We start from the raw sequence: 121,896 nt of genomic DNA on the forward strand, positions 1-121,896 counted from the left end.
AATTGTCAATCGTATTTGACGATAATGGTCCTGACAGAACCAAGAGAACTGAACTACAGTTGTGAACACAATTTAATACCCGCAAATAAAACTTCAGCTTCAGAAGACTTTAAATACGGTGTAGTTTTATGGTGTTTTTTTGTGATTTTTATAGCTTGACAGCTTGTATTATATGGGAAAACAGTATTAATGTTCTTTATGTTAATACATTAATTCATATCAATGTATGTTAATACATTAACAGTATTAATGTTCAGTATTAATGTTCCTCACTCAACCTGTGAGGTTGAGTATTTATAGATTCTGGCACATGTGATCAGGATGGAAGAGCAGAAGAGGAAAATTATTTGAGTGCTTTCATCTCAAATTATATGTTGCAAGGTCCTAACTATGGTTTGAAATTCAGGGATATGAGCAAAAATATTCTCCCACTCACAGAAAATACCATACTAATCAGAACATAGTGACATTTCATTTCTAGAGGCTTCCAGCCAGGCCAAACTTAATTTAGAATTGAGAGATGCATATTTTGTGAATATGCATATAGAGTGACTTTATAGGCATGTCTTTGTCAAGAGTAAATTTGTAGCATCTCTAATGAAAATGATTCAGAAATGCTGCTGTACAGTAATCTATTAGTGACAGCAGAGTAATTTCAGAGTAATTTGCATGAGCGCAGATTTCATTAAAAATGATGTCGACCAGACAAATTCCTGACATATGAAATAAAGGAAAAGGAAACTAACCAATTTAAAGGTGAAGTGTGTAACCTCTCTGCAACTAGCATCTAGCATATCTAGCATACTAGCAATTTAAAATACAATATTAAAATAATTAACAACAGGTTTCTCAAACACGCCTGCCATTGGTTGAACAAACAGAGAGTCCCGCCCTAAACTCACGCCATTGGTTGAGTCCTTGTTGCTGTGATGGGCTGGTCGGGATGCTCAAAAAAAAAATACACATTACATTACACATTACTCAGGAAAGTGAGTAATGTATTTACATATTTATACAGATTTCTACATTTTCTGACATGAGAAGTGTGATGAAATGCTAAAAAAATATTCTTTCATATAACTCTGATTGTGTTTGGCTGAGAGAAGTAAGTCATATACACATATGATGGCTTGAGGGTGAGTAAATTATGGGATAATTTTCATTTTTGGGTGAACTATTCCTTTAAGAGGTCCTTGCGATTTTCCCATCAAAATAGAAACTCAGAAATTAAGAAAGCCATAAATTAGTAATGTAATTTTACAGTAATGTTATGTAAAATAAATTTGAATGAATTATTATGATTATAATAATGATTAATAATTTGTAGTAATGTAGTATAATGCAACAGTATTATATTTATTTACTGATTTTTTTAGTTTTTATAATTAAATAATAGTTTAAATATGATGATGATGATTGTCATATTGAACTTTTTTTCCTTTTCCTTAGCTGATCACATGCATGATTACTAAATATGAATGGATTGTATTTGCATATTTAGTATCTTTAAATGATCTAAATCTAGGATGTAGGCTTGCTCAATTTAAAGATAATGTGAAGAACAGTCTCTATTCTTTGACCATTGTCCTCAAGAAAGGCAAGGCCTGTCCGAGTCAATGTAATACATCTCTTTCTCCCCAACTTCTCCTCTCACTTCCTGCAGAAGACAACATCTCTGATGATGATTAATGGTATGAGAAGATCTCAGTCTGTTTTGTTCATCGGACACTGCCTGTTCACATCGTCTCCATTGTTCTGTTGTTACAATAGCTACCTGTGATCCTAGCACAAACACACACACACACACACACACACACACACACACACACACACACACACACACACACACACACACACACACACACACACACACACACACACACACACACACACACACACACACACACACACACACACACACACACACACACACACACACACACACACACACGCACAGCTGATGTACCTAAGGGTCTTTGCTGTATTTAGGACACTTGACACTGAACAATGCAGCACCAGCAGACCTGTCAGCTGTTGTTTGACTTCCAGCAACATGCTGCCGTACTTTGTGTTTACTATGCAAGTGTCAAGGCGGATTTGTATTTGAAGGTTCCACCAGCAAGACTACATCATCTGCCTGAATGTGTGTAAGGATTTAAGCATAAGATGAAGTATCTTTGGCATAAAAATTACATTCCATATAGCAGCAAAGCAGTTTACCTAATGACTGATTATGACTATTGGACTTAAAATATCTAATATCTAAATTAGAAAAATATCGAAATACAACTAATTGGAATGTTGGTAACCAGTCAGTTGACGGTAGCCATTGACTTCCATAGTATATTTTTTTCCTACTATATGGAAGTCAATGGCTACCATCAACTGTCTGGTTACCAACAGTCTTAAGACTATCTTCTTTTGTGTTCAACAGAAGAAAGAAACTCATACAGGTTTTGGAACCACTTGAGGCTCATTTTTGGGTGAACTATCCCTTTAAGAAGGCAAATATGCGAAGATCTAGCCTAAACAAACAGTCCTTTCAATTAGAGTAGACCAAGTTGCTTTAGAAGAAAAGCGTGTGCTAAATGGCAATAAAATGCGGGATTGTGTTCAAAAGCCTCTCAGTTTGACAGAGCAGTGCTGATAGAAACATCTGTACAGGGCAGAGAAAATCGAATCCACGGCAGGTACTTGGCAGAGGTATCTGCAGGAGACAGCGAGGTTTTGCCAGACTCCTGGAGTGCAGCTGATGATACCGTGAGTCACCTCACGCCAGGACTCGAATTACAAAGTCACCTGCACTCTGTGCACTAACACCTAGGCAGGAAGGCGAGAGAAACGCCAACCACGATTGACTATTACGGCAAAAGATGCAGTGACGGATATAGACGGTTACGTGTAAATTTATTCACAGAGCTGAGTTACCTGTCGGTGTAATAGAATATCATTAGGGATAAAAAAGGTGCATAAATGCAGTGAGGTTTTGGTCCAACGCTACATTAGAAAAGAATCTGATAGAGTTATAAGACACCTAAGAAAATATCAACACACTAATGCTGTTATACGAAACATTAGAAAGCATTATGCAATCAAGCTAAAGATAATTCACTCACATTAGCTTCTAAACTAATTTGCAGGAGACATATCACGGAAAACTCCATTTTCTTTGCTCTTTTGTAGTAGAGTTCAAAATGTAGACATTTTTTAATGTTCGCAGTGGAAAGCTCACACAAAACATTTACTGAAATAAATTTGCATTAACAGGCCATTCGAGAATAGTCATGTAGCCTATACTATGCTTACTATTGCTGCAGTATCTACTACGTATGTACAGTATGAAATGCTCTCAACCTGTTATTTCTAGCATGGTGAATGAACAGGAAGCTACATATATCAACCTTGATTGTTCACATGTCTTTTTTGACTCAGTAATTCAATATATTTGACTTCAAAACCAAATAATAAGAATTAAACACGCATATTATTAAGTCATGTGAATAATACAATGACGTGACAAAAATGTAGCATTCCACGAGACCATTATTGCGGAGTAAAACCTGCTGTATCACAAAACGACTAAATATCGTCAAGTTGTGTTTGCCGCAGGCTCTAATTTACTCATAAATTGAGAAACCCATTATAAAACCCCATATGAAAATCTTGTGGGAACCGGGGGGAATTAGTCTTCCGGGTTTTGACATCATCCCTGCACCAGCCTATAAGAACGAATTTGAATCCCACATGCAATTTTAATGAATAAGACCCATTTTACAAGTACAAATAGATACAAAAGTGTAGAATATAACCCCTTCGGCTTTTAGCAGAAAAGCTAGTACAAGTGTCGCATAAAGATTATCACTCATGTTTCCAACACATGGACGTAACAGAACCTCAAAACCTTAGCGAGCAGTGAATAACCCGCAGCGGGAGCATTACATTTCCAGCAGGGGGGACATACAACATCTCTGTAATTCAATAGCATGAAAGAGACACTAAAAAAATGTCAAGGGATGTTCCTTCTTCTTAACCTTGCAAAGGTTGTAAATACAAGACATCCTGGATCATCTCATCTACTGAATTTTACAGGAAGTACTTGAATAAAGTCTTTGAATAATGGCATGAATCACAGTTCAGTTGCCTATTAGATTTTCTTTTCCTATTTTCAGCCCTACCATGTTCAAGGTTTCACTGATATTAAATGTAGAAATGTACTTTGCTGGGAAAAGAAATCTATTAAAATGGGTTATTGGGTTCTGGATATGAATCTAATTTAGTTGAGAAATATGCTCTGCAGAATGGCATTTGAATTGCCATAGAGGAGGTACAAAAAAAAAGGTACATAAGAATATTCGTATCATTGACCCCACATTATAAACATTTGCTAAGACTTAAAGACTAAGGAACCTACTTAGGATCCAACTTTCTGCGAGTTTCTATCTCACACATCATTTCTATGTACACTATGTGACTTTTGACACTCTGGCGGTTAAAAAACAAAACTGCATGCGTTTTGTGGAAGAACATTGTTTTGGTTGTGCTTCGTGACTGTGCAGATGAATATGGTTATCCAACTGCTCATAAAACATTCTAGTCTTACTACTAGTCTTAAGAGATATAACCAGTTTAGATGGAAAGGATCTCAAACTGACTAGCTGAAGGCGTTACTGTAGCTTTACCCATTAATAGACATGATACTTATGCTTTACAATTAGGGCTGGCACAATATTTTTTTTTTAAATTGAAGTCCAATTTTTTTCCGAATGCATCGCGATTCTCTCTCAAACCGACTCTGAGCTTAGTTTTTAACAGCAGATGGCACTGCGTGCTCTAGAAACAGCCAAAATCTGCTGGCTTCCTACACACACCACTTGAACCTTCTATAAAATAATCATTCATAAAGTTTGAAAAGGTTGAAGTGAATTACAAGGGTGTTTGCAGTGGGCTGTTTACATTAATCTTGCATCATAAAAGCATTCTGAGGTGCAAGCACTGTACATTCTAGGGAGAGCAGACGTCCCGAAATCTGAGCTGTTGTCCCGAATCCGGCCCTAATTGTCCCGAAAATTATACTAAAGCAAAATCTTGAGTAGTTATTGTCTGATAAAACATTAAAAACTGTCCGTGGAGGTTGAGTCGTCCTGCAGCCAGCCCCTGCCGGCTGCTCATTGGCTGCAGCATCTTTTTTTGAAGTTCTACAAAGATAGGCGTGAATTTGTATGCATTGATAAGAGAGCGCAAGTTGCCGCAGCCGCGAGGACAGTGAATGTACAGGCAGCCAGTCGTAAGGGAGTGATTGATTGGTCGCAGCACTGTGCAAAAAAATACTTCGGCCTAATGTCTGATGTCGGGTTACACAAAGCAAATTATCTACACAATATACCATTCATATATATGAAACATGGGAAGAACAAGTTAATCACCCCAAACCTCCATCATCAATGACATGAGCAGGACGTTTCTCAGTGATACACTACTCATTTTGAGGTACATTATGAGATGTTGCAGCTGTAATTCCTCACCATCAGCATTAACAAGTGTATGTCCATCATCAAACCCATGTGCATATTCTAATTTATTGTGGTGCACATGCAGGAATTTTATCAATATATGCGCATACATTAACCCAGCACTAACATGAATGACTGACGTTTGTAAAATAAATCTTGCTCCATCCTTTAGCTTTACTCAAAGTAGTAAAAATGACAGACAATCTGCATTGATTGACACAGTTTTAGGTAATAGTGGCCCACAGCTGATTAGCAGAATTATTTCATTAAGACAGTAATAACGTGAGCCGGTTAAGCCAGAAACGTTCACAATATAAAACACAAAACTACGTATTTTGAACACCCGGTAGAACACATCAATCACGTCACGATAGATATACATCAATAATTATTCATACTTGCAGGTTGTGGCTCGAGGAGCAAGCTGGTCCAAATAAACTAGGTACTGACCCATTGGTCACGAGCAAGCGTTTTGCGAATCCCGCGTCGAACTCTGAGATTTGAGAAGCAGTCGTCAGTAAAATTAAGTGTTTGAAGGCGTGTCAAGTTGTTCGCGGGCAGAACACGTACAACATAGGCGGGCATTATGCAAATGTATCTTCTAGTGACGTAGACCCGTAAAGCAGTAGGATTCGAAACAAAAACGACTCTTATAGGCGGTTCAGAGTCGATTATTTCTTGTGGGAGACAATAACTTTATTTATCGTGCACTTTCGACTTTACAACTTTGCAGAAAGTTTAGATTCACAAACAGGTATATTACACACTGCATGAAAGGGAATAATTGGGGCACTTTAAATGTTGTTAATTTTGAACAAAAAAAGTTACATAGTGTACCTTTAAACATTTTTTTTTTATGTGGGCCTCAATTCAAACAGGCTACATGCAATGCAAGAGAGTCTGACATTGCATAACAGAGTCTAACATTAAAACTTTAAAGGTTTATCTTGATGGCTTTAATGCCTCTTTTTTATAGTTAAATGTTGTACAAATGCTGAACATTGCTTGAGGGACTGTACATGGTATATCGTTTTAATTAGTCAGTGCTCGTATGGGGTAACAAAGAACTTTCTGATGGACAGATAGGATCTAAACCAATTAAATCCTGTGTGCCTGAGAGGCCAGTCCACTTCTGTATATCTCTGATCATTAACAGCTTTAATTAGGGCTGTTTCAGTGCTATGATGATGTTGATGATCTCAGATCTTCAACTGAGACTACATTTGTATTTATTATTTATTTAATAGAGAATAAAAGTCTAAATTAAACTAATGGCTGTTTCTTCAACTACACTGATATTTTTATTACAGATGTCAAAGTTTTTCTAATATGAAAGAATTTTTTTTTCTTTACTTAAAATATGAAAAGCCATCACAAAATGTAATTATATTAAAAAATAAAATAAAAATGAGAGTGTGAAAAGAGTGTTTTAAGAGACATTACTTTCTAAAGTTGCACAGAGACAAAATTGTTCAGCTAAAAAAATAAAAAACTTCTATTTTCTTAGTAATTTTTCTCAAAAAGGATGTAAGATTGGCCCATAATTGCTGAGTGTCAAATTATGTACAAATATTTCTTTAAAAGCATGTAAAGTAGCTTCCTCTAATTGGGGATGATACCACAGAAAGGCTCATTTGCATAATTCAAAAGAGCTTGGTTTATAAACAGCTTAATATAGCTAACGGAAGCTGTAAACATGTTACTTTTTAATTAATATGGTTTGAGGGTCGGGGTCTATCTGGGTCTACTCACAACTAATAAAAACGCTCAATTTAAGCACTAGGGATTTGAGCATTCATTTCACTTCAGATTTAATTTCACTTATACAAATACTTATGGGTTATATAGTGGGTTAAATTACAAAACATACAAAAACAAAGATAGAAAAAGTTTCAAGTATAGTATTACAACAGTCATTGTGGATTTTCAGCAAGTATTTTTGCTATATCTTATATTAATATTCTTTAATATTCATCTGTTGTAGTGTTCTAAAAAAAAAAACCGGAAAAAATATATACTGCATATATATATATATATATATATATATATATATATATATACACACACACACACACACACACACACACATACACATAATATGCGATTTTGGATGCAACCATAGTTTCACTTTATTTCACCAGTATGGACTGCATGCTGTCCTAACGCTAACCAATCAGACCTCAGGTACCGCCCCAAAATGCAGCAATAACCAATCAGAAAAAAGAAATATATCGTCATTCGTCGCTGTCACATTCAAGTACTCATGCACATCCACAATATATATATATTTTCAAATGTCTAGCAGTGATTGTATGTCATACAATATATATATTTTTTTTAATATAAAAACATATATATATATGTGTGTGTGTGTGTGTGTTTATGTATGCATGTTTGTATGTATATATATTCTTAGTACCATATTCAAGTTTCTAGTTTTCTGATAAATCATTCAAACCAGAAAGAAATCACCAGCTAAGCTTGTTTTCAGAAAATATATCTTGAGAGTGCATTTGGTCTAGTAGCACCCGCACATTTTAAGAATATAATTTTTTGCAGTGCCTGCACTGTACCGTCAATCATGTTGACAAATCTTAGCAAAATCCATCTGGCTCTGGTGTCTTTATCAAGCATCTGAGTGTAACTCACATCATCAGGGAACTAGAGCTTGCAGTTTCCTGTTCCGAAGGCAGAAGGTGGAGATATGAGGAAATCTAAGCATGGCAATAAACTTCACAGGGAAGGAATCACAGGGTGTGACCCTCAAGCCCGGACTGAGATGCCATCTTAAAGTCTGGCCCGAATGAGATTTGTGCAAATAGCACAGGAAGTAAAGCCCCCTGAGGACAGCTCAAGGTTAAAAGCCCACATAAGGAGCCAGCAGCGTAGAAGAAATACATCTGCAAAACACAGAATTAAAAAAAGTCCTTTTTAATGAGCCATTAAAGCAAATAATCCCCCAAATACACATAAGTAATAATAGTAACAATAACTGAGCAACCTTTAAGCACATTATTTGGAAAGCAAAACAGCGCAAGTCTTGTTTTCATAGAATGCATCTTGAATGAAGTTTATTTTGTTCATACCGTAGGCAAAATGTTTTCTACTTCTTAAACCTCACTCAATTTGGTTAGGTTTAAGATTACAACAAGAGAAAAAATTATTTGCCAATGTGGTATAACACATAATTCATTCAAGTATGTTCCCTGAAAACAAGTTTTAATGCATTACTCAATTTTGCTTCTCATTTTATCTTGTTTTAAGGAGGTTTAGATCTTTCTATTGGAAAATATTATTAAAAAATAAATGCACTAGAACGATCTTTCCTTTCTACCTCCTCTCCAAAAGTGGCTTGTAACATTCATGAAAGTCTTTAATGAGGCTCTAGAAGTCTCTTTCTTCACTTTCTCCACATTCACAGGGAAACAGGTCTCATCTCTTCTGGGCTGCTGAAGCAAAACTGTGAAAATTTATTCTGAATGCTATTTAAAACACAAAATAAAATCCCATAGAGCTAGAGGCTGGCGCTCAGACAGACGTGCATCTGCCGACAGCGTTGCCTTGCTTCTTCACTTCAAAGAAACAGATTTCCCAACCGCAAAAAAGGGCCACAGGGATGATTTACCGTACTGAAGATCCCATAAAAAACCTTGTGCATCACATCCATACAAAGTTTCCTATTCCTGAGCCCAAATCAGGGGGCGAGGGCTTGTTTAATGGTGTCACCTGCAAATAGGTTGAAGCTATCAGCTTTCCCTTTGCACCTATAAACATAAAACGGTTTTGGTGCATTGGGATCACCTATTAAACCTTCAACACACACACACACACACACACACACACACACACACACACACACACACACACACACACAAGTTCTCTCATCAGCAGAGAAATGACAGCCCTTTCATCTCACATCCCCATAATCCGCTCTCATTAGCGGCACTGAGCGAAAGTAGAGGGCGGACACACGGATGAAGGAGAAGCGTCGATGCTTGTGAAACAGTGAACCGTGGCCGTACAAAAAACAATCCCTCCCTTCTCCGCTGTCGCACACACCAGGGACCCTTCCGTGTCTGCATACAGCCAGAGACACACACTAATTAAAGCAAACCTTGCATGAGCCTGGTGAGATTTGCAGTTCATCCTTATCTCCTGCTCCTCCGGTCTGCCTCCGAAGACGTGTTAAAGAAACAAACAAACATTAGGTGGGAATATAACCAGCAAACGCAAGAGTGGGCTTCTCTTGAGGCAGCTTCGACGTACATGCGTCTCCGAGTCCCTCGTAATAATGCAGTGCTAAGCTCTCGCACGGTGCTTTTTCAACCCTGACAAGGCTGGAATGATATGGCACAGTCGAGTGCCAAGAACGTTGAGGATAAACCTCTGAGTGCCAATGAAAAGAAGATGGGGCATTTTTATATGGCATAAAGGTGAAGATGACATCTTGTTTCCAGATGAAGATAAGCAGGGTTGAAAATTTCATTATAAAATTATATATTTAAGTCTGTTAATTCAAAGCTAACACCAAATAGACACTAGTTTGGGGTCGGTAAGAATTTGTAATGTTTTTGAAATAAGTCTCTTCTGCTCACCAAGGCTGCATTTACTTGATCAAAAATACAGTAAAAACTGCAATCTTGTGAAATATTATTATAATTTAAAACGACCTGTTTTCTATTTGAATATATTTTACATTTTAATCCTGTGATGTAAAGCTGAAATTTCAGCATCATTACTCCAGTCTTCAGTGTCACATGATCCTTCAGAAATCATTCTAATATGATGATTTGCTGCACAAGAAACATTTCTTATTATCATCAATGTTGAAAACCTTTGTGCTGCTTCATATTTTTGTGGAAACCGTTCGGGATTCTTTGATTAATAGAAAAGTTCAAAAGAACAGCATTTATTTTAAATAGAAATCTTTTGTAACATTATACATGTCTTTACTGTCACTTTTGATAAATTGAATGCATCCTTGCTTAGTAAGAATTTCTATTCATTTAAAAATGTTTTACTCCAAACATTTGTCGTGGTAGTGTATTTAACATCACACTTTTCATGATTTATCACTTTTTGTTTTTATCTTTTATCGAATCAACTTTGAATTCATGTTCAAATAACAATATTTTGAGTTTCTATTTATTAAACCAATCTTCATTGTATCAACTCAATTAACTGAGTTTTTTAACCTTAAAAAAATGGAAGGTAACCAGGTAACTTGCTTTTTTAAGTTAAACCAACAATATTTTTTTACAGTGCATTTTTTATATATTTGATTGTATTTATTAATCTTATGGTTCCATTTGATTTCTAAAGATGTGTCAAAATCTTACCTGTATCCTATTTTTCTGTGTAAAACTGCTTTGGAAGCTGAACTAAATTGGAAAGGTTTGTATTAGGTTTATAACTTAAAACAAATAGATACATTTTCATGTTATAACTTGTAAGTTATATACTAACAAGTACTTTTCAAGTACAGAAATATATAAATGCGTTTCGTGATCATACTTGAGCATCCTTTATCAAAAAGTTTGAGAAGACCTGCACTAGACAAATTGAAATGTTTAAAACCATCTCTTCCCCAATAAAAACATGCAGATCAGCTTATTGGACAATATGTTTTCTATTCATCAATCATGAAGAGTGAACTCCTTGAAATTAAAGCTGAAATAAACGTACAGCTAAAACCAAATGGCAGAAGCCTAACTCAGATGACGACTGTTCTCATATCGATTCTGATCAACGTCGCCTCTCGCTTCTTTTTGTCCAGATAAGACTGGTTTGGCAAGCACACAGTACGACACAACTGTGAATCTGTCGAAAGCACGTCTACGCTGAATGATCACACCGGGAGCCCTCAAATCATCACCACTTCTCTTGCTATTTTCTACTCGCTGTGCGAGGCATTTGATTGATTTGACAGGGCTATGAAAGCATGTTGCCTTGGTTTCCAGAGTGTGTTTGTCATTCTGCCTGTAATAGCTTAATTTTAGAGGGAGCTTTGCAGTCAGTCAAATTACCTACACCTTTTAGCTGTGAAGATGCCGGGATTGTTGACCAAACAAATGGATTTGTGATGCCAGACCGGTTTTAATCAACATGGGTCGCCGGTAAAAATAGATAATAATAATAATTATGGAAGATGATGGATATTAATGGTGTTTGATATGAATTTGTATTGGGTACATCCACAAAGTTCCTTGTGAAAACATCCTTTAAAATAAACGAGTCTCCTTGCTCTTAACCTATGGTAATTACCCTGCATTGCACGTCCTACCACCATCCACAGAGATCAGCGTGGAAAATCGACTCAGGTGAGCAGCCAACCGCGATCAAGTAAATTGAAGATGAAGCAAATGAATTCTCAATCAGTTTTGCCATAGTTATAGGGAAACAGCTTAATGAGGATTTAAAAGCGATTCCTCCTGCTGTTCCAAAGAGGTGGAGAAGGAAAACCTGGGCGTAGAGCCATAACAAATATCCACGATGGAATGCACACTGGGCTTCAAACAACATCTGAGCAGGTTTTCCTTTGTTAAAATGAAAAATGTTGGGACTAATTGGGACTAAAACCAATTTTTTTGTGTGTGCTCAAAAACAGGACAGCAACCAAATCTCTCAGAGAGGAGGCTTCTTCCAGCTAGAAGTCGAATTCATGCTAAGGAGATGTTATGTTCGTCCCTCATTTGCAGGCCCATGGAATGAAAAATGCCTAGAAAACAGTGTTGGTGAAAGTAACTTTTTTTAAAGTAATTTGTTTCAATATTACTTTACTCCCTAAAAAGCAACTTATTTGTTACTTAGTTACTTTTATGGAGAGTAATATGTTTTGTTACTTTTCATTACTTTTTCTCACATGGCTGATGCTCACTTGATTCCAGGCTTTACAGGGTTTTTTAAAAAAAAAAATGTATGAGAAGGTTTTTTTTTTTCAAGGATTTAATGCAGTAATGCATTCAACTAAATACATAGCCAACATAACATAATTTTTTTTATTACATTCTGACCACTTAGAACATTTCCTGACCCCTAGAGCGATGTATGCCATTCAAAAGATCTCTTAACGTCACACTAAAGAAGACATTTTGAAGAACATGGGGGAAAAAATACTATGGAAGTCCACTCTAAAAAATGCTGGGTTGTGTTAACCCAATGTTGGGTCAAATATGGACTAACCCAACGTTGGGTTAAAAATTCAATTTAAACCCAGCCGTTGGTTTACATTTTTAATGTAACCAATGCAATTTGTCCATTTTTAAATTGCATTTTTGTCCATTTTTGATTTTGTCCAAAATGCAATTTGTCCATTTTTAAATTGCATTTTTTAACCCAATGTTGGGTTAGTCCATATTTGACCCAAAATTGGGTTAACACAACCCAGCAGTTTTTCTGTTTGGCTTCAAAATATCTTCTTTTGTGTTGTTCAGCAGAAGAAAGAAACTCATAAAGGTTTGGAACAACTTAAGGGTGAGTAAATGATGACAGAACTAACCATTTAATCAAATATTAATGTGTTACTTTACTCATTACATCAAACATCTGATTACATAATGCACGTACCCCAACACTGCTTGAAAGAGTGACTGTTCCTTTCTGAGATGCAGTTTACTATCTGGTTTATTGGAAGGTAAAATGTGTCTCCTAAAAGCCACACTGTGGCTCTGTTGCACTTTCAACATTATGTTTGTTTGAGCGACTCAACCTAGGAAGTCTATGATACCTTGAGAAAGCTATCCGTTAGCGCTCTCATTCATCTTAATGAAGCGTCCTAATCAGTAAAACCTTGTCATGCCTAACTCTCTACCATACAAGGACATTTAACAGTAAACACTGCTTGATTTACAAACTAAAACAAAGGCACCACCACTGAAACATAACTTGTACTACTTATTAAAGCGCTTTTATATGTACACATGCAACATAAGTGTGCAGAATTGAAGAAATTGACTTGCAATTGCAATTTAATTGGAATGACATGAAGTGGAATTTACTCTATTAATCTATTTATAACATTCAAAAGTTTTGGGTCAGTAAGGTTTATTTTTTAAAGAAATGAATACCTTAATTCAGGGATGGCTTAAATTAATCAAAAGTGACAGTAAAAACATTTATACAGTTACAAAAGATTTTTTTTCCAAAATAAATGCTTTTCTTTTGTATTTACCAAGAATCCTCAAATAAAATGTTATCACAATTCCCACTAAAATATTAAGCAGTACAACTGTCTTCAACATTGATAACAATAAGAACATTTTCTTGAGCATCACATCAGCATTTTAGAATGATTTCTGAAGGATCATGTGACACTGAAGACTGGAGTAATGATGCTGAAAATTCAGCTTTGATCACAGAAATAAAATAGATTTTGAAATGTATTCAAATAGAAAACAGTTATTTTAAATTGTCATGATATTTCACAATATTACAGTTTTTATTGCATTTTTGATCAAATAAATGTAGCCTTGCTGAGCATAAAAGACTTCTTTCAAAAACATATTATACATACTGTATATTTGATCAAATAAATGCATATAGACAAAAATAAGAGACTTCTTCCAAAAACACTAAAAGTCTGTCTTGACAAAAGTCTGTTTCTTCTACTTCCTTATATCCAAATTGAATTACAACTCTGAATGCGAAGCGAAGCTAGCAGGAGCGAGCAGGGAGCAGCTGTGGATATCATGCAGGACGGGAGCCGATAGTGAATAAACTGAGCAGAGGATGTGCATATGACTGCTGTGGCAACAGGATACAGACGGAACAAACTTCAGTGACCTTGCTTCTATTGACCAGAAAATGGGCTTAGAGACTGTGGTCTGTGAAGCAGATAATATTGGACAAGCCAGGCTACTGTAAACAGCGGGAAATATCCATTAGTATGTCTTGATCTCACAATGCGGCTATTACGCCTGCTCACTTAGCCACTTTTAGGGATTTGTGCAATTCAGTGTATATATACACACACATACACAACCGTTAAAAATGTAGTTTTTTTTATTCATTCGTTCCTTCAGCAAGGATGCATTAAATTGATCAAAAGTGGCAGTAAAGATGTTGTGAAAAATGTATATTTCAAATACATCAAAGAATACTGAAAAAAATATGAAGCGGCATCAGTGTTTTCAACCTTAATATAAAAAAAATATGTTTCTTGAGCAGCAAATCAGCATATTAGAATGATTTCTGAATGATCATGTGACACGGAGTAATGATGCTGAAAACTCAGCTTTTCATCACAGGAATAAATTACATTTTAAAATATATTCAAATAGAAAACAGGTATTTTAAATTTCAATATATATTTCACAATATTAATGTTTTACTGGATTTTTGTTCAAATAAATGCAGCCTTGGTGAGCACAAGATACTTCTTTCATAAAATTTTTTTAAAATCTTATCAACCCAAACTTTTTGTGCTCACTGCTTTTTATCAGCAATTCAATTTAAGCATCAAGTCCATAACAAAATGCCTTTTTGCACAAAATATTGACATTTCTTCAATTCGGTTACATACTGTTGTTCTGAATTCAACTTATATTTCAAGGCAGTGAAAAGTGACCTAACGCTTAAAATGCACTTGGCATCAGTTTCAGATTTAATTCTGCCAGGTCAGTTGAAGTGTGATCTCTCCCTTAAAATCAGTGACAGCACTTGAAGAGTTCGCTAACAGATACATATCGTCTTCCAGGTGCCAGTCTTCTTATCACTCTTGAAGGCTTTCTATAAAACACCACGGTCTCCTGCGGGAGCTACAAGGCCAAGGGCAATTTTACGGTATCTCTCGCAGAGGATCTCTGCTGATGTAGAGGTTACTTTTTCTCTCTTGCTAGCGCTATCTTCCCTCATTCCACTACATTAGCGTGCTACTGCGCTAATGCCGCAAGGACAATCTCCAAATTGAGCCCAGCAAAAACGTTTGACAGATAACACTAAAAAAAAAAAAAAGTAGAGGGAGAGAGTTTGAAAAAAATGAACCCTCTCAAACCGGCCGACACTAACTCAGCTAAAAATAAGCATTATGGTAACGCGGTGACGGAAAATGCAAATGTAGCCGCTAATGAAATTTGGCTGCTCATTTCTTGGCAAGGTTTGGAATTAAAAAGATTTAAGACAGAGGGAGAAGAGGAGATAGAAATGTACAAAAATAATGAACGAAAATGACAAAGGGAGGAAGGTACAGAGGAAGCAGGCGAAGAGTTATTGAGCCGTGAACAACAGAGACGTACTCAAAAGAAAATGAGGCTATTTATTAAGAAATAGAAACATGAAACCAGAGGATCCATCAGTTACCTAGGAGCTCCGGTGGAAAGTCTGCACAGTTGGTGCTGTAATTGCCAGTGTTTGCTATTGCATATTACCATATTATTACTGCAGTATGTACTATATACTTCAAATCAAAATATATAGTATATACACAAAGGGCTACTATCAGGATTAACGCAGTGAAAAATTAGCGCTGAAAAGGCGTGAACAGTTAGTTTTGCGGCTGACCTTATTGCATATGCATTTATAGGAGTTTCCCTTTTAGACACAAGATTTATGGGAGGAGAGTTTTTAAATGAATCACACAAGGTGATTTACTAAGGTTTATTACTTGTATTTGCGCCATTATTTACCGCCCAGAAAAAAACGTGTTAAACGAGACGCTAATTTGCGCTGCTCTTGGCCGATTGCGTTGGTCATTATGGAAATGATCCGGTTGCGTCTGTTCTTTCATTTGCGTGTCGTCAGTAGATCACGCACAGAACTTTCCTCTCCCATCTGCACTTTTATGGGATTGTGCTCTCATGCTAATTTGCCCTGTTTAGTAAATCTGGCCCGTTGACTTAACTTAAAATTATAAGGCAACTTGCTGCACAGATTTTTTGAGTTGACTCAACCAAAACATCTCTATAGTTGAGTTGACTCAACTATAACATCTCCAGTTGAGTAAACTCTATTAGTTGAGTCAACTCAAAAAATCTGTGCAGCAAGTTGCCTTATAATTTTAGGTTAAGTCAACTTTTCTTTTTTTACAGTGTAGAGCGCAATACTGTACCCCACAATGCAATGCTTTCAACTTCACCTTCCCATTTCCAGTGTGACAAATTAAAGTAATATCTCTTTCTTGACTCATTATTTGATCAGGCTGCAAAATGTGAAGACTTTTTATATAAAATTATATAAAAATGCAAAATAATTCCAATAACTGGATGCTACTCACATACATACAACATTAAATCATGCGACAATAACGTGTGACAATAAGTACAACACGTACTACTAAAAGGCAATGTTATTTTGGAATAATGCACTTATTTTTTAATAACTAGGCAGTATACATTATATACTGTGTCATCCATAAAGCCTTTCCATTATCCAGAAAGAAAAACAGAAGACAAAGAGTTGATAGAGAGTGACAGAAAACAACACCCCCGAAATATTTTTTAAATCATGTTTGTTCCAGGGTTTGTTCCTAAATGAGCAGCTCTAAGTAACATGACAGATTTCATTCAAAGGAATATTTACAAATTGCTCAACTGAGACAGCACCGCCTGGGGAGATGATGTGTCGTGATCACCATAAATGTCTCTGTTAACCTATTAAAAGGAACGTTCCGGGTTCACAACCAGTTACACTGACAGCATCTATGATAATAAGGAAAATTATTTGGACTTTTTCGTCCCTCAGTTGTTTTCAAAAAGCAACAAATGATGGTGTACAGCCTATAAAACTTCAATACAAAACATGTTAACAGAAAACTAGCATGCTTAACTTTGGCTATAAAAAGTTAAATCCACTTTTACTTCCCCTTGCAAAAAAGAAATACACTTTATCATATATTTTCTTAAGTACTTATTATTATGGACTTAATTAAATGTACTTCAAAAGAATATAATTATGTGCAAATTGAACATACTGTTTTCGGACACTTAATTGCATGTTATTTGTAATTAAATGAAAATGTGTTAGGCCTATTGTTTAAATTTATATCAAATGCAATTTGTTCAACTTCAGAGTGCTTTTAACATACTTAAATAGAAGTACATTTTTATATGTAATATCATAATTACGTCAATTACCTTTGAAATATGGTAAGCCGGATTTACTGACAAACATTTATGGAAAACTAAAATGTAATGTAATTTCTAATTTGACTTTCTATTTATTACACATTTCTAATGATAAGATTGAAATTTAGTAGATTTAAATTATATTTACTGTACATTAAATATCGAATAACACACTACAGATAAAAAAAAAAGTCAAGTACTTTACATGTGTTTTAGTATGTTTAATGTACACTTATTTTGATGTGTTGATGAGTTAAGATTATTCAATTATAATGATTCAAAATATACTTTAAGGAAAAAAATGATAATTATGTTCATTGAAAAGAATCAGCTCGTTCACAAATCAGACACCACTATCGCGCCTCTGAGCGGGTGACAGTAACAAGTACAGTAACTAAGTGAAAAATACTGTCACCTACCGGTGATATTATCGTGGCGCCTTTTCCAACGTGGTGACAATGAGGTTCATTTGATTAAATGAACCTCATTGGTTCTTGCTGAAGCTCAAACATGCTGCATGTGTAACACGAGAATGAACCTCATTGGTTCTTGCCAGTGCTTGAAATGGGGAAAAAAGGTGCCGGTACTCTCTTGCATTGGCAAATCATGACATTTGAGATTTGGAGTTATTGCTGGTACAACAACAATTTATTGTTATTTATTAACAACATAAATGTATTTAAACAAGTCGTGTGTGTGTGTGTGTGTGTGTGTGTGTGTGTGTGTGTGTGTGTGTGTGTGTGTGTGTGTGTGTGTGTGTGTGTGTGTGTGTGTGTGTGTGTGTGTGTGTGTGTGTGTGTGTGTGTGTGTGTGTGTGAAAAGTCTGCAAGTCCCAAAATACATTTATGGTGAGATTACTACATTTTATTTAATTAAATACATTTATGGTGAGATTAGTCAGTTTTCTGTCAGTGGTAGAGTACCGGCTACATGCGAGAAGTAGCGGTATGCAAGAAAAAGTGCAGGTACGCTAACGAGTAAAATGTAGATGTGCCGGTACTGCGTACCGGTGAGTACCGCCCCACTTCGAGCACTGGTTCTTGCTGAAGTTCAAATGTGCTGTGTAACACGAGAATGAACCTCATTGGTTCTTGCTGAAGCTCAAACGTGCTGCGTAACACGAGAATTAACCTCATTGGTTCTTGCTGAAGCTCAAACGTGCTGCGTAACACGAGAATGAACCTCATTGGTTTTCGCACGTCAAGTGAACATGCTTGAGCTTACGTTTACCACAACTGATGTGTGAGCTGATGAATGTTTGTTTATATATGAATAAAAGCCTAAATTCAACCTGTTCATCATACAAAGTGATCGTGTCTTTTCAGAAAATTTTGACTAAACCTCTCAATTCATATGGATTAGACAGAAAGCTCTCAGATTTCATCAAAAAGATCTTCATTTGTGTTCCGTAGATGAACGAAATTCTTACAGGTTTGAAATGACACGAGGGTGAGTAATTAATGACTTTAATTTTTGGGTGAACTATCCCTTTAAGATTTCAATAAACTGAAAAAAATTGGTGTAGGATTTACTTAGAAACAATTTTCAAGTAATTTTCAGAAATAATTACAAAGCAACGGCAAGTAACACATTGAATTGACCATGAAATTTTGAAGCAGAATGACCTAAATAGTATTTTCTTGTAAAACGTACTCCAATAATCTCGGGCTTGTTTACAACTTCGAAAAATCCTTTTTTTTTACAGTGTATAGTTCACATATAAACAAATATGTGAATCAGACTGCAAAGTTTAGGGTTCACCTAAACAGGACTGGACATTGGAAAATAGAATCTGAAATTAAATTGGATTAATTTGATGGATATTAGTGCATTATACATTATACATAAATCACTTTCTGTGATAATCAAGATTATAAAACAAATGCAGTCAATAGAGCTTAACTTGTATTAAATGCCTTGTCTTTACATTTTGATGCTGATTATTGACATAAAAGAGGTCACTATCATTATGGTTCCCCATGATGAGGACAATTAAGTCGCTATATTATTTTGGCATCACTTTAATCACTGGATGGATGATGCATTTTAATTGCTTAAATGAAAGTTAGTAAGGACACAACACACCATGCTGGACAATAGCATTCATTATCTGTCCTTCTGCAGAGCATGCCGCTGTCGTCTGTTGGCATACGGTGCCAGCCATGTTGTCTGACTGCCTTGGTCTTGCCAGCTTCACAGACACCGAGGCAGCGCCTGCCATACCAAAAAAGGCACTTCAAATTGGCTCTTTGATGCACTGAGACAGAAAAGTAGAGGAAGGGGGAGTGCAACAACGGTGGAGTGAGTTTTGGAATGGAGAAACGCTACAAGAAACATGAGAGAGGAAGAGAGTTTTCACTAGGGATGTGCAAAACTACACATTTTCTAAACGGACTAGCCAAAAGTGGAACTGTTTCCATCCGCAATTGCACATAGGCTAACATTTGAAAAATAGCACAGAACACAACCATTTAATAGTGAATATATTGTGCATAATCGACCATCCCTACTTTCAACAAGATTACACGTACTGAGGTAAAAATACATATATGCACGTTTAGGTTTGAAGAGAAGATGAGATAGTGACAGGAACAGACAAAGACGGTAATTTGGACAGACAGCTCTATCAGTATCGGAATGAATCTGAACGCAGCAACTACTACCACATTTTTATGCAGATCACTCTCCTGGAAACATGCAAATGCACATGCAAAAACACAGCGAGTGCACATTCAGTGATTCTCAAACATTTATGGAATTATTCTATATGCCAGTGCATTGGCCATTAAGAGATTATAGCAAACAGACTCCCTCTGGTTAAAGCTAATCATCACTGAACACTCGGCCACACTCTGAGTTTTTTTAATAATATGCTCAAAGCATAATAGAGATTTTAAAATGTCAAAACCAGAAAAGATGAGTCTCACTGCATTAGTTCGAATTCATTGGAATATGTTTAATTTTGCGCATTGAATAATAGTTTGTACAATGATCTAGGATTTACTTTGGGCTCTAATTCAATCAAAATGTATTTTATTTTACGTATTGCAGAGTGAAATAGGATATTCCTCAGTGAAAAGTCTTAAACATGTTTAAATATTACAAAAAATTAACTTTTCTTTATAATAATGTACACTGATGTGTCATCCACATGAAGATCAGAAACATTCGTTTAGAAAGCATATAGGGTGCATTTAGATTTCATTTGATTATGAGAAATAAAGTTACAACTTTGAGATATAAAGTTGAATTGTAAGAAATAGCTACAATTGTGAAGTTATAAAACAAATTTAAATAGTTGCAATTTTCACAGATTTGTAATTATTATTTTTTTACCTAATTAAAATAATAAATAAAGTTGCAACTGTGAGATATTAAAGGGATTCTTCAGGATTTAGCATTAAGCTTTGTATTAGTAGAAAACCTGTAGTATTTTCGCTTTCCGTGCTTTCCACCCTCATGTCCCCCTGAGACGAGAGATTTATGTATTTTTTGTCTGGAAAAAATCCTCCGATGACGCAAAAATCGTAATTTTGCATCATCGGAGGATTTTTTGGCCAGAGGCTAAAGACTACAGCCAGTAGGAGGAGCTGTCCTGCATGTTTTCAGCCCGCCCATAGAGGGAGGGATCTCACTCACAGAATGTACACAGTATCAGCCGTCTTTCTTTGGAAGCTAAGCTAGCAGGCTCTTGTTCTGTGGAGAAAGCTGAGTAGTAGGGGTTACCATCCTCTTTTTCCCGGACATGTCCGGCCGTCGAGATCGTCCAAAATGTCCGGGATTCGGCTTTTGCTTTCTGCAGTCGCCATTCATTGTTTACATGCACACCTTTTGTTTCAGTCTAACTGAATTCATTCCGATTGGTGAATCTGAATGTAGTGTTTACATGAACGCTAAACAAGTGATCGGTTGATGTGCGTTTTAACATTGCTAAGAAAATTCCCGCTCCTCCGTGAGAGATACGAGACCGGTGCGTCTCAGTAATGACGCCACCGGCCTCGCGCCGTTCTCCCGCGGCCCTCAGCCTCGTCCTGCTCGCCACAGTAAACATGATGAATGGCGACTGTAGAACGCAAAAGCCGAATCCCGAACATTTTGGGCGATCTCGAAATACCGGGCAAACTCGTCACGGAGACTCACTAGTAACCTAGCCTTCTTGTTTTCAACTGTGCTCTCTAACCGGTAGGCGTGGCTTGGGAGTGGCCTCCTAGGGCAGCGAAGCAAGTGCATTCTGGGAGTTGTTGTCTTTCATCCACATAAGCCAAAGATACATTTTCTGGCTTTTCTCAGTCTAGAAAGCTCCAAATTCAAAAATAATTTCACATTTCTTCTACATAAATGACCAATTTTAAATACACATTCATCTTTCCAGAGGTGAAGTATCCCTTTAAGTCAAATTGTAAGGAATAAAGTATCACTGCAGTTGTGAGATTGAAAAAAATAAACACAAAATGCAATTTCAGTTTAGGATTGCAATAATTATTTTGATTGATATTATTATTTTTCCCTAATTATTTACGAGAAATAAAGTTACAACTAACATATTAAGTCAAATTGTGAGAAATAATGTTACAGCTGTGAAATATAAAATATTTCAAATATTTCCTTGTAATTTCAAGAAATAAAGTTGCATTTTCACACAAAAAAATATTATTATTTTTACCTAATTAATTACATGACAAAGCTGCAACTGTGATATTAAATCAAATTGTATGAAATAATGTTAAAATTCTGAAATATAAAACAAAAATGAGTTGCAATTTCAAGAAATAAAGTAGTGAAAACTGTGAAACATTAAGCCAGTGTTTGAAATTACAAGTAAAATCTCAATTATGAAAAATAAAATAAGGCCCAATACATTTTTCCATCTGAGGTGGAAACAGGTTTTCATGATAGTCCAAGTAGGCTACAGTGAATATGTTTGTTCTTGGATTGCACTTGTAACTGTCAGTCACACAGAAGTACACAAGTCTACATATATTTCCTGCCAAAATGCAGCTGCCATAATCTCTCGTTCATGTTCCGAGTGATTTATTCAGTACTTCTGTTCTCTCATATGCGGTGCTATCTACCTCTCTCTTGTTCTTTCTCTCAGACATTCTCAAAAATTGTCACCTTCTTGCTCCTTTTTCCATCCATTTTTATCTTCCTCCAATTTTTCCCATCCATTGCTTCTCTGAGGCTGCCTTTCCTTTCCTGACGAACAAGATGGAAAAATAAATGGGGCCGAATTATAGCCTGAGATAACAGGAACTGTGCATGTACTCTTGTGTGTGCGAGTGTGTGTGTCTGTACGTGTGTAAGCCATGTAATAGCACCATTCTTCCTCGAGTCACACTCATGTACACATGAAATCAGCTGGGATCTCTCACATAGAAAACTACGAGAAAATATAAATGTGGTCAGAATGTATTTCACTCACAAGGCACATAATGACAAGTTTTGCCACGCCATCGAACATAAAACTGGGTCAGCCATCAAGGAGGACACGAGCCAAAGCTGAACAGATTTTTACATTATGTAAATGGTGCGTCTAGTTGAGACCACCAGCATTAATATAAATAGCTTGGTTCGTGTGGCACTTACCAAAAACGCAAATCATACATACGGTCGGACAATCATCAGCCACACGATCCCTTGCCTTTGCTCCTCTCTCGGTTTCTGTCACAAATACTTTATCCTTTATCCTCTGTGTTCTCTAGATCTATCTGTCCGCCTCACTCAAATCCTCTCACAAACATATTCTGAACCACAGATGCTCCGTTTTCACAAGCAATCCATTCAGAGCGAAAAAAACAGGGAGACTTTAAACTGATAAAATACAGTTTTCAAAGCAAGAACACAAGAAATGCAGTGGATCAGAGAAAAAACACAGCAAAACACATGAGTTGCTATTTTATATATATGCTATTTTTTATATGTTTTGTATATATAGCCTATAAAACAAAAATTCTCTATATTAGTGTGTCATTGTGAATGTGAACATACTCAGAAATCAGTGGATGCTTTGGGCCAGACTGATGCTCTGCTGGTGCTGGATGTCTACCAGAAAACTAGAGCAGAAATTCATCAGTATGTCAGTGTTTGGATGATGACGGACAGTATAACAGCCAGTTGTCCATAATACAAACAAAACACAAATTATAGTAAATAAATAACAGCATTAACTTACAACAAATATACACTCAAGTGTATTTTGCCAAATATTGAAAATATTTCCACTAGTGATAGCAAAGACGAGAGTAACAATAATAGGAAAGAAGGGTGAACGATATCAGGAAATTCTGTAAGCTAGACCTTGAACTGGTCAGGTTGTGTGATGAACACACACAGAATTAGCTATGCATGTGCATTGACCATCACTGCTAATACACACATGCACTCGTGCAATAAATACGAGAGGTCAATGGAAAAAGAAGAAGAGCAAGGGTTTGTGGGTGCTAAATAAAGGGGCAGCAATCTCTGAGCACGGACATTATGTCTAATGCAGCGTGCCAACATTCTCGTTCCTTCTTCTCCTATCAGCTCAAACAGATAAAACTAAAACTTTCAATGAAAGCATAAATTTAACCTCTTAATTGTCACCGATTGCTTTTTTAGTGCCTTTTTCCCTATCACATATTTTAGTAATCATCATAAATTAGGTATCATTTGAAAGCTTAAACACTCAAAATTCATCCTCTGAAAACCATTTTGAAATTGGACATTGTGTTACCATGGAAACGATACTTTAAATCCTTTTAGTGGGCTACTCCCCCTAGTGGGCAGTGCCATGTTTCATATTACAAAATTTATTTTAACTATGTTTGACTCAAAACTTTTTTAATCTTGACAAAACGCATATTGTCCGAAAGGCCTGAGACTCAATGTTCTATATTTGGTGACTGAAATGTATTAATTTGTTACTAGAGAACGCATCCAAAAAAAAATAAAAAAAATGTAATCTGGGTGTCGCCCGGTGGATATTTTGGGTATTACGCCAAAATAAAATCTCATAGGAACTTCAGTTTCAACTTCAAATTTGGAACACAAGACATATGGCTTTGATTTTATAACAATTTTAGAGTAACATTTTTTTTAAATATATATATTTTGTATCAAATAAAAATGCTTAGTACAGTACATTTGCATTACAGTCAACTTAATTTAATTTTTAAGGTCTTTCTCTTCAGCAATAATCTATCTTCTTTAAAAAGAGACCAACCTTAGGTCTGTATTCCAAAGTCTTCATGAATTACAACCACTTAAGTTAGTGCGTTTTCACATCTATGCTCAAAAAGGGGGGTTAAATGTTCATTAAATGTTTTCAGTCAGAGAATGTTTCTAATTGCTATTTTCTGCCATCCGAGTCTTGGAAAGAAAATAAATGCACACAGAACCAGAGCAGCAGGGCAGGTTTCCACTGACACCAGTGCCAAAAGAATGCCACGGCAGAAGACTCTGTCAAGCTCCGGCTGTAAAGAGCAGCAGGTGTCTCAGAGAAGGGCTGAAGGGGCATCGCTAGATTTCCATCACACCAGATGTGAGTGATGACTGAGAGCATAAAGGTGAAACCAGAGGGCAAACAACGTGATAACACAGCTCACTGTCTCTAGCTCTCTGTGCATTCATTCAACAGAGCACAACATAACCCTTTCATCATTAATAAGGATTAGTTTAACATGATTTTGAGAATGGATTTGCTATGGTTTAAATATCTATGATAATTAGGGTTCGCAGTCTATATTAGTTTTCCTGTGGGATTAGAGAGATTTGCATGTGTAGTGATAATGCACTGGTAAAATACTGTACTGTAAATAAATCAAATATATATATATATAAAAGCAAATGTTCATCAATCTAAATATGAAAAAAATCCTTAGCATACTTGAGTCTGCCAGCAAGGGGAAGAGGAATAAAGTCTCATAAACAACTGCTGTGAGAAATCAATGTTGGGTCGCCTGTATGGCCCATAGCGCTGGAATCATTGACATTATAGAGTGTCCTGTTGTTTTCTAGTTAATGCTGCATGAACGTGCGTCTGTGCATATTCGAAAATTAATCTGTCAGATCGGTTCATCATAACATAACTAATATTGTTATGAATATTATTATCTCATAAAATAACACTGGTTGAATAATTTTTGTAATAATAATAATAACTGTGAATCATCATATAATCAGAAATACTGCATCAATGTTTAAAATTAATTAGCATCTTGACTGGTTGTTTTGAACATGAACCAAATTTGTAATTGTTGGTTGTTTCTCAATTTTCTGCATTCGCTCTGTTGGAAACCTAGAACAGCAAACATTAGGCGGATATCATTGTACGTGAAGAAGCCGGCTAGTAAGTTGGCTCTGAACTCAAGCTTGGCCAGAAGTATCAATCGACCCGTCTGAATTTCCAGGGGCATCCGTGGCAAATGTTGCCACTTTAACAAATAAGAAAACCAAGCTAGAAAAGCAACACTGGCATCTGGGATGTCTGTGCACTTGCTGAGAGTAGATACCATTAAGCTATGTGTCAATCAATGCCACAAAACCCACCCATCAATTATGTGAACTTGACTTGAGATTTGCGCCGTAAATGTGATCCTGTTCAAATGTTGCTGATAATAAATAACTCCACATTACTAAAGCATGCACTGAAAGGTTTGTCTTGATACAAAGCAGACCTCTAAACCCCCGTTCACACCATCAGTGACTTGCAGCAACAAAGTGACCTGAACTCATGCAATCTAAGTGTCCGGAAGTCATTGGCTGCATCCGAATACGCATCATACTCTACTATATAATAGGGCGAAAAACAGTATGTGAAAGACTATATGTCCGAATTCACACTGTTCGTAAAACAGTAGGTGAAAAGTACCTGAATGACCTGGTACTTCCGCTGAGATTCCGAAGTGCACATCCAGTGGACACTTTACTATCCCATGAGCAGAGGTGGGTAGTAACGAAGTACATTTACTTCGTTACATTTACTTGAGTATTTTTGGGGAAACATTTTACTTTTAAAGGTGCATTGCGCAACTTTTCATGTTAAAAATACCCGTTTTCTAACCCATACATGCTTAAACAATTGCCTGATGGGCTGAATGAGCCCTTCTCTGATCACTGCGATTGTCTCTATAATCCTGTAGGCCTACAGTAAAATAAATAAGAGGGATTCGGGTCGGAATTTGAGACTGGGCGTGACGTCATGCGCGTTCACGGCACGCTCACCTGGCTATGTCTGGCAGGTTTGTGTATTCGCCGCCATTCTCCGTAGAAGATGGATTCTAAGAGACCGGCTTGTAGTTCATTTCAAACACCAACGCAAACTCCACGTAAGATGAAAAAAATAAAACTTTTGTCTAGTGCAAAAGACAACCTCTGGTTGCAGTTTCGCTTGCCGCCAGAGGGGGCATAGTTCTGCAAAAACTCAGAGACTTGCGCAATGCACCTTTAAGAGTAGATTTAAATGTGGGTACTTTAGAATACGAAATATTTTTTTCTGGGGCATGAGCAATGATTAATTTACTAATGAATCACTCTTTTGAGTCGATTCTGTTCAAAGACTTCATCAAACAAGTTGGCAGAACAGTCTAAATCAGTTTGCGAATCGGTTTGAATGATTTGTTCAGTTTCCTGCACGCACTGAATCGTCTGATTCACGGTTTCACACTCGGAGTCGTCACAGGAAGATTTAAGAACATCAAGAGCGTTGGATGAAGTGGCCGTGGACCTACAGTACAGTCAAGTGAAAGCAAATCTGCAAATGCATATTGTTTGCCAGAGATGAAGATCTTTATTAGTTGAACATCTTCATATGCTGTCTGTGAATGAATGATTCCACAGGACTATACATTCGATTTCATTTCATTCAGGTAATACATTTTACAAACAAACAGATTATTACGCCACGATACCACTACTAAAAGGTATGACCCAAACCAAAGGACGGGTAATGATTTTCGGGCTACAGATTCCAGAAATAATGATTGTCTCTTCCGTTTTTGTGGCAAAGATAGCCTATCTAATTATGAAAATAATAGTAATTTAAATTTAAATAATCTAAATAATAACATATAATTTATATTGTTTTATATTTATATATATTATTTATAGGCCTATATATGATCCGAAGTAACTAGCAACTAGCTATTTGAGTAGTTTTTTTTTTATTGGATACTTTTTTACTCTTACTCAAGTAACTATTAAGATTATTACTTTTACTTTGAGTAAATATTTCTATAAGTACTTGTACTTTTACTTGAGTACAGTTTTTGGATAGTACCCACCTCTGCCCATGAGGCCACAGGAGAGGATTTATGAATGGCAGTGAAGCATTGCAACTGATGCTGGTAAGTCACATGACAATGACTTCATGACAAATGAAGTACATCTGATTTACATTCATACTATAGACTGTACAATTATAGTGGTTGCAAAGTAATTACTTAATCAAAAGTACCTAGTACCTACTCAGAGAATGTGGATGTCATTTTCATAAAGAGTTTGTCATGCATTTGGGCAGTGAGGCTACCAGACTCCCATTAATAATTTATGGCCATGATATACTCATGGTAAAGTTCTTTTTCATTCTTTGCTTAGGGGTAAAAAGAAGTTTGAAATGCCTGTTCAGCCGTATACTGTCCCGACGTCACCTACTCTGATGAGAGTGCCGCTCAGATAAATATGCGCAGCACACTTTCCTTTAATAACAAAATAAACACCACAAAAATGACAGCGGTGAAAAAACTGTAGTTAAGAAAGTATCTGATCATAGCGATGTGGATATGTTTACAAAAACAATTCGGCACTTCAGTCTAGTCACGTCTCGTTTATTTAGGCCTATACATCACTTTCAACAATATACTGCTTTAAAGCAAGTAGCTTTACAGTATTAAACATGAAAAACAGTGTTTAGGCCCGTTTACACCAAGAAAGATAACTATATTAGCGTCCACAGCAGCGGATGATACCATTCTGTTTATTATAGCGCGTGCTTGTCTGTCACTTTAAATGTTTGAGTTTGTTACAGCAGGATTGATTCTGATTGGCTGCCACTGTTTTTGTCGTTTATCAGCTGGATAATATCATTCTGAAAGTGATTCCAACAATAGCGTTTCTTTGTGCCGTTATCGTTAAAGCTGTGGTGTGAACTCTGCTATTCTTTGATATTGAGAAAATTTTTTAGAACTTTATCTTTATCGTTATCTTTATAGTTGTCGTCCTTGGTGTGAACGGGCCTTAAGTCTTGCTTTAAATTCGAATTACAACATTAATTTCTACTATGAAGCAGCTCTCCAGTTTGTTCATGTTTCAACTCGCATCTGACCTTGACAGAGTGAACAGAGGAAATAAAACGGAGAAGATTTCCACGTCAAAGAAGGTGGAGCCTCAGAGCCACACCTACCTATTATGTAATCGCTACGGACCAATGGCTGTTCAAAGGTGTTTACCAGCTTGAGCAAAATATTCTGGAAAGTTCGCTTTGGCAAGCTGATTCAAATTCATGAAACAAACTCCAAATAAACTTCGTTTTAGCCTGATTCAGTACAAAATGACGACACACCAGTTCTTCAATTTCGCTTGAATTATATCGGGGTCTTTAAGTGTGCAGACAGTGACCCACTACCTGATACAGCTGGATACCGCAGCAGAGAAGAAACATAAAAACCAACAGCACAACAACTACTTATGTATTCGCTGCAAATGTGAACGGGGTTTACGTTTAGAAGCAGTTTAATGTTTGAGGGCTGATTTCAGTTAAATCACTATAACTCCAACAAAAACACAAACAGTCGCTCACAACATCTGCGTTTGTGAATCTTTGTTAGGAGTAGTACCTCAAAATGATTGATAATCATAGTCACAAAAATATGTAGCCAACTAATACTGTACAAAGGGCCTTTATTAGGGTCTGTGCTACCGCACTGGGCCCCGCACTCGATGGGGGCCCCGCGGTGAACGGAAGTTACTGATCGCGATCGAACGGACCAAGAGGGATGCTTGAGACAGCCCTAATTGTACAGTTATTTTACACAGTATATCAGTTTAGGGGCGTTCTGTTTCATTTCATTAAAAAATAGAAAAAAAATGTAAATGATTGCTTTAACCTGATTTTTTTTTTATACTAAATAAAATTTTTCCTTAGTGATTCGAAGATGATTTTCAAAAGATTTCTAAAGACGCCCAATCACGAGGCGTTTACAATGGATTTTCGTCTTCACATTGCCACAGAAATCAACGTCAACCGATGATAGCACACATACAAGATGTCTTTTAAAGAACACTTCATCTGAAAAACATCTGTTGTGTACATAAACATCTGATAAACATCTTTAAAAAGCAGTTTTACATACATTCTAAACCATAAACATCTTAAAGACAGTTTCTAAATGTCTATAGGCCTATGTGGGGAAACGTCTTAGAGACGATGAAAACACGTAGGCTACATCAAATAGACGTCTCTGAGATGTATGTGTGCTATGGAATAAAGTGAAATCACTAGCTAAAATACAATCAAACACTCGAATACACCCACCTTATTTGAAAATTTACATTTATCATGATTTGTTCAAACGATAAATTATTAGCTATTTAACATAGGAATCAAACCCATGCAAAAAATTCAGTTAGCATAAATTCTAACAGTTTTTAATATTAGAGCAGGATTATGTTATATAGCCTACCCTGATACGCTCTCACACCATTCAAACGCGATAACGATTTTACGCAATTTTTCTGCGGTCTACGGGCATCTAACGGAGTTGACTTAGATCATGAACCGGTTTCACCAGACTCGGATAAGGCAAACTTACAATTTGGTAATTTAACAATCATATAAACGGAACGATCTCGCATTAAGCTCGGCATGTGTCAGTATCTGCACTGAACTAACGTGAGCTCAAAGTTTCTCAGAGGTTGAACATGCAAAACCCAGTAACATTATAATATCGATACAATATAATATAATAATATATTGCAGAAGAGCGCAATATATAATTTGGGGGATGAAATTATGCAACATCGCCCGAATTTTCGCTGATCTATCGAGTGTGACGAACTCCTGTGGGCTTTAAAGCAGCTTCCCTGTGTCATGTTTGATGTAGAAGTGCTCCGTTGTAGAACACGAGCACAAAAATAAGAAATAAAGCAATAGACGCTTAAACATCAGGATCCCTTACGGATATGACAACAGCAAACTCTAAAGATGCTTCATATGCAAACGGCGTCCTGTGAAGCACATTATAAGGTTCATATAACGGGAGAAGGGTGGCTTCCGCGGTCGCCAGGGCAAAGTCATCATTTAAATGAGAGAGCATGCATCAGCAGACTTATTTACCTTACAGAATGATCTCAATCCACTGGCGAATGTGTCTCCAAAAAAACAATCAGCTCGTGAATCCCTTCTCCGGCCCCAAGTCCCTCCGTCCACTCTTATCCAAGTCTGGCAAACGTTGAGCAAGAGTCTGACAGCAGCGGAACCCTCCGTGAAGTCTCCGGTTGCACGAGCGAACGAGTGGGCGGGACCTCTAGCGGTTCAGTTTCGACACAATCGGTAATTATTTGAGGATTCTGGCGCACCTATTGCGGATGACGGGCAGTAATGCTTGCCTAGAGATAGACATCAAGAGAGTCATGTGTGATTTAAGGTTCATGTTCCTGCGCCAATGGTTTGACCTCTCTATATGATTTGTATGGGCTCTGGTAATATTTCAACTTAATATCATTTTTATAATTAATATATATATTAAAAAAAAAAAAAAAAAATATATATATATATATATATATATATATATATATAATTCAGAAATTTTTATATTTATTTATTTAATAAATAATATATATATTATATATATATATATATTATTTATTAAATAAATAAATAGTAAAATTTTCTGAATTATATATAGATATATATATATACACACACATAATTCAGAATTTTTTATATTTATTTATTTAATAAATTATATATATATATATATATATATATATATATACAAATCTAAAAAAATTCTGAACACCCCACAACATTAAGCACAAGTCGGCCTTTTACCTCCAACAAATGTGATTTCCCACTTCATGCAAAGTCTATAGGCCTATTAATTGTTTTTTTTTTTTCTTCGTCTGAAGGACACGACTTACTATGGAACAACATACTATTGTTATCTATTGCTTATGTGCACATTACATTATTACAAAATAAATAAAAAATACAAATTAAATATAGTAAATTGTCATATTTATTTTAAGCTGAAGTTGAATATCTGCAAATTCACAGAAGAACAGCTATACTCTTGTATTTGTTTCACTAGTTTCTGCATTTATATCATGGCTTATTGCCACCAGCCTGCCACCATCAGGAGCCCTTTTGCAATGACTTCCAAAAAATTCCATATGCCAATTTGGATAAAATTACTGCACTTATTAATCCATATTTGTGTATTTGTCAATTAAAAATGTTGTCGAACTGTTGAGCACAAAAGTTATTCCCCTCAATAAATATTGCAAAAAAGCCTATAAAAGCCTATATTAGTTGCCTCTTTCTGCACCTCATTGTTTAAACATCTGAATGATTTCACTTCTGGTTAACGTCGTCTCATAAGGGTGGACCCCACATTAATATGGCCAAAGATTACGGGGTTCAGTGAAAAGTAAGAGACTGTGCTCATTTTTATGAGGCCAAGTCCAGCACGGACCCATGCAGCACGGACATGACAAAATGCTTGGTTGCATTTGAAAATATTATAATTAAGATGAAATAAATGGAATATTTCTTTTACTTCATTATACAGAAGATACACTCTTATCTATATCAAAATATTAAAAACATAAAGGTTCCTTATTGTTTCCAATGAGAACCTTTAACATCCATGGAACCTTTCCATTGCACAAAAGGTTCTTTATTGTGGAAACAAGGTTCTTTCGATTTTTTTAAATGTTCTTCTAAGAAATAATGGTTATTTTAAGGACGGATCACTGACATTAGGTTCTTTGGGGAATCAAATGTTTCCTTATGGCATCACTTCATGTGAAAACCCCTATTTGGAATCTTCATTTTTATGAGTGTATCAACGTCTAAATTCTGCACAAATACTGCACTGTAACAAAAAAAGAAAAAAAGAAAAGTCGCTGCCTTAAATTTTCTAAGTGCAATCAACTTGAATCTTTAAGTCATTACACCTTAAATTACATTAGACTTTAGACAAAAATTTTTTTAATCTTGTATAACGCATAAAAAAAGTTGAAATTGCTTAACTTATTTTGATGAGTTGAAGCAATGTAAAAACACATGTTGTAATAACTTATTGACCATATAATGTTTTACAGTGTGAAGGACTGAGAGATGATTGCCACCCATGACTCTTATATCTAATTTCGTTGAATGGGTCTGATCTGTTCTCAAAGGAAGACATCTGATATCTCGTCTTTCCCACATAATTTAAACATTAAGAAAGAAATAATTTAGCAGAATCAATGATGTCCAATAAATCAAAGTCTGCTTTATTTTTATCTCTTCAGAGCATCACCATCTCAAGACCTCATGTTAACCAAATCAGACAGACGTTGTCTCTTCACTCGGCTTAACTCTAGTTAAAGCCGATGCAACTACAAGATTGTGCAAAACGCCACATTTTAGAAGAAACTAAATCCAAGGCTTCAATTGTTACTGAGGAAAATCATTTTCTTTAGCACTTATTTTTAACACTCAACAGCTGTGGCTTAGTGGCTATCATCTCACCAACTACAAAAAAACCAACAAAAAAAACAGGTTATTACAAAAAAAGATCTTTGGACATCAAGAATTCTGCTGCTTAAAAAAGACTGCTTAAAAGAAGAGAAATCTGGGATCCAGTTTTCTAAGCACCAGGATAATACAGTAATAAAGCTCATTATATCAAGAGTTTCTGTCTAAGAGCCTGTTAAAGGTTATTCTAATCACCACTGCTTGAAACCAGTGGTGGACAGTAACGAAGTAAATGTAATTCGTTACTGTACCTAAGTAGCTTTTTTGCGTATCTGTACTTTACTGAAGTATTTAAATTTGGGAAGACTTTTACTTTAACTCCACTACATTTCAAAGTCAAATATCTTACTTTTTACTCTACTACATTTTCAAAATCAGTCGTTCCTTTTTATTTATGAGTGGATAAAAACTAAACTGGTCAAACGAGCCACCTATCACAGTAGCCTACAACGTGCGCGCTTTGTTTTGAACTTGCCTTGGTGGTATCTACTAAGCGCGAACCAGAGCCGTTAAATATGAGAGTTGCGACCATAGACAGTATATAAGAGGTTGCGACACACACAAGGCTTGTTCGACTTGAATCGGCGCTGCACAGACCGATCAGTTTATGACATCAAAGTGTAGAGCGAAATCGCGAGAGCGATTGAAAAGCATACAGAGCCGTCTACTCTCCGCTCTTGCGGTATTTTAATGTCATTCACCGATTGGTCTGTGCAGTGTGCCGTTTCAAGTCGAGCAAGCCTACTGTGATCTCGCCGCCGCGCGGTCACGTGATTCGTGTAGCTCTCAATAGTTCCAAACAATTTGTGTTGCCAATAATTTTAAGCGGAGCAGAGAGCAGCAGCTATTATTGCAGCAATTATCGGTAAATACTGACGCATAATGAACATTGCTTATTACCTTGACACTAAAATTACTTGCATATAATAGCATTTTTTTTTCTGAGGAGTAGCAGAAACACTGCATTAATACGTTTTGGTGTTTAATTTTGTAGGGAAATTGGCTGCTCCCATAATGTAGTGTGTATATATATATATTCAATGGCATTGTGCAGGTTTATGTGAATGTATCATAACATTAGGATGTTTATAATTATGACCATAGATGCTTGTGAAAAATATGTACAGTAAATACTGTAAATGTATTATACCTTATGGGATCAGTCCCCTTCCGTCCAAAATTAAACACACAAAAAATGTATTCAATTCAAATATATATATATATATATATATATATATATATATATATATATATATATATATAGACTAATTATGTAATTAATGTCATTTTATTAATAGATTGATGTGCCAAGAGTGACAGAGTCTTCACGTAGACTGAGTTAAGCAAGAGTCTTGTGACAAAAATTATAATAGGACATTATAGTAATAAAAAAATCATAGTACTTGGATACTTAAGTACATTTGAAGGCAAATACTTTTGTACTTTTACTCAAGTGAATGTTTAAAGGCAGCACTTCTACTTTTACTTGAGTAATATTTTACCTTGAGTATCTTTACTTTAACTCAAGTACATGGTATGTGTACTTCGTCCACCACTGCTTGAAACCCACAGCCACAGTTTTGAGGTGCTCCCTGTTCTCCATGATTACCGAGACACAAATGCACATTTTCTCTTATTTAAGTAACTCCCTCAGCTGTCTGGGGCATAATGAAAGCCCTCCACTGTTGTTGCCATGGTGAAAACTATAATTCCTGCCACTTTTGATTTCTTGGGTTTTAAAACCCATTTCCTGCACTTGAAAGTTGTAAAATTTCTGTCCGAAGCCAATCAGCTAGAAGTCTTACAATAATTGCACCTTTTGCAACTAAATATTCTCCTTCTCCTATATGATTCTGCCACTGAATTATTTGCATACGCATTGTTTTTATCTTTTTTTTTTTTTTTTAACCTAAATGTACACAGAGGATATCATTAAGATTTTCCAAAAGAGCTCTGAGAGAGAACTTCACATATGTGGTCTTGAAGTCTGCTAATTTATTCAGTTGATATATCCTCTTAAGACATCAAAACAAGCACTTAATGATCCATCAATGCATAAACAATATTCTGGATAAAAACAGTCTTGTCTGCTTCCAGTGAGACCCAAATCAGTCAACCATCACCAGAACAAACACTGGTACACGCTGCCTAAACATAGCCTAGTGTTGCCAAGGAGAAGCTTCCTCCACATGCTGCAAAACATCCCTAGTGCTTTCCATGATTAATACATTTCTCCAATTACCAGTTGCCCTTATTGAGACAATTGTCATCACAATTCACAGAGCTGCTTTCAACCAATTCATCTCAGCAGGCTCGCAGAGATAATCTTACACTGCAACATTTACATGGAAGTTTAATATACAGTATAGCTCTTCATGTTGTCAGGCATTTATGTGTCACAGATATAGTAGAGATTTTCATGTTATATGAAAAATATGGTTGTCAATGTGTTGGGACATGACTACATACATAAGCTACATAGAAATACATGTACACTGCACAACCATTCAAAAGTTTGGGTTTGTAAAATGTTTTTGAAAGAAGTCTCTTCCGCTCACCAAGGCTACATTTATTTGATCAAAGATACCATTATATTGTAAAATACACTGCTCGAAAAATGGGTGAAAAAGTGGCTGTTTGGAATTAAATAGGCAAATGCTTAAGAGTCTATGAAGGTCTTGACCAAAAACTGATGCACCTCTTGATAACAACTGTCGTAGATTTTTCCTAAAACTAACTATCTGGGTTGTCTCCAATCGACATTCCCTTTCTATTCTATGCGTCTATCTGGGTTGTTTCCAATCGACATTCCCTGGGTTGTCTCCAATCGACATTTCCTGGGTTGTCTCCAATCGACATTCCCTTTCTATTCTATACGTCTATCTGGGTTTTCTCCAATCGACATTCCCTGGGTTGTCTCCAATCGACATTCCCTGGGTTGTCTCCAATCGACATTCCCTTTCTATTCTATACGTCTACCTCTTTAATCTAACTCACCAGAAAATGACAGACAGACTTCGGCAAATGTCCTTTGAGTTCTTTATTTCGGCCGGGAGAGTACTCGAGCAATTCTCAGAGAATCTCACCCAAGCAAAAGAATACATCAGGTTTTACAGGACAAAGACGGACACATCAAAATAAAATCAGCGTGACTAACATGTCATCTTCTATCAATATGACTGGTTCAATTGGTAAAACAAGCCCCTCCCTTCTTTACCCTCTGTTACTGGCATAAGCAAAATCATCAAAAAACATTGTAAAGGGTTAACAGTCAGTTGATTACTCAATACAGTGAGGAAAATAAGTATTTGAACACTATTTTGCAAGTTCTCCCACTTGGAAATCATGGAGGGGTCTGAAATTGTCATCGTAGGTGCATGTCCACTGTGAGAGACATAATCTAAAAAATAAAAAAAATCCAGAAATCACAATATATGATTATTTAACTATTTATTTGTATGATACAGCTGCAAATAAGTATTTGAACACCTGTCTATCAGCTAGAATTCTGACCCTCAAAGACCTGTTAGTCTGCCTTTAAAATGTCCACCTCCACTCCATTTATTATCCTAAATTAGATGCACCTCTCCACCCCATACAATCAGTAAGCATCCAACTACTAACATGGCCAAGACCAAAGAGCTGTCCAAAGACACTAGAGACAAAATTGTACACCTCCACAAGGCTGGAAAGGGCTACGGGGAAATTGCCAAGCAGCTTGGTGAAAAAAGGTCCACTGTTGGAGCAATCATTAGAAAATGGAAGAAGCTAAACATGACTGTCAATCTCCCTCGGACTGGGGCTCCATGCAAGATCTCACCTCGTGGGGTCTCAATGATCCTAAGAAAGGTGAGAAATCAGCCCAGAACTACACGGGAGGAGCTGGTCAATGACCTGAAAAGAGCTGGGACCACCGTTTCCAAGGTTACTGTTGGTAATACACTAAGACGTCATGGTTTGAAATCATGCATGGCGCGGAAGGTTCCCCTGCTTAAACCAGCACATGTCAAGGCCCATCTTAAGTTTGCCAATGACCATTTGGATGATCCAGAGGAGTCATGGGAGAAAGTCATGTGGTCAGATGAGACCAAAATATAATTTTCTGGTCATAATTCCACTAAACGTGTTTGGAGGAAGAAGAATGACGAGTACCATCCCAAGAACACCATCCCTACTGTGAAGCATGGGGGTGGTAGCATCATGCTTTGGGGGTGTTTTTCTGCACATGGGACAGGGCGACTGCACTGTATTAAGGAGAGGATGACCGGGGCCATGTATTGCGAGATTTTGGGGAACAACCTCCTTCCCTCAGTTAGAGCATTGAAGATGGGTCGAGGCTGGGTCTTCCAACATGACAATGACCCGAAGCACACAGCCAGGATAACCAAGGAGTGGCTCTGTAAGAAGCATATCAAGGTTCTGGTGTGGCCTAGCCAGTCTCCAGACCTAAACCCAATAGAGAATCTTTGGAGGGAGCTCAAACTCCGTGTTTCTCAGCGACAGCCCAGAAACCTGACTGATCTAGAGAAGATCTGTGTGGAGGAGTGGGCCAAAATCCCTCCTGCAGTGTGTGCAAACCTGGTGAAAAACTACAGGAAACGTTTGACCTCTGTAATTGCAAACAAAGGCTACTGTACCAAATATTAACATTGATTTTCTCAGGTGTTCAAATACTTATTTGCAGCTGTATCATACAAATAAATAGTAAAAAAATCATACATTGTGATTTCTGGATTTTTTTTTTTAGATTATGTCTCTCACAGTGGACATGCACCTATGACAATTTCAGACCCCTCCATGATTTCTAAGTGGGAGAACTTGCAAAATAGCAGGGTGTTCAAATACTTATTTTCCTCACTGTATATATATCATGACATAATGCAGGCTAAAAACAAAAGGTTAGTAAGACCTGACCTAAAAGGAGAAGTAATGTTTAGTTTGTTATTTTGTTAGACCTAGAAGAGGAAGTTAGGTAAGTGTTTGTCATAATGTTAGATCCAAAGGAGAAGTCAGGTTAAAAGTTTAACAGGTTGAATAAGGTTAGAAGTTTAACACAGGTTAGATTCAGGTTAGAAGTTTAACACAGGTTAGCTCTAAAAACATTTGTTTACTATCTTATTTATTACAAATCCACCACACAACATTTTTGGTTAAGATCTTGTATTGTCAATGCAAGAGTCCAGCACTCTGTAAAGTCTCCTCCAGCACATCCCAAAGACTCCCAGTGAATTTAAGATCCGGACTCAGAGGTGCCAGTTCATGTGTGAAAATGATTCTTCATGCTCCTTCACAACCATTCTTTCACAATCTGAGCCTGATGAATCTTGACATTGGCTTGGAATCGTGGAATATGGCCATGTGTCTTCCTACATGTTTGATTATGAAAAGCTACACACTCGATCATTTAGGGTTAGAAGAACTGTTGCCAAACATATAACATGCTAGAAACATAATAATCATTGCAATAATGATCCAATCATAGACTCTTAAGCATTTGCCTATTAATTTTTTTTGGCCGGGCAGTGTATTATTACAATTTTAAATAACTGTTATCCATTTGAATAAACTAAAAAAAAATTATGTATTCCTGTAATGGTATACTCCAGTCTTCAGTGTCACCTGATCCTTAAGAAATCATTCTAATATGCTTATCTCTCATTATTATCAATGTTGAAAACAGCCGTGTTGTATATGCTTTTTTTATGAAAATTGCAAAAAACTAAATAAATTTAGTCAATTTTATGTCCTTAATGCTGAATAAAACCTAAACTTTTGATTGCATTATGATATTCTGATTTCTATAATTTATAGATCTATATAATCTATAGGTCTATGTGTTTTGTTGTTTTTTTTTTGCCATAATTTGTGGAATATGTAACAAGCTAAAATTATGCAGGCCAAACTTGCAGACTTGTTTTGCAATTTGCAGGACAACCTGGGCGATCCTGCAGAATAGATTTCAACATGGTAAAATGTGTTTAATTGAGCTAAAAGCACAACAATCTTATTAGAAACTGAAAACATAGTCAAATGAACCAGAATATTTAACCTAATTAACAAATACATAAGTGGCGGAGTACTTTCAGACGAGTTTTAAAAAATAAAATCGGAGAAAATATCAGAGAACCTTCAAAATCATGTACCAGAACTCCATTGGGAGAAAAACAAACTTTGTTTTGCCCGTCTGTTCACATCGCTTTCGTGTAATGCTCTTTCATAATTACTAAACGATGTGTTTAGTGCAAAAGATCATTAGCGCCAAACACAAGGTGAGGCAGTGACATTTCATCTCGTGTTATGTCAGCTTGAAAGAAAATTGTGAAGCCTTGTTTCAGGAAATTAGCTTCCAGGGGGATGTGAGAACGTTTGATTGTAGATGAAAGAGAGCGATATATTGAAATGGAAATGTGTCTGGCTGACTGTGGACGTGGATTTTGCCCCTCGGGGATGAATAAAACACATGCATTCAGCAATCTCTCTATTTGCACATAAAAGCCTATGCGAGTCTCTATATGTGTGCTTTATTTGTTTCTCTCTACATTTGCAGAGGAGACAAAGCAGTAGTTTTATTACATCCCCTGCCAGGATTAACCACTAATTTGCTCAATAATTTGTGGACATTTACCTAACATAGCCCACTCTGACCGTCTGTTCTACTGTGTGACCAGCGGTTGATTTATGCTACAAACAATAAGAAAATACAGCCAAAACAACATTCAGGCAAAATAACTAATGTGCATTTCCCCCCTCAGAGCCCAACGTTCAGCAAGTACCCTGCTCATCATTACACTGGCATTCAGCCTCTGTTATAGATCCACTGTGAGCAGACAGATGGGTAATATAGTAGGCTACACATCTGTCGGGTATCTCAGAGGTATGAGGAGGCTCTTTGCCACCTACAGAATGGGACGTCTTCGGTGTAGTTAGTACATACAATTCCCTACACATGTCCATTTATGCTGATATTGTCCAAAATGAATCACTATTTTGTGATGAATGCATTGATAAGGAAAAACATAGACCATGAGTTTCCTAGATGGTGGTTTGCGAACCCCTGGGGGTTTTGAGGGAACTGCAGGTGGTTATGAGTTGATGAAAACCTTATAATAGCTTTACATGCATCCAAGGTCAAAAAACACTTTAATTTTCTCATAATATACATTGCACATCACCTAATTTCTCTAAAAGTCTGAAAACGGTTTGTTTGAAGATTATGGCTGAATCCGAAAACGCCCAAAAACCCTCAATCACTATTCCCTATGTTAGTCCAGTAATACAGTTCACTTGAAGGAGGGAATAAAAACGAGTGAGTGAATTCGGACAGCCGTTGAGAGTACATCGGCTGTACACTCGTTATTGCGATGCATTGTACAGACAACGTCCACTATGGTTTCGGACACCACTACAAATGGCTGTCCCCTCAAATAATGCCTTTTTAAAGGGGATAAAGGGCGATTTTGGATTCAGCGTATGTCTCTCTAAACTCCTTTCCACCAGCCTGCTCTGCTCTGATTGGTCAGATGGCTAAGTCTGTTGTGATTGGTCCACCGCTTACAGCTAGTGTCGGATTTGAACTTCAGCTCCGGATCTTCCTCAGCACTGTGATACGAAGAGGAACGATGGCATCCGTTTTTCCATATCAAATCCGGCACGAGTCCTCATTCTTTTATAGAGCACGCAAAGTGGATTTGCAGTCTTCTCGACATGTCGACAACACGAGCCAAACTCTTCCAGGCCTCAGCTACAACTACAGTCTTGGAGGGCGGGTCAAAGTCGGCATTGTTCGCGGACAGCCAATAAAGACTGGAAGGCTGTCATTATGCAAATTTGTTACGTTGTTACGTATGTTACAGGAAGTGAGACTGGAATTATTCTACTTTTTTTTTTGTAAAAGCCCAAAATGAGGTTTCAGTGAAGTAGCCTACTTAAAATGGAAGTAAATGGGGACAATATACTGGATTTAAAAAAGAAATAATAATTTCATAAATGCACTTACATTTTTCTATTAAAATGTGTATTATTTGAGCAATAAATCAATCGTTTTAGGGTTTGTAGCATTCCGTTATCATGGCTACAAAGTTGTAAAATTGGATATAACTTTGCACAGGAAAGCAATTTATCAGACTAAAATCATGTTAACACACATCTGTCTTGTGGCTAAACTTAAACTGAGTATTTTAATGCTTTAATACAAATTGGACACACTAATTTTATCTTAAGTGCCTCACTGTGTATATATTGGCATTATGTAATAAAAACAAAATCATGTCAAATCACGATTGCTGGTTTTCAATGATAATTGCAAGTTACTTCAACACATTTTTACCAGGAAATAATAATGATTTACTTTGATATTATCCAAGACCCCAATTTGAAACCGTTTTAAGGCACTGTACACTATAATAATCAAAAAAATTATATAATTTTCTGTTATCTTAAAGCTTTAACAAACTGTCTGACACTTTATTTACAGTGACTCACAAATGAGCAAATTAATAAGTGATTCATCCTAAGGACACAGTAACATGACAGTAACATTAGAGACGCAAAATTCCCAAAACAACTATATGGACCGAACAGACCTTTGTTTGTCCTCGCCATCAAAAGGACAGCGACAGTTTCAGATGGATCGTGGGTTAAACCGGAATGAGTCAGACAATGTTCCTCTTACAGTTTCCCCTGTTTAAAACAGCCTCCAGTGCTGCTAGAATATGTCGCACAGCCAAACACTTATCCGCAAGGACACACAGAGAGCACAGTGTTAAAAGGGGAGACAGAGAAGTCAATTATATATGTTACATAAAAGCCATTGTTCCTTTAACATACTGGGACTATAAAACAATACAGCCTTAAAAAGAAGTTCAAGTTGTAACAGTCATTGCTCAGTACAATCAAGAGACAATAAACCTGATATATGTATTAAATAAATCCTGAACACTGTGGCATTTCAAATCATGTCAAATTTATAATAGTTTTATTATTATTAATTTAAAAAAAATATTGAATGAAAAAACTCAAAATTCATAATTTTAAAAAAGTACTGACCCCAAATAAAAGAATAAAAATGTATATTAATTTTTTTTATAATATACATTTAATATATATTAAATTATAATAATTAAATACAATATTTTATATTATTTTATATAAAATATTATTTCAAATACCATTTAATTATTTTTTTTTTTTTTTTTTTACTCATTTAAAAAAAAAGCTAAATTGATCATGACCAATTGATTATGACATTAACATGACTGCAATCACACAATAGCAAATGTATATATACGATCAAGCTATTGTGTACTTAAAAGAAAAACTTTAAACAGCTTTTAAAACTTGGACTTTGTTATGGTCTTACTTTTCCATTATGTTCCTGATTTGATTCTCCATGCTCTTTTTTCCCCTCGCCGGTACGTTTAAAGCATTTAAATATAGCCGAGCTGAGTGTAGCTGAGCTTTGATGAGGTTGAATGTGAAAGTGCTCTTCACAGAGGAGAACACTGCATTATGGGATAAATGCGGCTGTACATTGGGGCTGCTCTCGCACAAAAGCCATCGCTGACAATGGCTGAGGGAAGGTAACTGGATGTACATAAACACAAACACACACACACACACACACACACTTTGCAGAGTGGCAGCTGGGCTCATCTGCCCGGCAGGGATAACGAAACAAAGACGGACGACAGAAAAGCAGCAACGAACGGGCATGAAAAAGATTAAATAAACTTGGTTGGTATAGAGCACCAAAGGAGTCGCGCGCATACAAGTGCGAATGTGTGTGCATGTATAAAAAAGGGGAAAAATGCATGTTGTATGAAATTGGTTAGAAGAGAGAGAGAGAGAGAGAGAGACAGAGAGAGAGAGAGAGAATGACAGTGAGGGGGTGGGGAGGGAGAACGAGAGAGGCAAAAAAAAAATATCACAAAGGATTCTGTGGCGAGAGAGATTGCTGTAGCCATAGAGCAGCACAAGCAATGGAATATGCAGGCCTGTTACAGCCTCGGGGCTTCTGGGTAAATAGAGAGAGCATAGCAGGATTGGCCTGGTTTGCTCTATGGCTTACCTAACACTATTGTGAATGCAGATCTGCGCCGTTTTCAGAAACAGGTTCAGTTCCATTCAGATTCAATTCAATTCAGATATGCTTTTCACTTTAAATAGCTAATCTTTTTGCCTGCAACATAAAAGATGTCAAGCTCACAGACATATTAATGGAGCATTGACATTATAAATAAATTATCAGTGGGACTATGAGATTGTATTTAAGATATGAAAGATTTGCACTAATTAGTGTTTGTCTAGTCATGCATCACTTCTTCTGTTGCTCATGGTGAGAGTGATGTGTTTGTTCAAATCTGTATCTGTAAATATTAAACTTCAATTATGCTACAGACATGAATGATTCCTCAAAAAGTATATGTCTTGTTGAAAATTGTCACCTGATGGACAATAAAAGAGGTGAAAAATTACCATAGAATTACATTGAAGGAAGGTCCTGATCCATATGTAGAAACCAGAATATTACAAAGGTGGGCTCTTTTGACCTATTAGTTACCACCTAAAAACCATCCAGAAGATCTTAGCAACCACATAGCAACACCCTGGAAACAGCAATGGCAGTTTTGCATTGTCGAACAACATTTATATTTTCTTCAGAAAATGCAAACAGACTTGGGCCAGTAGGTGACCTCTTAAAATACCCTAGCAACCACATAGCAACAGGCTTAAAAACATATGCATTATGGCAATTGGCAACAGCCCACAACACTAACAACTTTTGCATTTACGAACACCACTCACATTATTTTCAGAAAATGTAAATAGACTTGGGTCAGTAGACAACCACCTAGTAACCACCCAAAATACCTTAGCAACCACATAGCAACACCCTGGCAACGGCCAACACTTACATCTTTAGGAAATGTAAACAAACTTGGGCTAGTAGAAAACCATCTAGCAACCACCCCAAATAGGAGTTTGGAGAGACATACGCTGAATCCGAAATTGCCCCTTATCCCCTTAAATAGGGCATTATTTGAAGGGACAGCCTTTTATAGTGGTGTCCGAAACCATAGTGGACGTTGTCCGTTGTCCAAATACCTTAGCAACCACATAGCAACACCCTGGCAACGGCCCACAACACCTGACATCATGGAAATCAAGTTTTGCATTGGCAAACAACACACACATTTTCTTTAGGAAATGTAAACAAACTTGGACTAGTAGACAAGCACATAGCAGCCACCCAAAATACCTTAGCAACCACATAACAACACCATAGCAACGGCCCACAACACTTAACATCATGGCAATAAACTTTAGCTCTGGTGAACAACACACATATTTTCATTAGGAAATGTAAACAGACTTGGGCTAGTAGACAACCACCTAGCAACCACCCAAAAATACCTTAGCAACCACATAGCAACAGGCAAAAAAAAAAAACATTAACACAATGGCAATGAGATTTGCATGAGCAACCACCACTCACATAATCTTCATTGTCATTGTTTTGTAAATATTTAAAAAATAAAATGTACCAAAACATGTTTGCACATGGCTGGTTGACCCAAAAGAGCCTGAAATGATGAGTCAAATGCCTGACTGTATATTTGTGGCTCTAATGCAATGTGACATACATCACAAAAGGTTTGATTCAAACATACATCCAGCACTGTGAATTGCCTCTGTAGATGAAAACATGTGGCCATTATGGACGTTGCAAGCGTGCTGCTTTTGTTCGAAACCATTTTGTCATTGTTGACTGTGCCGCTCACTCTCTGTCAATTGTGGCAATAATGGATGGTGCATTCAGAGGAAAATATGAACCAGAGAAACAAAAATAAATACAGCAATGTCATTTTAGGCAATATTCAGAGTTGCTGGAGATAAAGGGCGGGAACTACAGGGATTTTTACTTTTGTTTGTATTATAATTTGCGTGAATGCAGACTCGTGAGCATTTTGACCTTTTAAAGCAAGCAGTGTTTCTAATAACAGGCCTCATAGATAACAGAATAAAGATGTTAACATTTACTGAAGAATATGTGAGCAGTGTACGATTGTGCAAAACTCAACGGCATTATGTTAGGGTGCTGTGGGTGGTTGTCACCTTTTACTGTAGATTGGCATCAAAGCAGAAGATAACTCAAACCATTTCGATAATGCAGAAGTTAAAATTTGCATTTCCCAAAACTTAGTGCCACTAATAAACCTGCAGGGAGTCATAGGAAAGAAGAAAGGCAACAGATAAAAAACATATTTTGCTCTTTTCCACGGCAGTGCTGACGGCTTAAAGAGTTTCTTTCCTTCAAGCACACACAGTAGAGACGCTTATATCCTCTGGGAGAGAAGAACATTTACAGAACAGCAAACATTTCATGAGTCTCTAATGACATCCTCAGCATTGACAGATTGACAGGAAAGGTAAAGAAAATGATAATGACCTCCTCAGACATAATGAAAGTACTCATGGCTCTCTTAGCGATAATAGATTATCCTCTTTAACAGCTGCTTTACTTCTCGCATATGAGAAACTGTCAAAAATGTATTAATATGGAGAGAGGCCTCAACTTTAAGAGGGTTAAGCAGTAACAGTTCCTTCATGGTTCATATCTTTTCAAAGACTATTACATTATAGAAAGCAATGTCTCTGATAAAGCTAATTATGACCGTATGTGTAAAACAGAGCCATATATTTTCAATTATCTTATAACATTGACTGCATAAATAAACGATTTAAAAATAATTTCAGCAAATATTAATGGTACATTAACATTATGACAGAATTGCCATAATTATGATAAACAGATAGACAGACAGATAGATGGACAGAGGGACAGACAGACAGACGGAGGGAAAAACGGACAGACAGACATACAGATGGGCGGAGGGACAGACAGATAGATAGACAGAGGGACAGACTGACAGACAGAGGGATGGATGGATGATGAATGGACAAACAGACAGACAGATAAATGGATGGAGGGACAGACAGATAGATGGATGAATGGACAGACAGACAGACAGACAGATAAATGGACGGAGGGACAGACAGACAGACAGACAGATAGATGGATGGACAAACAGACAGACAGATAAATGGACGGAGGGACAGACAGACAGACAGACAGACAGATAGATGGATGGACAAACAGACAGACAGATAAATGGACGGAGGGACAGACAGACAGACAGACAGATAGATGGATGGACAAACAGACAGACAGATAAATGGACGGAGGGACAGACAGACAGACAGACAGACAGACAGACAGATGGATGGATGGATGGATGGATGAATGGATGAATGGACAAACAGACAGACAGATAAATGGACGGAGGAGGGACAGACAGACAGACAGACAGATAGATGGATGGAGGGACAGACAGACAGACAGATAGATGGATGGATGGATGGATGGACAAACAGACAGACAGATAAATGGACGGAGGGACAGACAGACAGATGGATGGATGGATGGATAAATGGACAAACAGACAGACAGATAAATGGACGGAGGGACAGACAGACAGACAGACAGACAGACAGATACATGGACGGAGGGACAGACAGACAAACAGACAGACAGACAGACAGACAGACAGACAGATAGATGGATGAATGGACAAACAGACAGACAGATAAATGGACGGAGGGACAGACAGACAGATAAATGGACAGAGGGACAGATAGACAGACAGATGGATGGATGAATGGACAAACAGACAGACAGATGGACGGAGGGACAGACTGATTGACATACAGATAGATGGATGGACAGACAGATAGAAAGATAGACATACAGATGGAGGGACAGACAGACAGTTAGATAGACAGACAAAAGGAAGAACAGACAGATGGACAGACGAAGAGACAGTCAAACGGAGGAAGAGAGGGACAAACGGACAGACAGATGGACAGACAGACAGATAGATGAATTGATGGATGACAGACAGACAGTTAGACAGACTAAATGACGAACAGACAGACAGATAGATGGACGGAGGGACAGACAGACCGACAGATGAAGGGACAGACAGTCAAATGGAGGAGGGGAGAGACAAACAGACAGATAGATGGACGGAGGGACAAACAGATAAAACATTTATTTTTAACCAAGAACTGCATCAATGAGTCAATATTCCTACATAAATTATTCAGCAAATATTTGCAAACATTGTCAATAATCGTCCACCTGAAAAACAAATCACTGCATTGCATATCATCCTCAACAATTCAGTTGCTATGAGACTTTTTAGTCAGTTTTGGATGTCAATTACAATTCGAATATCCCACATTTATCTTTGAATTAAATAGCACATGAAAATCATCTGTCTCCCATGAAACAATCATTCCTGAAATATTATAATGACTTTAACAGGTGCAAATTTTGGCCTCTCTAGCACCATCTGTAGTTGAAACAAAGCAATTGCCAGTTTGGCTACTTGCTCTTTAACATCAGTGAATGACGTTCAAAATACAAAGCATCTTATAGACACCTTTAAAATTGAAATATTCAAAAGCATAATTGTGACCTTAAGACTGCAGTATGTACTGAAACCCGCATTTGCTCGAGGTGTGTTTCTATTCTACACGCTAAGCTTACTTCAAGCCTAATGGGGGAACAAGCTTAGCTGGATTTTTAATTAAATGATATCACACTTTACCATAGTCCCTCTCATTTTCTCTGTCTCCAGTGTTCCTTTTCTGCCAAAGTGCAACACCCAAACATACAACAGTTCTCACCGGCAAGGACAAATGGGCAGATGAGTTTCCAAAAGCCCATAAAAAACTAAAGTGATTTACGTAGGCTCATATTTGGAGATTACTTTGATCTTCCAAAGGGCTGAAACCCACATTCATCCGAAGTCTCGCTCTCGGAGGAAAACCCATGCAGATAACCGCTGTCTGGATTTGGATGACATGGGCAGACTAAGCTGATATTATGCCTGCTGAGGCTGTCTTTCACATGTCACTCTGCATGTCATGCTTCCCTGGTTGAGGAGCTTGGGGAAACCAGTGCCACAAATACTGATTGCTCTTTTTAGTGAACCATACTACCAGTACAGAACAATGGCCCACGGAGCCTGAAAAGGTAAAAAACATGCTCTTAGGACAAGGCTGCGTGTGGCAACCTAAAGAGAGAATTTAGCCAAACATAAGGCCTCTGTCATGGACCATAATCCACTTGTATCGCTTCAAATGTCCCAGTCTGGATGCATGGGTTTGTATAGCTATACAGTGCTTGCCTCTGATGGAGGGTTGTTTACCTCTGATGGAGATTTGAAGGTTTGGAAAGATCCAGGGCTGTCTGAAATGAAGTTGGAATCCATCAAAGACAGTTTCCAAAAGCATGGTCCCACCTGTCTGAAATTCTCATTGGTCAACAAATGCCTACATTTTTTTTTACAAACCTTTGGTTACATCACAAAGTGTAAATTTCCAAAACCCTAAAGAGTGCATTAGCTCTTTAACAGATACTATAGTCAAGCACAAGTAAGCAACCAACTAAGTGTGAATGCCTGTCCAGTTTTGTTATTAACATTTAACCAAACAGTAACCAAACAGTTGATGGGCCCCATTGACTTCCATTGTATGGAAGAAGATAAAAATTACTATGGAAGTCAATAGGGTCCAAATGTTTGGTTATCCATATTCTTCAAAATATTTTCTTTTATAACAACATAAGGGTGAGTAAATGACAGAAGTAAAAATTTTGGGTGAAGTAACCCTTTAAAGCAAAAAATATATATTTTTTAAATTACTAAACATTAAACTAAAATTTTAAAGAAAACTGATGATATAAATAGAAAAGCAAATTCTAAATATTAATAAATACTATAACAGTATATAAATAATACTGAAATAACACTGCATGTTGCATATTAGTGATAAAACATTGAAAATTCGAATTACCTTGACATAATCAACACATTAAGTTTAGGAATGCACCAATATGAAAATTCTAACCAATAACAATAAGCTGCTAATTTTCATTTTGTGGCTATTAACCAAGAAAAAGCCAATTCTAAAATTATATACAAAATAAATATAAAATAAAACACTATAAGTGATTTTAGACATCATAATGTACAGCATGAAAAAGTGATATTTCTTTTGAGATTTGCTAAATATAACATTTAAAGAGTTATTAAATTATAAGTGTTTTAAAGATGTACATTAACTGAGTGTTAGATGACAACAAAGATATTCTAAATGAAAAACATGGGAAATGAGCATGCCCAATTAAAGTCCCCATGAAATCAAAATGTAAGTTTTCTGGCTTTTAGTATAAATATGTTAGCCTTACACTCTTAAAAATAAAGTTTCTTGGCATCCCATGAACCGTCTGGTTTCATGTTAGCGTCACAGTGCGAGCACAGTCTGCTCCGGTCTAGAGACACGATAGCACAGAGCGGATCATGAGTTGACGCAGACCAGAAAAAGTATCGGACCCATTTAGAATGAGAGACGGTTAGACAGACTCGGCATTAGAAACAGCAATGACATGTAAAAGAGATAACACCGGTGCCACCAACATAAATTACACACTTTTCAAGCATTCTCAGCATGATTAAGTTAACTATTTTGCTTTAGTAACAGTTTCATATTAAATCTAAAAGGGGAACCTGTTAGACTGTGGCTGTCATAAGCTGTCAAATACTGCTTTACTGAGCTCAACAGCTTTGGCCCAGCTGTGATATAAACAAAATGCTATTGGTTATTTTAAAAAGGGGGAGGAGCTGCTCAATATGTCCCGCCCTGTCTTCCTGTTTCAGGAGAAATTACGTCAGCACATTGAATAACGCTGTTTCAAGGCACTTCAGTGGGCCTTTAAATATCCAATATGATGGCTATGGATACTGTATACTGTATATTCATTAGTCGATAAACAATATGCTACTATATATTGTGTATTAAGACACATTTTTACTAAACAGTTGCTTCTTTATATGGTCTGTCTGAAAACAATGCGCTGTCCTTCATTCACAAAATATGCCTTTTTTTTCTCTTGACTGTTGTCCCGCCTTGTAAAGAAAAGCGGCGTGTCAAACAGGGGACAAGCATGAGTGAGTACGTTCTACCGGTGATGGAAAACAAATGAAAAACACATACCACAAAGGACAGAGAAAGTGAGAGAGAGAAATGACATAGGGAAACGTGAAACAGAAATGAGAAGTTTCTGAAGTCTGTCGGGGGCTTCAACTAGACATGTGTGGAGACACAGATAAGTGCAGGAGGGGAAAATAATGACAGCTCCCTGCAAGCTGGATAAGAAAGCTTATATTTGGACGGTTTCTGGCTGCAAGATGGAGCCTACATCGTTATTGCGTAATTCACAAAAAAAGTGAGACATAATGGAAACGGTAGGAGGGGCTGTGAAAAGCAGGAGAATATAGGGGCAAATGGGGGCAGCTGAATAATTCATTCAAATGTAGTTTGGGTCTTGTTCTCACACATCTATTATTGAACATTAGCATGCTGTCAGAAACCGAGATGGAAGCGGCAATTTCACAGATTTAGCTGAAGCCTTGTCGCCCAATTGGAACATGTAAAGCATTTAGGGATGAAAAGCTTCCTTTGAAGTCTTTAATGAATGTCAGGAGAACTGATTTGTCAAAAATACGGCACTATATCAGCGTGCCCTCATAGGAGCATTTAAATTTATATGACCACAAGTTTTGTCTGAGGCTCTCAGTTTGCTTTGATGAGATTTGCGTTTGGTTCAGGGTATCATTTATCATGTCTCTTCCCTGAAATTCAAACACATGGCCATGCGCTGTCACATTACAGAGAGAAAACCAACTAGACAAATCTGTCATTGGGTGTTTCTGCTTCAGCTACGGGCACTTTCGTGTCCCAGGGGTTGTTTTTTATTAAAACTAACAGATTTCAGCCCCAGACGTTCATTCTTAAAATATGAAAATCATCATAAAAATATTCATAATTGCATTTTAAAAGAGAGCGAGAGAGAGAGAGGGATGTAATATTTATTGTGTGTGGGAATTATTCATCATGGGAAGCTCATTTACATGCATTTCTAGTTAGAAAATTAATTTAAAAGTAAAAACTGACAGGGTTTAAAGGGATAGTACTGTCATGTTGACATAACCTTGTAGTTCCAAACCTTAATGACAATCATTCTTCTATGTAAATTAAGATATTATGAAAATTATGTCATCATTTACTCACCCTCATGTTGTTTCAAAACTGTATGACTGTATGAATTTCATATGGATTAGTTTTCCCATCTCTTTATCAACTTTTTGAAGTGACAAATTATTAGTTGCGTAGCTGTCAGTGGATGGACAGAAATATGTCCGATTTCATTAAAATATCTTAATTCATGTTTCGAAGATGAACAAAAGTCTCACATGTTTGAAACGACACGAGGGTGAGTAAATAATGACAGAATTTTATTGTTTGGGTGAACTATCCTTTTAAGATTTTTTTTTTTTTTTTGGATCCCATTGACTTTTATTGTGTCCACTGACATTTGCCATTATTCAAAATATATTTTGTGTTCCACAGAAGAAAGAAAAAATATCATGTGGTTTTGGGATATCATAATGGCACAATAAATAAAGACAGAATTTTCATTTTTTGGTGATCTATTGCTTTCATTTCTAAGTGCACATGGTCAAAAGTGTCCACAGTTGAAGAATCACACCATTGTGTTGGGTAATATGACAAATATAAACATTACAGCAAATACAATATGTCATATAATGTAGGCAAGGAACACAGCTGCTGCAAAACCCAGAAGAAAAACAGAAGCATCGCACTGAAGGCTCCAGATTTCTGAGCAGCAAATCCTCAATAGAAACTCATATAGGCCCTGTTTACACTATGATATTAAGATGACTTTTGGTCGATCGGATCACAGGGTGAACGACGCTAAATACAGGTGTAAACAGGGTCTCAAATATGTTGAGCTGGTGCACTTTCGACCACTTCCAGACATAGTCAAAAACGTGTTCAAACAGCCACAAAAGGCCGTCTACTGAACTAATGGGTAAACATTAGGGGGAGCATGCTAGCCAGACTGGATTTATACTTATTTATCGGCTGGAGACCCAAGTTTGGTTTGAAGATGAAAATCAAACCAAGCACGATTCTTTTTTTCGTCGTCTCTGGGAGCGTTCATATGCAAATTGCACGAAGTTATTTTGTCCTAGATCGTACATTTACCCGCCCATAGACTGTCCACTCGAAGAAATCAGGACAGAAGTGGTTGAAAGTGGACAAAAGAGATGGATTAAACACCAGGTGTAGACGGGTATGTGTCTCTCGTCTACTTATGATCCGATCGACCAAAACGCATCTTAACACCAGGTGTAAACAAGGCCATAGTTACAATAATGCCAGCATGATATATGTAAGATACAAACAGTGTTTCTGATTGTCTAGCAAATGCCTAAAGAACATAAAACCCAACTAACAAGAAAAGGAAGGCCTTTCTGTCGATCAAAGCATAAATTATTAGGAGCCAAACGCAGCTAATGAATGAATTTAGATTCTATTAAATGTGAAGAGAGTGGCCTCTCACACTGGTGACTGTCTGAAACTGCCCCACAGGCAAAACATTTCCTAATTAAATATTGATCTCTAAAGAAGGTAATTAACCAACTGTGAAGTAGTTGGCCACGAAATGATTGGACTGGGAAATGTTGCTTGTATGATCCTGTTCTGGGCAGAGGAGAGACTTATGAGGAAAATCCCCGGGTCTGAATAGTATTCTCAACAGATCATTCTGCTCTGAAAAACTGTTGTTGAATTACCTAGACTCACAGTTACAGCTTATAGACACAAATACTTGTCATCAACAAAGCATAAAAATAATCTACTTTTCATAATAAGCTCAACTTTTCAGCATCAGTACAAAACAGCCTGTGTAAGTTCTGTGCGTAATTGTCTGTTTGTTTAAGCAGTGAAAAAACCAAACCTGTCATTTTAAAACGCCACTAAAATGACAACTAAAAGCAAATGTCTCTCATTAAGACACTGGCCTTAGAAGACCAACTTTATTTTCAACATTATGAATCATAAAAACTGTCTACAGACAGACTTCGGAGAATGTTTAAGCTGTTTTGGCAGACCACATTTATTTTTCACAGTTCTGCTGAAAAATTCAGTCCACAGACAGAGATTTGATCTCAGAATCTAAACGCAAAGAGCACAACAAACCGCTCAAAAGTAAAAGCTCAACATAAACTTTTGTGCTTTGCATTTAGATTCTGATTTAAAAATCAGTAATTTATTATGTTTTTATTCAGTTTGGATGCATCAAATTGATGCAAAGTCTTTTACAAAGCAACAAAAAAATATTTCTATTACAAATGAATGCTTTTTTTTCCCTTCTATTAATCAAAGAACCCCAAAAAATGATCATGGTTTCCACAAAAATATTAAGCAGCACAACTGTTTGAGCAGCAAATCACCTTTTACCAACCCCAAATGTTTACCCATGTTAATTGTGTTTAATGTTAAAAATGTCCCATACCTGTTAATGGCAGACAATGGGAGTGTCTGAAACCTCAGAAAACAATCAAGTAACTAAGTACAGTTCTGTATGCTGATACTAGTGGTGCATAAACTACACAGGCTGTAGAAGAGCGTCCATTTAAGTTTGATATAGTAATATTGCAGAAACTGCATGATAAGGTAAAGTGGACATTACAATATGGGCTCTAAATGTGATCAGGGATTCAGGTTGAGTATTAGCACCCCAGACCCTTAATTATTCAGCTACCATCGTGCAGTGTAGATATGGATAAGGACATGGGAAGTGCAAGTGGTGCATTCACTGAGCCTCAGGCACTCTTCTGGGTGAAGATAGAGCTGCTGACAGGAAGGTATATGCCAGGTTAACACCTGAACGTTTGCTGCGTGACTATTTGTTAAGTGTGTGCCTGCTGAAGTCTGTACATTACACTAGTTTGGCTGAAAGTTTCCAGTTCAATGACCAACACCTCAAGAGTACAAAAAGTAGCAGAAACTAGTTTTTAACCCTCTCAACTTTGTCTGTTAAATACATATTTGATTCTAACCGAATTTAAAGTGCAGGGAAAACTATAGTGAGTTTGAGTTGACCAACCAATACCAATCCATTACAAACTTGCTGGTAACTAGTTGGTCTTTATTTGGTCAAAGCTGCTCATTAGCGAATGCAAGCTAGTAGAACATCTTGGAGCAGCAACAAACTAGCTACAAGTTAAGGCTGGAATATACACAACTTTAAAATCTGATCAGATTTTAAAACACTATGCATCTTGCCGACTTTGTAAATGGTTAAAGAGGAAAAACTGGCCATCATAACGACTGAGGATCACACACTATCAAACTTTCAAGTCATTACGAACGCCACAAACTTGCTGCTAGGAAACGTGTGACAAATCACAATATTAAAAACGGCTCAAAATATCAAACATATGTTTAATATCCTCTGACTGGATGGAATCTAACTTTGAACTCTGTGACCATCATACACTACTCGATTTTCTGTGAAATCTGTCAACTAAAATCTGCAGACTGGCTCTGACTTTCGGCAACTAGTGACATCTTCGAATAAGTTAGCAGAACTCAAAAAATGTAAGGCAATCGATTTTCAAAGTTTAAGTAAGCAGAACTTGCAGATTTTAAGTTTGTACTTAAATATTTCAAGTTAAGAACAATTAAAATGAGATTACACTATTTCATACATTTAACTTAAAACCTTCATGTAATCTCAATGTGAACACTTTTATTAGTATTAACGTATAGTTTTAACAAGCTAGTTTGCTATCATACTACTATGTTATCATGCTAACTATAGTGTGTTACAGAGCACTTGCTGCATGAGGGCAACAATATAAAGATTTTATTTGCTCTCAAATCAAGCGGCATGCACCACTTGTCACCATGATGGTAACTATATCCTAAAACCAACATTAACAGAAATTCTTAGATCCTTATAAGCTGGATTTTCCAACACACTTCGCCTACTCTTTTATTCACCTATTATACTACAGTAGTCAACATTTGAAGTGGATCGAAACCTTTCATCAAAGTTATACATGAATTTTGAACAATACCCGTTCTTATAGGACAACTTTGATTAACTTTTTTTGATCCACTTCAAATGTTGACAACTGTACACTCTTAACAATAAAGGTTCTTTTCTGGTATCTGGAGAAACTTTAACATCCATGGAACGTTTACAATTCACAAAAGGTTTTTTTATTGTGGAAAAAGGTTCTTTATTAAACTGTTCTTCTGAACTGTTCACTGAAAGGTTCTTTGGGAACCCAAAAATGGCACTGCTGCTGCAAAAAACTTATCCTGGGACCCATGAAATAGACTTTTGTCCACTGTAGTGGACATTATTTTAGTGAATTTCTCTGACACCACACATGTCACATGACACAACCTGGGTGTCATGTAAAGAGCACATTCAGGACTTTTCAGAGATACCAAATGTTTGGAGGTTTCACCATGGCAACTTATCCTTGGTCTTTAAAAATGTCTGACATTAATTTAGTGATCAAATGTCGCACTCTTATGGAAATATAATATATTGTAATTATAATTTAAATCAGACTACTTTTCAAATTGTATTTCATAAACCAACATCTCATGAAAATGTTATGGGGTTTCAAAAAAAAATTAAAATACTTTCTGTTACAGAACAGGACGTTGATTTCATACATGTCCACTGTAATACATGTAAATCATGTTTATCAGGCATTTTGGAAGACACAACAAGTGAATATGGAAATAAATTATACATCAATATTCCTATGAAACATTAGATATTATTATTAAAATGTTGCTAATTATTACTCCAATTATTACACTTCTTTTTTCATTAAATGTTGCTCCAAGTACACATTAATGTGCATATTAGATAGTGTATAGATACATTGCATTGAATGGGAATATTAATTCATGGCCATTTTACCCACATATTGCATAAAGTAAAATTCATAACATAGTTGAGAATCATCTTTATACAAATTTTAGTCAAAAAATAAATCCTGAAACCACTAAATTTATTGGTGATTGAAAAAAAAAATCCCATTGTTTTTGCCTATACATATAATTTCATGTCATTTTGTTTTTTAAACAACTGAGTCCTGGTGTCCACTACAGAGGAAATTTCTTTCCCACTGAAATTTTTTACCATTTGTTTCTTGTGCTCTAAACAAAGTGATGACATGAAAAAAAATAATAATAATAATAATTCTGGGTCTCAGGAGGATATGGAACCTATATTTTTAAGTGTAATAGTGCTGCTGACAGGTTGTAAATCTTTTGTATTGTTTAACTTATTGACAAAAAAAGCTGCACTTTACCACATACTAACCATTTAGGTCAGTTTCACTCCTTCTGATCCCCATTAATATCTGCTTTGCAATTATCGGACTAGACACTGTAAAGGACACCGATCAAAGAACTAAAGGTCTCTGCCCTTAACGGGACCGTGCTGCTCCATTAATTGAGGTGAACACTCAAACTCTGTTCGCTATAATTGGCTCTGTTAGTGGTGCTTACTTGTGGTTGGTTGACACTGCAATAATAAAAGCTGTGAAGCTGGGGAGATTTCACCTACACTTACAGTGCAGCGTCATGCTGTGGTATGATTATCATGGAGGCCTGTGAATGCAGTTTGTACATTTAAAGTGCTATTCTAAGGAGGAGAAGTTCTTATATGACTGCAATGAGTGTACAAGAAGGGCCATTTTTTCACAAAAATGTTTGAGATCTCCTTCTAACCCTGCAGGGGGGAAGGTTTATGACAAATGATGCTGTCAGAAAACAAGTACTTTGGCTCTTTTGCTTTGGGAGAAAATAAAATGTCATTTTATATGGATTTCTCTCATTCACTCTCCAACACATACGTACACAGCATGAAAGACAATGCATCAACTCATAGCATTAATGCTCTATGCAATAAATGTGTTCATTAATGCATGCCGCACACTATATAGTCAAGACATGGGCTAGTTGTCACACTAATTGAGTCTTTGCAACAACAAATAAAGCTATTGCAAAAATATACCGTTCATTTAACACACTATGACCCATGTGACAACATGCCCCAGAGTGTCACACTATATGGGGTAAGTTGTCACAATTACCTGCTATTTAAACAACCTAGTATGGGCTTTTACACAGATTTGAAAACAATGTGACGACTAGCCCCGGGTTCCCCTGTTTTAAATTCACTCTTCCCACAGGGAAAAGGCTTCATGCAAAGAAATTTGTCAAAACTACAAATGTTTCGAAGCTGTAAAACTTTTCAAAGGCACTTTTTCACTAGCTTTAGTCTCAATACAAGACATGGTTCAAGAGTTGCTGCAATCTATGGTTTATTGCTTTTACGTGAAATGGTTTCATAATCATGACTAGAATGTGTAGCTTGAATAAATATGCTATTCTGAAATGTGCTTAATTGTCTTTTCGAGGCACCCACTGTCAAGGATGAGAGTCGTCTTTCCCTTCCTGTGCATCATTGTGTTTGCAAGGGAGTTATGGGAGACAGAGATTTTAATAACTACCCAAGGGAATAAATTAGACTGTAAGAAACTCCATCCAAAACTACAGTTTAAATGCTGAAATATGTCAATCCTTTATAGAGGTGTCAAATAAGATATGGCTCTATAGAGGCATCTGAAAGGAAGGATACATTGTGCGTCATTTGCACAGCGCAAATCATCAACAGCCACGTGCAAAAAGAAACTATTCAGCTGCATATTTATCAAAATTCATCTGCATACCTTTGGGAACTGAATGCTGAATTCAAAATTTCAAGAATCCTCTGCATTTCAAGTACCATTCATCCTTAAACTAGCATCCACACCAATGTGAGCAAACTTTTGGCATGAGAGCTAAAATATTACTCAGCATAGCACACATGATGCAGCAGGAAAACACTCATGGTAACAAAGCCCATTGCATCTTGAAACCAACTCAAGATAAACAATGTTTCGTTGCCATACTAAGAGGATTTCCTCTGGTGGTTTTAACATTCAAAATGGATCCGACATCTGGGCCGAGCACCAGCTCTCCGGCTAGGAGGGAGCTCCAGAACAATGACAAAATTATACGGAAGCTGGATGTTGCCCTAAACACAGCACTGCTTGAAAGCAACACACATTCAACTCAAGATGCTCCCTACACTCGAGCCATTTTATTTCACTGATATCAGTTTAATTTTGAGAGACTAGGCAAAATGAACATGAAAGGCCCGCCTCGTCTCTTCATGTATAATGGAGAGGAATCAGATAAGACTTCAAGATTCTTTTGATCCAAGGATTTGAAAATGTTTAATTGCACTATGTTGATAGCTGTCATTATACTGTAATCATGATTCCTGAAAAGAGTACACCAACATAGCAATTCACACTGGCAAATAACAGGCAGCTTTCTAGCTATAACTATAATTGTGTGCATATACACTGTAGCCTATCAATTTACAGATTTATTAGATTATAAGGTTGGTTCTGCAAACAGATATAATATTGCATTTTTCTTGTAAAAGAGCATCACAGAATTAGTGAACTGTCACTTCATGCACCATAAAAAAATTTAATTTGTTATCAATATTTTTTGCCTTCCTGTAAAAGAAAAATATCTAGCATCCTGGATTTATGAGGTTTAGTGGTGAAAAATAAGTTTGTCAAGTCTTTGCGTCACATGAATAAATTACATTTTAACATATAGCCTATGGAAACAGTAAACAAATATTTTAAATTGTAATAATATTTCACACTATTCACCATCTTGCTGTATTGATTATTAAATGAATGGACCCTTGGTGAGCATAAGAGAGACAATTTAAACAAAACAGACTTTCTAAAAAAGATGATCTTATCTAGGCTAAGCCAAGGAATATGCTAATTTCTGCAACATGAGACAGCAACATTTTTACATGTTAATCAATTAAAAATCTGCAATTCAAGTTAATAAAAGTTCTCACCCACCTTCACTTTCTTGTTCCAATCTTTGGAGACTCCTGATCTTATCTTACTTATCTTGATCTTACTTTACATACATAAAATGTTTCAAATTAACCACTAAAGTATTCCGGCACCATTAACACAGTTTAACGCTATTTGTTTCACCCTATATGGCGAAAATGTAACTTGGGATTTCGTTAAGAGAGATAGGCCTACACCGCGGATTCATACAAGAGGTATAAATGGAGTGTCACTGAGTTGGACGTTGACTGGTTTGCAACTTTGCTTAGTTGGATGACTGGTCAATGTCATTATTCAGAAATATTTGACTGGTTATTGCTGTATTTAGTTAATACAGTGAACCATGTAATAAATGATCTTATTTCAACCATTTCTCTGTTGTTGTTTTTTAAATCGTGCAATATTGTGCCCTTGCAATGATATTTGACATTCACATAAATAGGCCTATGCCTGACAGTTGATCAATGGAGGCCAAACTTTTTAAAAAACACCTTTTTTTAGTTTGTCCTATGAGTTTTAACTTTCCTTATGAGGTCCACTACAATGCCTTTTACATTACACTTGAAATGTTATGCCTAATTCAGATCACTCTTTTGACAACACATATTGTCCCAAAGCAGCTTTACAACAAAATGCCTTACACTCCCACTGAACAAGCTAAAGGCGACAATGGGAAAGAAAAACTCCCTGATGTTTAACGTTGATGACAAACCTTGGGAGGAACCAATAATCCGCTGTTGGCCAAGGCTTACCCGTAGTAGGGTAGGCTATAGCTGTAGAGTGATTATCCACAAAAGTGGTTACAAGTGGAAAAATCACACTCAGTGATCAAAATACCACCAGCTGAAGGGAAGAACAGCTAACAGCTTCCAACCCTGGGGCCCTTCAGCCTAAAGGTATATCTCTAATTAGAATTATGCCTAGTATACAGTATATAAATAAATTAGAATTACAATTTCTACAAGTAACTCATTTGTAGATATCAAAAAAGATTTACCAGTGGAAGTCATTGGGAGAATATAACTAGTCAAAATAACATTGTAGATATCTTCAATGCATATATGATTAATCTTAATTCCAATTAAGATGAGTCAAAATTGCTGAATAGATTTCTGGAATTATAATTTTGACTAATCAAAACTAAATTACGACTAGTACAGACAAGGGCATTAAATGCTAAAATGGCTTGCTATAGTCTTTAAATATAAGCAGGAATGCTGATAGGCCGTCGCTCTTGGCAATAACCCCAAATACAAGGGAGGGAACTTACTCAGCCACACATACAAAGCAAGCATATAAATGATTTTGAACTCATCCAGATGCATATAATTAATTATATTATGAACTAATTGGCTAATTAAATATAATGATTATAATGACTTCTTATGGTTATTCACAGTGAGTTTTTATGGCAGTACCGGTCAAACCCACACAAGTGACTGGACTACTGATTGCATTAACCACTAGGTCAATATCTTAGATCAATGGGCTATTTTTATCCCATCAATAACCTTGATTACTATACCTTTCCTTGCACAGAACTAAAAATATAATGTTTTGTTAGTGAAATAAATCTTTTTTTTTTTTTTTTTTGCCTTGAAATAATGGAAATGAATGTTGAAATATTAGTTCATATAGGTTAACAACTGTTAGGTTAATAAAAAATGGCAAAAAGTTCCACAGTATTCTTTGTTGTACTTGGGGAAACCCTGCCTAAATACAATACCATCACTGTAATTGGCATCGCTCCATTGGATTTTTTAGCACTAGAGATTTTAAGATGCCCCTCAAGACCGCAACTGAATTGTTAAATAGGCGAATAAACAAACTCTTACTAACTCTAATTTCTTGACTATTTCTAACAATTGCAATTAGCTCTACACTTTTGACTGGAGCTCAACATTACTCGGTTCATCTTAAATCTTAACCTGTATTTATCACTGGAATCTATTGCTTGTTATGGACTGGCCATTTATCCCGTTTGGTTCCCTGCCTTCTGCCTTAGGAACAGCACTGGGATAGGCTCACCCCATGACCCTATAGAACAAGCGCTTTGGAAAACAGATAGATGAATTGATTTATGTGTACTGAGTTTGATTTACTTTGGTGTTCTAGTTGTAAGATACGGTTAACTCTTAGACATTAGTCTGAGTGCTCCACTTGAATCTGCAAGACAAGGTATTTCAACACCACAGTCAAAACACCATGCGTCTGAGATTCCCCGAGGATTGGTGTTTTAGTCATTCACATATAGAAACGGAACATTACAAATAGTTTTAATAAGGCTTGCATGTCTCCTGTAGTTATTTTTATTTGCTGTCATGAAGGAACACACAACAAACCACAAAAATATGCCTGAGTATTTAGCGTACTTCTTTTAATAATCCTGACCTTTTATGGTCTGCAAATATGCATATCCTCAAAATAAACCAGAATTTATATATTGGGACTTATATGTCAAAATAACTGAATGTCATCACACTGTAATATGTATATTGTTGTGCCCTCTGCTGTGGAAAAAGAGAACAACAACAAGTTTAAACAGCTTACAAATGGTGGTTGTGTGATTCTTTGTATTTGTTAGTAGAGGGAGTGGGGTAAAATGATCATCCACTAAGCCTTTTACATTGGTCTCATTGAATCTGATGTGACTGACTGATTTCTATTAAATGAGCACTGGCAAAAGGATGTCAATATTTAAAAAATATATATAAAAAAGGTTTTCCTGAGTTACATTTTGAAGAAGCTACCTCAGTCCCTTTGGTATTTTTCCTACAATATACATTAAAGCATTTCTCCCGGTTTCACAGACAAGGCTTAAATCTACTTCCAGACTAAAAGGCATGTTTGAGCTGTTTTAACTGAAAATATCTTCCACTAGCATTTCTTAAAATATGTCACTGCGTTTTGTCTCAAGATGCACACCTGTCTCTCTAAGGCACGTTTATAAAAGCTACTTAAACACCCTAATCGAACTAAGGCCTAATCCTGGTTTAATCTAAGCCTTGTCTGTGAAACCAGGCGTTAGAATCTTAAACCTTGTTAGATTGCTTTTGTTCTTCTACAGATAAATGTGAATAATGGGCAGCGTAACAAGTCTCTCGAATGGCACAATGCTTTATTATATATACTTTTCATATAACAGGGGTACCCAATCCTGTTCCTGGAGTTCAGATCCAACACATCTGTCTGTATTATATATTATCTGTAGTGCTCCTGAAGGTCTTAATTACCTGGTTCAGATGTGTTTGAGCAGGGTTGGAGATGAACTTTGCAGGAAGGTAGATCTCCAGGAACAGGATGGGACACCACTGATATAAATAACTTTTTTGTTCATAGCATTCTCATTAACAATCTCATGTTATTCAACTTTCAGCAGGCTTACCAGCAATTTGCGGGATGTCGTCTCACTGGAACAATTTTTCAAGTTCAACAACACGTCTTCTACTTTTCTTTTTTTTTTCAATGTAGAAAAACTGCACAAAACTTTCCGGCAAAGTTCTTTTGTGATATTACATAAACTGAAACAATGGATGCAAGTAAGTGAAAAACACAGATAGAATGAATTAGTCAAACCAGTTATCTGCAAACAAAACCTAAAGCTATTTTGTTGAAATACATTAATGCTTTCTTTGACATCACAACCAGTGCATTCACCATGACAACTATCATCGCTTAAAAAATTGGAACATGAAAAGTATGGGATATTGTTTATTCCAGAACAAAAACAAAATATGGTATTACAAGTTTAGAAAATTGAAATTATGCATATTGCGAAAAACAAGGGTAAAAAAGGCAGTTAGAGATGCATAATGAGAAAAGATGGGGTTGCCGTGCTTTGTGTTTTAACAGCACACCAATGTAACCCTGAAGCAGGCTGGCCCACATCAGAACTAAAAATGCAGATTCTTTATGGTGTTGGTTTAAATATGAACCAAGAAATTAATACATAAACTGCCCCATCCACACCCCACCCATCAACTTAAGGACTGTGCAAAACGTGGCATCTGAAGGTTTTATTGAAACACCTTGTACAAAACAAAGAGAAAAAGTTACATGGAATTTGTGCTCTAGAGGAGCACAAGATTAACAAAAAAAAAAATTATAAAGGACTAAAGAAGGGGACAAGGAACAAAAATCATTTATCCCGCATAATTTGCCTTGTCGTCTGTCCATGCTTGAACAGGACTGGTCGTTTTGTTAAGGATGCCATACTAAAAAGTCTCAAATCAGAGGTAATCATTTTCAGCTTTTTTTCCTTGAGGGGGGCTGCTGGGGGTGACAGCAGCACAACAACAGGGTCGGCTGGGTTAGGAGTCGGGGGAGGGGAGGGGTCAGTTCACGTCAGCTTCTAGAACCCGTGGACTTTGAGCTGCTCCTCTTTGGCCAGTTCAATCTGTAAGATGAAGGGAAAAGGGTCCATTAAATCAAAAGGCCAACAGATTATACATCAAAAGTCATCGAGCTCTTACTTACATCAGTGAGAAACTGGCAAATGTTCTTGCGCTGATCACCTTGCAGCTGAATTACTTCACCATACTCAGGGTGCTCAATCACAGTCCCATTGCAGGCAAATTTCTGAAAATGCAAATACGGAAATGTTAAAAACACTCCACCCATGCAATCGTAAACCATTTAAGAGCGATCATTTTTTTCAGAGGGACTTAAATGACAACCTTCTTGAAGGCCTTGACTAGCTTCTTTTTATCATAGTCATCGGCTATGCCCTGAACCGTGGTCAGAGTCTTCCGCCCGTTCCGCTGTTGAATTCTTATGTGGATGTAGTCCTCTGTCCCAGCTGGGAGCCGATCATCACCCTTAGTTGCATCAGCAAAGGGGTCTTCAAAAAGACAAACAACAGGCATTAGCAATGTCCATTGCATCAGACTTCCTGCTTTGATGTTTCATGTAAAGTGTGATTTGGTTGATACGGGTCAAAGCTAATCTTTAAACTAGGGCACTTGAAGTACTTAATAAATTGAATGAAGGATAAGTACCCTAATTAGTGGTTTACCCCAAATATTTTTGCATGTCAAATTTGGGTCTGTCAGCACCTAAGAAGAACATGTTCGAACAAAGCAAACCATCTCTTTTAACTACAGGGTAGAGTTCAGGTCTGATCTGGTTGTTCATTAACCGTTTGTGTATCGCCTCAGTTTAATAGGCTATTTCAAAAGACTATTTCTATTGGCCTACAGCCTAAGCTCAACGATTTCTGTTTTACTCAGAAATTGTCTTCAGTTCTGACATCAATCAAAACACACAGGGGGCTCGAGGTGTTTTTAAAGATGTTTTCGAAATCTAAAAATAAGCCGTCATCGAGTGGCGTCTTCCATTTTGTCTCTCGTCCAGAAAAACAAGCTGGCGATCAAAATCGGGACAGAGAATAATCTTTGAGCTAAACCTCGATTCCATTCGAGATAAACTTATAAAACTCGACGGCAACCAACTGAAAAATAATTCAAGACCGATTTAAAAAGGATATGTTCTTTTAATTAGGAGAGTAATCGACATTTGGAGAGAACCAAACAAGAATAAAAACTGAGGCCTGTCTAGCTTTTGTTTCTGACAGGGATTTTCGACGACAAAAATCATTAATCAAAAACACAACATGAGTTTTTGACTCGGTAAATGGAATTGTTGTTCACAAATTGAAATTTTTAACAGTCGTGCTAGGATTTATTTGCGAAACATCAACGTCACACAGTCATTTTATTTCGCCCTTCCCCCCACACAATAAAATAATACGTTTTCAGAGATGTTAAGTCTTACCAAAAGTTTGGAGGTTCTGGATAGCGGACATACGATAAGATTCCCTTTCCTTTCGGACGACAAAGGATGATCTTGCTCTTTTGTTTTCTTAATAATCTGGGCTGATTATTGAGGGGGTTTCTCTCACTCGGTGCTTCTTCAGCGTTTGCCGAGCTTACAAAATGGCGACAATATGATTCGGGCACTTGAAAACAGCTCTGTTTAGCCCCGCCTCCAACCGAGGACATGACGTCACCCAAACGCAAGATTTTTGCTGTCTCTAACGTAACGTGTTATGGTTATGTAGGGTAAATGTTTCAGCATTTTTAGGTCAAATATGGACATTATAAATGGTGTTAGATTACATTTAATTTCCAGATTACAATGAGACATTTATTTAACGTAAACAAATAACATTTGAAAAAATCTATGGATATCAAAGAGTTTAGAAACCTTTTACAGATTAAACAACAAATGAGAACGAAAAGAAAGCTGTGAGGGATACACAGTCCGGTTGTACCTCTAAGTGTTAGTTTACCCCAAAATGAAAATTGTCATCATTTAGCCTACTCACCCTCATGTTGTTCCTAACCCATAAAACTCATCTTCGGAACACAAATTAAGTGATTTTTTTATGAAATCTGAGCGATTTCTATGCAATTAACACTTCATAAAGAGATCGTTAAACTAATCCATAGTGAGCGGTTTAGTCCAAACTGTGTCCAGAAGAGACACAATCGCTTTATCTGCTGAACAGATTGAATTTAGGCTTTTATTCACATATAAACATTCATCAGCACACACATCGGATCTGGTAAACAGAAGCTCAAGCATGTTCGCTTGACGTGGGAGAACCAATGACACTCCTTCCCGTGTTACGCAGCACGTTTGAGCTTCCGCAGCACGTTTGAGCTTCCGCAAGAACCAATGAAGTTAATTCTCGTGTTGCGCAGCACGTTTGAGTTTCAGCAAGAACCAATGAGGTTAATTCTTGTGTTACGCAGCACGTTTGAGCTTCAGCAAGAACCAATGAGGTTCATTCTCGTGTTACGCAGCACGTTTGAGCTTCAGCAAGAACCAATGAGGTTAATTCTTGTGTTACGCAGCACGTTTGAGCTTTAGCAAGAACCAATGAGGTTCATTCTTGTGTTACGCAGCACGTTTGAGTTTCAGCAAGAACTAATGAGGTTAATTCTTGTGTTACGCAGCACGTTTGAGCGTCAGCAAGAACCAATGAGGTTCATTCTCGTGTTACGCAGCACGTTTGAGCTTCACCAAGAACCAATGAGGTTTGTTCTCGTGGGTCAAGTGTGTTCGGTCAAGCTTCTGTTTATGTTCGCTGATCAGTGTTTATTTGTGAATAACAAAACTAAATTCAATCTGTTCGTCATATAAAGTGATTGTGTCTCTTCATAAAATTTTTACTAAACCACTCAAATCATATGCATATGTTTTACAATCTCTTTATTAACTTTTTGAAGCATCAGTGGTGGTTGTGTAGCTTTCAATGGAGGGACAGAAATCACTCAGATTTCCTTAAAATATCTTCATTTGTGTTCTGAAGATGAACTAAAGTCTCACGGGTTTGGAACGATTTGAGGGTGAGTAATTAATGACAGAATTTTCATTTCTGGGTGAACTATCCCTTTAAGCTCATATCGCATGTAATTTAAAAAATACAAATGTAAAGTTTTTTTTTTTTGTCATCAGGATTTGGGAAAATAGAAATGCATGTTAGCTAACTCTGATTTAGTCATTCAAAAGAATCCAAGTGTATTAAATCGCATGTATTAAAGTACCTCTGAAGAATGAGGAATTTCATCTGAATATGCTACTTAGCTAAATGGACATGAAGACAGATGTTTTTTAGAAGCAGATGGTGTAGTTACAGTATCTACCAGCAGAGGCCAATGAAGCCATGCTAACCAACCAAGAAATCTTGATGCAAGCAGATATAGAAATAGAGAGAAAGAAAGAAAACCGCACAATGAAAGCAGCAGGGGGAGCAAATGCACTATTTGATTCAAAACGTTGCCAATACTTGTTTAGCACTTTCAGACAGTATAGCAGCCTGTTATTAAACTAGATTATCACTTGGTCGTAAAGTGGCGAGGGACAACATCTCCGTGTCATTTGAGCGTGTTTTTGGAAAAGCCAAAGTAAGAATACTTCACAAACTTTGTTTATATGGAGTGACTGAATCAATTAGTTGCCTAGGCATTCAAACTCTCTTTACCAAACTGAATGTTAAAACCAAACTGAGTAAGTTCACATGATCGTGACCTTATTGAGGAATTCCTGGATTTTCATATCATGTGGCAATAAAATTGCATGTACAGAGTATGTGGTCCAGAGGTAAATGTTTTTTTATTTTTTTATTTTATTTTGGCCTCTAGGTGGTATACTTTACTTATGGGTACACACAATGGCCTATACAAGATACAGTCACAAGATTTTCATTAGATATTTCTTTTGTGATTTTCCATGGTGTATTCATCTATTAAAAGACTGAATCAATTTATGCTTCAAATCATATTTACTTCTTTTATGCAGTTTAGATTAACAGACCTATTAATCTATGGCAACTTTGTGATCTTTCATTTGCCAGTGAATGGCTGAAACTAATTCTCTCAGTGAAGCACAGGAAAGTCTGTAAAAAAAAAAAAGAAAGAAAAAAAAGAAGAAAAAAAGGGCCAAATCATGTGCAAAGATATTTTCCATATTTATTTTCTACTTAAATTTTAACCATATTTTGAACGACACGCTGCATTAACAGATTATGTCCTGGCAGAAAATTAACAGTACATTTTCTGTTTTTTAAAAACAACGTTCATATATTAGAGAAACAAATAAATTAGTTAAATAGTACTTAACGTTATACCAACCATTCAGTGTTTCTCAATCCTGCTTCCTCCAGCGCTGCACATTTGAGGACACACCCAGTTCAGGTCATGAGCAGCACAACACTCATGAACTAATGAGATGAATCAGGGTTAGATAAGAAAGACATCAACATAGAATCAGGATTGAGAAATACTTGAGCAGATAAAGCGACAGCACCCACTGGGACAATAAACAGCCAGCAGAAGCTGTACCAGACACTCCCTCGAAAAACCTGTCTCTTTCTGTGTGAGCAATGGCACTTGTGCAAGAACCAGGAGTTAGGGAGTTAGGGAGAGTCAATATAGCTCAGTAATAAAAAAGCCTTTGCCTTTGTCTGGATTTTGACAAATTTTATAGCATTCAATTCGATAAGAAGAGAAAAAGATTGTGTAGCAAAACTCTTTATGCCATGGAGCTGTTTTCACTAGAAGCCAATCTTGTTAAACACAACAGCGGATGTTGGAAAATGTTGCACAAGTTTTTATCACAAGGCAAGATTTTCATTGGAATGTGTCCAGATGAGAAGGAGAATGCCCACTGTCAAAGCCCTGTTCCAGAAACACTCTCTGTTTTTAAGAAACAATTACAGTTTTATACTTGACAGACAAATATAAAAGTAGAATTTGCAAATCAGTTTAAAAAAAACGACATTGTTTAGAGTAGGCTATACTTTGCACTACATTCACACGTGAAGCTAAAGTACTTTTCTAACATCACTCAGATTGCCAAATGCTTTTAAATGCTTGTATTAAGAGTTTTTGCCTGGAGTTTTTCTTCCTTGCCGCAGTCACCTTCGGCTTGTTTACCGAGGTATTAAAGACATTAAGGAAAGATTTTATGTAAAGCTATTTTAAAACAACATGGATTGTGCAAAGCACTATACAAATAAAATGACCTGACTTGACTTAATGAATTAATAAATCATGTACTTATGTTTGACCATGTTTACACGGACCGGGCTTGTCTTAAACTGCCACACGCATTAGAGATATTTGAAGCATATTGTAGAAGCATGCTGTGCTCTATGATGATGTTTTACCTCAATTTAAAAAACTGCATAGTCACAATCTTTACAAGAGATTTATGAGTAATGCATAACTCGTAAGCAACTTTCCACCAGGACTATTTGTGCCAGTGTTAAAGGGATTGTTATTTTGAAGACATTATTTTAAAGTGTTTTGTACAGTGGAAGTCAGTTTTGCTTGGGACCCCACTGACTTTCAAAGACAGTAAAAAATTATATGATCCATAAGTTATGACAACATATGTTTTTATATCACTTTAATTCATCAAAATAAGTTAAGCAATTTAAACAAAAACAAATAATAAGTTATACAAATTTCAACTCATTATAAGTCAGTTTAATTTAAGTTGAAATGACTTAAAAATCCAAGTTGATTGTACAGAAAAAATCATAAAAACAATTCAGGTTAGGAACAACATGGCAGAATACATAATGACAATTTGAGTTTTGAAAATGTATTTTCATCCCTTTTAAAGCATACAGTGTTTGGTCAAAGCACTGCAATAAGGGAATATGACCTTATGAAAACCAACTGAACAGCATCATGGTGGGCTAAGATGACGCACACCAACAAAACATTCTACTCCGTGACAACATTATGATTACAGGTGTGGTTTGCGCATCAGGTATTCATGTTCTTTCTTTCTTTTTTTGATGATTGAACAAAGTTTGGTATTATTTGTAGATATAATTCCACTTCAGACACCCTGGTAGGAACGCAACTGAATGGACAGCACTGGTAACGGGTAGAACTGGTCAGAGCAGATTTAAGTGTGTTTGCTTGTGAGTTTCAATGAGAGTCCGATTATTTACACAGCAAGACGGCATCTGCATGCTTGACATTGTGGAGATCTTTGCATCAATATGTGTGAAGAATTACTCAAACCGCCGCCCTGGTGTTGCTGTGGATTCCGGTGGATGTTGACAGATTAATTGCTTCTTTGAATTGGAATTTGGCATGAATATAAAGTATAAAAACAGTCATTGCCTTAAGTGTGCTTATTATTTTTTGAGATCCGCTCTTCAAAGTGATGAAGATAAAATTTGAATCAAAGGGGCTTAGTTGAGTTAACCAGTCAGAAAACATGCATTTGGCACATAAGGGTCACAACAGGAGTTTCTGCATCCTTAACAAATCAATAGTGACTGTTTAGAAAGGATAAGAAGGATCACAGGTTCTCTCATATCTACACTTATCAGACAAATCATGATACTGATCACTTCAGAAACACTGATGATTATCATGGATTTAAATGAACTCAACAGAGAGAATCCAATTTGAAATGCAAGAACACATTTAATATTCAGACAAAAATGCATATGGTAAACAAGATAAATAATCTCTCAGACCACATACTGAGACCTTCAAGCTTGGTGTTGCTATGGCTGTTGCACATATGGGTGAGCCGGGGGCAATGCTCTCAGTTGCACAAGCATTCGTTTTACTAATGAGATGCTTGTTATTTTCAGGATTATCTGAGAGAAACAAAACACTGTTTGTTCTGAGATTGTCAGAAGTCACAAAAAGCCAACTGAGGGGAATTGTGCTTGCAGGATTTGAAGATAATTGGGGAGTAGAATGAAAAATACTCGGGAAAAGACATTGTGCTTGTTAGAGTCCGGATACACACATTAACTGAAATCAAGTTATTAAAAAATGAAAAATGAATTGCTGTAAAATGCCCTGCAGTCACATTTACTGATGAAGAACAGAATTGAAACTCTAAAAACTCTAATCATTGAGCTTAAACCACATTTTTAATTCTCAAACAAATATGTTGGAGAAAACAATTTTACAATGTGCATGTGTGTGTGGTCTAGGCTACTTCAGTGTACGTGATCATAATCTACGTTTGTCCTTGTGTAACTGCTTTTAAATTCAAGTATGATTCAGCAAGAACGAGTCACTGCACTCTTCTAGAAAGAAAGCTCACAATGGGCTGAGGGCTGTGGTTACAACATATCAAATATCTCACATGCAAGCCAGCTGGAGCACAGATTTCATTCGCAAAATTTTGTAATAAAGCATCTGCAACATATTTCAAGTCAATGATGAGGGAATTATTGATATGAGCCAAAGACTATAAGAGTACGTTTACACCACAACAATGTACTAAAAACTGGAAAGTTTTTCCTTTGCCTTTTTCACGTAGGCTATACGACAACGTTGTCAAAATGATCCCCGATCACACAGATCCGAATAAATGTCTAAAAGCGCTGTATTATGCTGACAGGCCAGTAGTTGGCGATGTCACTTTGTAAAGAAAAACTATGCGCCTATAAACTAAACATGGAATATGCACATCAACATTTTCACAAATTCACATTTTTGTAGTTTACACAGAGATCATAACTGTAGGCCTATCGCATTCAAAAGTTTGGATTTTCCGGCCCCCAAAATGCCATTGTTGTGTAAATGAACTGCCAAAACGCATTAAAAAGTTTTCCGTTTTTACTGGAAAATGGTGTCGTGTAAACGAACCCTAAATTGATTCCTCACATAAGCTCCTTTGTTTGCACTGGAGCTTGTGGGGTGTCATGTTGGCCAGTTACAAGAGAATGTGTTGAAACGCTTTTTGCAGCCCAAAGTTCTGTCTGAACAAGTGTTACCTTATATTCAAATCACCACACTTAACAACATTATTGCACGATGCTGCTTCAGGGTAACAACCGCACTATATAGCATATCTTATGACGCATATAAAATGTTAGTACGCCTATTTATGTAAAACGTAAATAAAAAGTTAACAGAGAAGATTTCAGTAACACTTTACAATAAGGTCTCATTTGTTAATGCATTAACTAACATGAAGTAACAATGAGCAATACATTTGTTACAGTAGGGGCCTATTTATTATTCTTGTGTTTAATAAAAATACAGTCATAACACCTGCAACTTTTGATTTGAATAATGTATAAGTAAATTCTGAAATTAACAAACTAAGATTAATAGGCTGTAGAAGTGTTGTTTATTCTTAGTTCATGTTAACTAAGGAATGTGGAAGGTTAACAAATGAAACTTATTGTAAAGTGTTACCTACAATTCTTTTGATTCTGTCATGCTGCAGAGAGTTTTTAGTACTCTGACATCAGCAATTTGATTCATTTTGTTCCAGTTACACTGTGGATTAATCAAGATAATGTACGTTTTTGGTTTTGTCTCTTTCACTAAGCTTCGCACATTCCTCTGGTTCACTGCATTTTTTGCCTTTAGCTCTTCATGTCAAATGTATTGTGACAAGGGCAGGTTTCTGCAACCCTGAGATTATACAGCACCTTATAGGGCAATATTCATGGGCTTAAACCACCAGAACAAAAGTTAGAGGGGCCAAAAAAGTATTTGGACATATATGTACACAAGATAAATAAGTTAACACTCAGAGAGTTTGAAAAGCAGTTACCCTTCCGGGCAACAGCAGTGGAAAAGACACATCTATTATTCCACAGATCATTCTAATTAAATGGAAGCCCAACAGTATGCTGGTTTATGGAGAAAACTATTAGACACATGTGTGAGAAATTGGCTTGCTTTCCTCTGTTGGACTGCACTCGCAGAACGATTCCAACAACAGACCTTAAAAGGGCAACTAACTACTGCAGACAAGCTGACACAAGCTCTAATAATATTACTTCAGTATATTTTAGGATGTCAGACTAATCTGGAAAGCATTATGAAAGTGGAAGGATTTTAGTCTTATATTGAAACATAGTCTAAAATATCAGCATAACCAGAACTGTTCATGCTTTTTAAATTTCAACTGCATGTGACAAGCACAAAAAAGAAATAGCAAAAACTGTAATCTGTGAAGTAGAGTCATAGTTCATACAAAACCACATCAACCTGAAAAGCTTTCCTAAGCTTTAATTCAACCTCAAAAAAAAGTATTTCGCAAGAATATTTGTAAGCAGAGTGTGAATGAAGAGTGATTGATGGGAGGGCGTAGTTCACAGATAGCAGTTTTTCTGCTGTCATGGTTGTGTTGACTTGCCAAACCCTGAGGGAGAATGAATTAAAAGAATATGTCCCCTAGTCTCTGGGTGTTACCTATCCTGCGCTTCAAATCAATCTGACACACCCTCTGTCCTCAAAACGCTCACCTGATGTTTACGGGCCACATTCATAGCAAGAAAAAGCAGGACAATGTGTGCATTGTCCTGCCCAAAGGATGATTGCCTACCCTACTATATAAATGCAAGCCAATTGAATGGTTTGACAAAAAGTTTGTATGTGCAGAGATTCACAAAGGTTTCCGCTTGTACAAACAGACACTTTGTTTCAACATAATCCCATTACAGTAAACAAATGATTCAGTTATGACTCACAACTTTTTGCTGAATAAAAGAGCCACTTTAATGAATGAATGCCAAGAATGTACAGGTTCTCACGGGTGTCTTTTCAGATTAATTTTTTTTTCAATCTCGTTTCCATGCTGTAGAGAAGTAGCTTTGATTCATTCTGTTCAGTGTGTTCACCGCAACTTTACTCTTTGTATATTGTGTAGGCGTCCCATTATTAGCAATATCAGTTATGTTTTTATAATGCAATTACAGCCAATTCGGGTGCAATAAATCAGGAGATAAATATCTGAGATACCAAAATAACTATTTAAATTTTTGTCCAAACCTAATTGCTGTGGTTAGGCTAATCTTCACAAGGTAGAAGGCTAATCTTGTCACAAACAAGGTCATTTGGCTCTGAATGGCAATTTAACCACTCAGGACACAGACTTGGTCTTTATTATTAGTTTGCTTGTTTATAGTAATCAAGTGAAAATACCAATACTCTTGAGGGGTTGAGTGTTAAACTCACAGCGAGTGTTAAACTGCAGACTTGGGCTTGTATACGCAGCAGCAATGTGAGCTTCGATGGGTGGAGTGGGGTGGGGTTTGGGTTGTCCAATAAAACTAAAGCAAACTGAAACCTCTGTTTAAAGCGCCTCTGTCCTGCCCTCATGCTTAAAGACTTACGTAATGGGTTGCAGATGAACAGATCTTTATTCTTCAGATTTAAAATCAAGCAATTCAATGTTTTTTTCCCTTAAAGTCAGACGTCATGGGGGAAAGACAGAAGATAAAAAGAAAGTTTTCCATCGTAAAACATAAAGCTAAATCCTTGTTGGCCCGGCCACATTCTTACTAGCTTTTCATGAGCAGGACTTGTTTAAGATTACTGAAGGACCACCTTTTTCTTTTCTTTTTTTTACAGCAACACACCTCCTTTTTGGATAATTATATGGTGTTTTTTTTGCGTTCACAAATCTTAATGAACCTCTAGACAAGTATATACCTTTTCCCCTCAACGTTGCCATAAATCTTCAAAAACCACATAAAACAACAATCTCTTTGTGGTCAGAAGGATCAGGTGAAAAGGCTAGATCTTCATTGGCTGAGGGCTAGCAGACGATTTACAGGTTTGAACAAGCCTTTGTTTGCACATTCCTGAAATTTATTTTCAGTACCTCATTGTTAAGACACACTGACACAAATGTTTCAACAAAGCTTTTAGGCTTAAATGTTTAAGGAAATGTTTATTTTCAGTTGAGGTGACATCACAATTTCCTTGTAAAGTTTTTATTTATTTATTTTTTATAATTTTTAATAACTTTTTAGCTTTTGATAGCAATAAAGTATAGGCCTATTCCATTTAAGGCCCATTCACACCAAAAATGATAGGTAACTATAATGATAACTAGCGGACGATAACGTTTGATTTATTATATGCGCGCTGCAGTTTTGTTGTCTGCTGCTTTAAAGTCTGGTGGGTTCTAATTGGCTGTCAATGTTTTTTAATGTTAATAAGCTTAAAAAAAAAAAAAAAAATTCTGAAAGTGATTCCAAAGAAATCGTTTCTCTGTGCCGTTATCATTATAGTGTGGACTCTTTTATATTTAGATACATTTTTAGAACTATATCTTCCATTTGTCAACTAGTTATCATCCTTGGTGTAAACGAGCCTTTGGTCTTTCAATTTATTTTAGGTCATTAAATGGATAACTAAATTAAAGTCTTATCTCTCCTACAGTGCGATTTCAGCAATCCCATAAGATCATTACAAAGCACACATGGATCTAATAAAATAAAATACATCAACCAGCGGCGCATCTGGTACTCGCAAACAAAACTATGGGTGCTCCAGAAGGGGAACAAATTATAAAAAATTGTAGGTGGATTCTGTTGTAGAACAAGAAAATCCACGTCCAGGCACTCACATAGGAAGGTAAAAAGCCTTTATTGTAAGACAGGGCTACATCTTAAAAAACAGCAACGCGGATCAGCCCAAACAGGCCTTCGTCAGGGTGTTGACACCGGGTTAACTAATGAAGCCCTGGATCACTTGCCTCAGGGGTGTTCGAGACTACACCTGTTTTGCAGATTTGTGCTGTTGTGAGGTATTCTGTTCAGGGGGTTGAATAATTTTGAGACTGCAGAATCGGGGGAAACAACTGGAAACATTTGTTGTGTTGAGGCATTTCAACTACTTTTGTTCGACTTGTTCATTGCAAACAGCTGAAAGTCTGTAAATGTTGCCAATAAACCTGCATGTTTTTAACCTGAATAATTTCAATTACAACTGTAGCTTGCCTCAACACACCTGCCTGGAAGTTTCTAGTATGGCTAGTGAGTCCTTGATTAGCTGGTTCAGATGTGTGTAATTGGGCTAGGAGCTAAACTTTGCAGGACAGTGTCCTTCCAAGAGCATGATTGGACACCTCTGGTATAGAACATCATCAGCATGCACTAGTGGTAGACAAATGAATAGCACTTTGTGGTTGTGGTTTTTATGTACTCTGAAAAAAAGAGGAGAAAGCAAAAGAGAAGCAAAAGAGGTTAGGGAAAAGAGGCCAACTTGGTATGCCAATTCTGCAAAAGGAGCTTGAGGTAAGTAGTTTTGAGGGAACTATACGGTTATCCGGACCACACGTGTGTCTTTCAGTCCCGTATAGTCCGTATAGTCATCCCTGATTGGTCTTAACCCCAGTGACGGGTAGGTTTAGGGGCGGGGTTAGGGGTAGGCCATCGTATGATTGGTCTTAACCCCAGTGACGGGTAGGTTTAGGGGTGGGGTTAGGGGTAGGCCATCGTATGATTGGTCTTAACCCCAGTGACGGGTAGGTTTAGGGGCGGGGTTAGGGGTAGGCCATCGTATGATTGGTCTTAACCCCAGTGACGGTTAGGTTTAGGGGCGGGATTATGGGTAGGCCATCGTATGATTGGTCTTAACCCCAGTGACGGTTAGGTTTAGGGGCGGGCAGGGTTGGGGAGTAACGGAATACATGTAACGGCGTTATGTAATCAGAATACAAAAATCCAGTAACTGTAATCCGTTACAGTTACGTCAAAAAACATAGTAATCAGATTATAGTTACATTTTGAAAAAAGGGGGAATACTTTCAGGATTACAATGGTTTCATTTAAAACTAAATAAGTATTTTGGCATAATAACACTATATTAAGCGCTGCTTGATTGTACAGTAGTTCCTGGTTCTGTTGCCAGTAATGACTCACGTGTGCCACGCGCTGGTGCATGTGCAAATAACAGCTGTCTACAATCTCCTCAGACGCAGATTGAATCACTGCTGCTAGTAGAAACGATGCTGCCTGCGGGTAAAATCGCTTTTAATTCATGGAAATTCCGCTGCTATTTTGTAGAAATTAGGAGAGTAGCTTTTTTAGTACCCAAAATGTCCTTTCTTATCTTTTCTCACGTAACGGGATGTTCGCTGTCTAGGTAACGTAGGGGAACTCCCACTGCCAACGCCCCACGTCCAGTCAGGCAAATTAAGAAAGATCACGGCTTTAGTCAACATGTAGGCCTATTTTAAAATAAACTAATATGTAGATTGTGTAAAAAATGTAAATGTTGAGTTTTTATTTTTTAGTTAAAAATTAGTTAAAAATAAAACAAAATAATCTGTAATACCATACATTAGCCACTAGATGTCTGTATAGCCCTTTACATAAATACATTTCAGGCATGTGTGTATATTTTGCAAATATTGTACACTGGACCAAATTCTTAAAAAAATTTTTTTTTATATATTTCTTCTTGCTTGACTTTATTTATATATGTGACCTTGAAGTAATCCCAAAGTAATCAGTTACATTACTTTCATATTATAGTACTTGGATTACGTTACTGAATACTTTTTTTATGAAGTAATTTGTAACTGTAACGGAATACATTTTTAAAGTAACCCTCCCAAGCCTGGGGGCGGGATTAGGGGTAGGCCATCGTATGATTGGTCTTAACCCCAGTGACGGTTAGGTTTAGGGGCGGGATTAGGGGTAGGCCATCGTGTGGTCCGGATAACTGTATAGTACCGTTTTGAGTTTTAGTGCCATGTCGCTATGATCAATACGCCATTTCATGTTGCATTTTTATTGGTTAGTCAGTAGACGTAGGTTGTAGCACAAACACACTGTGAGATGATCAGACTAAATTTATGACACTTTAAAAAATTATCGCAGGCTGTCTTTGGTCGCAAGACCGTGACAACAGCCGTCTTTGAACCTCTCTCACTGTACGACGTAGGACCACCGTTTAGGAGCCACGACCACAGAAATCGCCTGGGACAGCCCAAAATCACACAATATGTGCCAGGCATTAGATTAAGTTTAGCATGCCACTCTGCATATCAAATCATATGTCTCTATGTCTGCTCATATAATAAGTAAGGGATAATGTAGTGCGAGGCGGTTGTTATAGCGAATACAACCCCGACAGGCTGATCAGGGGTCTTGAAATCAGCCTGTTGGGGTTGTATTCGCTATAACAACCGCCTCGTTCTACATTATCCCGCTTATTACATGGCTACCTACCAAATAAATCAATAATTTGACACAAAATATTGATTTAAAAAGGAGTTTATTGATTTAAAAACGATTGTATTGCTTCCGCTAAAGAAAATAGTCTGTTCCGTCTCTACGGTTAGAATCCTGCGTCCATAGCAACGCTCTGCTTTGCATGGCAACGGTGTGTTATACTTAGCAGCGGTCTGTTATCAAGAAATAATTCTACATTCTACATTAGAATTCAACCAAGCCATGTAATAATATACTATATAACATTTACAAAAACTTAAATAACCCTTATATAGGCATAATGTATTCAGCTTGAAGCAAGTACTTTTGGACCAAACAGTTGGAACACATCTGCACTTACAAAACTTTCCCTAAGTTATAATTTATTTGCAATTATCAGAAGAACAAAAGAATTGCTCAAGATCACTTCTGAGGGCGGAGGGCACACTATAGGCTCATACAGTACTTGCGTATACTTGTCAAACCATGAGGGAGAAAAATGAAAGAATTTGTCCCCTTGTCAGTCTCTAGATGTTACCTAACCTGCACAGCGCTTTGTATTGATCTGACACACCCTTTGTCCTCAAATGCTTTCCTAGGTCAGGCTCATAAAGGGAACAGCACAAAAGCACTGCAATGAACATCTAAACAGAAGGCAAATGAGAGAGATACAAAAGCAATTTCCTTTAAAAAAAAAAAAGTGTTTGTCATTTGACAATGTGTCATATTTGAATTATTTAGTAAAAGAAAATTCTTATTGTTTTTATTGCATTAGCTAATTGCAAATATGACTCACAAAGTGCAATGCATTACAACTTGAATAGAATTTCACAGATGTTTCTCCTGTGCATTACGATTATTATCAGTAAATTATACTTATATAAATATTTAATTGTAAAGATCAACTACAAAGACACAAGCCCTATATTTACCAGCTGCACAATACCAGCTTTGAATAATTCAGACAGGAACGACAAATTACAAAAGTGTTATTTTGCACCCAATTACTATTTTGCACTTAATAAGGAGCAGGAGCATCAGACCTAATTTACTTCAGGCACTACACGTTGTCACGCTCCTCTATTTGTCACACTAGAGCAATTGTGCTTGACTATACCATAAAACCACATATCATCAAATGTTTGACTTTTCTTTGACACTTCCCTTTACTTTATTGACACTAAGCACCTAAAACTTCAGAAAGAGAAGTTGGTCATGTTAATGTTGAGTTCAATATAAGTTCATTCTATCTGTGAAGTTACATCTACATATGGATATGGACACAACCTTGGGCATAAACGCATCGCTTACAGTAAGCAAGTCTATGTAAAATATAAATACTCCTGCAGCAAAGCGTGAAACTGGACTGAAATATTGTGAGCCAGGAGCGGGAAGTCATGTAGTCCAACTAAGACACTCCAACACCTCTCACCCACATTTCAAAACCTATTTGTAAAACAGCTGAACTATACAAGATCCAATTTAAATAAATATTTAAATAAAGCAGTTTAGCGTTTTGATAAAGAAAAAAAGTCAATAACATTAATGCGTCAAGCAAACATTATAAAGAATCACTCGCAGTCTCTTTTATGGTGCAGGGTGTTTCATATCCAACCTTTATTTCTTCACTATAAAACACTCCCTGCCATCAGACGAAGCTTAATTATTAAAGGGCTTTTTTCTTCTCCTATCAGGCCATCAAATTTACGGCTGTAACGCTTGCTAAATATTCTTCCCTTTTGTTCTGGTTGCTGCTTATTTGTTTTTGTACTTTATTCTTGTCACCATGGCAACAACTTTAAGGCTTATTCATATTTTTGGAAGATTTAACAAGGATAGTGTAAATAATGATTTAATCCAAACAAAATGCATCACTTGAGATTTTGATGGCTAAACTTTAAGAGTTATAAATAAAATGTATTTTCTAATAAAAAGACATGAAACATTCTATTCTACATTCTTGTACACATATGTGATAAAGCGTATTTTTTAATGAAAAGATAGGAACCGTTCTGTTATTCCTATAATCTTGTATGTAATATTTGAGGCTTTGCTGCAGCTTGCTCTCTGGGTGTGGCTCAGTATTGGCACCCTGAGGACAGAAACTCTCACTTTCCTTGTTCTTGTATTTGCAGCACCGTTTTCCCCTCAGGTTCAAAAGAAATTAGGGTAACTAAAATGTTAGTTGAATTTTGATAGTAGTATTTTTCTAAACAATATATGCTTATGATATACTGTATTAAACATTTAGAATGTATTGTTAAGGTTGGATATATGTATTTTAGTCCAAGTTGATATAACGGTCCAGATGTGCAATATATACAGTATCACACACACACTCTATATCATCCATATATATTATGTACCATAGACCATATGCATACAATTATGTTCCTTTAAAATCCACTGAGTTTGAGTGCACAAAAGGTTTTTTAACTAAACTACAAAAACTTAGGCATACTATTTTCTTTCTTCCCTATGGTAAAATATAAAATCCAGCAAATCTGGACTTGATCTTAAACACATTCAAACCCTGCAGTTGGCTGAATGCTGTGTGAGTGCATGTGACCCTGTGTTTGTTTTGGAGAGGGAGGCAATGGATTCTCACTCCACCTCCTTGACTAAACCTAAACGCCCATCCTGGACGTTGCCTCCCTCTATTTCCAAATAAAAGAAGACCATGGGGTCATAATTTCCTCACTTCTCACACTTTCTTCAGTCAAAGAGCAGAACAGCAAGCCTCCTCTGCAATCATGTCTGTCTCATACGCACGTAGTTCCATGGGAGGAGGATCTCAGTTCTCCATGGGAGGAGGATCTCAGTTCTCCATGTCCGGTGGAGGCGGCGGCGGTGGTCGTATGTCTAGCATGCGTGCTGGCAGCATGTACGGTGGAGCTGGAGGATCTGGGACCCGTATCTCCAGTGCCTCTGCTTCTCGTTCTTTCTCTGCTGGTGGAGGTGGTGGCTATGGAGGTGGTGCTGGTTTCGGAGGTGGTTCTGGTTTCGGTGGTGGTTCTAGCTTTGGTGGTGGTGGTGCTAGCTTCAACCAGGCTGATGGAATTGATGCGTCTGCAAATGAGAAAGCCACCATGCAAAACCTCAATGACCGTCTGGCCACCTACCTGGAGAAGGTGCGCACCCTTGAGAAGGCCAATGCTGATCTTGAGCTGAAGATCCGCCAGTTCCTGGAGAGCAAGACGTCCCCCTCTGCTCGGGACTACAGTGCCTATTACGCTACTATCAATGATCTCCAGAACAAAGTATGTGGTATTGTCATAAAACATTTTTTTAAACAGTTATTAGTAAATAAATAACTACTTGTCTTTTGTTAACTTACCTGTATACTAATAATGTGCTAAATAAAGAACATCATGCAGTTCATGAGAATGACATAAATAACCATTTAAATCTTTGAGAACTTTGTCTTTGTATTTGATATATGTAAGAGATATTTTAATACTAAAATCAAATCATTCTCAAGAGATATCTAAATGTGGCTATATTCTTGTCCCCTGAAGATCCAGGATGCCACTCGTATTAATGGAGGCATCTACCTCAGCATCGACAATGCCAAGCTGGCTGCAGATGACTTCAGAGTCAAGTAAGTCCACATATGACTAAGAAAAAAGCTATCAACATCTCAAATGGGTCCAAGTAATTTACAATGGTTTAATTTCTCTGCAGATATGAGAATGAGCTGAGCATGAGGCAGTCTGTAGAGGCAGATATTGCTGGGCTGAGAAGGGTGCTGGATGAGCTGACAATGGCCAGATCTGATCTGGAGATGCAGATTGAGGGGCTGAGAGAAGAGCTGATCTTCCTCAAGAAGAACCATGAGGAGGTAAGCTGGTGATTGGTTCACACTCTTTGATAAATAAGTGATTCCTCTAAATGAAGCAAATGCTCAGTGGTTTGATATCGCATCTTTAGGAACTCTTGGCAGCACGTACCCAGATGACTGGACAGGTCAATGTTGAGGTTGACGCAGCACCACAGGAAGACCTGGCAAAGGTCATGGCTGAAATCCGTGAGCACTACGAGGGCGTTGCAGCTAAAAACCGAAGAGAACTCGATGCCTGGTTCCAGGCTCAGGTAAAATTAGATTAGTTTATATTTGTCAAAAGAAACCAAAACTAATGCAAAACCAAAGATCTTATCTGACTGTTCTTCTATGGATTGTCTCTCATAGAGCGAATCCATCAACAAAGTCGTCGTTGAAAGTACAGAAAACCTTCAATCATCCAAATCAGAAATCAATGAGCTTAAACGCACACTCCAGAGTCTTCAAATCGAATTACAATCACAACTCAGCATGGTAAGTAGATGACCAGGTCAGTCTTGAAATTTGCAGTTTTGATACATCACATAGCCTTTAGAATAATGACTTTTCCCTACACAGAAATCGTCATTGGAAGGTACTTTACAAGAGACACAGGCCCGCTACGGCTCCATGTTGTCCGGCTACCAAACGCAAGTGAGCAGCATGGAACAGCAGCTGATGTCACTTCGTGCCGATCTGGAGCGCCAAGGTCAAGAGTATAAGATGCTTCTGGACATCAAGGCCAGACTGGAGATGGAGATTGCAGAGTACAGAAGACTGCTGGATGGAGAGGCTACTGGGTGAGATGCTAAAATATACATTCACACCCTGATTTCTCAGTAAATTATAGGAAGCAGAATGAGATTGAGATGATTCTGATTACTTTTTTCCCAATTTTTTCCCCCAAATTCAGAAGCACTCAAACTGCAGTGTCCTCATCCTCATCCAAAACCTCAACTTCAACTACACGCAAAGTGGTAACTATTGTAGAGGAGGTTAAGGATGGCAAAGTGATCTCCTCCACCCAGGCAATTACCGAGACCAAGTGAGAACCAGCAAACAAGAACAACCAGCACAAGAACTCTTGAGATAAAACAACCAAACTCAAGGGTGATGAAACACAATAAATTGGTCTAAATGTGCTTCTGTGTTTGAGTCTTATTTTATACTCAGATTTTTTTTCCAGAAATTATTTTATCAGGAAAATGTTTTGCCTTGAGGAATGTTAGGCAACCTTTTTTATGTTACATTTAAAAAAATAAAAAACACACATGTAATATACAGGCATACAATAAAAAGTTGGGGGTTATTCAAAAAAATGATTTTGGAAGATATTAATAGGCTATTTTTTGTCACTTTCTTGTCCGATAATGAGAGGGTGAAATGGTAGCGTATTTATTAAAATAAGCAAACTCAGGAAATGATAAAAATGTATCAAAAGTGACAGTAAAGACATTTATAATTTGACAAAAGATTTCTATTACAAATAAATACTTTTCTCTATAGCTTTCTATTCATCACAGAATCCTGATAAAAACATATCATGGTTTCCACAAAAATATTAAACAGTACATTATTTTAAACATTGATAATAATAAGAAATGTTTCGTAAGTAGCAAATCAGCATATTAGAATTATTTTTGTGACACTGAAGACTGGAGTAATGATTAAAATGGAAAAGTTGAGTTAATTTAAATTGTAATATTTCATAATATTAATGTTTTCAGAGTATTTGATCAAATAAATGCAGCCTTGGTGAGCATAAGAGCATAAAAATCTTACTGACCCAAAATGTTTTGAACAATAGTGTACACACATAAAAATAAAAAAAATAAAAAAAACAACAACAACTAAAACAAATTTGAGGAAAAGTCTGCAAATCCAAATAGTTATACCCAATTAAACACAAATGAGTTTTATGGTTTTTGTTTATAATACTCTGCCTACCAATAATATTTTATAGAAAAATAAAATAAAAGCTATGCCTTTAGGGCTAAAGTGGCTTGTCACCAGGGCTGTGCACTTATCCACTCATGTACCCCTAAAGGGTGTATATAATTAATATGCATCCTTTAGAGGTAGACAAAAAAAGGGTAAAAATACAACCCCTCGCAAAAAAAATTCCAGTGCAGGTAGGTCTTATTCTGAAAGACCATTGGGTTTTAACAATCTAACATTGAGACATTTTTATTTAAATCCAGTGAGATACTGACCGACAAGTAATCTGTAGATATGACCATCAGTGCAAGCCAGATAGCTTGACCATTGGGTCAGGACAAAAACAACCTTTGGCATTGTAAAGATAAGGCATACCATTTTGTAACCCCACTGATTCTTTATTTTGGAAATGCTTTTGTCAAGTTTGTGCAGGGATTGAATCAGGGTTCCAGGCGCGCTGGAAGCTGTTTCATGTGAGGGGGGCTGGGGGCTGGGTTGGAAAATATGTGACGTCATTATGTTGTGGCTGACAACAAGACATAAAATTTCTCTGTACTGTATATGTGTTGTAGCCATTAAAGAAAACGTTTAGTTTCATATTTATGTTTAAATATTATATTATGTTACAATCTTTATGCGTGCGGCCGTGCGCTTGAGTGCGGCTATGTACACGCTCATTATCCTGTATATGTAATAAAATTAATATAAAGGGGCGATTTGTCCACTAATGGCTTAAATGAACAACAACTAGTCGACTCGGAAAAAACTTTAGTCGGAGGCAGCCCTTATTCCACATATTTTCGAACCAGCAGGGCATTCTGGGTTGAGCGAGCAACCCTGAGCGGAATGAGCGAGCGGAGCGGAATATTCAGAAATGCGCTCTACGCTCACGAGCTCTGATCGGAACAAAGCATGACAAATTCAAACTTTATTTCATTTTCTCCATAGCTTGAACACTCACTACATTAGGCATAATAGAGTTAGTTAACGCTGTCCATTTATTTATTTTTATTTCATGTTTTTAAAGTACAATATTATGTTAGTCCACAGCCCCCCACTTGGGGGTGCTGATGCTATGACGAGGGGGCTGCAGCCCCCGCAGCACCCCCCTTCCCGCGCTACTGCAGGGTTCAGATTGACGCTATAAAAGAATAGATATGGGTCGATGGGGCAGTCACATTCAGATCCCTGCTATAAAGACTGAAGCTTTATAGCTTTATAGCTTTATATGCATTAATGTGCACTCATTACACAACACATTGAACATTTTAACATCAATATCAGATAATCATCTACAGTTCACTGTCTGCTGGACACTGACCTCTGTGTGGGACCAGCATCCTGGATCGAATCCATAATACGTATGTCTCTTCTTCTGCCACAGTGGGTTTTGAAGTTGCTTTCCTCCAGTTTTGTTTATTTGGGAATATTACACATGATATGCGATGGCTACAAAAGGAGAAAAAATAGGTAATTGTAAATAATAAACAATTTTATACTTAAAGGGGCTGTATGTAAGAATTCTCATGTATTAGTCGCTTTTTATTGCCAATTTGTGAATAGCTTGTAACAAAACTTAAAAAACTAGGCCTTCCCCGACTTTCTAGGTTGTCTATGAAAGCCTGTAGACTGATTTTCAAGTGAAGGACTCGGGATGCCCTTGCCAGGAAAATCAAAAGATGTGATGTTTACGCGTTCCCCCAAGAGCCTCTCTTCCGTTCAATGACACATGAAATGAATGCTTATACAATGTTCAGGATTATGCCGAAAGAGCTATTCTGTCGGCCTACTGTAATGTCAATGTGTCATTCAAAGAAGGGAATAATTCAAACTATAGTTTCACAGTCATATATATATATATATGTATATATAGTCTACGGTCTCAAATGTACTCCATAAACTATCATTAGTGTAATTTTAATTTCCTCATCTGTCGAGATGATGCGGTAAATTGCGGAGCTGGAGCAAACATATCCACATCGCTATTTGGGGTTTTAGGTGCAATAAAGAACAAGAGATGGCATAGGCCTATATCTCAACTTGAACTTTTAATCTTATTTTTTTTTCTTATGCACTTTCTCTTATCTTTTACAGGCCCTCTAGGGACCTCTAGTGGTACAGTTTCACATTACATATGAGTTTAGCTAACACAAAGCAATGCAGCTTCTCAACATATATATGATCAGATGCTTTCTTAACTGCTGCTTTCTCACCGCTGTCATTTTTGTTGAGTTTATTTTGTTATTGAGAAGAAAGCATGCAGCACATGTACATTTTCATCTAAACATCGCTCTCAGCAGCACTGACAGCGTCTCGATGTTTGTTAACAGTATATTGCTGCAAAGGTATTTTCAACTTCTTAGCAAAAAATGAAAAGGAAGTTTGCAGGGTCATTGAATCAGGCTCAGTCTCTTGTATGTTATGTGTGCACCAGTGCGAGCACGAGCAATAAGCTGCTGGCTGCAGTTCACTTAACTTCTCCACTTGTCCCTAATAACAAGGTCCCCAGGGGATTGCACATACCTATGTATAAATGTATAGGATAACGCAATGTAAGTCGCTTTGGATAAAAGCGTCTGCCAAATGCATAAATGTAAATGTTTCTGAATTCTAAATATAGCTCCTTTAAATTCTGTCCAGTAGAGGAGAGGTTAATTAGCCCCCTGCTGGTAGATGCTGTAATTACACCACTATGTACTGTAGGTATGTTTCTCTATTGTAGGAAATGTACTGTATTCTGGTGAAAGAAGTGCTTTTGCAAGCAACATTTAAAATGACCAAACAAACATAATATGTCTCCATAAAATGACGGCAGCATCCAGGTTGTACTTCAGGGGCTGCATGCACTGCCATTTCAGTGAATGAGATGCTAACGGACAGCTTTCTTCAAGTGTTTTAGACCTCCTTAGTTCAGTCCAACATTTTAAGCACACAGTGGAAATAATAACATGACAATTGGTCTCGTTTTCATTAACAAGTTCAGTAATGAGTGACTCCTGGCGGCAGAACGATTATATTGCAGGCTTGCTTTTAATGTACTTACTACAACACAAACTGTCCAATGGCAAACTAGTTCCTTGAACAGAATGCTGCACACAGTCAATTCCAGCAAACTGGCTGATCCTGCCAGTAATATAGCACATGTTAGAGATACAACAATACTTGTGAGAAACAATATTGTACAGACTTGCAAGCATTTGCTGCATTGTAGTGACTTATACTTGTCTTTCATCAGTTACCAACTTCACATCTAGTTCGCTTTTGTAAATCTATGCAACTGTCTGGTGTTCTTCAGGTTTGACAGCTGTAACCTGATACCACCAGCATTTTATCCTTTAGTTAATGACACATGCAACTGTTTTAACTCTAACCCTAACCCTCTGCTACTCTAAGCTGACACAAGAATTCCTATATTTTAGAATACATCTTTTAGCTATCCTCTGATTGTTTAAAACCACAGCACTGATAAATCGGAGTTAGAAGTTAAACATTTAATTCAGCTGCAGGAAAAAGCAACCATACTTTGTTTAAATTAAACTCTAATAAAACAGTTAATCAAAGTACTATAGCTGTTGTGTCTAACTAAATATCTAAAACACTGATCACATTGGATGTTTTCTTGCACAATCAAGTGAAATTTCTGCATAATTTAAATATTGTTCCATTACCTGGCACTTTCAACCTGACAACCAACATGAACACTTCCTTGTCTGCTTCTGTCATTAAGTTGGTTATTTGAGTAATTTGCCCAGTGAGTTTATAGACTGAAGGGTGATATTTATTTTTACTTCAGTCTTCTTATTGGATAAAAAAACAAAAACATTAAATCTAATCTAATCGAATCTAATCTAATCTAATCTAATCGAATGCATTTTGCAAGAACAGAGATAAAAACTACAGAGGCACACTTCGTAATTAATCTAATGAACTTCACATGAAAAGGGTTTATTGTACTGTCATCGTACTTTATACTAAATAAATGAGTGGACAAATATGAGTGCTGATCATTTCAGAATCTCAGAAAGGGCTTCATGTACTTGTTGAACTTTGAAATCGTTTAATGTTGAGACATGACACATTCAGAGGATAAAACAGGTTTATCTTGCCTTAGGCGGGGTCTGGATGAAGGGTTGAAATGTTGTAGAGATAAGGAAGGTTTCAGTGTTATGTGTGACAAATGCTGAGAGCTTTTCTAAGGTTTTAAGTTGAATGTAATTTTTTATTTAAAAAAGGTGCATCTAATAAATCTAACAATCCATTAATTTGAATATCTCTTGATTTCAGAATAAAAAAAACAAAACAAATATCTACCTATGCTATAATGTATTTGAGTACTAACACCACTGGCTATTAAATGGTTAGTTCACCCAAAAATGAAAATTCTGTCATTAATTACTCCCCTCATGTCGTTCCAGTTCATCTTCGAAACACAAATGAAATCTCAGAGCTTTCTGTCTCTCCATAGACAGGGTAACCGTGATTTTTCCAAGGTACATGTTCCTGGATCAACATATTTTGTTGATCCTGAAACAACCTTCCTGTCTGAAAATGTCTTTGCAACTAACATTTTGATGCTTCGAATAAGTTCATAAAGAGATCATAACTAATCCATATAAATTGAGCGGTTTAGTCCAAAATTTTCTGAAGAGACACGATAGCTTTAAATGATGAACAGATTGAATTTAGGCTTTTGTTCACATACAAATATTCATCAACTCGCACATCAATAGTGGTAAAAGGAAACTCAAGCATGTTCACTTGAAGTGTGCGAAACAATGAGGTTTGTTCTCGTGTTGCGCAGCACGTTTGAGCTTCAGCAAGAACCAATGAGGTTAATTCTCATATTACGCAGCACGTTTGAGCTTCAGCAAGAACCAATGAGGTTCATTCTCATATTACGCAGCACGTTTGAGCTTCTGCAAGAACCAATGAGGTTAAAGGAGAACTCCGGTGAATTTTTAAGTTAATCTTGATCGTTTTACCTTTGTGAGTACTGTCTATAGAAAAAAAAAACGAACCGGATCGGTGCTTGCAACGCGGAGCTGTTACAGTTAATGCCCAGAGCTCCCATTCAGCTAAAACAGCAGTTTTGGGGGCATAAACCTAAAGAGTGTCTTTGTGCCTATTAACAGACACAAAATGCAATTAAAATGTCTGTCCAACATGAACAGGGCCCTTACATGACAACAAGATGCGTTTAGCAACTTAGCCATTGTTTAAACTCACCTAAATAGTGTTTTAGACGGCTAGCTGTAGTCTCGCGCTGAAGTCCCGTGGGAACTCAGTTGTAGCCGGAAAAAGTTCGCGTGATTTTTTTTTCCCCAAAAACCTTCAGCTGAATCTAAGGTTTTCATTGGTCATGTCAATCGTCACTGTAACCTAAACCAATTAAATCAGCTGCAGGGCGGGATTTCCGCTGAAGTGGTTTGGGGGAAAAAAATCGCGCACATAGTGCAGGTGGGAGGAGCGTCATGTTCCGGCTACTACTGAGTTCCCTCAGGACTTCAGCGCGAGACTACAGCTAGCCGTCTAAAACGCTATTTAGGTGAGTTTAAACAATGGCTAAGTTGCTAAACGCATCTTGTTGTCATGTAAGGGCCCTGTTCATGTTGGACAGACATTTTAATTGCATTTTGTGTCTGTTAAGAGGCACAAAGACACTCTTTAGGTTTATGCCCCCAAAACTGCCGTTTTAGCTGAATGGGAGCTCTGGGCATTAACTGTAACAGCTCCGCGTTGCAAGCACCGATCCGGTTCGTTTTTTTTTCTATAGACAGTACTCACAAAGGTAAAACGATCAAGATTAACTTAAAAATTCACCGGAGTTCTCCTTTAAGTCTCGTGTTGCGCAGCACGTTTGAGCTTCTGCAAGAACCAATGAGGTTCATTCTCGTGTTACGCAGCACGTTTGAGCTTCTGCAAGAACCAATGAGGTTAAGTCTCGTGTTGCGCAGCACGTTTGAGCTTCTGCAAGAACCAATGATGTTCATTCTCGTGTTGCGCAGCACGTTTGAGCTTCTGCAAGAACCAATGAGGTTAATTCTCGTGTTACACAGCACGTTTGAGCTTCAGGAGGAACCAATGAGGTTCATTCTCGTGTTGCGCAGCACGTTTGAGCTTCTGCAAGAACCAATGAGGTTTGTTCTCGTGTTCCGCAGCACGTTTGAGCTTCAGCAAGAACCAATGAGGTTCATTCTCGTGTTGCGCAGCACGTTTGAGCTTCTGCAAGCTTCATCGTACCTTATACCTAAATAAATGAGTGGACAAATATGAGTGCTGATCATTTCAGAATCTCAGAAAGGGCTTCATGTACTTGTTGAACTTTGAAAACCGGCAGGTTTAATGTTGAGACATGACACATTCAGTGGATAAAACAGGTTTATCTTGCCTGAGGCGGGATCTGGATAAAGGTTTGAAATGTTGTAGAGATAAGGAAGGTTTCAGTGTTATGTGTGACTAATGCTGAGAGCTTTTCTACGGTTTTAAATTGAATGTAATTTTTAATTAAAAAAGGTGCATCTAATAAATCTAACAATCCATTCATTTTAATATCTCTTGATTTCAGAATTGTAAAAAACAAATGTCATATTATGTATTTGAGTACTAACACCACTGCCTATTAAATGGTTAGTTCACCCAAAAATGAAAATTCTGTCATTAATTACTCCCCTCATGTCGTTCCAAACCCATAAGTCTTTCGTTCATCTTCAGAACACAAATTAAATCTGAGAGCTTTCTGTCTCTCCATAGACAGGGTCACCGTGATAATACATGTTCCTGGATCAACATATTTTGTTGATCCTGGAACAACACACCTTTCTGAAAGTGTCTTCGCAACTAACATTTTGATGCTTCAAAAAAGTTCATAAAGAGATCGTAACTAATCCATATGGATTGAGCGGTTTAGTCCAAAATTTCTATAGAGACGATCGCTTTATATGATGAACAGATTGAAAATTTGGACTGAACCGCTCAATTCATATGGATTAAATTTACGATCTCTTTATGAACTTTTTGAAGCGTCAAAGTGGTAGTTGCATAGCTGTCTATGGAGGGACAGAAATGACTCAAATTTCATCAAATAGATCTTCATTTGTGTTCCGAAGATAAACGAAAGTATTACGCAATTGGAACGACATGAGGGTGAGTAATTAATGACAGAATTAACATTTTTGGATAAACTATCCCTTTAAGCAACAAGTTAAAATATATTTTTCAGAGACGAAAAGAAATGCAAGCACATAAGTGTGAAGATTGACAAGTTCAGTTCAGTTCTTTTATTTATAAAGCAAATTTAAAACAGCCACAGGACTAACCAACGTGCTGTACAAGCTCAAATAACCAAGGACAAGGAGTGACAGTTGAAACTTTCATAACCTCCAAAATATTATTTTTCTAAGGAAATCTAAAACTAAATGATAACATACCATTCAAACCTGTTATCAGCCACACCTGCTGCCTTGGGGAACTGGGAAATGGTTTCACTATCTACCACCTAAGGCAAGTCCCTCCCTTCCCATTTTTTTTGGCACATAAAAGGGACAAGGGTCATCTTCTCCTCACTCATCCGCTCGCTCATTCTCCAGAATAGAGAACGACAGCAAGTCTCCTTCAAAATGATGTCATCTTCTTCATCCACCCGCAGCTACACGTCCTCAGAAAGATATTCTCGCTTATCTGTCTCTGGTGGCGGAGCTGGTCGTGTCTCATCAATGCGTGCCGGTAGTGTGTATGGGGGAGCAGGAGGAACCGGTGTCCGTATCTCCAGTGCCTCTGCTTCTCGTTCCTTCTCTGCTGGTTTCAACCTGGCTGATGCCGTTGATGTGTCTGCAAATGAGAAAGCCACCATGCAAAACCTCAATGACCGTCTGGCCACCTACCTGGAGAAGGTGCGCACCCTTGAGAAGGCTAATGCTGAGTTTGAGCTGAAGATCCGCCAGTTCCTGGAGAGCAAGACATCCCCCTCTTCTCGGGACTACAGTGCCTATTACGCTACCATCAGTGACCTTCAGGCCAAGGTACGTGACATAACTATAGAACATATTACTCAAGAAAACCATTAAACCACCTTAGACAAAAATTAACCAATTGCCAATATTCCACCATTCTTTGTCTGCCAAGAATATTTTCAAAGCATGTGATTGCATTGCATTTCTTCACTACTTATGTAGAAGTGATTCAAATTTGACTTTTTATGCATCTTCGTTCTGTGCCCCTGAAGATTCAGCATGCTACTGGTGTAAACGGAGGCATCTACCTCAGCACTGACAATGCCAAGCTGGCTGCAGAGGACTTCAGCGTCAAGTAAGTCCATTACTTAAAGACTTAAAAAACAAAAAGCAGTTCCAACATATAGCAAACCCAAAACATTTATATTGATATAATTGTGCAGATATGAGAATGAGCTGAGCATGAGGCAGTCTGTAGAGGCAGATATTGCTGGGCTGAGAAGGGTGCTGGATGAGCTGACAATGTCCAGATCTGATCTGGAGATGCAGATTGAGGGGCTGAGAGAAGAGATGATCTACCTCAAGAAGAACCACGAGGAGGTAAGCTGGTGATTGGTTCACACTCTTTGATAAATAAGTGATTCCTCTAAATGAAGCAAATGCTCAGTGGTTTGATATCGCATCTTTAGGAACTCTTGGCAGCACGTACCCAGATGACTGGACAGGTCAATGTTGAGGTTGACGCAGCACCACAGGAAGACCTGGCAAAGGTCATGGCTGAAATCCGTGAGCACTACGAGGGTGTTGTAACCAAGAACCGCAAAGAACTTGAGGCTTGGTTCCAGGCTAAGGTAAAATTAGATTTAATCTGTAAAATTTGCAAAGAAGGATTGTAATTAAAACCAACAAAAGATGTATCTGACTGCTTTCCTATGGACTGCCTCTTATAGAGTGAAGTGATCAACAAAGTAGTTGTTGAAAGCACAGAAATTCTCCAAACGTCCAGATCAGAATTCACTGAGCTAAAACGCACACTCCAGAGTCTTCAAATAGAGCAACAATCACAACTCAGTATGGTAAGCAAGCACAGACAAACAGAGGAATCTTGTAACGTGTTTTGTTATCATCACAATACAATAATGACTTTCTCCCAACAGAAATCGTCATTGGAAGGCACTTTGGCAGAAACACAGGCCCGTTATTCTGCCATGTTGTCCGGCTACCAGTTCCAGGTGACCAGCATGGAACAGCAACTGGGGCATCTTCGTGCCGATCTGGAGCGCCAAGGTCAAGAGTATAAGATGCTTCTGGACATCAAGGCCAGACTGGAAATGGAGATCGCAGAGTACAGAAGACTGCTGGATGGAGAGTCTGTTAGGTGAGACACAACTTCAACACAAAATATCTTTAAAAAAAGCATTTAGACTAAACATCAATGTTCTAATTTTAATAAGTATAACAACTTTAATGGGTAATAAGTAATTATTTATTTAATATTCTTCATTTTCTATCTCTGCAGTATCTCAAGCACAAGCAAAACCTCAACTACACGCAAAGTGGTAACCATTGTGGAAGAGGTGGTGGATGGCAAAGTGATCAGCACATCTTCCCAGGCTACCAGCCAGATCGTGTCTCAACAAAAGAGCTCTTGAGCAAAAGCTATCAACATCAGAGTGATAAAAAGCAAATAAACTGGTCTAACTGTGCATAACTGTTAGTCTTTTTCTTCTGTAATTTGCACCTTGCATGAAATCAACTCTTAAATTGAACAAATATGGAAAGTTGTCAATTAAAAACAATTATCTAGCATACTTTTTTTTTTTTTTTTTTTTACGGTGACAACTAAAGACTGCTCAGGAATCACATTGCTGTTTTAAAATGGATCTACACCTTTCATAATCAAATCCCACTGTCAAACATAATAAGGTCGAAGTATTTAAATTAAAATCAACAATTACCAGCCATAGCAAAAGCTGATAGTATATACAAATATAAGAATTAGACTAAATAAGAGGCTGCTTACTCAGAGACTCAAACACACTGCATGCATAGCATTTTTCAAAATGAATAAATGTTTTTAGTAGTTCTGCCACTGATTTATTGGGTTACTATTCATTAAGATGTTTTATTAAATATTTTAAAGAAGCCACATCAATACATTATTCTACCCAGTTCAGACTTAGTATCCATTCTAATGAACATCACTTTTCTTTTCTCTAATGTTTATCTTATAATGACATGATTCATGAATAATAGTTGTTAATAGGTGAAAGGGACAGCTGAAATTAGTAAGCTAAATATATGCATGATTGCATTTACTAATGATTACCTTACTCTTGACATGCGGCATTGCAATACTGAAAATATCAATACTCCGGTGGGACACTCCTATGCTTCTGTATAAAGTCAAATTTTGAATCGAGGTCATTAAACAGTCAGTAAAATAAGAACAAATAAATTACAAGCAGTAGCACAAATAAATACAATGGAATAAAAGATAAAAATAAAAGTTTTTCTTTTTAGGTAGGTCTAACAGTAGGCTCAGTATTCAGAAATACTACAGAAATGTAATAAAGTAACTGTCTATTTGTCTTAACTGCAAATTTGAATCCTTAAAATTAAAGTTACAAAAGGTATTTTTCAGTCAAAAGCGGCGAGTGAATTTCTCTTTGTCTAGTGTTGTTTAATTAACATTAATGACACAGACAGCAGCTGGTTTATTAGGCTGCTGTCACTTTAAGATCGAGTGCATGGATCCAGTATACGCATGCTATAATGAATAAATGTTTTCGTGAATTTTCCACTTTATAAGCACAAAACCTGCTGGAATGAGTAAAACTATGCGCAATACCTGCATTCCCATGCTGAAATTTAGGAACTGATTAAATATATATTCTGGATATTTGTGAAACTTAGGGCCCGTCCACACATCCAGCAGCGTTTCGCTGTATACGTATACATTTTTTATCGTATTGGTGTTTCGTCCACACGGATCCGGCGTTTTCGGAGACTGAAACCGCTATTTTTTTAAACCGGGTCCCAAGGTGGATAAATCTGAAAACGGCGCCCTTGCGTTTTCGTGTGTACGGCCAATCCGTATATTTTGTGAAACGATGATGTCATCACACCAAGTGTCAACTAGTCAGACACCGTTAAGTCACAGCAACTACATTTATGGTTTTTCATATTGTTCAACAAAGTTCTTGATTAAAAAAGAAAAAAGAAAAAAAGAAGCTACTGTGCCTAATATTATTGTTGTATACAGCGCGCAAGGTTTATGCGCGAGCTCCAAGTCTTCTTCTCCGTTTTTAGTGTATGTCTGTGGCAGAATTACAGCGCCACATACTGGTCTGGCATGTATACTACATCGTTTTGAGTCGGTTTCAGTGGTTTCGTGTGTACGCAGATATTTCTTGAGACGACGCCGTGTTTACAGAATTTTTTTTTTGAACGGGGAAAAAAAATATCGGATAGGGAAAGCTCTGGCTTTGTGTGGATGTGGCTTTATTTTCATGACTTTTCCAAAACTTTCTCTTATTTATTTTTCCAACACTGTTCCAGACCTGGAAATTGTTATTTTAAAATTCCATGACGTTTCAATGTTTTTCATGACGTACGAACCCTTAAAGGGATACTCCACCGAAAAATGAAAATTCTGTCATCATATACTCACCCTCATGTTGTTTCAAACCTGTATGAATTTCTTTCTTCTGCTGAACAGAAAGGAAGATATCTAGAAGAATGTCAGTAACCAGACAGTTTTAGATACCATTGACTTCCATAGTAGGAAAAAAATATACTATGGAAGTCAATGGTATCTAAAACTGTCTGGTTACTGACATTCTTCTAGATATCTTCCTTTCTGTTCAGCAGAAGAAAGAAATTCATACAGGTCTGAAGCAACATGAGGGTGAGTATATGATAACAGAATTTTCATTTTTCGGTGGAGTATCCCTTTAAGTATATATCAAATAATGAATTTGATGAAAAAAGTCTCACAGGGCGTAAGGCTGCATCTAAGCAATGCTTTTGAGTGTTAAAAAAATAAACTTGTATATGTCTTTATTACCATGCTCTGAGCGTCTAATCTGAATCATGCTTCTGCTCTAGATTCCCTGAGGCATCTAGAGTTCAATTATTACAATTGTTCCGCTGTTGTTTACTGTATTGTCCATCGTCTATTTTGAAATTTATCAAAAACAAATTTTCCTTGTTAAGTCCTACTACAAAATTTCTCTGATCCTCACCACATTAAATCAGGTAATCAACAAACCATTCCTGACCAAAGTCAAGATGGATTCAAATTAAGCGTTTTCAAAACGGTTTGCTAAAAGCACCAAAATATCTCCGAAATCAGGGGCGTCCTAAGCATGGTCCATTCCACTCGGTCCGTTCACTGCAGGGCCCCCCCTCAAGCGCGGGGCGCGGTGCGGTCGGACCGGTTGCACCGCCTTAAGAACGGCCCTGTCAGCAATACCACTGAATTGACATAAGCTGGTAAAGGTTGCAGAGTCAAACCCCAAAGGGTCATCCCCTGTGGCCTTGAGCAAAGGAGCAAACCCCAGGTAAACATACCTGATTCAACAATGTGCCTCCAGAAATGAGGTTGGGAAACACTGCTCTAGGTGACTTTTCCTGCAGCAACTGCAGTGCAATAAAGTCCCTTTTGTTGCATGATTACATACTGAATGCCGGGAGGGACCCCGCATAGTTTCTGGACATTGCCTCCTGTTGGTCAAAAGGTGTAAAGTAGGGTTAACTCTGTACAGTTTCACTCGGAACTCAAAATCTAATAATCACCACTTCAGAATAAGTTCTACTATAATAGGAATTTATATAATTTTTTTTTTTTTTTTTTTTTTTTTTTAATGAAACTAGGCCTACTGTATATTAGAAACGAGCTGTGTTTAGCTTTATGGTATTACATTCACTCCACATTCCAAACATTTAAAAGTTGCCCTACACAACTTTGTTACATACAACATTAAAACTTTAAATTAAAAAAAAACAAAAGAAATTAGTTAATGTAACGAAACACACACACACAAAAAAACGTTTCAGTCAATCAATGATTTCATGCTTGAGTCAAAATGTAAGGAATTTTTGAGGGATTTAAGTGAAACTGTTATATGTGACCCTGGACCACAAAACCAGTCACATGGTTTTTTATTATTTTTTATTGAGATTTATACATCATCTGAAAGCCGAATAAATAAGCTTTACATTGATGTATGGTTTGTTAGGATAGGATAATATTTGGCCGAGATACAACTATTTGAAAATCTCGAATGTGCTGATTTCACTCACAAAAATAAATGTTTTATATATTTACGGTAAGAAATTTACAAAATATCTTCATGGAACATGATCTTTACTTAATAGCCTAATGATTTTTGGCAGAAAAGAAAAATCGATAATTTTTAACCATACAATGTATTGTTGGCTATTGCTACAAATATACCCATGCGACATGTGACTGGTTTTGTGAACCAGGGTCACATATGTTAACATACCATGCAAACCCGTCTTCAGCCACGCCTGCTGCCTCGGGGAATGGGCAAATAGTTTCACGCTCCCCCACCTTAGGCAATCCATCCATCTAGTCCCTCCCTCATCTGTCCGCATAAAGGGAGCAAGGGTCGTCTACTCCTCACTCATCCGCTCGCTCATTCTCCAGAGTACAGAACAACAGCAAGCCTCCTTCAAAATGATGTCTTCTTCTTCATCCACCCGCAGCTACACGTCCTCAGGAGGATCTTCTCACTTCTCTGGCTTTGGTGGCGGAGCTGGTCGTGTCTCAGCAATGCGTGCCGGTAGTGTGTATGGGGGAGCAGGAGGAACCGGCGTCCGTATCTCCAGTGCCTCTGCTTCTCGTTCCTTCTCTGCTGGAGGTGCTGGCTTTGGAGGAGGTGCTGGTTTTGGAGGTGGTGCTGGTTTCAACCTGGCTGATGCTGTTGATGTTTCTGCAAATGAGAAAGCCACCATGCAAAACCTCAATGACCGTCTGGCCACCTACCTGGAGAAGGTGCGCATCCTTGAGAAGGCTAATGGTGATCTTGAGCTGAAGATCCGCCAGTTCCTGGAGAGCAAGACGTCCCCCTCTTCTCGGGACTACAGTGCCTATTACGCTACTATCAGTGACCTTCAGGCCAAGGTACGTGACATAACTACAGAACATCTAATTCAAGTCAATCATTAACCTACCTTTAGATAAAAATTATCCAAGTTCATTCCTCATTTGCAAAGCATATATTCAAAATGCATGGGAAAAAATACCATATTTCTCAAGTAGGTAACTTCAAGAGATATCTAAATTTGACTTTATTTATTCATTTTTCAACTTGAAGATTCAGCATGCTACTGGTCTAAACGGAGGCATCTACTTGAGCATTGACAATGCCAAGCTGGCTGCAGATGACTTCAGAGTCAAGTAAGTGAATAAATAAACAGCACTTCCAACATCTATAAAAGATCAAAAGCATTTTTATTAGTTACTTTTTTGTGCAGATATGAGAATGAGCTGAGCATGAGGCAGTCTGTAGAGGCAGATATTGCTGGGCTGAGAAGGGTGCTGGATGAGCTGACAATGGCCAGATCTGATCTGGAGATGCAGATTGAGGGGCTGAGAGAAGAGCTGATCTTCCTCAAGAAGAACCACGAGGAGGTAAGTTGGTGATTGGTTCACACTCTTTGATAAATAAGTGATTCCTCTAAACTAAGCAAATACTCAGTGGTTTCTTCTTACATCTTTAGGAACTCTTGGCAGCACGTGCCCAGATGAGCGGACAGGTCAATGTTGAGGTTGACGCAGCACCACAGGAAGACCTGACAAAGATCATGGCTGAAATCCGTGAGCATTATGAGGCTGTTGCTAACAAGAATCGCAAGGATCTTGAGGCTTGGTTCCAGACCAAGGTAAAAATCTGATGTTTTTAAAGAAAGGGCAGCATTATATTCAAAACCAACAGACTTACCTGACTGCTTTGCTATGGATTGTCTTTCATAGAGCGAAGCCCTTAACAAGGAAGTTGTTGTTAGCACAGAAACCCTTACAACATCCCGATCTGAAATCACAGAGGTTAAACGCACACTCCAGAGTCTTGAAATCGAGTTGCAGTCTCAACTCAGTATGGTAAGCAAGGAGAAATGAATCCTTTAAAGTTCCGTCATCACATTGTGCAGAACACTGAATGATTAATTTTCCCCCCAACAGAAATCGTCATTGGAAGGCACTTTGGCAGAAACGCAGGCCCGCTACGGCTCCATGTTGTCCGGCTACCAGTTCCAGGTGACTAGCATGGAACAGCAACTGGTGCAACTTCGTGCCGATCTGGAGCGCCAAGGTCAAGAGTATAAGATGCTTCTGGACATCAAGACCAGACTGGAAATGGAGATCGCAGAGTACAGAAGACTGCTGGATGGAGAGTCTGTTAGGTGAGACATCTACAACACAAAATCTCTAAAGAACTGCGTTTAGAATAAACAGTAGTGGCAACATTTTTCATTGAGCAGTGGTGACTTATTTCAACAAACAAAATTAAAGTGGGATGGAAATATCTGCCTAGCATTTCAGTTATGTAATTGTATGTGTTTCTACCTCTGCAGCCTCTCAAGCACAAGCTCAAGCAAAAGCTCAAGCTCAACTACACGTAAAGTGGTAACCATTGTGGAAGAGGTGGTGGACGGCAAAGTGGTCAGCTCATCTTCCCAGGCTACCAGCCAGACCACGTCTCAAAAGAGCTCTTGAGCAGTAACATTCTACCACAGAGTGATTAAAAAAACTACCAATAAAGTGGTCTAACTGAGAATTTCTTGCGTTTGTCTGATTTTCTTTAGTTTTGTTTTGATGCCATATTGAGTCAATGTGAAAATGTAGGCAAAAGGCATTTAAATAAAAAACCAAAAACAGATCAGCTAGTATTAACCTAGGTGTGGTATAAAACATTAGAATTAGAAAAAAGAAATAACAATTAACTCAAAGACCTGATTACATGGCTGTTCTCAATTACCAATACAAATATTTAAACATCAATAATCTGCCGATGCATTAAATTGCATACATTAAATCAGGCTAAAGTTCACTTTGCTGCAAAGGACAAGGACATTATCTTTTAATAAATATATCCATTTACAAATACAAGCAAAATGTTTCACAAATATGACCAGTCCTAAAATAACTAAATAAATCTCTCTCTGGCACGCCCTCAACAATTTGAATTCAAAAAAGTCCACACATGTCTGAACATGTACAGAGCTCTCATCTGAAAAAAGTTTAGAAAGGGAAGGCAAGCGTCTATCTTTCTTACTTGAGGAGATTATCAATCAACCACTTTTGACCAGTCTTATGCTATTGGGTCATTCACAATTTATTATGCCATGGGGTAAAGGGTGAGGTTATAACATAAAGTTGACAGATGGATCCAAATATGTTATCTCCTTTATGGCATCAAGAGAGCTAGGACCACCACTCTAAATAAATAAGCCCCTGTCAGCCCCTTTGAAAGTTTCAAAGATACCTTTCCTGTCCAAAGTCAGGATGGATTCAAATTAAGCATTTTCAAAATGGTTGGCTAATAAAAGCACCAAAAGTATTTCAGAAATCAGGGCCGTCCTAAGCATGGTCCATTCCACTCTGTCCGTTCACTGCAGGGCCCCCTCAAGCGCGGCGCACGGTGCGGTCGCACCGGTTGCACCGCCTTAAGAACGGCCCTGTCAGCAATACCACTGAATGGACATAAGCTGGTAAAGGTTGCAGAGTCAAACCCCAAAGGGTCATCCCCTGTGGCCTTGAGCAAAGGAGCAAACCCCAGGTAAACATACCAGATTCAACAATGTGCCTCCAGAAATGAGGTTGGGAAACACTGCTCTAGGTGACTATCTGGAAAGGGATAGCTATCCCTGCAGCAATTGCAGTGCAATAAAGTTCCTTCTGTTGCATGATTACATACTGAATGCCGGGAGGGACCCCGCACAGTTTATGGACATTGCCTCCTGCTGGTCAAAAAGTGTAAAGTAGGGTTAACTCTGTACAGTGTCACTCGGAACTCAAAATCTAATAATCACCACTTCAGAATTAGTTATTCTATATTAGGAATTTATATAATTATTAGTATTTATTTATTTTAAATGAAACTAGGCCTACTGTATATTAGAAACGAGCTGTGTTTAGCTTTATGGTAATACATTCACTCCTCATTCCAAACATTTAAAAGTTGCCCTACACAACTTTGTTACATACAACATTAAAACTTTCAATTTGCCTTTTGAAATGAAAACATTCCAACACCTCACAAATCTGGTTAATATCAAGTCACCCAAAACCCACTTCAGACAAGCTAAACCTGCTTTTAATCATTTGGTTTTTAATCTAGCTCATTTTGATGCAATAGTAAGGACATTAAAAAATTGTTGTTTAAATTTAGATCTAAATGTATATTTAAATGTAATGTATATCTGTAAAAAAAATAAAAATAATTTTGAATCTGCCTTTTGTGAAATTATATATATCTAATTTCACCTTGGAACATCTGTACATGTGTCAAATGACACCAAACAATTACTGCAGTGGAAAACAAATAAATAAACCGCTGGAATAAATAAAACAAAGCAAACTTTTACCCCAGAATCATTTTCAATTTGGCCAATTATAAACCACTGGAATAAATAAATGATAGATACCTATGTACAGCCAAGAATAATATAACAAAGAATCAAGAAATAAAATGCCTGTGTCCCACACAACAAAAAATATCTTTGAGTAAACATTTTTATTAATTTTTGTTTAACAACAGGCCAACTACATATAATGTGGGGTCTTATGATCATTTGGCTATTGTTTCTTGAATATATCTAAATATATTTTCCTATTTTACTTATCGGACTGATAGGGCCAATATACTGTGCAAACAGCAAAGGTTTCATTAAAGTAGAAAGAAATTAGTTCATTTAACAAAACACAAAAAAGAAGAAACCCCCCCATTTCAGTAAATCCATGATTTCATGCTTGAGTCAAACTTTAAGGAATTTAAGTGGCACTGTTTTATATTATCATACCATGCAAACCCGTCTTCAGCCACGCCTGCTGCCTCGAGGAATGGGCAAATAGTTTCACGCTCCCCCACCTTATAGGTAAATCCATCCATCTAGTCCCTCCCCCATTTGTCCACATAAAGGGAGCAAGGGTCGTCTACTCCTCACTCATCCACTCGCTCATTCTCCAGAGTAGAGAACAACAGCAAGCCTCCTTCAAAATGATGTCTTCTTCTTCATCCACCCGCAGCTACACGTCCTCAGGAGGATCTTCTCACTTCTCTGGCTTTGGTGGTGGAGCTGGTCGTGTCTCAGCAATGCGTGCCGGTAGTGTGTATGGGGGAGCAGGAGGTACCGGTGTCCGTATCTCCAGTGCCTCTGCTTCTCGTTCCTTCTCTGCTGGAGGTGCTGGCTTTGGAGGTGGTGCTGGTTTTGGAGGTGGTGCTGGTTTTGGAGGTGGTGCTGGTTTCAACCTGGCTGATGCTGTTGATGTGTCTGCAAATGAGAAAGCCACCATGCAAAACCTAAATGACCGTCTGGCCACCTACCTGGAGAAGGTGCGCACCCTTGAGAAGGCTAATGCTGAGTTTGAGCTGAAGATCCGCCAGTTCCTGGAGAGCAAGACATCCCCCTCTTCTCGGGACTACAGTGCCTATTACGCTACTATCAGTGACCTTCAGGCCAAGGTACGTGACATAACTACAGAACATCTAATTCAAGTCAATCATTAACCTATCCAGATAAAAACTATCCAATTTCAATATCCCATGTTTCCTCATTTGCAAAGCATATATTCAGAATGCATGGGAAAAAATACCATATTTCTCAAGTAGGTAACTTCAAGAGATATCTAAATTTGACTTTATTTATAATTTTTTTTCCACTTGAAGATTCTGAATGCTACTGGTCTAAACGGAGGCATCTACTTGAGCATTGACAATGCCAAGCTGGCTGCAGATGACTTCAGAGTCAAGTAAGTGAATAAACAAACAGCACTTCCAACATCTATAAATGGTCAAAAGTATTTATATCAGTTAGTTTTTTTGTGCAGATATGAGAATGAGCTGAGCATGAGGCAGTCTGTAGAGGCAGATATTGCTGGGCTGAGAAGAGTGCTGGATGAGCTGACAATGGCCAGATCTGATCTGGAGATGCAGATTGAGGGGCTGAGAGAAGAGCTGATCTTCCTCAAGAAGAACCACGAGGAGGTAAGTTGGTGATTGGTTCACACTCTTTGATAAATAAGTGATTCCTTTAAATGAAGCAAATACTCAGTGGTTTCTTCTTACATCTTTAGGAACTCTTGGCATCACGTGCCCAGATGAGCGGACAGGTCAATGTAGAGGTTGACGCAGCACCACAGGAAGACCTGACAAAGATCATGGCTGAAATCCGTGAGCATTATGAGGCTGTTGCTAACAAGAATCGCAAGGATCTTGAGGCTTGGTTCCAGACCAAGGTAAAAATCTGATGTTTTTAAAGAAAGGGCAGCATTATATTCCAATCCAACAGACTTACCTGACTGCTTTGCTATGGATTGTCTTTCATAGAGCGAAGCCCTTAGCAAGGAAGTTTCTGTTAGCACAGAAACCCTTACAACATCCCGATCTGAAATCACAGAGGTTAAACGCACACTCCAGAGTCTTGAAATCGAGTTGCAGTCTCAACTCAGTATGGTAAGCAAGGAGAAATTAATCCTTTAAAGTTCCGTCATCACATTGTGCAGAACACTGAATGATTAATTTCCCCCCCAACAGAAATCGTCATTGGAAGGCACTTTGGCAGAAACGCAGGCTCGCTACGGCTCCATGTTGTCTGGCTACCAGTTCCAGGTGACCAGCATGGAAGAGCAACTGGTGCAACTTCGTGCCGATCTGGAGCGCCAAGGTCAAGAGTATAAGATGCTTCTGGACATCAAGGCCAGACTGGAGATGGAGATTGCAGAGTACAGAAGACTGCTGGATGGAGAGTCTGTTAGGTGAGACATCTACAACACAAAATCTCTAAAGAACTGCGTTTAGAATAAACAGTAGTGGCAACATTTTTCATTGAGCAGTGGTGACTTATTTCAACAAACAAAATTAAAGTGGGATGGAAATATCTGCCTAGCATTTCAGTAATGTAATTGTATGTGTTTCTACCTCTGCAGCCTCTCAAGCACAAGCTCAAGCAAAAGCTCAAGCTCAAGCTCAAGCACAACTACACGTAAAGTGGTAACCATTGTGGAAGAGGTGGTGGATGGCAAAGTGGTCAGCTCATCTTCCCAGGCTACCAGCGAGACCACGTCTCAAAAGAGCTCTTGAGCAGCAACAATCTACCACAGAGTGATTAAAAAAAATTCCAATAAAAGTGGTCTAACTGAGAATTTCTTGTGTTTGTCTTATTTTCTTTAGTTTTGTTTTGATGCCATATTGAGTCAATGTGAAAATGTAGGCAAAAGGCATTTAAATAAAAAACAAAAACAGATCAGAGTGATCAGCAGATCAGCAAATGATAGTAAAACCAGCTGTGGAAAAAAGTCCACACATGTCTGAACACATACAGAGCTCTAATCTGAGAAAACTTTAGAAAGGGAATGCAAGCGTCTATCTTACTTACTTGAGGAGATCAATCAACCAGTTTTGACATTCACAATTTATTATGCCATGGGGTAAAGGGTGAGGTTACAACACAAAGTTGACAGATGGATCCAAATATGTTATCTCGTTTATGGCACCAAAAGAGCTAGGACCACCACTGTAAATAAATAAGCCCCTGTCAGTACGCCTACTTAACATAAACTTTTAAGTACTGTGAATGTAACAATGCAGACACATTTCTACACATCCTTGTAAAATTGCAAATCCAATTGTAAGGTACATGTTCCGGGAAGATGACTTCAACTACAGTAAGTATTTATTATTATTATTGATAATGATTATTGTTGTAGCTACATCAATGTGGATGAGACCATCATCTTTAGCATTTGGATTCTGAATCTTGTTTTATCCGCAGCAGTCGTCAAACTCAGCCAAATGTAGAATATCTCTACACACTTTATCTGAAACCACTGTCTTTTGACGGATTTTTTTAAATCTGTTATTATTGAACTGTTGTTGTTACCAAGTCATTTTAACTTAGGGACACATGTCTAGTAGGCCTACTCTAGGTATACTGGTTTTCAATTATAGATTATAACGTTATTATTAATATTATGATATTCCACATCTGGTCATAAACGTTATATAATGTGTGGTTGTTGTGAGTGAAGTAAAGTGTCTCACCTCTGATTCTCTGACTCGCCTTCAGAAAACCGCGCCTTTCTTGTCACGCGCGCGCGCTCTTGTGGTTGAGCACGCAATCGACGCTGACAAACAAACATTGTTTGTACATCAAGTTTACATTTCCAAGAAATTGTACTAAATATATTGTTAATATTTTACTTAATATTTAATAAAAAATTCGTTTGCAGAGGACAGCCTATACCTTTTCTTTTAACACCGTTAGATTTAAGTTTTTGTACGACTGAGAATCATCTTCTAAAATTTAAAGAACCTTGCATTTTCCTTTTTAAGAAAGGTGGCATCGAAAACATGTTGCTTTTAGGTGAATTAATGACAAAATTGATGAACAATTATTCATTTTAATACATTTTCCATTGGTGACTTATGAACAAATAAGACTAGTAGGCTGCCATTGTTTAAAACGTTGAATTACATACATTTTAATCATCATACACTCATCATACATACAATTTTAAACTTTTTACCATAGCATTTTGACAATGAACATTGTTAGGTATAAAATGGAGAATTAATTTGTTTTCTTTCAGGTTTTTTTTGTGCGACTTTTTGAATATAAGTAAAATAGGGAGATGTCAAATACTACTGTAAATTTCTGCAGCTCAAGCATGCTGAATTCTAACATCTAAAACTGGGTAACATTTTCTGTGTTGATTAATGAACAGCAAAATTGTGTAGAATAGGATAATAATTTATAGTATTATAATTACTGACAATCTGATTTGGCGTTTTAAAACTTAAAACTCAATCAAATGTTCATTCAGATATTTTTATTATATTAAATAATCCATTCATTCTCCAAACTGCTTGTCCTCTGTAGGAAATTTTTTTTATCATGAATCTCTTTTTATGCAGAGTTCTGCCCTGAGCTCAACAGCCTAAGGGAGGAATTTGATATGTTAAAAACATGGTGGGAAACATCCCGATACATGCTCAAACATGAGAAGGTTCAAACAGTTCACTTTTACCTCTTAGTGCCCATATATAGTAAAACTGTTATATAATTGTCAATGAGATTAGCATGGCTCTGAAATCACACTTGCTTCTTCTAACATGGTTACATCACTTGTATGATGCTGCTGGTGTTCAAATTCTGCAGTGAGCTTTTTGTGGCTCAGATTTTAAAGTAACAACTTCACAAGCAGTACAATTTTACTGTAAATGAGAGTATAATTTTATTGAGTTAATTAAAGCTGCAGTCCGTAACTTTTTGGGGTTAAAAATTATCCAAAATAAATGTTTGAGCAAGTACATAACCAGCCAGTGTTCAACACTATCTGCTTGCCTTAGCTCGATTCAAAATGGTAAGCTTGTAACAATGTTTTTAATTCCAGTGGTACTGGTGAATTTCCGCGGGAAATTCGAGCATGTCTTTGCGTCATTACGTCACATCTGTACACATAAAGAAGGAGTCTCGGCTAGTAGAGGCTATATTGCGTGTGAGGATGTTGGTGGTGGAGATTTATAGCCTTTTCTCACAGCACTTGATATTATTAAACTTATCAATTTGATGGCGGATCCAGAAAGGTTCAAACGACAATCACCAGTGACAACTGGAGATTCACCCGTTGTAAAACGCTAAAGTCTTCAGACTTCGGAGAAAAAAGAGACTGCAACCGGCCCATGCGAAAACAAGGACAAATATCAGAAGGGCATTAAATGTAGTCACGCAATGCTGATGTTGTTGGCATTAACAATTTGAGAACAAAGTATAATTTGCACGGTTTTACGTGATATGATAAGCGATCGTTAGATTTAATCGGCATGATTTACTGCATTGCTTTTTTTCCCCCTTAGTTGGTCAGAACAAAAGTGGATGTTACTTACTTGTTCAGACGACATTTTCTGGTGAAAATTCTTATGTTGGTCATAACTCCAAAAAGTAGAATCTGTGATTGCGAATGACTGTATCCACACCACCAGCGCGGTGATTGACAACCGCACATTCTCCTCAAAACATTGGATTCATCCGCGCTGTGCCATGCCGAGGCACAACGCAGGTAAAGTTGATAATTCCGCGAATAACTGCAATTGCAGATTTCGAACAGAGATGGCGACAAAGAGGAAAAACTGCCGACTGCAACTTTAACAGCCTTTAAAGGGATGGTTGGGATTCTGTCATCATTTACTCACCCTCAAGTTGTTCCAAACCTGTTTGAGTTTCTTTCTTCTGCTGAACACAAAATAAGACATTTTGAAGAATGTCGGTAACCAAAGAGTTGATGGGCCCCAGTGACTTTCATAGTATTTTTTTCTATACTCTGGAAGTCAATGGGGCCCACCAACTGTTTAGTTACAGACATTCTTCAAAAATCTTCTTTTGTGTTCAGCAGAATAACTCATACCTGTTTGGAAGAACTTGAGGGTGAGTAAATGATGACAGAATTTTCATTTTTGGGTGAACTGATGTAAAAATCATTAGGATATTTTAAGTAATGATCATGTTCCATGATGATATTTTGCAAATGTCCAACTGTAAATATATAAAATATATATATTTTTGTGAGTGGATGCAGCACAATCACAAACATAAATGGACAACTTTAAAGGCAATTTTCTCAATGTTTTGATTTTTTTGCACCCTCAGATTCCAGATTTTCAAATAGTTGTATCTCGGCCAAATATTGTCCTATCCAGCTTTTAGATAATGTATAAATCTCAATAAAAAAAATTAAAAAAAGAGCCCCTTGTGACTGGTTTTGTGGTCCAGGGTTACAAATCAGCAGTGAAAAATGTCCACAAATGTCTAAACATGTAGAGGTCTCATCAGAGAAAGTTTAGAGGGGGAATGTAAGCGTCTATCTCACTTACTTGAGGGGATTATCAATCAACCAATTTTGTTTTAGCGTCACTTTTCACTTTAAGATGATTTAAGCTGACAGAATGCCTGTGTCAGCAAGTTTTTGATGGAAATAAGGTTACCAAGTCTTTCCTTGCGAGCTTCACCAGCACATAAAAGGACCCAGAGTTTCTCCACTGTACTCACTCTCCAGGCATAGCAGAGTAAGGCCACAAACCACCGTCCACATGGCTACCACCTTCTCCAGCGGCAGCTTTGTTTCCAGCAGGTCCTCAATGGGCTCCTCACGATTCTCCGGTTCAGGTGGAGGAGGTGGAGGTGGCCGCATCAGCGCCATGAGGGCTGGCAGCGTGTATGGGGGTGCAGGGGGTTCAGGGGTCCGGATCTCCAGTGTCTCTCGTTCCATGTCCGCAGCAGGGTCAGGAAGTGGATTTGGAGGCGGGTTTGGTGCTGCAGGAGGTGCTGGTGGAGGATTCGGTGTGGGATTTGGTGCTGGTGGAGGATTCGGTGGGGGATTTGGTGCTGGTGGAGGATTCGGCGGGGGATTTGGTGCTGCAGCAGGGGGAGGATTCAGTGTCTCTGGAGGAGCAGATGACAGCATCATTGGCAATGAGAAGTTCACGTTGCAGAATCTTAACGATCGTCTGGCTACTTACCTAGAGAAGGTCCGCTCCCTAGAAAAGGCCAATGCTGACTTTGAGTTGAAGATAAGCCAATTCCTTGAGAGCAGAATCTCTCCTTCTGGCAGTGCTCGTAACTACTCAGCCTTCGAGGCTACTACCAGTGACCTCCAGGCTAAAGTAAGTCTAGCTAGGTAGATTCTTTGTGGTTACTGCTATAAGAAAATGGCATAACCTAATCATCTTAATTCCCAATACAACATGCAAACAAAACAAAATCAAAATTGTTTTACTTTTCTTGGGTTTTGTTCTCAGATCTTGGGTGCCATGCAAGTAAAGAACACAGTCCACCTCAGCATTGACAATGCTAGCTTGGCTGCAGATGATTTCAGAATGAAGTAATTATATTTCTTTTTTATTAAATAAATAAATCGTATAGAATATATGCTGTGCAAATGCACACATTCTAGAAAAACAACAACAAATAACTGCAGTGCAAGTCATCTGCTTTTGGGTAATTTGTATGTTCATCTCTGTGACAATGCTACACACTATGCTACACACATTTTAAAATAGTTTAATAATCTATTTGTCACATTAAAATACCATTTAAAATGAACTAGTAAACTATTTTGAACCTGTATAGTATGAACTAGTATAGCAGTAAACTATAGATTTTTACGTAAAATCTTGATGTTGATCAAATAATGTTCTTTTAAAAATGTTTCCTTTTATTTGACAGGTATGAGAACGAGCTGGCAATGCGTCAGTCTGTGGAGGCCGACATCGCGGGGTTAAAGAGTGTTCTTAGCGAGCTCAACATGAATAATAAAGACCTCAATCTGCAGATCGATGGGCTCAAAGAGGAGCTGGTCTACATAAAGAAGAATCACGAGGAGGTAGTAAATAATTTCAAAACACTTTAGGCTGTTCATAATGGAGCAGAGCAAAACACAAGACTGTTCCAGTTAAACGTTTTAGACAGGGGGTCAGGTCACACAGGTGCTTTATAGCCTTAAGCTCAAGATGTCACTATTTTGTAACATATTTCCATACCATGACTTTTAAAGACAAGAATAAACAGGTGATGATGGGAAGATATTTTGAAATGGACATCTGAAAATGATATATAATGTATCTTCAGGACCTCTTGACCTCACGTGACCAGATGAGTGGACAGATCAACGTGGAAGTTGATGCCGCACCACAGGAAGACCTCACCAAAATTCTAGCTGAGATGCGTGAGCACTACGAGACCGTCGTAGCCAAGAGCCAGAGAGAGCTTGAAGGCTGGTTCCAGCAGAAGGTTTGGTTAAGTCCAGTTCTTGACTTGTATATGAGAAACACAACACCCATAAAGTCATATGCATTCCATGGGCCCAGCTCAAAAATGTTGGAAATAAAATAACAAAGCTGGTCCAAATAATAGTTGATGAAAGGGAAGCAAAACATCAATAGTGAGGTTAAAACTAAATTTTTATAACTGATCAGATCTTGCACAAAAAGAAAAGAAAAAAACGTATTACGGTGAGTAGTATGTGCCATAAACATTAGCACAACTACCTCAATATTTTGTTTATACATGCATTAAATAAAAATAAATACTTATTTTGCAGTCCGAGACCATGAAGCAAGAGGTTGTAGCAAGCACAGAGACCTTGGAGACGTCGAAAACCGAGGTCAACACAGTGAAGAGCACAGTACAGTCACTGGAGATTGAGCTTCAGTCCCTCTTTTCCACGGTAAGTATGTGTTCAAGAAATGAACAGTGGGCCCAAAAACTATTTAGACACATCAATCATATTTCAATTTGCTCTATGTATTTTTTTTTGCATGTACTGAAGCATAAAAATACCATAATATGTTTGCAGAGATGTAGGACACATGCTTCAAATACTTGTTTCTCTGAAAAACAATATTACAGCCAGTAATTTTATTTTGAAATGTGCATTCTGTGTCGGAATATCTGTTTTTGTTTTGGTCTGTGTGATCCCACCCACTGCCAATTTAACCAATGGTATTTCAACACCATTGTTGCCAGTTGGCGGAAAACACTGCGATGGTAGCCTAGAGCTGAAGATCTTTGCCCGAACCCGACGGGACCCGACGGGACCCGACGGGTTTGGTCGGGTTCGGTCTTAATTTCTATTATTTTACACGGGCTCGGGCCGGGCTCGGGCTCGCGCTTCGGGTTGCGTGGTAAATGAGCGGTCAGGTGATGTGTTTAGATTAGCGTGAAAATGGATCTTGAGGAGGTGAAATGGAGGCTGGTCTCTGGAGGACTTATTTTATTTCTTTGTTCCAACTTCCAAGTGGCCTCTAGCCTCCGTTAGTCATGAATAAATGATGTTAAAAAATGTATAAATTACTCCTTTTTTTTACGAAAGACAAAGCTGTGTGCGTGCGGCGCAGTCTCTTTTTTCCTTTCTCTCCCTTTTCCGCCGAGTGGTGCGTGTGCCGGCTCGCGGTGTGAAGCGCGTGTCCGCGCTATTCTCCGACACTCTTATCACTGCTGATAGACGGCCTTTTGGACAGTCGGGCTGTAAACGGGTTCGGGCTTTTAAAAAGCTGTCAATCAAAATGTACTTGTCGGGCTCGGGCCAAACTCTGTCGGGCTCGGGCCTTTTCGGGCCGAACTTTTAAGGCCCGATTACAGCTCTATGGTAGCCAGCAAACTGCGAAGCACAAGCCCGCCATGTTCCCACTGCACTTATGGAAGAGCGCCAGGTTGTTGGTCTTCACAGAAAAGAGTAGCATGAAAATGAGCCACCCGTGGTCCGTGACAGACAGCCAGAACACTGCTGTCTTGCCGAGATGACTGTTGCGGACCTTGTCTTGATACTCCATATAATACCTGATGATGTTGAGGGTGGAGTCATCTTGAAGAACAGGGTCAAGGTTCTGTCGGTCACACGACTTGGTGAGGTTGAGCAGAGCCTCAGGAGTGAGCTGGACACTCTTCTCCTCAATGAAACGCTCCAGCAGCAGCCACTCCAGTGCTTCACAGACGGTCTTGAGGCACAAGAGGGTATTGGAGCACAATCTTCAGGCAGCCTCTTGTGTCCAGCTGAGCCTCAAGAACGGTTTCAACATAGCCTGAACCACGCCACTTATGGTTAGTGATCATGCTGAGGTAGTTCATGGCAGTATGTAACTGCCCTGGGAGGACTAGGTGGTGCTTGTACTTCTCCCTGAACTTCCAGACAAATGACAGATTCTTCATGCACATGCCCATATCGAAGGTGTTTATGGCAGTGGTTCTCAATTCCAGTCTTCAGGACCCGCTGCTCTGCACATTTTGTATGTCTCCCTTATTTAACACACCTGAACCAGATCATCAGCTCGTTAGGAGAGACTCCATGAACTGAACTGAGTGTGTCCGATAAAAGAGACATACAAAATGTGCAGATCAGCGGGTCCCGAGGACTGGAATTGAGAACCACTGGTTTATGGTGTACTTCTGAGCGACCTCAGCTGTAGCCTCCTCAGACTGTCCTAATGTCCTGTACTCCTCAAAAGTCCTGTTTGCTTGCATTAGTCAAAGGAGCCAACCACCATTTCTCTACGAGGTTCTGATGCAGAGATATAGGTCTTGCTAAAAGGTTGCTAGGGTACTATTTGATTGCTAGGGAGTGGCTTGATAGCTGCCAATGATGATACTCCAAAGGCTGCTTGTCAGTATGAATGAAATAAACCAACTGCAATCCCTCTATGGCATTCGGATTTGAAGATATGCCAGTTTGGGTTACTAGGGTGCTTGACAATGGTTGCTAGGGCATGGCTAGGAAGTGTTTAAGGTGATTTGTGATTGACTGTTTACTGCCCTGAGTCAAATGTTTCATTCACGCACTCATGTTTCTATGACACTTATATCCAAAGATATCCCTTTCACATCTTTCATTGGAAGTCTATGGAACTTGTTGCTAGGGTGCTCTAAATGGTTGCTAGGGTGTGGCTTGATAGCTTCATGGTATTTAACTAAGCACTAAGCATTTCAACATAATAAACAATTTCACAATTTCAGCATAATAAAAATTTATATAAAACAATTCAAAAGTAAGACAGAAAGTAATTGTACACTTTCTGGTTATCAAAGTTTAAAGAAATTTACATTGCTAACACATGTTTTTCTCATTATTCCTACCTCCCAGAAATCATCTTTGGAAAGCACTCTGAGTGAGACTGAGAATCGCTATTCCCTGCAGCTATACGGCTACCAGGCACAGGTAAGAGCTCCTAAGAGTAAGACTAAGAATCTCATAAATCTTACTGACATTACTCTTACTGTCGCCAGCTCATTAATAAGGCTTTAAAAATGACCTGTGTTGGGGTTAAAAGTTCTGTCTTCTCCTCTCGGCTTGTAGGTGGGTGGAATGGAGGGCCAACTGGTGCAGCTCCGGGCTGATCTGGAGCGCCAGCGTCAGGAGTACCAGATGCTTCTGGACATCAAGACCAGACTGGAGATGGAGATCGCAGAGTACAGGAGACTGCTGGATGCAGAGGCCAGCGGCAGGTAAATCACAGACCATGTTTATATAGACATGCATACATGCAGACTGAAAAACACACATTCTTTTCCTGCGATAGCTAGATAGATACTCTACATACATAGACAGATAGATACTCTACGTAGATAGATAGATAGATAGATAGATATAGATAGATAGATACGCTACATAGATAGATAGACAGATACGCTACATAGATAGATAGATACGCTACATAGATAGATATATACGCTACATAGATAGATACTCTACATACATAAACAGATAGATACTCTACATAGATAGATAGATAGATATAGATAGATACGCTACATAGATAGATAGATAGATATAGATAGATACGCTACATAGATAGATAGATACTCTACATACATAAACAGATAGATACTCTACATAGATAGATAGATATAGATAGATACGCTACATAGATAGATAGATAGATAGATATATACGCTACATAGATAGATAGATACGCTACATAGATAGATAGATACTCTACATAGATAGATAGATAGATAGATAGATAGATAGATACTGTAGATACTGTAGATACTGTAGATACAGTAGGTGGTACAAATTGGGCATTTCAGGTTTAACTGGTTGCGTATTTTTGTCTCCCAACAGCTTCGCAATCTTAGCCAACTCCTCCTCCAGCTCCATCTCTACCACTAAAACAGCAGTGATCACTGTTGTGGAAGAGGTGGTTGATGGTGGGACGGTGATTTCTTCCTCTTCAACATCCCTTGTTAAGTAAAGCACACCAGAGTCATGTCAGTTGGAGAATACACCTGTAGCTCCTACATATCAAGCTGTCATGTGGTGGTAGTCTGTGAGCATTTACAACAATAAAAACATATCATGGACAAAATGTGTGTGGTTCTTCTGTCATCTATTGTACATGGGTGCAATTTTGAAATGTTCATCTTAAGTTAAAGTGAAAAAAACTAACAAATTACCCAGGGGGCAAAACACCTGTTTTTTAGGAAATCAGACATGGGCTGCTGTAAAAGGTTGGCATATAAAAATGAAATCTATGATGTCTGAGGATCACAACCTGGGTAGACAACCCGGTCAACAAGCTGATTGAAACTTGTAAATAGGGTCAAAACAATGCTACCTCAAATTCTGCTTTAACTCCCCGGAATCACCCAATGAATTAATAGTCCAGGCAAAGTAGCGTTTTACGACAGACTAATTGTAAAATACATTTTTTTCAGCTTAGATCATTTCTATGAGGTGTCCAGAACAACATACTAAAAGTCCTAAGAAATCCTAGTTGAGGAAATATGTTCAATTCTCATCAATCCGAGATGTGTGCCAATAAGACCAGGCAACAATACACCCCAATGGGGCTATTTTTTTCCTTTACTCCTATCAAAATGAAACTTTACACAATGAAAGTACCCATGAAAAGTAAAAAATGTTGTATTACAAGTTTCTTTGAAAATGAATTCTAATATGCAAATGAGCTATACACTAATCAAATATGCCCAAAATACACCCAAATAGGCTTCATTTTTTCCTTTACTCCTACCACAATAAAACTTTACATAGTAAAAGTATACATGAAAAGTAACTTTTTTTGTATTACAAGTTTCTTTTGAAATGAATTTGAATATGCACATGAGCGCCACACTTATTGAATATGTCCTAATTTGCATATAGGCAGAAACACCATTCATATGTATGACAAATACATCGGCCCAATCTTCATCCAATCATCCTACTGCCAATGGGTGATGGCAATGCTGCTTTTAGACTGGCCTCTAACCTGAAAACTGCCTGGCTTGGTAGTACCTGCCAGGGGTATACTATAACCCCCGCCGGTATAGTCTTCAGGGTCGCGGAGGCACACAAGCCTCTCCACCACGACAAGGTAGCAACAACAGGGGAGGTTTCTTTTTGGTGTTTTTTTTTATTGTATTTTAGTTTTGTTTTAGTTTTTCTTTAACTAACCTAGATATTGCTGTTGCTAGCTTCTCATAACACTGCAAAGCTACTTTACAAACGGTGGAAGTCTGATGTGAGGCCCGCCTGGTCTGACATAGGCTACTTGCTAACTACAAAAAGAGAAGCAGTTTTGGTGTCTGGCAAAATTATTTTAAAGAGCTGGAATGTCTGGAAAGTGTGTCTATCTGGTTTTTCATCTGTCTTCTGTGTGAGAGTGAATCGTTTAGTTGGTAAGAATGACTTCTGCCTGTAATCTCGTAATCTTACCAACAATACCAATCATTTGTAAATCTACCAGGCCAAAATTTAATCTCACCACGTTACTAATGACTAAGATGGCTATTCAGACTTTCCTCTGATGTTATCTGTGGGGGAATGTCATTAGGTAAGGCTTGTTCAAAAAAATTAAAAAATAAAAATAATAATTTAGAAAGCAACTGGAGGCAAGATTGTGCAATCAATTCTTAAGGTCAATATAAGTCTTTTTGTGGAAAGTAACCCAGGTAAGTGTGGCAAGTGACTGTTTATGCATAGGTTAACTTACTGAATGGACATGAATGTGTTAGTTATTTGGCCCCTGTTTTTTCTACTTGTGACTTTATGGTTTCTTGGCCATAAGTAAATGTGGATAGGAGCAGGCTTCACTCAATGTGTATACTTGTCAACTTTAAGAGTGCTGGCCTAGATAATTAGAATACATAAAGTGGGAGAGAGGCCGCACAATTCTTAAATATATTTTTATTTTTATTTGCAAATAAAAATAAAAATATATTTAAGCATAGTGCGGCCTCTCTCCCACTTTATGTATTCTTGGCCATAAGTCAATTAGGCCTAGTGTTGAGCTCATTTGCATATATAAAATAGATTTTTCAAAGAAACTTGTAAAACAAAAATGTTACTTTTCATGTATACTTTCACTGTGTGAGGTTTGATTGTGATAGGAGTAAAGGAAAAAATAAGTCCATTAGGGTGTATTTTGGGCATATTCGATTAGTATATTGCTCATTTGCATATTCAAATTCATTTTCAAAGAAACTTCTAATACAAAATGTTTTACTTTTCTTGTAGACTTTCATTGTGTAAAGTTTTATTGTGGTAGGAGTAAAGGAAGAAATTAAGCCTATGCGGGTGTATTTTGGGTAGCCTATATTCGATTAGTGTATAGCTCATTTGCATATTAAAATTCATTTTCAAAGAAACTTGTAATACAAATTTTTTTACTTTGCATGGGTACTTTCATTGTGTAAAGTTTCATTTTGATAGGAGTAAAGGAAAAAAATAGCCCCATTGGGGTGTATTGTTGCCTGGCCTTATTGGCACACATCTCGGATTGATGAGAATTGAACATATTTCCTCAACTAGGATTTCTTAGGACTTTTAGTATGTTGTTCTGGACACCTCGTAGAAATGATCTAAGCTGAAAAAATTATTTTACAATTAGTCTGTCGTAAAACGCTACTTTGCCTGGACTATTAATTGATTGGGTGATTCCGGGGAGTTAAAGCAGAATTTGAGGTAGCATTGTTTTGACCCTAATTACAAGTTTCCAGCAGCTTGTTGACCGGGTTGTCTACCCAGGTTGTGATCCTCAGACATCATAGATTTCATTTTTATATGACAACCTTTTACAGCAGCCCATGTCTGCTAAACCCCCTTTGCCCCCTGGGTAAATGCAAAGAGGGTATTACAAATGCCCATAATTAAAAATATCCAATACAATTCAATCACATCCTCAAATAAATACAGGTGATAATTATTTCTCATATCATTATTCAAAATCTTAGAAACATGTTTTTAACTAGGTATGCAAAACCTCAGAAATGCAACTATGTAAAAAAGTTACAAAAGTTTCAACACTTGATGGGCTGGTTTAGCAGCAGACTTCAGATGACTGCATCTGCTGAATGCATATGAATGTGAACAAATAATGGAAGTGAGAGTAAACATTCATAAGAAAAGATGAAAAGATAAGTTAGTATAGGGTTAGTGTTGGGTCACTCAGTGCACGATAAAGCAGTTAGCATTGCACAGTCTTCACTAATCTCTCCTGCTATGTTGTAAAGAAACAAGAAGGTCAAACTGGAATGAAAGATGTTTAAATTGCTAAACTGACAAGTGGAAACTTATCTGGTTATTATTCTGATGAACTTGCTTCTCATAAACCTCACCTTTCCATGAAAATGCTGCTTAACATACAAAAAGCCACAAATGTCAAACACATCATCCGCAGAAATGCCAGCCCAGCCCAGCCCAGCCCTAAAAAAAAAATGTGGTTCCGTCAGTAAGCTGAATTAATTTGCATGGTAGAACTGTTTAGGTCTTTAAACTCACATGTTTAAAGCATCTCTTTTCATGATGATTGCTGTGCTAGGATTTGTATTTCTAAAATGTTGTTTGTATTTTAGCAGCCTTTGAAACAACATCTAAATAACCAAGAAAATTATGTATAGAAAAGTAAACTGGAAAATGACACTATCGAAGAAAAAAGGGGAGAAAGTGTCTATGGTAAACTACAACAATTTTTCAAGTAGAAGTTGATAGCAATACCATCCTGTGTTATTGTTTATTTGTATTCATTCAATGCAATATATATAAATATATATATATATATATATATGAGGATATTGTAATATGGATATTACAGTATTTTTGGCTTGGTTCAAGTAAATATTTTTTTTAAACAAGATACATTTACTTGTGTAAGATTTTAAGGGTTGTTTAAAGTATATATAAGACTTTATAATGTTTTTTAAAGAAGTCTCTGACGCTCACCAAGGCTGCAATTATTTGTAAAAAAGAAAAGAAAAAAAGAACAAAAATACTACAGTCTGTTTTCTATGTGAATATATTTTAAACTCATTTATTTCTGTGATCAAAGCTGAATTTTTTAGCATCATTACTCCAGTCTTCAGTGTCACATGACCCTTCAGAAATCATTCTAATATGCTGATTTGCTGCTCAAGAAACATTTCTAATTACTATCAATGTTAAAAACAGTTGTTTCAACCATGATATCAAACCATGATAATTTTTTCAGGAGTCTGATGAATGAACAGCATTTAATTTAAATAGAATTTTATTGTATCATTATAAATGTCTTTGTCTTTGTTTGTATCAAATAAATGCAACCTTGCTAAATATAAAAAAAGTGCTAACTTTATATCTGATCCCGATGTTTTTAAAGCATAAAACAAATAATTTTGTTTTTAAAGGTTTTTATGCAAAAAAAAAAAAAAAAAAAAAAAAAGAAATATAAACAATTAAAGGATAAAGTCTAAAAACAAGTCTTAAAATGATCAACCTTAGGTGTGACCTTTAAGGTTGCTGGAGATGTTCCAAAAAATGTCCTTGATGACATGCATGGAATTCCAGGTATTGTGTTTGTATTCAGATTCACTCTTTAAAAGAAGCCGGAGTTCTCCTGTCTTCATCTACTGACCTGTCAGACAGACGCAGACAGAAACTCTCGGTCAACATGGCTTCCACCTACTCTACCCGCAGCAGCTACAAGTCCTCCAGTGGCTCATCCATTCGTGTATCCACTTCGAGTGGAGGAAGCAGCCGGATGAGCACCGTGAGGTCTGGCAGCGTGTACGGCGGCGCAGGAGGATCAGGGGTCCGGATCTCCAAATCCTCTTTTTCTGTAGGAGGTTTCAGCGCGTCAGCATCTGCAGACAGCAGCTTCATTGGCAATGAGAAACACACCATGCAGACCCTCAATGACCGTCTGGCCGCTTACCTGATCAAGGTTCGCTCACTGGAGAAGGCCAACGCTGATCTGGAGCTGAAGATCCGTCAGTTCCTTGATGGTAAAGCCTCTCCTATGGCTCGTGATTACACCGCCTACTATGTCACCATACAGGACCTTCAGGCTAAGGTACGTTAGGGTTTTCAGGGTTACATGCTATGAAATATTCTAAATATGGGGCAAAAAGTAAATCATATGTTTATATTATGATATATATTTATATGTCCAGATCAAGACAGCCATTCATTTGAAGGGTGGAGTCCATCTCAGCATTGACAACTCCAGCCTGGCCATGAATGATTTCAGAATGAAGTGAGTCTTCCAACCAGATTCAACTCAAGTTTGCATCTCAAGTCATATCACAGCAGAAAATCTCATTAATTCTACTGATAGCAGCATAATGCAGTATAGGAATGGAAATCTGGGATGTTGTTATCTATCTATCTATCTATCTATCTATCTATCTATCTATCTATCTATCTATCTATCTATCTATCTATCTATCTATCTATCTATCTAACTATTTGCCTTGAACTAAACTTAAAAGTTTAAATTAAAACAAAAATAAATCATAATATTTCAAAATGCAAAATAGCAGCATTTTTACCACAAATGTTTTATATTATATTATGAAATTTTCACAAATAATGTTATCAATTACAAAATGTTGTTTAAATTGTTGAATGTTTTTTCACAGAAATAATTTACAGGAATTACAACAAGGCTTTAAAACTGTAAAAAAAAGAAAAGAAAAAAAAAAGCAGTTGCTGCCTTAAATTTTAGAGTACAATCAAGTTGTCGGATGTTGAAAATTGCTTAACTTATTTTGATGACAAATGTTGTGATAACTTATTGATGATATCATTTTTTACAGTGAGAATGTATAAAATACATGAGCGTTGCATTAAATGAGTTTTACCTCAGTTTGGCGGTGGGCTTCTTGCAGTAAATTGTCTAATGTCCAGTGTGAGTGTTTCTAAAGAAAATGTTGCTGCATGACAGATATGAAACCGAGCATATCATGCGTCAGTCTGTGGAAGCAGACATTGTCGGGCTGAGGAGGGTGCTTGATGACTTCAACATCAGCAGAAAAGACCTCACCATGCAGATCGAAGGGCTGAAGGAGGAGCTGGTCTTTTTGAAGAAGAATCATGAGGAGGTATATAATGCTTCTGTGTGGTAGTTCAGAGAAAGTAGTGTTAGAATAAGTTACACTAGCAAAAATAAAATAATTTGTCAATTACAGTTCAACTCTGAATCTAAACTCTAATACTATATGTCAGGTATATGTCAGAACAGATTTGTGAAAAATAAGTGTAAAATAAGTCAATATTTATCAGTGAGGTTACTTGAACTGACATGAATATGGATTCATACATATTCTTAGGATCTCTTGGCCGCACGCACACAAATGAGCGGACAGGTTCACGTCGAGGTTGATGCGGCTCCACAGGAAGATCTCACCAAGATCCTGGCAGAAATCCGTGAGCACTATGAATCAGTCACAGCGAAGAACAAAAGAGATCTTGAGCACTGGTTCAAGACAAAGGTGAGATTTATCAAAATATACAGGGATGGACACAGGTCTTTTAATGTGCTTTTCATGACAGAATAGTGTGAGACAGCAATTCAACACACATAACGTCCCACTATTTTTATTTTAGACAGAAAGTCTGAAACAAGAAGTTGTCACCAGCACCACAGACTTGAAAACAACTTGCTCTGAAGTCAATGTGGTCAAATCCAGACTGCAGTCATTGGAAATCGAATTCCAGTCCATATCAGCCCTGGTTAGTGATACACAATCACTAAAGACTCTTTATATTAGTATTTTAGTTTTTCTTTATTCTGAATGTGCATATTATCATCAATTTAGAAATTATCTTTGGAGGCCACATTGTCTGAAACAAAGAATCGTTATTCCATGAAGTTGTCAAGCTACCAACATCAGGTGAGTAGTACAAAAAAAATCACAATTTACTCACCCTCATGTCACTGCGAACCTGACTTTCTGTTCTCTGTTGAACACAAAAAAACATTATGAATGAACTTAAGAATGTAAGATCTGAAAAGGAACAAAACCACTTGTTTTTTGTGCCTCTAGGTCACCATCCTGGAAAAGAATTTCGTGCAGCTCCGGGCCGATCTGGAGCGCCAGCGTTACGAGTACCAGATACTTCTGGACATCAAGACCAGACTGGAGATGGAGATCGCAGAGTACAGGAGACTGCTGGACGGAGAAACCACGTGAGTTTATCTGTTGATTTCTTTTACATCATTTTCTGCCGTTCAGCTCAAAAACATTAAAAATGAAGTATCTTAAAAATTCCCAGGAACAGACTATTATTATATTCTAAGCAAAAAAAAATGAAGGTCCTGTAACTGGGTTTTTTTCTTCTTTTTTTTCTACAGTGTCAAAACAACCTCCAGTTCCACCTCGAGGACTAAAGTCATCACAGTTGTGGAAGAGGTTGTAGATGGAAAAGTGGTTTCCAGCTCCACGTCTTCAACCATGTCTGACAGTCGCAGAGTTCTGTAATGCACGTTTGTTTGCACAAAACTGGAAACCAAATAAAACAGCGTTTTGTGCAATTTTACTTTGAAATAAATTGATGAAAATGATTTCAACCTTATTTAATTATGAAATTACATATTTGCAGAAAATATGCATTCCTATCTATATCTAAAGATGTGTATTCTGCTGTAGAATCCACCTCTTTAAAGTGGGATACATTTATTTATGAATAATATTAGATGGAGGGTATAATAAAGGGATTTAAATAAGTGCACGTTTAAAAATAAAGGTTCTTCATTGGCATCATGAAGAACCTTTAACGTACAACTTTCTAGTGTACAAGATGTTCTTTATCATGGAAAAGCGATTCTTTAGATTATTAAGATGATCTTCACTGTGTAAAAAAACAATGGTTCAACAAACTGTTCACTGAAAGGTTCTTTGAGGAACCAAAATGGTTATATGAAAAACAAATCTTTATCTTTAAGAGTGTGATAAAAAAGGGTCTCATTAATTATAAAATTATTGTAATATATCTGCAAACAGCAATGCATTTCCTGGTTCTACATAATTCTTACACTTGTCATACCTTCATTTCATTCTGAAATGACATCAGGCTTCTAACAATCCACTAGATCGCTCATATTCAGTTTGAATATTTTTTTGATGCAAAAAAATAAATAATAATAATAATAAAAAGGCCTACAGTGCACAAACAGCAGGTGGCGCTCCCCAATGTCCAATAAGGTTCAGGGCTCTTTCAGTTTTCAGGCTACATTTTACTTTTATTCTTGATCTTCACCAGCAAACCTGTCAAGGAGACATTAACAGTCATTAACATTTCTGGTCTCAACGTGTATTATGTTACTATAAATCCATGTCTAGAGTTAAATCTGTAAAGCCAAAAAAAAAGAAGAAGACCAATAGTTCAACCAAATAACAGGTTTTGCTTTAGGACCCACGTTTTACAGTTGACATCAAGTGGCATCCGAACACAGTAATACACTAGTTTATTGTTAAA

At 37.4% G+C, this 121,896-nt stretch overlaps 7 protein-coding genes across 8 annotated transcripts in view; 5 read left to right on the forward strand and 2 right to left on the reverse strand.

Moving 5' to 3' along the window:
- jupb (junction plakoglobin b) overlaps nt 1-31,066 on the reverse strand; it is a 76,351-nt gene extending 45,285 nt beyond the window's left edge. The window contains exons 1-2 of one of the 2 annotated variants that reach the window (XM_082186178.1): nt 30,882-31,066; nt 23,558-23,622 (exon numbers count right to left, since the gene is read on the reverse strand). The gene's annotated coding sequence lies outside the window, so the exon portion shown is untranslated. The remainder of the gene's footprint in view (nt 1-23,557; nt 23,623-30,881) is intronic. The other variant, XM_082186177.1, reaches the window with a different exon arrangement.
- Nucleotides 31,067-62,955: 31,889 nt separating this feature from the next.
- On the reverse strand, nt 62,956-65,197 carry eif1 (eukaryotic translation initiation factor 1). Its single transcript, XM_082185131.1, has 4 exons — nt 65,030-65,197; nt 63,934-64,097; nt 63,734-63,835; nt 62,956-63,653 (listed from the first exon to the last, which is right to left on the reverse strand). Exons 1-4 carry the CDS (start codon nt 65,058-65,060, stop codon nt 63,609-63,611), a joined length of 342 nt encoding a protein of 113 aa, XP_082041257.1. The 5' UTR covers nt 65,061-65,197; the 3' UTR covers nt 62,956-63,608.
- Nucleotides 65,198-80,407: 15,210 nt separating this feature from the next.
- Nucleotides 80,408-82,679, forward strand: LOC309511148 (keratin, type I cytoskeletal 50 kDa-like). The gene is made up of 7 exons (XM_082186245.1): nt 80,408-80,977; nt 81,236-81,318; nt 81,402-81,558; nt 81,648-81,809; nt 81,907-82,032; nt 82,117-82,337; nt 82,451-82,679. The coding sequence occupies exons 1-7, from the start codon at nt 80,471-80,473 to the stop codon at nt 82,584-82,586; spliced, it is 1,392 nt and encodes a 463-aa protein (XP_082042371.1). The 5' UTR covers nt 80,408-80,470; the 3' UTR covers nt 82,587-82,679.
- Nucleotides 82,680-91,024: 8,345 nt separating this feature from the next.
- On the forward strand, nt 91,025-93,235 carry LOC309511188 (keratin, type I cytoskeletal 50 kDa-like). The gene is made up of 7 exons (XM_082186315.1): nt 91,025-91,493; nt 91,697-91,779; nt 91,868-92,024; nt 92,114-92,275; nt 92,375-92,500; nt 92,582-92,802; nt 92,944-93,235. The coding sequence occupies exons 1-7, from the start codon at nt 91,092-91,094 to the stop codon at nt 93,074-93,076; spliced, it is 1,284 nt and encodes a 427-aa protein (XP_082042441.1). The 5' UTR covers nt 91,025-91,091; the 3' UTR covers nt 93,077-93,235.
- Nucleotides 93,236-97,063: 3,828 nt separating this feature from the next.
- LOC309510742 (uncharacterized protein) lies at nt 97,064-120,982 on the forward strand. The gene is made up of 16 exons (XM_082185609.1): nt 97,064-97,578; nt 97,772-97,854; nt 97,932-98,088; nt 98,178-98,339; nt 98,431-98,556; nt 98,638-98,858; nt 99,030-99,168; nt 117,049-117,117; nt 118,004-118,489; nt 118,590-118,672; nt 119,363-119,519; nt 119,748-119,909; nt 120,025-120,150; nt 120,237-120,311; nt 120,465-120,607; nt 120,773-120,982. The coding sequence occupies exons 1-16, from the start codon at nt 97,132-97,134 to the stop codon at nt 120,897-120,899; spliced, it is 2,763 nt and encodes a 920-aa protein (XP_082041735.1). The 5' UTR covers nt 97,064-97,131; the 3' UTR covers nt 120,900-120,982.
- Nucleotides 101,604-103,818, forward strand: LOC309511150 (keratin, type I cytoskeletal 50 kDa-like). The gene is made up of 7 exons (XM_082186247.1): nt 101,604-102,139; nt 102,344-102,426; nt 102,505-102,661; nt 102,751-102,912; nt 103,004-103,129; nt 103,211-103,431; nt 103,603-103,818. Exons 1-7 carry the CDS (start codon nt 101,675-101,677, stop codon nt 103,754-103,756), a joined length of 1,368 nt encoding a protein of 455 aa, XP_082042373.1. The 5' UTR covers nt 101,604-101,674; the 3' UTR covers nt 103,757-103,818.
- On the forward strand, nt 107,055-114,686 carry LOC309511145 (keratin, type I cytoskeletal 50 kDa-like). The gene is made up of 8 exons (XM_082186240.1): nt 107,055-108,334; nt 108,470-108,552; nt 108,897-109,053; nt 109,299-109,460; nt 109,771-109,896; nt 112,306-112,380; nt 112,519-112,667; nt 113,287-114,686. The coding sequence occupies exons 1-8, from the start codon at nt 107,762-107,764 to the stop codon at nt 113,414-113,416; spliced, it is 1,455 nt and encodes a 484-aa protein (XP_082042366.1). The 5' UTR covers nt 107,055-107,761; the 3' UTR covers nt 113,417-114,686.
- Nucleotides 120,983-121,896: the final 914 nt, after the last annotated feature.

Source organism: Leuciscus leuciscus (assembly GCF_965113295.1).
Source record: "Leuciscus leuciscus genome assembly, chromosome: 12".
Taxonomy (NCBI): Eukaryota; Metazoa; Chordata; class Actinopteri; order Cypriniformes; family Leuciscidae; genus Leuciscus; species Leuciscus leuciscus.

Coding starts and splice junctions, on each gene's coding strand:
- eif1 (XM_082185131.1), bottom strand. CDS start 65,060: ATGTCCGCTATCCAGAACCTCCAAACTTTTG. Junction 64,098..65,029: donor CCAGAACCTCCAAACTTTTG/GTAAGACTTAAC, acceptor GTCTTTTTGAAG/ACCCCTTTGCTGATGCAACT. Junction 63,654..63,733: donor TTTGCCAGTTTCTCACTGAT/GTAAGTAAGAGC, acceptor TTCATCTTACAG/ATTGAACTGGCCAAAGAGGA.
- LOC309511148 (XM_082186245.1), top strand. CDS start 80,471: ATGTCTGTCTCATACGCACGTAGTTCCATGGGAGGAGGATCTCAGTTC. Junction 80,978..81,235: donor TCAATGATCTCCAGAACAAA/GTATGTGGTATT, acceptor TGTCCCCTGAAG/ATCCAGGATGCCACTCGTAT. Junction 81,319..81,401: donor GCAGATGACTTCAGAGTCAA/GTAAGTCCACAT, acceptor ATTTCTCTGCAG/ATATGAGAATGAGCTGAGCA.
- LOC309511188 (XM_082186315.1), top strand. CDS start 91,092: ATGATGTCATCTTCTTCATCCACCCGCAGCTACACGTCCTCAGAAAGA. Junction 91,494..91,696: donor TCAGTGACCTTCAGGCCAAG/GTACGTGACATA, acceptor GTGCCCCTGAAG/ATTCAGCATGCTACTGGTGT. Junction 92,803..92,943: donor CTGGATGGAGAGTCTGTTAG/GTGAGACACAAC, acceptor CTATCTCTGCAG/TATCTCAAGCACAAGCAAAA.
- LOC309510742 (XM_082185609.1), top strand. CDS start 97,132: ATGATGTCTTCTTCTTCATCCACCCGCAGCTACACGTCCTCAGGAGGA. Junction 117,118..118,003: donor AAGGGGAGAAAGTGTCTATG/GTAAACTACAAC, acceptor GTTTGTATTCAG/ATTCACTCTTTAAAAGAAGC. Junction 119,520..119,747: donor TGAAGAAGAATCATGAGGAG/GTATATAATGCT, acceptor ACATATTCTTAG/GATCTCTTGGCCGCACGCAC.
- LOC309511150 (XM_082186247.1), top strand. CDS start 101,675: ATGATGTCTTCTTCTTCATCCACCCGCAGCTACACGTCCTCAGGAGGA. Junction 102,427..102,504: donor GCAGATGACTTCAGAGTCAA/GTAAGTGAATAA, acceptor TTTTTTGTGCAG/ATATGAGAATGAGCTGAGCA. Junction 103,130..103,210: donor TGCAGTCTCAACTCAGTATG/GTAAGCAAGGAG, acceptor CCCCCCCAACAG/AAATCGTCATTGGAAGGCAC.
- LOC309511145 (XM_082186240.1), top strand. CDS start 107,762: ATGGCTACCACCTTCTCCAGCGGCAGCTTTGTTTCCAGCAGGTCCTCA. Junction 109,054..109,298: donor TAAAGAAGAATCACGAGGAG/GTAGTAAATAAT, acceptor ATGTATCTTCAG/GACCTCTTGACCTCACGTGA. Junction 109,897..112,305: donor TTCAGTCCCTCTTTTCCACG/GTAAGTATGTGT, acceptor CCTACCTCCCAG/AAATCATCTTTGGAAAGCAC.